At 39.9% G+C, this 144,179-nt stretch overlaps 4 protein-coding genes and 2 gene segments (V, D, J or C); 5 read left to right on the top strand and 1 right to left on the bottom strand.

Annotated features, from left to right (window-relative positions):
- The first annotated feature begins 43,309 nt into the window (after positions 1 to 43,309).
- On the top strand, positions 43,310 to 47,957 carry LOC142944970 (Ig mu chain C region membrane-bound form-like). The segment is given in 6 exon segments: positions 43,310 to 43,675; positions 44,780 to 45,082; positions 45,269 to 45,559; positions 45,687 to 46,031; positions 46,519 to 46,661; positions 47,524 to 47,957. Coding segments are annotated over 5 exon segments (1,053 nt in total).
- Positions 47,958 to 58,598: 10,641 nt separating this feature from the next.
- LOC142944968 (uncharacterized) lies at positions 58,599 to 94,410 on the top strand. Of its 6 annotated transcripts, none has more exons than XM_076086214.1 (11): positions 58,599 to 58,677; positions 84,590 to 84,889; positions 90,580 to 90,897; positions 91,035 to 91,328; positions 91,424 to 91,738; positions 91,856 to 92,140; positions 92,269 to 92,595; positions 92,821 to 93,126; positions 93,311 to 93,598; positions 93,755 to 93,903; positions 94,126 to 94,410. In XM_076086214.1, the coding sequence occupies exons 1-11, from the start codon at positions 58,614 to 58,616 to the stop codon at positions 94,132 to 94,134; spliced, it is 2,655 nt and encodes an 884-aa protein (XP_075942329.1). In that variant the 5' UTR covers positions 58,599 to 58,613; the 3' UTR covers positions 94,135 to 94,410. The 6 variants fall into 6 exon arrangements, with proteins under 6 accessions (XP_075942329.1, XP_075942332.1, XP_075942333.1 ...); XM_076086217.1 differs by lacking the exon at positions 58,599 to 58,677 and adding an exon at positions 58,975 to 59,043; XM_076086218.1 differs by lacking the exon at positions 58,599 to 58,677 and adding an exon at positions 82,400 to 82,537.
- Positions 69,586 to 72,283, top strand: LOC142944971 (immunoglobulin heavy constant gamma 2B-like). The segment is given in 4 exon segments: positions 69,586 to 69,885; positions 70,013 to 70,357; positions 70,845 to 70,987; positions 71,850 to 72,283. Coding segments are annotated over 4 exon segments (759 nt in total).
- A 4,954-nt stretch (positions 94,411 to 99,364) lies between the features above and the next one.
- Positions 99,365 to 112,628, top strand: nacc1a (nucleus accumbens associated 1, BEN and BTB (POZ) domain containing a). Of its 3 annotated transcripts, none has more exons than XM_076086213.1 (8): positions 99,365 to 99,500; positions 103,178 to 103,331; positions 104,307 to 104,576; positions 105,508 to 106,138; positions 106,346 to 106,513; positions 107,562 to 107,667; positions 107,843 to 107,940; positions 108,562 to 112,628. In XM_076086213.1, exons 2-8 carry the CDS (start codon positions 103,206 to 103,208, stop codon positions 108,870 to 108,872), a joined length of 1,710 nt encoding a protein of 569 aa, XP_075942328.1. In that variant the 5' UTR covers positions 99,365 to 99,500; positions 103,178 to 103,205; the 3' UTR covers positions 108,873 to 112,628. The 3 variants fall into 3 exon arrangements, with proteins under 3 accessions (XP_075942328.1, XP_075942326.1, XP_075942327.1); XM_076086211.1 differs by having other exon boundaries at positions 106,343 to 106,513; XM_076086212.1 differs by lacking the exon at positions 99,365 to 99,500 and adding an exon at positions 100,021 to 100,148 and having other exon boundaries at positions 106,343 to 106,513.
- Positions 112,629 to 116,456: 3,828 nt separating this feature from the next.
- ier2a (immediate early response 2a) lies at positions 116,457 to 117,598 on the top strand. The gene has a single exon (XM_076080953.1). The coding sequence runs from the start codon at positions 116,590 to 116,592 to the stop codon at positions 117,154 to 117,156; it is 567 nt and encodes a 188-aa protein (XP_075937068.1). The 5' UTR covers positions 116,457 to 116,589; the 3' UTR covers positions 117,157 to 117,598.
- Positions 117,599 to 122,800: 5,202 nt separating this feature from the next.
- Positions 122,801 to 144,179, bottom strand: part of cacna1aa (calcium channel, voltage-dependent, P/Q type, alpha 1A subunit, a) — a 66,367-nt gene continuing 44,988 nt past the window's right edge. The window contains exons 35-52 of the mRNA XM_076086210.1: positions 144,160 to 144,162; positions 142,508 to 142,624; positions 142,229 to 142,294; positions 141,858 to 141,955; positions 141,538 to 141,688; positions 140,932 to 141,059; positions 139,293 to 139,389; positions 134,817 to 134,931; positions 134,192 to 134,299; positions 133,090 to 133,193; positions 131,059 to 131,174; positions 130,840 to 130,960; positions 128,852 to 128,965; positions 127,373 to 127,411; positions 125,407 to 125,620; positions 125,118 to 125,316; positions 124,841 to 125,048; positions 122,801 to 123,619 (exon numbers count right to left, since the gene is read on the bottom strand). Coding sequence (XP_075942325.1) covers positions 122,801 to 123,619; positions 124,841 to 125,048; positions 125,118 to 125,316; positions 125,407 to 125,620; positions 127,373 to 127,411; positions 128,852 to 128,965; positions 130,840 to 130,960; positions 131,059 to 131,174; positions 133,090 to 133,193; positions 134,192 to 134,299; positions 134,817 to 134,931; positions 139,293 to 139,389; positions 140,932 to 141,059; positions 141,538 to 141,688; positions 141,858 to 141,955; positions 142,229 to 142,294; positions 142,508 to 142,624; positions 144,160 to 144,162 — 2,817 coding nt within the window. The remainder of the gene's footprint in view (positions 123,620 to 124,840; positions 125,049 to 125,117; positions 125,317 to 125,406; positions 125,621 to 127,372; positions 127,412 to 128,851; positions 128,966 to 130,839; positions 130,961 to 131,058; positions 131,175 to 133,089; positions 133,194 to 134,191; positions 134,300 to 134,816; positions 134,932 to 139,292; positions 139,390 to 140,931; positions 141,060 to 141,537; positions 141,689 to 141,857; positions 141,956 to 142,228; positions 142,295 to 142,507; positions 142,625 to 144,159; positions 144,163 to 144,179) is intronic.

Here is a 144,179-nt window from a genome sequence, read left to right as displayed (position 1 = left end):
TTGTGTCAACAGCTTATTTCACTTCTTTCTATTCTCTTGACAGGTGTTGATGGTCAGACTCTGACAGAATCTGAATCAGTGGTTAAAAGGCCTGGAGAATCTCACCAATTGACCTGTACAGCCTCTGGATTCACATTCAGCAGCTATTGGATGGCCTGGATCAGACAGGCTCCTGGAAAAGGACTGGAGTGGGTTGCCGCTAATCATGGTAGCACCAACCGCCACTCTCAGTCAGTCCAAGGCCGGTTTACCATCTCCAGAGACAACAGCAAACAGCAGGTGTATCTGCAGATGAACAGTCTGAAGACGGAAGATTCTGCTGTTTATTATTGTGCTCGAGACTCACAGTGACTGGAGCTGGTTGAGCAGCTGTACAAAATCCTACAATCCTACTCACTGTTATTAGGACGGCATATAGGAAAAGCATTACATATTCTTATAGTATTTATATTTTATACTTGGTTTCTCTATATATAATTTTTACATGTTGCTTTACATGATATAGTTTACTTTACATATACACATTCCTAAAAAATGTTCCTGAAAAATATTAATTAATATTAAAAAACAGAATACAGATAACTTGTTCGTAAAAGGGCCAAAGACAGCAAAGTCAAACATTTCACTATTTTCATCACATATTGTAATCAACCGTTTCATGAACACCATTTCTGACACCAGACAGCAGAGATCCATAAAGTGGAGGAGAAGTGGAAAGATGACATTTACTTTATTGTTTACAACTAAAGGAATTTCCTTGAATCCCACAAATATCATGTATGAAGATGAATACTTCATTTAGAAAGTTGTTTCATCTCTAGGAGGGTATAATATAAGATGAGAAGAGAATAATGACAGTTTTATGAAATAAAGTTATCTGAATACAAAGAAAAATGACTGAATCTTCCTATTGGCAGGAATAAATGTCTTTATTTCTGATGGTTCTAATCTTTTTCTTTGCCAACGTTTGTATTTTATTTGGCTATAATAGAAATAATATAATAATACTTATTTTAACCACATTCATGAAAGCTAAATATTTTCATCATTACATAAAAGCTTTGACAAACATAGTTTAATCGAAGCTAAAGGTTTTGTCTTTTTTATTATTTTGTCACACAGGTTTCAGTGTCTGAACAGCTGTTTTCCTCCGAAGGCTCCTTGTTTCTCTGTATGTGTGCGTCTTCAAACATCTGTAAACACCAAAACCACCAAAAGTATTTTATTCAAACTTGCAAACCAGCAGACTTAACTTTTAATACTATTTACATGATCCTGGCTGCTGTCACTGTATTTCTGTTTACAGTAAATACATTCAGTAAGTACAGAAAGTGAACAAATAAATGAAAAATGAAGTACAAAAAAACTGAAGTCATACGTTTTAAGTAAATCATGAATCTGATCATTGTTTGAAATTATACAAGACTTATATACGTAGAATACACATAATACACGTAGGCATTGATAGTTAAAAGCAAAGTTAACGGTTGTTTGATTCTGTAAATGCAGGGACATTTTCAAAATGTCCAATTTAGTGTGAAAAGAAATTAAAACATAAAATGTAAAGCAGAGTTGATTTTCAGGCATGAAAACTATAGTTTCACTCTGCAGATATATTAACACTGAACAGACTCTTCTATTGGCTGCAGTTAGACCAGTGTTGATGCTTCATATGTTTGATTATATGCAAACTCAGTGAGCTCCCTTGTTACTTGGCTATAAAAACATCACATCAGGCTGTTAGTGAAGTTCACATCTCGTCAGATCAACATAAACCATGTTCTCTGTAGCTCTGCTGCTGCTGTTAGCAGCTGGATGTGAGTCTCTCTGGATTTCTCAAAATCAATAATTCTGCTTCAATATTTTGTGACAAAACATTTCCTTTTTTAACAGGTGTGAAGTGTGAACAGTTGACACAGCCAGCCTCTGAGACTGTGCAGCCAGGTCAACGTCTGACCATCACCTGTCAGGTCTCTTATTCTCTTGGCTACTACACAGCTTGGATCAGACAGCCTGCAGGGAAAGGACTGGAGTGGATTGGAATGAAATATACGGGAGATTCATTCTTTAAAGATTCACTGAAGAACAAGTTCAGTATTGACTTAGACACTTCCAGCAAAACAGTGACTCTAACTGGACAGAACATGCAGCCTGAAGACACTGCTGTGTATTACTGTGCCAGAGACCCACAATAACACAAACCATCAGTAGACCTGAACAAAAACCTCTCAGTGCCTGAACACTTGTAACATGAAGCCACCAGAGGAGGAGCCCTCAGACCACTAACGGTCTCAGACCTGAAACCGCATATGAGCGCCAAAGGAGTGCAGTGCAGAGCGGTGGCCATGAGCCAGCCAGTGGGGCATGCTCACTTGCACTAACATGGACTAAAACGCACTAAAAAGCATTCACGGCCAGCCCGGCTATGTCAACAAAGCACAGAAACACTCAGATTACAACACACAGAGGGAGAGCAACTTCATTCTCTGCTCAAGGAGACATTACTCCACTATATCTTTATGGGCATATATTTGTTTGTTGCTGTATTAATGTTCTAAATATCGAATAGAGAACCTTTAGCAATGTTGCCATTATTGATTTTTAACAGCGGGTGTTGTCTCCCCAGAGATGTGAGAGGTTGAGTGTGTGTTTTTGCGGAGGAGGAGTCAATGCAAATCTCTGAGCTCTTCCATCTCTACATATGTGTTGCAGAGTGAAGGACAGACACTAAATCACTGCCATATACACTGTAGACTGGACAGAAACAACTTTCACAATGATCAGACCTCAGTATTTGGTTGTTTTTCTCACCCTGTCAATTAACTGGGCAGGTAAGAACAAAAACTGTTTTTCTGACAAACCTCAAGGCAATATGACTTGAAGTAACTAATGAGCTGTTTACATTTCTGTAGGTACTGAGGGTCAAACCCTGACTGAGTCTGAACCAGTAGTTAAAAGGCCTGGAGAACCCCACAGACTGACCTGCACATATTCAGGGTTCAGTAGCGATTACTGGAACGCTTGGATCAGACAGGCTGCTGGAAAAGGACTGGAGTGGGTTGCTACTATCAGTGACACCAGCAGCAGCATCTACTATTCTGAGTCAGTCAAAGGCCGGTTTACCATCTCCAGAGACAACAACAGAAAGCAGGTGTATCTGCAGATGAACAGTGTGAAGACGGAAGATTCTGCTGTTTATTATTGTGCTAGATACTCACAGTGACTGGAGCTGGTTGAGCAGCTGTACAAAATCCTACAGCGCTCATTCTTACCGGGCCGATAGACCACAACTACCTCATGGGATCGTTTGAGTATCTTTAAGTATCAGGAAGACTGTATGTGCTCATTTCAGAACAGAATTCAGAATCAAGATATAAACCTCAAACTTAAGATCTCTGTCAAAGATACAATAGAGCCACAACAACAGGAACAGCCACAGGAAGGAGCAACGCAAAAACTTGACATGTCAACAAAGTCTCAACTTTGCACATTCTAAACTTTAGTTCATCAACACTCAGCGAAACATAAATAAAAGGGCTTCATTCAGACAGGTTTTATTGCAGCTCTTCCATATGCATTTGAAGCAGATATTAAATATTCTGTTGATCTGAGTGTAAATGTAGATCTGTTAGTTTGACATGCCTGACTTGTGTAAGAAGTTTTGTGTAGAAATAAAATAATTCACTTTAAGTTATTGCTTTAAATAATAAAATACATTTTCTTTCATGTGTCAAAATGTTTATGACACTATTCCAAGCTTTTGACTATTTGAGACAGAACAGTTCATCCCTCTTTTATAGCCTGTCAGTGTCCTTCTCTATGCAAAGTAAACCTCCTCACTGTCTGCTTTAAAGGCTTGATGTCATTGTGTCAGTTGCAGCAGAAGAGGAGAAGCTCCCATCAGATCAACCTCAATACCAACCATGTTCTCTGTCGCTCTACTGCTGCTGCTGGCTGCTGGATCCTGTGAGTCTCACTGAGGCGGAGACAACAACATCACAGCACACAGACTGCTCACTGTTATTACATTAATACAATATTCAATGTTTTCCTCCACAGGTGTGAAGTGTGAACAGTTGACACAGCCAGCCTCTGTGACTGTGCAGCCAGGTCAACGTCTGACCATCACCTGTCAGGTCTCTTATGATCTTGACAGCTACTACACAGCTTGGATCAGACAGCCTGCAGGGAAAGGACTGGAGTGGATAAGTAGCGACACAGACGTCAAAGATTCACTGAAGAACAAGTTCAGTATCGACTTAGACTCTTCCAGCAAAACAGTGACTCTAACTGGACAGAATGTGCAGCCTGAAGACACTGCTGTGTATTACTGTGCCAGAGACCCACAATAACACAAACCATCAGTAGACCTGAACAAAAACCTCTCAGTGCCTGAACACTTGTAACATGAAGCCACCAGAGGAGGAGCCCTCACACCACTAGTGATTTCAACACCAGCTCATTGTAAATAAATACATCTCCAAACTTGATTTTAAAAGCTTGTGATCTATCTAGAAATTAACATTTAAGAAGTCAGTTTTTCTTCCATGATGTCATTATTTCCAAGAAATTCCACACAATTATTATATGAATCATAGCTGCATTAGTGGTTGAGTCAGTTGTCTTTAGTCAACTACATGATGATGTTTATTAGTCAAACTACTAAAAAGTTTCTTTTCATCAACAACTTAAAAGGGTGTTTGTCAGAGATTCAAGTTTCACCTGATGGTTTCATCTTCGTTTTGATTCATTTGAATGAATTTCATTCAGTTGATTTAATATCACCATTATGTAAATCAGCCTCCTTGTGTGTTGCCTCAAAAATAAGTGAAGTGTGTGTGTGTGTGTGTGTGTGTGTGTGTGTGTGTGTGTGTGTGTGTGTGTGTGTGTGTGTGTGTGTTTGTGTCAGTGAGAGGACAGAAGAGCTCACATCACTTGAGCTTCAACATCAACCATGTTCTCTGTAGCTCTGATTCTGCTGCTGGCAGCTGGATCCTGTGAGGAGCTTTCAGTGGATTCTCACTAATACACACATTAGAAACTCTGAATAGTCAGATGTCTGATGGAGATAATGTTGATTTGTGTTTCCACAGGTGTGAACAGTCTTGATCTCATCCAGTCAGACTCAATGGTTGTGCAGCCTGGACAGTCTTTGACCATCAGCTGTCAGGTCTCTGGTTATTCTTTGACTGATGACGACTATGCAACAGGTTGCATCAGACAGAGTGAAGGAAAACCAATGGACTGGATTTTACATCGGTGGGGAACAAGTGGCCTCCGTCAAAATAATGCTCTGAAGAACAAGTTCAGCTACAGCAGAGACACTTCTGCTCGAACAGTGACTCTAAAAGGACAGAATCTGCAGCCGGAGGACACAGCTGTGTATTACTGTGTACGTCGGCCCACAGTGATACAAACCACCAACAGACCTGCACAATAACCAGCAACCATGTGACTTACTCACACACATTGTAAAAGTGCATTTAAATAAATAAATGATCAAGCAGTGTATGTGTGGCTAGTTACTCCCCGATGGAGAAATTGTTTGGTAATTAAATGTATTTAAGAAACTAGAGACCATCTCGCATTGTGATCATTGCAGCTGTGCCTCCAAATTGGGCATTCCTACCCCCGTACTTCTGGCGCCCTTTCTTGGACCACACCCATCTTCGAACTCTGCCTTTATTTTGATCGTGATACACACGAGTTTTGTGACTGCATCTTACACGGTTGTGACACTATCACGGTGACAAAATCTATCCACAAACATATGAACACCTGGCAAAGGACTCAGAACCCCCTCTGTGGTAGTTCCTGCTCCAGGACCACATTTTGCCATGATGACACACACAGGCTCACAAGCTGAAAACAATACCAGTGTTTCTGTCGTGGCTGGTAGTTAGATTTGTCCTCAATAGAAGATTATGAGGTTTTGTGTCGAGGTTGTGTATGTAGTAATAGCGATCAAATACTATATTTGAAAAATGAAACTTGCTTTTTCAAGATTTCAAAACTAGAATCCAAGAAAATAAAAATATTGATTTCCTCTCAAATAACAGGATATTAAGATTGATTCTTGTCTGTCCCTGTAGCATCCATCCACTCTATTTTACGATGCAAATAGTTGCCAGGTATTCAGTATTTTTACAATTGCCCTGCTCTTGCTCTTGTGTACTTGTTTAAGTACATCTGCTTTCCATATTCTCTTTTGAAACCTGTCGAGGGAGGTCCATGCAAACTCTTCCTTCATTTAAATAACGCCATATACAGCTCTCATATCATTCATCACAGAGCTACTGGGACACTCAATACATCTTAAAACATTCAGATCAGAAAGCACTGGATGACAGTGTTTAGAACATGATGGAAAATATGATTTCCTGGAGTTTATTCTTTATAGTTACTATTCATGGTAAGAACAATTTCTGCTTTAACATACTGAAGACACTCGTTTGTAGTTATCTAACCTGTGATATTTAAGTGTGATGATCACAATGTCTTTACTTACAGGAGTTTGGAGTGAGATCAAACTGGACCAGTCTCCCTCTGAGGTGAAAAGACCTGGAGAGACAGTGAAGATGTCATGTGTCATATCTGGTTATAGCATGACAAGCTACAACATTCACTGGATACAACAGAGGCCAGGGAATGCTCTGGAGTGGATTGGGTGGATGAACACAGGCAGCAACTCTGCTAGCTATGGCAGCTCCTTTCAGAGCCGTTTCATCATGACTGAAGATGAGCCCAGCAGCACTCAGTACCTCGAGGTCACGAGTCTGAGAGCAGAAGACTCTGCTGTTTACTTCTGTGCTCGACAACACAGTGACTGAAGACAGTGGAGCAGCTGCACAAAAACATCCACTGACAACAAACAGCAAAGTGAACTTAATAAAAAATACATTTTCTCACCACCTGCTAAAGTACTTTGATATATATTCACATTAGAGATCTATACATATTTTACTGTAAACTCATAAGTACATATTTATTCTCCTCATGATGTTACAGCACTCACAGTTATAGAAAGAATGGAGTTCTCTCATTTGTTAAAGCGAAGTGGATCAAAACATAATTAGAAAAGTTAAATGTCCACAAACCAAAATTGTATATCACAGATGATAATGAAGCACTTTCCATAGATGCCAGTGGATGTTGGTGATCAGAATAAAACTGTAGATTATTAATATTATTGTAGAAGTTCTTATGTGCTGCTCATTATGCTCAAAGTAACGGGTTAGAAACCTTGATACCAAGATAAATTATAAATTATACATTTAAATTAACCTTGTATGTTAATGGTGCAGATCTCTGAAGTAAAATTTACATTTTCGTATGATTAGAATGATTATGGATGTAGTGTTACTGATGATAAACCATGTCAGACAGACATGAAAACAGCTGACTTGGAGGACTGACTCATTCATTAAATAATCCAGCTGTCTTCTCCCTGTGAGGAGGAGTCAATGCAAAACTCAGACGTCTTCCAGCTACTTATGTGACTGCAGAGAGGAGGACAGAGAACAGTGGACACACAGTTTAACATGATGGACTATAGGACAGGACTGCTGCTCTTAACTATCTGCTGGGCAGGTGAAGATAGTCACTGATCTTTGTCTCTGATGGCTTTTATTTGTTTCATCATCTTATTTCATATTTTCTATTCTCTTGACAGGTGTTGATGGTCAGACTCTGACAGAATCTGAACCGGCGATTAAAAGGCCTGGAGAATCACACAGGTTGACTTGTTCAACATCTGGATTCACATTCAGCAGCTACTATATGGGCTGGGTCAGACAGGCTCCTGGAAAAGGACTGGAGTGGATCGCTTTTATCGTCACTGGCAGTTCACCTGCTACCTCTTACTCCCAGTCAGTCCAGAGTAGATTCACCATCTCCAGAGATGACTCCAGCAGTAAACTCTATCTACAGATGAACAGTCTGAAGAGCGAGGACACAGCAGTGTATTACTGCGCCAGAGACACACAGTGAGAGACAATAATAGGAGAGTCGTTCAAAAACTACTTCCTCTATTCATCACCACCTCTGGGAGCATCCAGTTGTATCAGTGTCCTTTTTTGTGCAATAAATAAAACTGATTAAATTCTCTGTATAATTGTGGTGAGACTGTCTTAATGATTACATGCATGAAGTTCAAGCCAATTACATTTTGGTAATATACATTTTAATATAAATATAAAGCTTCCAAGTGGTTTGCATTTTTTACACCTTTTTTTCTGAATACATAACAAAATCCAGTCAAAATCCTGAAATTACAAACATAAAAAAGGAAAAAAATGCCTTTTGCAGAAGCATTTAGGTCTTTAGTCAGTTTAATGGCAACTTCAGCCCAAACTAAACAAGATGTGTTTTTGTAAGTTTATTATCAGAAATAAAATGGAGGAATAATGTTTTCCTCAAAGACACCAGACTCTGATGGGCTTCTAACCTTTAACCTAAATTAAATCAAGTACACCTGAAATGATCGCTCATTCTTTGTACTTTGGATCTCACTAGTTTCAATATTTTCAGAAAGGAGGCATATATCAAATAATTGATGTGGTTGCAGCATATGATAACTCCTTGTGCTTTCCTCTGCTGCTGCTTACAGGGAGTAATAATAACATTAATTACTGATAATAAATTGTAGTTTCACCACAAGATGCAAGATTCAAGACCAATATAGTTGTCTCCTCCCTGTGAGGAGGAGGCAATGCAAAACTAGGACGTCTTCCAGCTCTACTTATATGATTGATGAGAGGAGGACAGAGAACAGTGGACACACAGTTTAACATGATGGACTATAGGACAGGACTGCTGCTCTTAACTATCTGCTGGGCAGGTGAAGATAGTCACTGATCTTTGTCTCTGATGGCTTTTATGTGTTTCATCACCTTATTCCACATTTTCTATTCTCTTGACAGGTGTTGATGGTCAGACTCTGACAGAATCTGAACCAGTGATTAAAAGGCCTGGAGAATCTCACAGATTGACCTGTACAGCCTCTGGATTCACATTCAGTGATTACTATATGGCCTGGATCAGACAGGCTCCTGGAAAAGGACTGGAGTGGGTTGCGAGCAGATATAACAGTGACAATATCTACTACTCTCAGTCAGTCCAAGGCCGGTTTACCATCTCCAGAGACAACAACAGACAGCAGGTGTATCTGCAGATGAACAGTCTGAAGACGGAAGATTCTGCTGTTTATTATTGTGCTCGAGACTCACAGTGACTGGAGTTGGTTGAGCAGCTGTACAAAATCCTACAATACTCATCCTTACTGGGCTGGTAGAAGCCAAGCATGAATATAATTCATTGTGTTTTTCCATAACATTTATACCGTTTATTAATTAATATATAATACATTTTTTAAAAGTTGTGTTATGTCGACAATAAATTAATCGTTTCCCCTGAACATTCATGAAAACACCCAAAAACACAATAAAGACAACTTGTTCATGAAAGGGCCAAAGACAACACAACAATCTGATTGCTGAAATTTAACTTCTTCAAATACAAATGAAGACAAAATATGCAAATGTTATGGAATATTGAGAGAGTCACAATATGAGAATAAAACATGTTTCTTTTATGAAGTCACAAGAGGGCAGTCAGTGTCAAGTTTCTCTCTCCTCTGTTACTGAAAGGACACATTCAGATCTGCTGTTCTCATCGATCTTAACTGACAGACACTCGAAACCTTGACTCAACTAAAGCTTAATACTTTCTACATCAGCAATCAAAGGACCATTGTTGTGTTTTAACTGCAGAGAAATGTCTACATGAGATGTGGAGAGAACATTAAGTAGTGCAATGAAGTTCACTGTATCTGAATATAAAGAGAATGAGCTACATCTCTACATGGGCAGTAAAGATGGGTCTAGCTGTTACCATTTCTATAATTTGTGTCAGATTCTAATTCAATTTGACAATAACAGAAATACAACGACAACAAAATACCTTATAAATGCATTAACAACTGTATAGTTTTTATTTAAGTTAGAGGTTTTAGTTTCTCTGCATTTGCATGTGCAAACACCTACACATGTTTCAGTTCCTCAGCAGCTGTCTTCCTCAAGAAGCTCCAAGTTCCTCTGTATGTCTTCAAACATCTGAAAACACAGAAACCACTAAAAGTTTAGTATTCAAATCTGCAAACCAGCAGCATCAGACTTAATTTTCACTATTTATGTTCGTGGCGACGCATATACAGTTAATAAGTACAGTAAGTAGGCTAATGAATGCAGTTAACAAATGCCAATAGCAAAACAAAGCTAACAGTTGTTTCATTTCGGTGAATGCAGGGACGTTTTCAAAATGCTTAATTAATAATCTCAACAAATTGAGAAAAGTATGACTCATGAACACTTTGTGAGTAGAACAGTACAACATGATGAGCAACATTTGTTAATATTATATTTGTTAATTATTCAAATATAATTACAGTTCTCACTTTAGGGATATTGTAAAACTGATTGTCCAAGTCTTCATGTGATGCAGACTGTGCTAAATAATGAACGGCAACAAACTGTCATTTTGTGTTTGTCAACCTTTGTGTCAGGGCTCTGAAAACACATTTCCCATTGAATGATGTCCAATTAATAATGACACATCAATACAAATGTATAAAGTGTGTTAGGACAGTTTATCATGACTCACAATTAGAAGACAACCTTTTTGCAATTACAACATAAATTCAACTACGGTGTAAACATTGCTTTGTAAAGCTTTGTATCACAATATTCCGTTTTTTTACCCTGTAGTAACTTCACGAGTTTTAAGACTTATTTTTTAAGTAAATCAAATTATTGAATTAACCACCTAGATTGTTTTATAAAAGTCCATATAAGCTCTTTCATATAGATATGTTCTTTAAATACCGCCTCCGCCAACCAGTCAAGTTGAATTTTTGAGTCATGGCGAACAAATTCTAGTCAGTTCATCTTTGGGTCCAGGTGGATGTTTGTACCAAAATTGAGGAAATTCCTTCCAGGCGTTCCGAGATATCGTGTTCACAAGAAATATAAAAAGAATTCCACAACCTAGTCAGGTCACTCCAGAAGATACACCTTCAACTAATTCAAATGATTCAAAAGATGATTCAACAATATGCAAATTAAGGTAACTTTTAAAGAAGTGAAGTGTGTGTGTGTTTGTGTCAGTGAGAGGACAGAAGAGCTCACATCACTTCAGCTTCAACATCAACCATGTTCTCTGTAGCTCTGATTCTGCTGCTGGCAGCTGGATCCTGTGAGGAGCTTTCAGTGGATTCTCACTAATACACACATTAGAAACTCTGAATAGTCAGATGTCTGATGGAGATAATGTTGATTTGTGTTTCCACAGGTGTGAACAGTCTTGATCTCATCCAGTCAGACTCAATGGTTGTGCAGCCTGGACAGTCTTTGACCATCAGCTGTCAGGTCTCTGGTTATTCTTTGACTGATAACAGCTATGCAACAGGTTGGATCAGACAGAGTGAAGGAAAACCGATGGACTGGATTTTACATCGGTGGGGAGGAGGAACCCTTCGGCAAAATGATGCTCTGAAGAACAAGTTCCTTTACCACACACACACTTCTACTAGCTCGGTGACATTAACAGGACAGAATCTGCAGCCTGAGGACACAGCTGTGTATTACTGTGTACGTCTAAGCTCCACAGTGATACAAACCACCAACAGACCTGCACAAATACTCAACCACGTGTCTCAACCACACATTCTACATTACATTAATAACTTTGCAAGTTCAACTTAACAAGTACCACACAGACATTCATTCTTTCTATTTATTTTATGAGAAACCTCTACAAAAAAACAGAAAGTGCTCATATCTCTGGGTGTGATATTGTATTCCACATAGAAGGACAAGCAACAAAAAAAAAGGAATATAAATGATACAACTAAATGAAACTACAACAGAGTGCCGGTTCAGGAGCCACTCCTCCTCATGATGCCCTGATGCAAATCTTCAGTGGGTCCAGTGTACTTCTGTCCTGCTGACTGCTCTTATACTTTGTGCGGAGCATCAGAGGTCACATCTCCAGCCTGAGGATGACGAACACTCTCGCTCTTCTGCTGCTGGCTTTCTCTCTGCCCTGTGAGTTCTCCTGTTTTATCTTTTATCAGACAACACCCAATAATGGTGGAGCAGAAAGCTTCCCTGATGACCGTCTGACTTTCTTCTGTGGTTCCTCTCTCCTTTCATCTCATCAGGTTGTACAGGTCAGACGATGGAGTCCATCCCTTCCACTTCAGTAGTGAAACAGCCCGGGGAGACTCTCAGTCTCTCCTGCAGGGGATCTGGCTTCACATTTAGCTGCTGTACTATGAGCTGGATAAGACAACCTGCTGGAAAAGCTCTGGAATGGATAGGGGTTGGATGGTCCACTGCCAGTAGTAACACTTATGCCAGCAGTGTGCAAGGACGTGTAGAAATCAGCAGAGATGATAGCAACAGCATGGTGTCTCTGAGACTGTCCAATTTGAAGCCAGAGGACTCTGCTGTGTATTACTGTGCCAAAGATGCACACTGGTTAAAGGAAGCAGAGAGGCTTTACAAAAACCTCAACAATATGTTTTCACAAGTACCGACAGGTGGCAGTAGAAGATATGAAGTCAGATGGCACTCAGGAGAGTAGGACAGCCATGGAATGAAATCAGCTCACAACTCAGTAGTAAAAGCTTGTGACCTCACTACAGCAATCCTCAACAAAAAACAACCTGAATCATAACTGCATTAGTGGCTGTTGATTAGTCAAACTACAGAAATGTTTGTGTTCATTCAATTTAAAATGTTTGAGATTCAAATTCCACCTTCTCTTTTCGTGAGATGAAGATCACAAGAGGCGGAACACATTGGCCAAAATGCAAACTCGGAACCCGACGGCTATCGACTGACGATGATTTGACCTTTTATTGGTTTAAAATGAGTTTGTAATCTGGCACTTTTGAAACAATCTGGTCGTACAAGGCGTCACTCAACTCTAACTCAACTTGCTGATCGGACTGTAAACAATGAGCAGTGCACAGAAAAGGAAGTCTTGGACTCATATCTGCTACAACGGACCCCCAAAAATATGGCCCCTTGCCCCCAGAGGCTTATCCCTCATCAGACCGATAGCTGATGGGTTCCGAGATTGACATTAGTGGAATAAAGCCAGCACTCTGATGACTTAATAAAAATGAATGTTTAAGTCTCATCATCTTATGATATGACTTAATTATGTTAAGTTACCATGCAATGTAAGAAGTTTATTATTGGGAGTTATTAAATGGTGAGAAGAACAATCTGCTTCACTGCTTCTGTAAATGTCCAACCTGAGATATATAAGTGTGATGGATGATGATCACAATGTTCTTACTTACAGGAGTTTGGAGTGAGATCACGCTGGACCAGTTTCCAACAAACAGCAAAGTGATCTTAATGGAATCTGGGTTTTCTCACCACCTGCAAAAGTACTTTTATCTATCCACATTTCTATATATTTTAATGACGTTTCATCACTCACAGTTATTCAGAGTTATTTCAATTGTTGAGGCTTCATATAATACACAATTGCCAATTTCATATTCACAAGTATACAAACCATGAATTATATGAAATAAGTTTGAAACGAGATTTAGAGAAACAAGCTGAAACAATATTTTATGAGACAGCTAGCTTGAACACATCGGATGAGAAGATAATTGTCTCACAGCACTGTTCACTGTTAACACACTTTTTAAATATTCAATAGGTTTTCCTCCACAGGTGTGAAGTGTGAACAGTTGACACAGCCTTTTGTTGATCATTCAAATTTGACTGAAACATACTGTGACAAACTCAGAACAAATGTATATTTATATTACTTTTAAATGTTGCTCTTTAGTTACTTGATTGTGACTTTTAGAAACACATTCAAACGAATATTTATTCACAAATGGAAAAGCTCCAAGTCTGATCCAGCTGTCTCCTCCCTGTGAGGAGGAGTCAATGCAAAACTCAGACGTCTTCCAGCTACTTATGTGACTGCAGAGAGGAGGACAGAGAACAGTGGACACACAGTTTGACATGATGGACTATAGGACAGGACTGCTGCTCTTAACTATCTGCTGGGCAGGTGAAGATTTACGAAGCTTAATTTTGCATCGCTTATATTTGTGTCAACAGCTTATTTCACTTCTTTCTATTCTCTTGACAGGTGTTGATGGTCAGACTCTGACAGAATCTGAACCAGTGGTTAAAAGGCCTGGAGAATCTCACCAATTGACCTGTACAGCCTCTGGATTCACATTCAGCAGCTACTCTATGGCCTGGATCAGACAGGCTCCTGGAAAAGGACTGGAGTGGATGGCGAGCAGATATAACAGTGCCAATATCTACTACTCTCAGTCAGTCCAAGGCCGGTTTACCATCTCCAGAGACAACAGCAAACAGCAGGTGTATCTGCAGATGAACAGTCTGAAGACGGAAGATTCTGCTGTTTATTATTGTGCTAGAGACTCACAGTGACTGGAGCTGGTTGAGCAGCTGTACAAAATCCTACAATCCTACTCACTGTTATTAGGACGGTAGAGGAAAAGCATTACATATTCTTATAGTATTTATATTTTATACTTGGTTTCTCTATATATAATTTTTACATGTTGCTTTACATGATATAGTTTACTTTACATATACACATTCCTAAAAAATGTTCCAGAAAAATATTAATTAATATTAAAAAACAGAATACAGATAACTTGTTCGTAAAAGGGCCAAAGACAGCAAAGTAAAACATTTCACTATTTTCATCACATATTGTAATCAACCGTTTCATGAAAACCATTTCTGACACCAGACAGCAGAGATCCATAAAGTGGAGGAGAAGTGGAAAGATGACATTTACTTTATTGTTTACAACTAAAGGAATTTCCTTGAATCCCACAAATATCATGTATGAAGATGAATACTTAATTTAGAAAGTTGTTTCATCTCTAGGAGGGTATAATATAAGATGAGAAGAGAATAATGACAGTTTTATGAAATAAAGTTATCTGAATACAAAGAAAAATGACTGAATCTTCCTATTGGCAGGAATAAATGTCTTTATTTCTGATGGTTCTAATCTTTTTCTGTGCCAACGTTTGTATTTTATTTGGCTATAATAGAAATAATATAATAATACTTATTTTAACCACATTCATGAAAGCTAAATATTTTCATCATTACATAAAAGCTTTGACAAACATAGTTTAATCGAAGCTAAAGGTTTTGTCTTTTTTATTATTTTGTCACACAGGTTTCAGTGTCTGAACAGCTGTTTTCCTCCGAAGGCTCCTTGTTTCTCTGTATGTGTGCGTCTTCAAACATCTGTAAACACCCAAACCACCAAAAGTATTTTATTCAAACTTGCAAACCAGCAGACTTAACTTTTCATACTATTTACATGATCCTGGCTGCTGTCACTGTATTTCTGTTTACAGTAAATACGGTCAGTAAGTACAGAAAGTGAGCAAATAAATGAAAAATGAAGTACAAAAAAACTGAAGTCATACGTTTTAAGTAAATCATGAATCTGATTATTGTTTGAAATTATACAAGACTTATATACGTAGAATACACATAATACACGTAGGCATTGATAGTTAAAAGCAAAGTTAACGGTTGTTTGATTCTGTAAATGCAGGGACATTTTCAAAATGTCCAATTTAGTGTGAAAAGAAATTAAAACATAAAATGTAAAGCAGAGTTGATTTTCAGGCATGAAAACTATAGTTTCACTCTGCAGATATATTAACACTGAACAGACTCTTCTATTGGCTGCAGTTAGACCAGTGTTGATGCTTCATATGTTTGATTATATGCAAACTCAGTGAGCTCCCTTGTTACTTGGCTATAAAAACATCACATCAGGCTGTTAGTGAAGTTCACATCTCGTCAGATCAACATAAACCATGTTCTCTGTAGCTCTGCTGCTGCTGTTAGCAGCTGGATGTGAGTCTCTCTGGATTTCTCAAAATCAACAATTCTGCTTCAATATTTTGTGACAAAACATTTCCTTTTTTTTTTAACAGGTGTGAAGTGTGAACAGTTGACACAGCCAGCCTCTGTGACTGTGCAGCCAGGTCAACGTCTGACCATCAGCTGTCAGGTCTCTTATGCTCTTAGCAGCTACCGCACAGCTTGGATCAGACAGCCTGCAGGGAAAGGACTGGAGTGGATTGGAATGAAATATACGGGAGATTCATTCTTTAAAGATTCACTGAAGAACAAGTTCAGTATCGACTTAGACACTTCCAGCAAAACAGTGACTCTAACTGGACAGAACATGCAGCCTGAAGACACTGCTGTGTATTACTGTGCCAGAGACCCACAATAACACAAACCATCAGTAGACCTGAACAAAAACCTCTCAGTGCCTGAACACTTGTAACATGAAGCCACCAGAGGAGGAGCCCTCACACCACTAGTGATTTCAACACCAGCTCATTGTAAATAAATACATCTCCAAACTTGATTTTAAAAGCTTGTGTTCTATCTAGAAATTAACATTTAAGAAGTCAGTTTTTCTTCCATGATGTCATTATTTCCAAGAAATTCCACACAATTATTATATGAATCATAGCTGCATTAGTGGTTGAGTCAGTTGTCTTTAGTCAACTACATGATGATGTTTATTAGTCAAACTACTAAAAAGTTTCTTTTCATCAACAACTTAAAAGGGTGTTTGTCAGAGATTCAAGTTTCACCTGATGGTTTCATCTTCGTTTTGATTCATTTGAATGCATTTCATTCAGTTGATTTAATATCACCATTATGTAAATCAGCCTCCTTGTGTGTTGCCTCAAAAATAAGTGAAGTGTGTGTGTGTGTGTGTGTGTGTGTGTGTGTGTGTGTGTGTGTGTGTGTGTGTGTGTGTGTGTGTGTTTGTTTGTGTCAGTGAGAGGACAGAAGAGCTCACATCACTTCAGCTTCAACATCAACCATGTTCTCTGTAGCTCTGATTCTGCTGCTGGCAGCTGGATCCTGTGAGGAGCTTTCAGTGGATTCTCACTAATACACACATTAGAAACTCTGAATAGTCAGATGTCTGATGGAGATAATGTTGATTTGTGTTTCCACAGGTGTGAACAGTCTTGATCTCATCCAGTCAGACTCAATGGTTGTGCAGCCTGGACAGTCTTTGACCATCAGCTGTCAGGTCTCTGGTTATTCTTTGACTGATAACAGCTATGCAACAGGTTGGATCAGACAGTGTGAAGGAAAACCAATGGACTGGATTTTACATCGGTGGGGAACAAGTGGCCTCCGTCAAAATAATGCTCTGAAGAACAAGTTCAGCTACAGCAGAGACACTTCTGCTCGAACAGTGACTCTAAAAGGACAGAATCTGCAGCCTGAGGACACAGCTGTGTATTACTGTGTACGTTGGCCCACAGTGATACAAACCACCAACAGACCTGCACAATAGCAACCATGTGACTTACTCACACACATTGTAAAAGTGCATTTAAATAAATAAATGATCAAGCAGTGTATGTGTGGCTAGTTACTCCCCGATGGAGAAATTGTTTGGTAATTAAATGTATTTAAGAAACTAGAGACCATCTCGCATTGTGATCATTGCAGCTGTGCCTCCAAATTGGGCATTCCTACCCCCGTACTTCTGGCGCCCTTTCTTGGACCACACCCATCTTCGAACTCTGCCTTTATTTTGATCGTGATACACACGAGTTTTGTGACTGCATCTTACACGGTTGTGACACTATCACGGTGACAAAATCTATCCACAAACATATGAACACCTGGCAAAGGACTCAGAACCCCCTCTGTGGTAGTTCCTGCTCCAGGACCACATTTTGCCATGATGACACACACAGGCTCACAAGCTGAAAACAATACCAGTGTTTATGTCGTGGCTGGTAGTTAGATTTGTCCTCAATAGAAGATTATGAGGTTTTGTGTCCGTGTAGTTGCATTTCGATGCTTGGAGAAGACAATAAACAAGTATTTCCTGTTTCATGCAAAGATAACGGTAATTATAATTGCTGAAACAAAACTATGTAGTTATAGCGATCAAATACTATATTTGAAAAATGAAACTTGCTTTTTCAAGATTTCAAAACTAGAATCCAAGAAAATAAAAATATTGATTTCCTCTCAAATAACAGGATATTAAGATTGATTCTTGTCTGTCCCTGTAGCATCCATCCACTCTATTTTACGATGCAAATAGTTGCCAGGTATTCAGTATTTTTACAATTGCCCTGCTCTTGCTCTTGTGTACTTGTTTAAGTACATCTGCTTTCCATATTCTCTTTTGAAACCTGTCGAGGGAGGTCCATGCAAACTCTTCCTTCATTTAAATAACGCCATATACAGCTCTCATATCATTCATCACAGAGCTACTGGGACACTCAATACATCTTAAAACATTCAGATCAGAAAGCACTGGATGACAGTGTTTAGAACATGATGGAAAATATGATTTCCTGGAGTTTATTCTTTATAGTTACTATTCATGGTAAGAACAATTTCTGCTTTAACATACTGAAGACACTCATTTGTAGTTATCTAACCTGTGATATTTAAGTGTGATGATCACAATGTCTTTACTTACAGGAGTTTGGAGTGAGATCAAACTGGACCAGTCTCCCTCTGAGGTGAAAAGACCTGGAGAGACAGTGAAGATGTCATGTGTCATATCTGGTTATAGCATGACAAGCAACTATATTCACTGGATACAACAGAGGCCAGGGAATGCTCTGGAGTGGATTGGGAGGATGAACACAGGCAGCAACTCTGCTAGCTATGGCAGCTCCTTTCAGAGCCGTTTCATCATGACTGAAGATGAGCCCAGCAGCACTCAGTACCTCGAGGTCACGAGTCTGAGAGCAGAAGACTCTGCTGTTTACTTCTGTGCTCGAGAAGACACAGTGACTGAAGACAGTGGAGCAGCTGCACAAAAACATCCACTGACAACAAACAGCAAAGTGAACTTAATAAAAAATACATTTTCTCGCCACCTGCTAAAGTACTTTGATATATATTCACATTAGAGATCTATACATATTATACTGTAAACACATAAGTACATATTTATTCTCCTCATGATGTTACAGCACTCACAGTTATAGAAAGAATGAAGTTCTCTCATTTGTTAAAGCGAAGTGGATCAAAACATGATTAGAAAAGTTAAATGTTCACAAACCAAAATATGTTCACAACATTGGTAAATTGTAAATCACAGTGAGATGATAATGAAGCACTTTCCATAGATGCCAGTGGATGTTGGTGATCAGAATAAAACTGTAGATTATTAATATTATTGTAGAAGTTCTTATGTGCTGCTCATTATGCTCAAAGTGACGGGTTAGAAACCTTGATACCAAGATAAATTATAAATTAATACATTTAAATAAACCTTGTATGTTAATGGGGCACATCTCTGAAGTAAAATTTACATTTTCGTATGATTAGAATGATTATGGATGTAGTGTTACTGATGATGAACCATGTCAGACAGACATGAAAACAGCTGACTTGGAGGACTGACTCATTCATTAAATAATCCAGCTGTCTCCTCCCTGTGAGGAGGAGTCAATGCAAAACGCAGACGTCTTCCAGCTACTTATGTGACTGCAGAGAGGAGGACAGAGAACAGTGGACACACAGTTTAACATGATGGACTATAGGACAGGACTGCTGCTCTTAACTATCTGCTGGGCAGGTGAAGATAGTCACTGATCTTTGTCTCTGATGGCTTTTATTTGTTTCATCATCTTATTTCACATTTTCTATTCTCTTGACAGGTGTTGATGGTCAGACTCTGACAGAATCTGAACCAGCGATTAAAAGGCCTGGAGAATCACACAGATTGACCTGTACAGCCTCTGGAGTTAGCTTCAGCAGCTCTTGGATGGCCTGGGTCAGACAGGCTCCTGGTAAAGCGCTGGAGTGGATGGCGACCATCGAATATGACAGTGACAATATCTTCTACTCTCAGTCAGTCCAAGGCCGGTTTACCATCTCCAGAGACAACAACAGAGAGCAGGTGTATCTGCAGATGAACAGTCTGAAGACGGAAGATTCTGCTGTTTATTATTGTGCTCGACATCCACAGTGACTGGAGCTGGTTGAGCAGCTGTACAAAATCCTACAATCCTACTCACTGTTATTAGGACGGTAGAGGAAAAGCATTACATATTCTTATATTTATATCATATACTTAATTTATATATTTGTTTTACATGATATGGTTTACTTGCATTCTACACATTCCTAAAAACTGTTCCTGAAAAATATTATTAACATTAAATGCAAAAAACTGAATAAAGTTAACTTGTTCATAAAAGGGCCAAAGACAGCATCACAAAAGTAGGAATTTTTCACTATTTTCATCACATATTGTACTGAACTGTTTCATGAAAACCGTTTCTGACCCCAGACAGCAGAGATCCATAAAGTGGAGGAGAAGTGGAAAGATGACATTTACTTTATTGTTTGCAACTAAAGGAATCATGTATGGAGATGAATACTTAATTTAGAAAGTTTTTTCATCTTTAGGAGGGTATAATATAAGATGAGAAGAGAATAATGACAGTTTTACGAAATAAAGTTATCTGAATATAAATAAAAATGACCTAATCTGTCTATTGGCAGGAATAAACCTGTGTCTTTATTTCTGATCTTTTTCCTTTTCTTTCCCCCAACGTTTGTATTTTATTTGGCTATAATAGAAATAATGTAATAATACTTATTTTTCATATCTGACAACCACATTCATGAAAGAAAAATATTTAGATCATTACATAACAGCAAAGACAACCATAGTTTAATTGAAGCTAAAGGTTTTTTTTTTGTATTTTGTCACACAAGTTTCAAAGGTTTACATGATCCTGGCTGCTGTCACTGTATTTCTGTTTACAGTAAATACATTCAGTAAGTACAGAAAGTGAGCAAATAAATGAAAAATGAAGTACTTACAATGAAGCTGAAGTCATACGTTTTAAGCAAATCATGAATCTGATCATTGTCTGAAATTATACAAGACTTATATACGTAGAATACACATAATACACGTAGGCATTGATAGTTAAAAGCAAAGTTAACGGTTGTTTGATTCTGTAAATACAGGGACATTTTCAAAATGTCCAATTTAGTGTGTAAAGAAATTAAAACATCAAATGTAAAGCAGAGTTGATTTTCAGGCATGAAAACTATAGTTTCACTCTGCAGATATATTAACACTGAACAGACTCTTCTATTGGCTGCAGTTAGACCAGTGTTGATGCTTCATATGTTTGATTATATGCAAACTCAGTGAGCTCCCTTGTTACTTGGCTATAAAAACATCACATCAGGCTGTTAGTGAAGTTCACATCTCGTCAGATCAACATAAACCATGTTCTCTGTAGCTCTGCTGCTGCTGTTGGCAGCTGGATGTGAGTCTCTCTGGATTTCTCAAAATCAACAATTCTGCTTCAATATTTTGTAACAAAACATTTCCTTTTTTTTTTAACAGGTGTGAAGTGTGAACAGTTGACACAGCCAGCCTCTGTGACTGTGCAGCCAGGTCAACGTCTGACCATCACCTGTCAGGTCTCTTATGATCTTAGCAGCTACTACACAGCTTGGATCAGACAGCCTGCAGGGAAAGGACTGGAGTGGATTGGAATGAAATATACGGGAGATTCATACTTCAAAGATTCACTGAAGAACAAGTTCAGTATCGACTTAGACACTTCCAGCAAAACAGTGACTCTAACTGGACAGAACGTGCAGCCTGAAGACACTGCTGTGTATTACTGTGCCAGAGACCCACAATAACACAAACCATCAGTAGACCTGAACAAAAACCTCTCAGTGCCTGAACACTTGTAACATGAAGCCACCAGAGGAGGAGCCCTCACACCACTAGTGATTTCAACTTCAGCTCTCTGTTACATCAGTTTAAATACTTAAAGGTTACAAGCACTAATACAACATTGTGTATATTTCCTCAAGAAAAACTGAATTACATGTTTATTAATTGCTAAACACTGAACTTTACAAGCAATGAAATACATTCAGCTGAATTGTCTTCAGGTATTGAGGTAGAAGCTACAAGCCAAAACTCAGCACACAGCTAAAAGGTGTTGGATGTCAGAGTTTCCCTCAAAACAAATGCTTGAAATTTTGTTCCTTTTTAACTCAAAATCTCAACTTGGACAAATAACTTTAGGAGACATGGGATGTTGTTTGCCTCTCAAACCAAGCCTGCAAGGTCTGCACCTCCTGACTTGTAGGTAGTCCACCTTTCTGTGCCTCAGTTGAAGCTTCTCTAAACTCCCTGAATATGAATGATATCATCATCAATGTATTACCGTGGCTTTGATGGACACTTCCAGTAGTATTCAGAATAAACAAAAGATCCCATTATTTACATATAAGGCACTGCATGACCTTGCCTCCAGTTACATTTTTGATCTTCCTCTCGACCACTCTGATCCTTAAATCTCTGGCTTTTTCTATCCCCTGCTCCAACTGCAAAACAAAAGGTAATCGCACCTTTGACGTTTTTGCTTGACAATGTGTTTAAAAAAAAGCTAAATGAACAAAGTTACATACGGTGAAACAAATGTCCAAAATACTAATTATTAAACAAATGAAAACGGCAAGATACAGAGAGATGATTATTTAAAAAAAACACACAAAACATGGTTAGTAGGAGAAAGCCTTGAATTGAAAATCAGTTTAGAGGAGGGATTTAACAGAGGACACTGTTCCATCAAAAAGGAGGAGTCAATGCAAAACTCAGACGTCTTCCAGCTACTTATGTGACTGCAGAGAGGAGGACAGAGAACAGTGGACACACAGTTTACCATGATGGACTATAGGACAGGACTGCTGCTCTTAACTATCTGCTGGGCAGGTGAAGATAGTCACTGATCTTTGTCTCTGATGGCTTTTATGTGTTTCATCACCTTACTTCACATTTTCTATTCTCTTGACAGGTGTTGATGGTCAGACTCTGACAGAATCTGAACCAGCGATTAAAAGGCCTGGAGAATCACACAGATTGACTTGTTCAACATCTGGATTCACATTCAGCAGCTACTATATGAACTGGGTCAGACAGGCTCCTGGAAAAGGACTGGAGTGGATCTCTACAATCGGCACATCTAGTTCTCCTATCTATTACTCCCAGTCAGTCCAGAGTAGATTCACCATCTCCAGAGATGACTCCAGCAGTAAACTCTATCTACAGATGAACAGTCTGAAGAGCGAGGACACAGCAGTGTATTACTGCGCCAGAGACACACAGTGAGAGACAATAATAGGAGAGTCGTTCAAAAACTACTTCCTCTAGTTATCACCACCTCTGGGAGCATCCAGTTGTATCAGTATCACTTGTCATGAACTACTGATTTGAAATGATACGATATGAAATCAGTTCGAAAAAGTTGAAAAATACGTTCTAAACATTGGTGGATGTTAAAACATGACGACAAGAACTACGGTGGCCCTCTGGTAGGGTTAGGTATTTTGGATTTTATTACGAGCTACTCTTATTAATACTCTGTTCTTTTTAATGACAAAATAATTGCCTTTAAAAACACATACAATTTTAAAAACAAACAAATTCAGAACAGGATAAGAATGTATTCATTATTTAGATATAACCAATTATTGTTTCGAGAGCAGCAACAGTTATCTTTACAACAGCAAAGTCACTTTATAAAGTCTTTAACCTCTCACTGGAAGCAAATCTAAAATGTCAATAAAACACATTTCTGAGTGAAGTTTATAAATGATAATAATCAATAATGAAGAACACAGACATCAGATAGTATCAGTCATTGATCCTGTCCGCTGTCCTCCTGATTGCTTTAGCTCAGCCAGCAGAGAAGTTTGCAAACTAAGCAAAACAGTAAAACTACAGACAGACAGCTTTTGTTTTAGCTTGTTTGTAAAAAACTATTTTTGTTAAATGCATTGGGCCGATGCGGATGAGAAACTGCGAACAGAGCCGACTGAAACAGGTTTCACATTCGTTTACATGTTCATGCTTGTTGAACAGATGTATTGGCTTTTTACTTTCTTGCAGTAAGCATGAACATCAACAGTAACAAGCGAAGTAGTCGTCAACTCGAGGAATCTTCACTTCCCCTGGTTCACTTCAGTGTCTCCAGCGCAGCTCAGCCCCGACACAGAGAGCAGCGGAGATGCTTGCTGCAGTGTGATAAGAAATTACACCAAAACATTAAAAAGTACCAATAAAAAGGCACCAGTAACCTGTTTAATACTGAGTTTCGGTACCCATCCTTAATTTTATGTAAAAAAAAAAGGCTGCTGTAGAAACATGGCGATGCAACATAGTGCACTCCATGGAAGAGGACCCGCTCCCTACCTAGATAGAAATGGCTTTTTCTAAGTTAACAAAACATAACGATTCTTATTTTCAGGTCATTATTAACTAAAGAAAACATGGTTATGCATATTATACTCCATTTCTGTGCATTAATCCCCCTGAATGTTACAAATGGTTGCTTTAATGCAAATTTAATTAAAATATGTCAGGCAAACTTAAACTCAACTGACTTTGAGGAAACTGATTCTACACTTTCACCAAACAATAAACTGAGAGCCAAGTGCATTCTGGTTCTATGCTCCCTGTGAGGAGGAGTCAATGCAAAACTCAGACGTCTTCCAGCTACTTATGTGACTGCAGAGAGGAGGACAGAGAACAGTGGACACACAGTTTAACATGATGGACTATAGGACAGGACTGCTGCTCTTAACTATCTGCTGGGCAGGTGAAGATAGTCACTGATCTTTGTCTCTGATGGCTTTTATTTGTTTCATCACCTTATTTCACATTTTCTATTCTCTTGACAGGTGTTGATGGTCAGACTCTGACAGAATCTGAACCAGCAATTAAAAGGCCTGGAGAATCACACAGGTTGACCTGTACAGCCTCTGGAGTTGACTTTGATACCTCTTGGATGGCCTGGATCAGACAGGCTCCTGGAAAAGGACTGGAGTGGATGGCGAGCATCGAATATGACAGTGAAGATATCTACTACTCTCAGTCAGTCCAAGGCCGGTTTACCATCTCCAGAGACAACAACAGAGAGCAGCTGTATCTGCAGATGAACAGTCTGAAGACGGAAGATTCTGCTGTTTATTATTGTGCTCGAGACTCACAGTGACTGGAGCTGGTTGAGCAGCTGTACAAAATCCTACAGTCCTACTCACTGTTATTAGGACGGTAGAGGAAAAGCATTACATATTCTTATATTTATATCATATACTTAATTTATATATTTGTTTTACATGATATGGTTTACTTGCATTATACACATTCCTAAAAACTGTTGCTGAAAAATATTATTAATAAACATTAAATGCAAAAAACTGAATAAAGTTAACTTGTTCATAAAAGGGCCAAAGACAGCATCACAAAAGTAGGAATTTTTCACTATTTTCATCACATATTGTAATCAACCGTTTCATCAAAACCGTTTCTGACCCCAGACAGCAGAGATCCATAAAGTGGAGGAGAAGTGGAAAGATGACAGAATTTTACTTTATTGTTTGCAACTAAAGGAATCATGTATGAAGATGATTACTTAATTTAGAAAGTTTTCTCATCTTTAGGAGGGTATAATATAAGATGAGAAGAGAATAATGACAGTTTTACGAAATAAAGTTATCTGAATATCAATAAAAATGACCTAATCTGTCTATTGGCAGGAATAAACCTGTGTCTTTATTTCTGATCTTTTTCCTTTTCTTTCCCCCAACGTTTGTATTTTATTTGGCTATAATAGAAATAATGTAATAATACTTATTTTTCATATCTGACAACCACATTCATGAAAGAAAAATATTTAGATCATTACATAAAAGCATAGACAACCATAGTTTAATCGAAGCTAAAGGTTTTGTCTTTTTTATTATTTTGTCACAGGTTTCAGTGTCTGAACAGCTGTTTTCCTCCGAAGGCTCCTTGTTTCTCTGTATGTGTGCGTCTTCAAACATCTGTAAACACCAAAACCACCAAAAGTATTTTATTCAAACTTGCAAACCAGCAGACTTAACTTTTCATACTATTTACATGATCCTGGCTGCTGTCACTGTATTTCTGTTTACAGTAAATACATTCAGTAAGTACAGAAAGTGAGCAAATAAATGAAAAATGAAGTACTTACAATGAAGCTGAACTCAAACGTTTGAAGTAAATCATGAATCTGATCATTGTTTGAAATTATCCAAGACTTATATACGTAGAATACACATAATACACGTAGGCATTGATAGTTAAAAGCAAAGTTAACGGTTGTTTGATTCTGTAAATGCAGGGACATTTTCAAAATGTCCAATTTAGTGTGTAAAGAAATTAAAACATCAAATGTAAAGCAGAGATGATTTTCAGGCATAAAAACTATAGTTTCACTCTGCAGATATATTAACACTGAACAGACTCTTCTATTGGCTGCAGTTAGACCAGTGTTGATGCTTCATATGTTTGATTATATGCAAACTCAGTGAGCTCCCTTGTTACTTGGCTATAAAAACATCACATCAGGCTGTTAGTGAAGTTCACATCTCGTCAGATCAACATAAACCATGTTCTCTGTAGCTCTGCTGCTGCTGTTGGCAGCTGGATGTGAGTCTCTCTGGATTTCTCAAAATCAACAATTCTGCTTCAATATTTTGTTACAAAACATTTCCTTTTTTTTTTAACAGGTGTGAAGTGTGAACAGTTGACACAGCCAGACTATGTGACTGTGCAGCCAGGTCAACGTCTGACCATCAGCTGTCAGGTCTCTTATTCTCTTGGCAGCTTCACAGCTTGGATCAGACAGCCTGCAGGGAAAGGACTGGAGTGGATTGGAATGAAATACACTGGAGGTTCACGCTACAAAGATTCACTGAAGAACAAGTTCAGTATCGACTTAGACACTTCCAGCAAAACAGTGACTCTAACTGGACAGAATATGCAGCCTGAAGACACTGCTGTGTATTACTGTGCCAGAGACCCACAATAACACAAACCATCAGTAGACCTGAACAAAAACCTCTCAGTGCCTGAACACTTGTAACATGAAGCCACCAGAGGAGGAGCCCTCACACCACTAGTGATTTCAACACCAGCTCTCTGTTACATCAGTTTAAATACTTAAAGGTTACAAGCACTAATACAACATTGTGTATATTTCCTCAAGAAAAACTGAATTACATGTTTATTAATTGCTAAACACTGAACTTTACAAGCAATGAAATACGTTCAGCTGAATTGTCTTCAGGTATTGAGGTAGAAGCTACAAGCCAAACTCAGCACACAGCTAAAAGGTGTTGGATGTCAGAGTTTCCCTCAAAACAAATGCTTGACATTTTGTTCCTTTTTAACTCAAAATCTCAACTTGGACAAATAACTTTAGGAGACATGGGATGTTGTTTGCCTCTCAAACCAAGCCTGCAAGGTCTGCACCTCCTGACTTGTAGGTAGTCCACCTTTCTGTGCCTCAGTTGAAGCTTCTCTAAACTCCCTGAATATGAATGATATTATCATAAATGTATTACCGTGGCTTTGATGGATTCTTCCAGCAGTATTCAGAATAAACAAAAGATCCCGTTATTTACATATAAGGCACTGCATGACCTTGCCTCCAGTTACATTTTTGATCTTCCTCTCGACCACTCTGATCCTTAAATCTCTGGCTTTTTCTATCCCCTGCTCCAACTGCAAAACAAAAGGTAATCGCACCTTTGACGTTTTTGCTTGACAATGTGTTTAAAAAAAAAAGCTAAATGAACAAAGTTACATACGGTGAAACAAATGTCCAAAATACTAATTATTAAACAAATGAAAACGGCAAGATACAGAGAGATGATTATTAAAAAAAACACATAAAACATGGTTAGTAGGAGAAAGCCTTAAATTGAAAATCAGTTTAGAGGAGGGATTTAACAGAGGACACTGTTCCATCAAAAAGGAGGAGTCAATGCAAAACTCAGACGTCTTCCAGCTACTTATGTGACTGCAGAGAGGAGGACAGAGAACAGTGGACACATAGTTTAACATGATGGACTATAGGACAGGACTGCTGCTCTTAACTATCTGCTGGGCAGGTGAAGATAGTCACTGATCTTTGTCTCTGATGGCTTTTATGTGTTTCATCATCTTATTTCACATTTTCTATTCTCTTGACAGGTGTTGATGGTCAGACTCTGACAGAATCTGAACCAGCGATTAAAAGGCCTGGAGAATCACACAGGTTGACTTGTTCAACATCTGGATTCACATTCAGCAGCTACTATATGAACTGGGTCAGACAGGCTCCTGGAAAAGGACTGGAGTGGATCGCTTTTGTACACACAGGCAGTTCACCTGCTACCTATTACTCCCAGTCAGTCCAGGGTAGATTCACCATCTCCAGAGATGACTCCAGCAGTAAACTCTATCTACAGATGAACAGTCTGAAGAGCGAGGACACAGCAGTGTATTACTGCGCCAGAGACACACAGTGAGAGACAATAATAGGAGAGTCGTTCAAAAACTACTTCCTCTAGTTATCACCACCTCTGGGAGCATCCAGTTGTCTCAGTATCACTTGTCATGAACTACTGATTTGAAATGATACGATATGGAATCAGTTCGAAAAAGTTGAAAAATACGTTCTAAACATTGGTGGATGTTAAAACATGACGACAAGAACTACGGTGGCCCTCTGGTAGGGTTAGGTATTTAGGATTTTATTACGAGCTACTCTTATTAATACTCTGTTCTTTTTAATGACCAAATAATTGCCTTTAAAAAGACATACAATTTTAAAAACAAATTCAGAACAGGATAAGAGTGTATTCATTATTTAGATATAATTATTGTTTCGAGAGCAGCAACAGTTATCTTTACAACAGCAAAGTCACTTTATAAAGTCTTTAACCTCTCACTGGAAGCAAATCTAAAATGTCAATAAAACACACATTTCTGAGTGAAGTTTATAAATGATAATAATCAATAATGAAAAACACAGACATCAGATAGTATCAGTCATTGATCCTGTCCGCTGTCCTCCTGATTGCTTTAGCTCAGCCAGCAGAGAAGTTTGCAAACTAAGCAAAACAGTAAAACTACAGACAGACAGCTTTTGTTTTAGCTCGTTTGTAAAAAACTATTTTTGTTAAATGCATTGGGCCGATGCGGATGAGAAACTGCGAACAGAGCCGACTGAAACAGGTTTCACATTCGTTTACATGTTCATGCTTGTTGAACAGATGTATTGGCTTTTTACTTTCTTGCAGTAAGCATCAACATCAACAGTAACAAGCGAAGTAATCGTCAACTCGAGGAATCTTCACTTCCCCTGGTTCACTTCAGTGTCTCCAGCGCAGCTCAGCCCCGACACAGAGAGCAGCGGAGATGCTTGCTGCAGTGTGATAAGAAATTACACCAAAACATTAAAAAGTACCAATAAAAAGGCACCAGTAACCTGTTTAATACTGAGTTTCGGTACCCATCCTTAAAAAAAAAGGAAAAGGCTCTCACTAGAGCCAGTGTTCAGTTTGTCCGTTCTGGGCTGCTGTAGAAACATGGCGATGCAACATAGTGCACTCCATGGAAGAGGACCCGCTCCCTACCTAGATAGAAATGGCTTTTTCTAAGTTAACAAAACATAACGATTCTTATTTTCAGGTCATTATTAACTAAAGAAAACATGGTTATGCATATTATACTCCATTTCTGTGCATTAATCCCCCTGAATGTTACAAATGGTTGCTTTAATGCAAATTTAATTAAAATATGTCAGACAAACTTAAACTCAACTGACTTTGAGGAAACTGATTCTACACTTTCACCAAACAATAAACTGAGAGCCAAGTGCATTCTGGTTCTATGCTCCCTGTGAGGAGGAGTCAATGCAAAACTCAGACGTCTTCCAGCTACTTATGTGACTGCAGAGAGGAGGACAGAGAACAGTGGACACACAGTTTAACATGATGGACTATAGGACAGGACTGCTGCTCTTAACTATCTGCTGGGCAGGTGAAGATAGTCACTGATCTTTGTCTTTGATGGCTTTTATTTGTTTCATCACCTTATTTCACATTTTCTATTCTCTTGACAGGTGTTGATGGTCAGACTCTGACAGAATCTGAACCAGCAATTAAAAGGCCTGGAGAATCACACAGATTGACCTGTACAGCCTCTGGAGTTGACTTTGATAGCTATTGGATGGCCTGGATCAGACAGGCTCCTGGAAAAGCACTGGAGTGGATGGCGAGCATCGAATATGACAGTGACCGTATCTACTACTCTCAGTCAGTCCAAGGCCGGTTTACCATCTCCAGAGACAACAACAGAGAGCAGCTGTATCTGCAGATGAACAGTCTGAAGACGGAAGATTCTGCTGTTTATTATTGTGCTAGAGACTCACAGTGACTGGAGCTGGTTGAGCAGCTGTACAAAATCCTACAATCCTACTCACTGTTATTAGGACGGTAGAGGAAAAGCATTACATATTCTTATATTTATATCATATACTTAATTTATATATTTGTTTTACATGATATGGTTTACTTGCATTCTACACATTCCTAAAAACTGTTGCTGAAAAATATTATTAATAAACATTAAATGCAAAAAACTGAATAAAGTTAACTTGTTCATAAAAGGGCCAAAGACAGCATCACAAAAGTAGGAATTTTTCACTATTTTCATCACATATTGTAATCAACCGTTTCATCAAAACCGTTTCTGACCCCAGACAGCAGAGATCCATAAAGTGGAGGAGAAGTGGAAAGATGACAGCATTTTACTTTATTGTTTGCAACTAAAGGAATCATGTATGAAGATGAATACTTAATTTAGAAAGTTTTTTCATCTTTAGGAGGGTATAATATAAGATGAGAAGAGAATAATGACAGTTTTACGAAATAAAGTTATCTGAATATAAATAAAAATGACCTAATCTGTCTATTGGCAGGAATAAACCTGTGTCTTTATTTCTGATCTTTTTCCTTTTCTTTCCCCCAACGTTTGTATTTTATTTGGCTATAATAGAAATAATGTAATAATACTTATTTTTCATATCTGACAACCACATTCATGAAAGAAAAATATTTAGATCATTACATAAAAGCATAGACAACCATAGTTTTTTTTTTGTATTTTGTCACACAAGTTTCAAAGGTTTACATGATCCTGGCTGCTGTCACTGTATTTCTGTTTACAGTAAATACATTCAGTAAGTACAGAAAGTGAGCAAATAAATGAAAAATGAAGTACTTACAATGAAACTGAACTCATACGTTTGAAGTAAATCATGAATCTGATCATTGTTTGAAATTATACAAGACTTATATACGTAGAATACACATAATACACGTAGGCATTGATAGTTAAAAGCAAAGTTAACGGTTGTTTGATTCTGTAAATGCAGGGACATTTTCAAAATGTCCAATTTAGTGTGTAAAGAAATTAAAACATCAAATGTAAAGCAGAGTTGATTTTCAGGCATGAAAACTATAGTTTCACTCTGCAGATATATTAACACTGAACAGACTCTTCTATTGGCTGCAGTTAGACCAGTGTTGATGCTTCATATGTTTGATTATATGCAAACTCAGTGAGCTCCCTTGTTACTTGGCTATAAAAACATCACATCAGGCTGTTAGTGAAGTTCACATCTCGTCAGATCAACATAAACCATGTTCTCTGTAGCTCTGCTGCTGCTGTTGGCAGCTGGATGTGAGTCTCTCTGGATTTCTCAAAATCAACAATTCTGCTTCAATATTTTGTAACAAAACATTTCCTTTTTTAACAGGTGTGAAGTGTGAACAGTTGACACAGCCAGACTATGTGACTGTGCAGCCAGGTCAACGTCTGACCATCACCTGTCAGGTCTCTTATGCTCTTGGCTACTTCACAGCTTGGATCAGACAGCCTGCAGGGAAAGGACTGGAGTGGATTGGAATGAAATATACGGGAGATTCATACTTCAAAGATTCACTGAAGAACAAGTTCAGTATCGACTTAGACACTTCCAGCAAAACAGTGACTCTAACTGGACAGAATGTGCAGCCTGAAGACACTGCTGTGTATTACTGTGCCAGAGACCCACAATAACACAAACCATCAGTAGACCTGAACAAAAACCTCTCAGTGCCTGAACACTTGTAACATGAAGCCACCAGAGGAGGAGCCCTCACACCACTAGTGATTTCAACTTCAGCTCTCTGTTACATCAGTTTAAATACTTAAAGGTTACAAGCACTAATACAACATTGTGTACACATTTCCTCAAGAAAAACTGAATTACATGTTTATTAATTAAACACTGAACTTTACAAGCAATGAAATACGTTCAGCTGAATTGTCTTCAGGTATTGAGGTAGAAGCTACAAGCCAAAACTCAGCACACAGCTAAAAGGTGTTGGATGTCAGAGTTTCCCTCAAAACAAATGCTTGAAATTTTGTTCCTTTTTAACTCAAAATCTCAACTTGGACAAATAACTTTAGGAGACATGGGATGTTGTTTGCCTCTCAAACCAAGCCTGCAAGGTCTGCACGTCCTGACTTGTAGGTAGTCCACCTTTCTGTGCCTCAGTTGAAGCTTCTCTAAACTCTCTGAATATGAATGATATCATCATAAATGTATTACCGTGGCTTTGATGGACACTTCCAGCAGTATTCAGAATAAACAAAAGATCCCGTTATTTACATATAAGGCACTGCATGACCTTGCCTCCAGTTACATTTTTGATCTTCCTCTCGACCACTCTGATCCTTAAATCTCTGGCTTTTTCTATCCCCTGCTCCAACTGCAAAACAAAGGGTAATCGCACCTTTGACGTTTTTGCTTGACAATGTGTTTAAAAAAAAAAGCTAAATGAACAAAGTTACATACGGTGAAACAAATGTCCAAAATACTAATTATTAAACAAATGAAAACGGCAAGATACAGAGAGATGATTATTTTAAAAAAACACACAAAACATGGTTAGTAGGAGAAAGCCTTGAATTGAAAATCAGTTTAGAGGAGTGATTTAACAGAGGACACTGTTCCATCAAAAAGGAGGAGTCAATGCAAATATAAGCTTCCAGCTCTACTTATGTGACTGCAGAGAGGAGGACAGAGAACAGTGGACACATAGTTTAACATGATGGACTATAGGACAGGACTGCTGCTCTTAACTATCTGCTGGGCAGGTGAAGATAGTCACTGATCTTTGTCTCTGATGGCTTTTATTTGTTTCATCACCTTACTTCACATTTTCTATTCTCTTGACAGGTGTTGATGGTCAGACTCTGACAGAATCTGAATCAGTGGTTAAAAGGCCTGGAGAATCACACAGATTGACCTGTACAGCCTCTGGAGTTAGCTTTAGCAGCTCTTGGATGGCCTGGATCAGACAGGCTCCTGGAAAAGCACTGGAGTGGATGGCGAGCATCGAATATGACAGTGACCGTATCTACTACTCTCAGTCAGTCCAAGGCCGGTTTACCATCTCCAGAGACAACAACAGAGAGCAGCTGTATCTGCAGATGAACAGTCTGAAGACGGAAGATTCTGCTGTTTATTATTGTGCTCGAGACTCACAGTGACTGGAGCTGGTTGAGCAGCTGTACAAAATCCTACAATCCTACTCACTGTTATTAGGACGGTAGAAGAAAAGCATTACATATTCTTATATTTATATCATATACTTAATTTATATATTTGTTTTACGTGATATGGTTTACTTGCATTCTACACATTCCTAAAAACTGTTGCTGAAAAATATTAATAAACATTAAATGCAAAAAACTGAATAAAGTTAACTTGTTCATAAAAGGGCCAAAGACAGCATCACAAAAGTAGGAATTTTTCACTATTTTCATCACATATTGTAATCAACCGTTTCATCAAAACCGTTTCTGACACCAGACAGCAGAGATCCATAAAGTGGAGGAGAAGTGGAAAGATGACATTTACTTTATTGTTTGCAACTAAAGGAACCATGTATGGAGATGAATACTTAATTTAGAAAGTTTTTTTCATCTTTAGGAGGGTATAATATAAGATGAGAAGAGAATAATGACAGTTTTACGAAATAAAGTTATCTGAATATAAATAAAAATGACCTAATCTGTCTATTGGCAGGAATAAACCTGTGTCTTTATTTCTGATCTTTTTCCTTTTCTTTCCCCCAACGTTTGTATTTTATTTGGCTATAATAGAAATAATGTAATAATACTTATTTTTCATATCTGACAACCACATTCATGAAAGAAAAATATTTAGATCATTACATAAAAGCATAGACAACCATAGTTTAATTGAAGCTAAAGTTTTTTTTTTTGTATTTTGTCACACAAGTTTCAAAGGTTTACATGATCCTGGCTGCTGTCACTGTATTTCTGTTTACAGTAAATACATTCAGTAAGTACAGAAAGTGAGCAAATAAATGAAAAATGAAGTACTTACAATGAAGCTGAAGTCATACGTTTTAAGCAAATCATGAATCTGATCATTGTCTGAAATTATACAAGACTTATATACGTAGAATACACATAATACACGTAGGCATTGATAGTTAAAAGCAAAGTTAACGGTTGTTTGATTCTGTAAATACAGGGACATTTTCAAAATGTCCAATTTAGTGTGTAAAGAAATTAAAACATCAAATGTAAAGCAGAGTTGATTTTCAGGCATGAAAACTATAGTTTCATTCTGCAGATATATTAACACTGAACAGACTCTTCTATTGGCTGCAGTTAGACCAGTGTTGATGCTTCATATGTTTGATTATATGCAAACTCAGTGAGCTCCCTTGTTACTTGGCTATAAAAACATCACATCAGGCTGTTAGTGAAGTTCACATCTCGTCAGATCAACATAAACCATGTTCTCTGTAGCTCTGCTGCTGCTGTTGGCAGCTGGATGTGAGTCTCTCTGGATTTCTCAAAATCAACAATTCTGCTTCAATATTTTGTAACAAAACATTTCCTTTTTTTTTTAACAGGTGTGAAGTGTGAACAGTTGACACAGCCAGACTATGTGACTGTGCAGCCAGGTCAACGTCTGACCATCACCTGTCAGGTCTCTTATGCTCTTAGCAGCTACTACACAGCTTGGATCAGACAGCCTGCAGGGAAAGGACTGGAGTGGATTGGAATGAAATCTACTGGATATTCATTCTTCAAAGATTCACTGAAGAACAAGTTCAGTATCGACTTAGACACTTCCAGCAAAACAGTGACTCTAACTGGACAGAACATGCAGCCTGAAGACACTGCTGTGTATTACTGTGCCAGAGACCCACAATAACACAAACCATCAGCAGACCTGAACAAAAACCTCTCAGTGCCTGAACACTTGTAACATGAAGCCACCAGAGGAGGAGCCCTCACACCACTAGTGATTTCAACACCAGCTCTCTGTTACATCAGTTTAAATACTTAAAGGTTACAAGCATTAATACAACATTGTGTATATTTCCTCAAGAAAAACTGAATTACATGTTTATTAATTGCTAAACACTGAACTTTACAAGCAATGAAATACGTTCAGCTGAATTGTCTTCAGGTATTGAGGTAGAAGCTACAAGCCAAAACTCAGCACACAGCTAAAAGGTGTTGGATGTCAGAGTTTCCCTCAAAACAAATGCTTGAAATTTTGTTCCTTTTTAACTCAAAATCTCAACTTGGACAAATAACTTTAGGAGACATGGGATGTTGTTTGCCTCTCAAACCAAGCCTGCAAGGTCTGCACCTCCTGACTTGTAGGTAGTCCACCTTTCTGTGCCTCAGTTGAAGCTTCTCTAAACTCCCTGAATATGAATGATATCATCATAAATGTATTACCGTGGCTTTTATGGATTCTTCCAGCAGTATTCAGAATAAACAAAAGATCCCGTTATTTACATATAAGGCACTGCATGACCTTGCCTCCAGTTACATTTTTGATCTTCCTCTCGACCACTCTGATCCTTAAATCTCTGGCTTTTTCTATCCCCTGCTCCAACTGCAAAACAAAGGGTAATCGCACCTTTGACGTTTTTGCTTGACAATGTGTTTAAAAAAAAAAGCTAAATGAACAAAGTTACATACGGTGAAACAAATGTCCAAAATACTAATTATTAAACAAATGAAAACGGCAAGATACAGAGAGATGATTATTTTAAAAAAACACACAAAACATGGTTAGTAGGAGAAAGCCTTAAATTGAAAATCAGTTTAGAGGAGGGATTTAACAGAGGACACTGTTCCATCAAAAAGGAGGAGTCAATGCAAATATAAGCTTCCAGCTCTACTTATGTGACTGCAGAGAGGAGGACAGAGAACAGTGGACACACAGTTTAACATGATGGACTATAGGACAGGACTGCTGCTCTTAACTATCTGCTGGGCAGGTGAAGATAGTCACTGATCTTTGTCTCTGATGGCTTTTATGTGTTTCATCATCTTATTTCACATTTTCTATTCTCTTGACAGGTGTTGATGGTCAGACTCTGACAGAATCTGAACCAGCGATTAAAAGGCCTGGAGAATCACACAGGTTGACTTGTACAGCCTCTGGAGTTGACTTTGATACCTCTTGGATGGCCTGGATCAGACAGGCTCCTGGAAAAGCACTGGAGTGGATGGCGAGCATCGAAGATGACAGTGACAATATCTTCTACTCTCAGTCAGTCCAAGGCCGGTTTACCATCTCCAGAGACAACAACAGAGAGCAGCTGTATCTGCAGATGAACAGTCTGAAGACGGAAGATTCTGCTGTTTATTATTGTGCTCGAGACTCACAGTGACTGGAGCTGGTTGAGCAGCTGTACAAAATCCTACAATCCTACTCACTGTTATTAGGACGGTAGAGGAAAAGCATTACATATTCTTATATTTATATCATATACTTAATTTATATATTTGTTTTACATGATATGGTTTACTTGCATTCTACACATTCCTAAAAACTGTTGCTGAAAAATATTATTAATAAACATTAAATGCAAAAAACTGAATAAAGTTAACTTGTTCATAAAAGGGCCAAAGACAGCATCACAAAAGTAGGAATTTTTCACTATTTTCATCACATATTGTAATCAACCGTTTCATCAAAACCGTTTCTGACCCCAGACAGCAGAGATCCATAAAGTGGAGGAGAAGTGGAAAGATGACAGCATTTTACTTTATTGTTTGCAACTAAAGGAATCATGTATGGAGATGAATACTTAATTTAGAAAGTTTTTTCATCTTTAGGAGGGTATAATATAAGATGAGAAGAGAATAATGACAGTTTTACGAAATAAAGTTATCTGAATATAAATAAAAATGACCTAATCTGTCTATTGACAGGAATGAACCTGTGTCTTTATTTCTGATCTTTTTCCTTTTCTTTCCCCCAACGTTTGTATTTTATTTGGCTATAATAGAAATAATGTAATAATACTTATTTTTCATATCTGACAACCACATTCATGAAAGAAAAATATTTAGATCATTACATAAAAGCATAGACAACCATAGTTTAATTGAAGCTAAAGTTTTTTTTTTTGTATTTTGTCACACAAGTTTCAAAGGTTTACATGATCCTGGCTGCTGTCACTGTATTTCTGTTTACAGTAAATACATTCAGTAAGTACAGAAAGTGAGCAAATAAATGAAAAATGAAGTACTTACAATGAAACTGAAGTCATACGTTTTAAGCAAATCATGAATCTGATCATTGTCTGAAATTATACAAGACTTATATACGTAGAATACACATAATACACGTAGGCATTGATAGTTAAAAGCAAAGTTAACGGTTGTTTGATTCTGTAAATACAGGGACATTTTCAAAATGTCCAATTTAGTGTGTAAAGAAATTAAAACATCAAATGTAAAGCAGAGTTGATTTTCAGGTATAAAAACTATAGTTTCACTCTGCAGATATATTAACACTGAACAGACTCTTCTATTGGCTGCAGTTAGACCAGTGTTGATGCTTCATATGTTTGATTATATGCAAACTCAGTGAGCTCCCTTGTTACTTGGCTATAAAAACATCACATCAGGCTGTTAGTGAAGTTCACATCTCGTCAGATCAACATAACAGTGGACACATAGTTTAACATGATGGACTATAGGACAGGACTGCTGCTCTTAACTATCTGCTGGGCAGGTGAAGATAGTCACTGATCTTTGTCTCTGATGGCTTTTATTTGTTTCATCACCTTACTTCACATTTTCTATTCTCTTGACAGGTGTTGATGGTCAGACTCTGACAGAATCTGAACCAGCGATTAAAAGGCCTGGAGAATCACACAGGTTGACTTGTTCAACATCTGGATTCACATTCAGCAGCTACTATATGAACTGGGTCAGACAGGGTCACTGTATTTCTGTTTACAGTAAATACATTCAGTAAGTACAGAAAGTGAGCAAATAAATGAAAAATGAAGTACTTACAATGAAACTGAACTCATACGTTTGAAGTAAATCATGAATCTGATCATTGTTTGAAATTATACAAGACTTATATACGTAGAATACACATAATACACGTAGGCATTGATAGTTAAAAGCAAAGTTAATGGTTGTTTGATTCTGTAAATACAGGGACATTTTCAAAATGTCCAATTTAGTGTGTAAAGAAATTAAAACATCAAATGTAAAGCAGAGTTGATTTTCAGGCATGAAAACTATAGTTTCACTCTGCAGATATATTAACACTGAACAGACTCTTCTATTGGCTGCAGTTAGACCAGTGTTGATGCTTCATATGTTTGATTATATGCAAACTCAGTGAGCTCCCTTGTTACTTGGCTATAAAAACATCACATCAGGCTGTTAGTGAAGTTCACATCTCGTCAGATCAACATAAACCATGTTCTCTGTAGCTCTGCTGCTGCTGTTGGCAGCTGGATGTGAGTCTCTCTGGATTTCTCAAAATCAACAATTCTGCTTCAATATTTTGTAACAAAACATTTCCTTTTTTAACAGGTGTGAAGTGTGAACAGTTGACACAGCCAGACTATGTGACTGTGCAGCCAGGTCAACGTCTGACCATCACCTGTCAGGTCTCTTATTCTCTTGGCAGCTTCACAGCTTGGATCAGACAGCCTGCAGGGAAAGGACTGGAGTGGATTGGAATGAAATACACTGGAGGTTCACGCTACAAAGATTCACTGAAGAACAAGTTCAGTATCGACTTAGACACTTCCAGCAAAACAGTGACTCTAACTGGACAGAATGTGCAGCCTGAAGACACTGCTGTGTATTACTGTGCCAGAGACCCACAATAACACAAACCATCAGTAGACCTGAACAAAAACCTCTCAGTGCCTGAACACTTGTAACATGAAGCCACCAGAGGAGGAGCCCTCACACCACTAGTGATTTCAACTTCAGCTCTCTGTTACATCAGTTTAAATACTTAAAGGTTACAAGCACTAATACAACATTGTACACATTTCCTCAAGAAAAACTGAATTACATGTTTATTAATTGCTAAACACTGAACTTTACAAGCAATGAAATACATTCAGCTGAATTGTCTTCAGGTATTGAGGTAGAAGCTACAAGCCAAAACTCAGCACACAGCTAAAAGGTGTTGGATGTCAGAGTTTCCCTCAAAACAAATGCTTGAAATTTTGTTCCTTTTTAACTCAAAATCTCAACTTGGACAAATAACTTTAGGAGACATGGGATGTTGTTTGCCTCTCAAACCAAGCCTGCAAGGTCTGCACCTCCTGACTTGTAGGTAGTCCACCTTTCTGTGCCTCAGTTGAAGCTTCTCTAAACTCTCTGAATATGAATGATATTATCATCAATGTATTACCGTGGCTTTGATGGATTCTTCCAGCAGTATTCAGAATAAACAAAAGATCCCGTTATTTACATATAAGGCACTGCATGACCTTGCCTCCAGTTACATTTTTGATCTTCCTCTCGACCACTCTGATCCTTAAATCTCTGGCTTTTTCTATCCCCTGCTCCAACTGCAAAACAAAAGGTAATCGCACCTTTGCCGTTTTTGCTTGACAATGTGTTTAAAAAAAAGCTAAATGAACAAAGTTACATACGGTGAAACAAATGTCCAAAATACTCATTATTAAACAAATGAAAACGGCAAGAAACAGAGAGATGATTATTAAAAAAAACACACAAAACATGGTTAGTAGGAGAAAGCCTTGAATTGAAAATCAGTTTAGAGGAGGGATTGAACAGAGGACACTGTTCCATCAAAAAGGAGGAGTCAATGCAAAACTCAGATGTCTTCCAGCTACTTATGTGACTGCAGAGAGGAGGACAGAGAACAGTGGACACACAGTTTAACATGATGGACTATAGGACAGGACTGCTGCTCTTAACTATCTGCTGGGCAGGTGAAGATTTTCACTATTGTTCTATCAATTCTAATTTAGTTAGAAAAATATGTCAACTTTGTGTGTTTGGCTCTGTTCTGATTTAACTGCTTTTCTCTCCAGGTGTTTCCAGTCAGACTCTGACTGAGTCTGAATCGGTGGTAAAGCGCCCTGGAGAATCCCACAGCCTGACCTGTACATATGCAGGAATATCAGATGACACAGCTGCTATCAGCTGGATCAGACAAGCTGAAGGAAAAGGACTGGAGTGGGTTGCCCACATTTCTGCTCCGAGTGGAAGCACTAAACAGTATTCCTCGTCAGTCCAGAATCGCTTCACCATTTCCAGAGACAACAACGTGGACCAGGTGTCTCTGCAGATGAACAGTCTGACGACTGAAGACTCTGCTGTTTATTATTGTGCTCGAAAGCCACAGTGATACAGGAAGTCACAGAGCTGTACACAAACTACTGCAGATGCTACTGTATCAGTCACTGATAGAAAGCATTCTGAATCCCCACTGTACAAGTATTTTTAAAACACCCCATTAATTACAATTTATCTATGATGTTTGCCCATCTTATATTCCTTATCTTAATATAAAATTAATTTAAACCTAATGAACGTTGATGTATAACTCATTTCTAATTGATGAGAAAAATAGATGCAATATATTGAGTGATATTGTAAGCGTCGTGGGTGTATGAAAGGGAAAACCCAAAACGTATTGGACTGATTAATTCCCTTTCATACACCCACAACGCTTACACTTCTTCTCCTGTCACCTTATCCCCATCACATCAAACCTTGTAAACAGCACCAACTAGTGGTCATATTTGATTATCACAGGATTTCAGTCTTACAATATTGTCTATGAGAGATGATAATGATAAGTGACCACAAACAAAGTGATGAAAGTACACAACAACACATTCAAAATTGGGTTTTGAGGTGAAATGTACAACAGTAATTTTACAACTGTTCACATAATGCAACTGTATATCTGCTTTCTATAGAATTCAAGTTAATTCAATTTATTTGTATAGCAACAAATCACAAATCAGCCTCAGAGGGCTTTACATTCTGTAGAGCACACAACATCGTCTGTCCCAGGACCCTCGCATCGGAACAAGAAAAACATCCCAAAAAACGCTTAACATGGGAAAAAAAGGAAGAACAGGGGGGAAAATGGAAGGATGGACTAATTAAACTTAGATGAATTCAAAGTTAATTGTCGGCACATAATAGGCAGCTACCTGTCTCGCTGAAAATAACTTGAGGTCATAGAGACATCGTGACGGCCTCTGACCCTCCTTGTGTTTTTATTTCTCTGCAAGTAGAGACGGGCGGCGCCATCTAACTTGAAGGCCAAATCCCGACCTCCATCCTAAAGGCCTAAGCACTAAACCCTCATGTCACCTTTGTGCGCAGCTGTAGTGCTTGAGTAACAAATAACGTTGCCGAATATTCGTCTCCCGTTCGCTTCCATTCAATGCCAGCGAAGTGCCGAATAAAAACGTTCACTTCCGGAGGCAAAGCAATTCACAAATATAGTCAAGATTAAGCGTTACACAGTGAACTGCAGTTTAGGCAATAAAGGATGAGATGGATAGTCCATCTCGTCCTTTATTGCCTCGTCAACCGACAACACATCTTTCTTTTGGTCTCATCCGTTTAGTTTAAAAATGTTTGCAATAATCTGCTGTACATATGGAATGATAAAAAAATGGATTTGATTTTAAGCAGTAAGTAAATGCTACTGACTAACTTGTAAATTCATTTGATAATAATCACAATTTAATGTCAATCACATGTGTTATTACAACAAACAATAAACCTTTTAGTGAATTGTAAATGTCATGGATAAAAAATATGATTATTTAGTTTTTAGTTTTGTTTCATGTTTAATCATTTTGTTGACTGTATTTGCTTCAATCGATATACATTTGGACAATCACATCCCTTCGCCATGTGGACATTATTGTGTGCTCGTGTTAAACAGAAAAGCTTCTGAAGATATTGTTGTTAGAGGCCAACAAACATTTCTTCAGTTTCCTGGTAATTCTAAACATCTCATCTTTAGTCAGACGCTGCACCTCTGGGACCACACCGGAAACCTTCTAGAAACTGTCAGAACTACAAAAGAGACACATTTTACACATTTTATACTCAAATTAGAAAAATGTTTGCAATCTGCAAAAACATAGTCATCATCCTTCCATTCCAGCTTGATATTTTATAAAAAAATAAACATGTTTAAACTTTATAGTTTTGGTGATTTAAAAAAAAAAAAAACCTTCAAACATGAAATGATTTGTTTGCAACAAATATATTAATTGAAATGATCGATGTTTATTTCTTACTATTACTTACATGTTGAGTGAAGCACAATATATCTGTGTGAATATTAGAATGTGTTTAGTTCAAAGTCCAAGCTGTAAGTGTAACAGCTCCTATTATTTCTCAAATATCTTACAAAACATATTAAGTATTTTGAAAAGAAAATGATGTTGTTTTTTTAACCAAAATAGCATTTCCAAACTATTATAGCAAATGATCATGCTACAGGTTTCTCCAACAACATAATCTGAATATAGTATTTTTCACCCCCATTTAGTGGGTTGGTGTATCAATATACACTATAAAAAGTGTTTTTGTTGAACAAATGTCCTTTGAGTGTTTGTTCATTTAAATTTTTCAGATTGAAATACATACGTAAACCATGTCATGGTAAACTGACAAACAAAATTGGATTAAAAACAATAACAAACTGATTAAAACATTTGTAAAATGCAAAATGCTAATTAGGAATCTTACATCCTTCAATATAGTTTTGCTGATTAGAATATAAGTGTTGTTGTATTCTTACCCGCTGCTGACCATGCGTCTCCTCTCCAGTGCAGGAAACTGTGGTTTTTGTTTTTGTCGTAGGGTTTATCACAGTGATGGTTCGGGGTGGGGGGCACTGAGATATAGATCCATACAAAAACCTGAGAGCAAAAACTTCACACTCTCCCATTCTCATGATGATTAATGAACAGGGCAGACTAGTTCTCATTGGAATATCAAGTATTTATCACTTTAATAAGGAGATTAGTAATTAAAAGTTAGTTAATAAGTAGATTAAAGTCACAGTTTGTTCACAGACGTAAATGTCATCTTCCAGTAAAATAACTTTTACAACTGATTGAGAATCAGCGAAAAAATAAAAACTCTCAGGATTCTATCATGGCATTATTCTGAGCAGGATTTCTGTGTATTTCAGGCACTTAATGAGGATTTAATGCATTTTTCTGGTACGTCAGGTTTTTGTTCAAGCAGTGAGTTGAGATGTAACACTGTGATGCTTTTGACTACTGGGGAAAGGGGACTGAAGTCACAGTATCGTCAGGTAAGTCACATTTAAACATTATATTTTCATTGCGAAGATTATTTACATTTATTTTAATTGGTTATTGGTAGTAGAGGAGTTTAATTCATGGTCTTATTCAGGTTTAAATTGATGTTGGACAAACTAGAGAGCAGGCAGATGTTTCTAACGCAGCCGTTTCTTAGAAAGCATTTTTAAAAGTAATTCTCTGAATGCAAGTGAGGGTTTGAGCTGATCTTAGAATTTATTCAGATGGATTATAATTGCGGCTGATGAATGTTTGCCTCATTGTATTCACATTATAATCCAATTTATTTTCTATTACCATTTTGTACTATTAATTATACTGTTTTACAGTTTTGAAATAGGAATATGGTATTTATATATATATATATATATATATATATATATATATATATATACATATATATACACATAGCTATAAGATAAACCTGACTTTGTTCCTTCAAAATAGTTTGTGAAATGCTCAAATCCATCAACAATAAGCTGCATTTTGATTATTTACTGATAATCTTCTGATTTTGTAGTTACAGTCTTTACATGGTTATAACGATAACCAAAAGCATTTCCAACAATATACCCAAAGTGTTCAGTATTAAATAAATGAATAGGTCCTTATGAGAATAGGTTGCAATAATTGAATAATATAAAAATATGACAGAATATTTCATAGAGCTCCGTGGTTATTTTATATATTTAGTTATTTGTATGATTATAAATTTCATATCATCTTTTAACACCAAACACTTTGGGTCTCGCCGACTCTGTCCCCTTTGTCTGGTGTAACTCTGGGACTAAAGATAAATGGTTGGGTTGCGAACAGCTTCTACCCAAAGAGTATCGGACCAATGCAAGACATGGCAACAAATGTTTTAAATTGATTAAATGTATCACAAAACAGTGCAGTAATACATACAAGTACATATTGTACAAACTCAGATCCAGTATGTTTACATCTGTGTGCTGAACAGATATGCAAAAATACTCAATAGGACATTCTTTATCCAGAAGTATTATTCATTAAAATACCCAGATTCACTTTTAGACACGCAAATGATTATCCGTGGATATTTATTTGACTTATATGTTTTGACACTTTCACAGAAACACCAGCAGCACCAGCTGCACCAACTCTGTTCCCTTTGGTTATGTGTGAATCTGCGGGTGCACAGATAATCACTGTTGGTTGTCTTGCACACGACTTCTACCCAAAGAAGAGTCTTACTTTCGAGTGGACCGATGCCAGTGGGCCCATCCTGACTTCTGCGCAATATCCTCCAACTGAGAGACACAACAAATATACAGAAGTCAGTTTGCTCAAAGTATCAAATTCTGACTGGAATTCAAAGAAATTCAAATGTTCTGTGACTCACCAAGGACGCACCATAATCGTCGAATTGGAAAAAAGTATGGTTCCCTTACTGTATTTCTATGAGTACACATTATCTTGTCAATCTTATTTTATTCAGAAACTGTTCTGTAATAATATCCGTTTGTCATGTTTGATCTAATCTGTCTGGTATTTTACATTCACATTTGAAATGAATTATTACAGACTGATCTCTATTTCTGCTCCTTTCTCCACATGCTTAGAGGCCTCTCCTCCTCCTGTTAAAGCTGATATCACAATGACACTGAAACCTACGAGTAGTGCCAACGACATTTTCAACAACAACCAGGCAAAGTTTGAGTGTACAATTACTGGACAGGACCAGATCACTTGGCAAATTGATGGACAAACTGTGGTCGGCATCATCTCTCCAACAACAAACTCCGGAAACAAAACCAGCACGTTGACTCTTACTCGCACTGAGTGGCTGGGAGCCAAGAATGTGCGCTGTTCTGCCAATAGTGTTACTGAAGTTCTGACTATCCACAATGCAGGTATGTAACTAAGTGATGGAGACTGAGTAGTAGAGCAGTAATCTGTAAGTCTGGGAGACCACACACACAATGCTATCATTATCCAAGTATAGCAAAAGCAAAGCTTAAATATGAACCTCTCTTTCAGGTGGGATTGAGCCAAAAGTAACTGTCCACATCCTCACAGAGGAAGACATCAGCACAGGAGGCTCAGCTGAGGTCACGCTGGTGTGTCTGGTGTCTAGTTCTGTGCGGCAGGACTACTTCATCGGCTGGTTAGAACATAGCGGAGAAAACGTCAGCATCTATAAAGATGGCATCAACTTCCTCCCTCAGGAGACCAAAGGCGGCTTCTCAGTTACAAGTATTTACAACACCACGAAGGAAAAGTGGGACAATTCCGACATGTTCTCCTGCAACGTCTGGGCTGCTGGCAGCAAAAGGTTGATGAAATCCAGAAACGTGTCTAATGCCCACAATGGCTCGAAGGAATGTAAGAAATAATAGATTCAGCTTTAAATGTGGCATTTTGTGCTCATGTGCTGTCATGTCTGTGTGTACTCTCTGTCACGGAAACCTGTCTTTGTGATTGTAAAAATAACAGTCAATTTGACGATTTACTTGTGTTTGTCATCATATTGTGTTTTAATCTGTCTTTGTCGTATTGTCTAACAACGTGATAAGTGTGCTGACTGTTTCAAATAAATGTTGCATGAAGAAACTTTTGTTACATGTTCACGCATGACTTCAATATTTTAAAACAAACGTATGAGTTTTCAGTGATACCTAGTATGCACTGTTCCACTGTTCAGATGGATTAACGTCCACACAACATATGATAATAACGCTTGATTCCAGTTGATGAGCACTATTCAAGAGAGAAAAGGGCATCTACGCGTCATCTTAATAAGACGTTAACATACACACAGACACACACATCTAACCCGCCTATACCTTCCTCTTCTTACATTCTATTCCAGCTGTAAATCTGCGTCTTGCTATGAGCTGCACAGATGATGGCATTGAGGAGGATGAGTACAGCAGCCTGTGGTCCACAACCTCCTCCTTCATATTCCTCTTCATATCCTCTCTCCTTTATAGCATGATATTCAGCCTGGTCAAGGTAAACATGCAGGCTTTCAGCTGCACTAAGGACTTAAGACTGATTACGATGTAATACAGGATTCATACATTCACTGAAAATGAGTTTAACCAAGTATGTTACAAGTTATAAAATAAAGCCCGGGCATGGAAATAATAAAATAGGCTACACATAATGGCAAGAACATTTGGACCTACTGGTCTTTGAATAGTTTATCTGTGGGTGTGATAGCTTGTAGATTTTAATGTAAAAGTTATTAAAGTGCACATGATCCTGAAAAGGGAGACCATTGTAATGAAAATGATTGCATCCATTAGGCTTAATGAAATTAGACAAAAGAGACAAAACAATATAAATGTAATTGATCATCAGCAATATCTGATTTGTTAATGGACACCAAATCATTCTTTCTGACTGGTGAATTGCTCTATCTGGCAATAACAAACCTGTGACATTACAGGTTTGTTGTGTGGATTTTGATAGACACAATTACATAGTAAAGTGGTGTAAAAGTGCATCACTTTCAGTGAACAGAGTTTATTTGCGTGTCCAACCAGCACCAGTGCCTGATCAGCATCTAGCAGCAGCAGAGTGAAGAGCCTCACCAGCCACAGAAAATCTTTCTAAGCCGCATCATACCACACAGATGCCATCTTTAGGTGCAGATATTATAATTGTTACAGAGCAGACTTGCCCTGCAGAACATTTGATGGCTAAAGCTCTACAGTAGTGAAGACAAAGAGATCAGTTCAGTGTCCATTCTCCAGCTGGATGAATCTCTTGATTGAAGTAATCAATCACACTTTACCACTGATTAATAATCTGTATTTGAGCAGTCAATATAATATTATATATATTATTTTTTATTGTTTGTTTTTTCCAGATGAAGAAACCATAAAATGAGATGGATGCAAAGCATGGACGACAGGTCTTCATTTGTTTTCTGACTTTTATATCTAGTTTAAAAAACATTTACATGAGTGCTAAATTAAATGATTGTCGTATATATTGATTAACTAAGTCACTGACAATGGATTTCTCTGTAACCTATAGAAAAATGATGGTACAAATATAATTCCTAGTCATTTAGATGAATAGATTTTCATTTGCTACTGTAGTTGCATTATGAATAGAACAGCTATTGATTACTTTTCTTGAAGACTTTTAGTGTCAATAAAATGTGTTGGTAAAGCATTATTAACTTTCATCGACACATAAATATCAAATTGCACTGTTGAGATAAATATATTCTGTATTATGCATTTTTTTTTTGGTTTGAATATATATATATATATATATAAACTTTTCATGTTTGTTCATCGTGTTGATCATATTTGCTTTCATCTTTAATTCAATAGATATAATACGGACAGCCACATAATTAAATATATTAAAGAGAGCATGAATATGAGCGATAGTGTGCTCGTGATAAACATGAAAGGCTTTTGAGGATTTTGTCGAAACACTGAGCTAATGTAAGAGCATTTAAAAAAATAACACCACATCAAGTCAGCATACCAGACACGTCTGTTATCAGTTAAGCTCTGAAGGTCGATCCGTTTCCTGGCATTTCTAAACATATCATCTTTAGAGAGTTACTCCCCCCCCCCCTCTTTCTGCACCCCAGGGACCACACCTGTAGTAGTGAAACTTTGTGGAAACGGTCAGAGCTACAAATAAACTTCCTCGAAACAAGACACCCATCTTTCACTGCACATATTTGCATACCAGCATATATCCTGGCATGAAGTGGCTGACATTCATACTGCAGACACACCACAGACAAAGGCAACGCGGAGAATCTGTGAAATACCATGAAGTAGCAGCATCAATTGACAGAGATATCAAATACAGAATTTTATAAACAACATAAAAGTAAATGCAGGACCTGCAGGGTATTAATTAGCAGATACAGTATATTTCTGTATTACGTTGCTTGTTTGGCTGTGTAGTGCAGAGTTGTAAGTTCATGTTTGATATAGAGATGGATCATTTCATAGTGTTCTCTTTGGTATCTAGAACATCATGGCAGCACACAGCAAAAGGAGCTGGAAGCTTGAGATCGTGTGTGATGAGTGTGGCCTTGTAACTTGCTTTTAGTTCTGTATTGAGAGCGTCTCTCATTGCCACAGCTTGACTGACTGGGGTATTATGAGAAGATGCAGAGTCTACCAATAACTTACATGGCAGTTAAAATATGATTCCTGATGGTAAATCTCCTCAAAATCATCACCAGGAGCATTGACAGCATCCTCAGCAGATCAAGCTAACCAGAATATGGATGACGGTGCTGCTTGTGTGTGTTTCCCTCTAATTCATTCTCACATAGGTGACTGTGAATCATTATTCCTTTATGTTTCTTGCTGGTCCCTGATTTGTTGCACACGGGATTAAGCGCTCAAAATTGTGGGTGCACTTTACCGGAATGCAGATACAATACCATATACATATACCAATATTTTGCACAGCTTGAACTACAACTTCTTCTAATCTATGTATTAATTCTTCACAATTAGGTTATTTGTCAGTTAATAATTCAACATGTGTACTATCTGTTCCTCAGACTCACTACTTGAGTCATCGCTACCAGCTGAACACTTTCAATTGTCGTAAAACATTTCAAAGCGTCAGCTTGTTGATGTGCTGGAGGGACATCATCGGTGTACAGCCAGCTGGTTAACAGAAGTCAGAAAAGTGAGTGAAGACTGCCATCTTGTGGAGAGATTCTGTAAGGACATGGAAAGGTGGCGATTTGGAACACATAACCCTTCCACTCAATGTGCTTCTATTAAGTTACGATAAATATAAGTACTAAAGAGGGTGTATTTGTGCAAAAAAACAATACAAAGTATTGTCCTCTTCTATTTGTAAAACAATCTCTCTTTCTCTAAACCTATTCAGTGGGAAACTTTCTGTTTTCCTGAGAAAGTAAAAAAACAACATTCGGCCTCTTGCAGGTGTGGTAAGATTTTGGTAAGTGCTTGAGTCACTGTGGTGACTGCTAGCTGGAGTTATGGCACAGTGTGACACACCGTAACAAAAACCAGAGACTCGTCTGTCTTCTTAACCCCAGCCCTCCATTTACCAAACTGAGTCAGCGCATACAATGTCAGTTATATAGTCTAATTCAAGTCAACACAACTGCAATATGACGTTAAAGGTTTGTTGACCCTGAGACACTGCTGATTCAACTCTGTGGTAGTTTACGAAGCAATATTCGTGGTGCTGTACTTCATTACACTGAGAAGTGTTTCCAATATTCTGTCCCCCGCGTGTATTTATGCACGTAGGATTTTATATATTTATAATGAAATATTATTTTCCCCATCTCTTGAAATTGTTCGGTAGTTTAATGAAAACATTTTAAACAGTTTTTACACATTCACATTCTGGGACCAGATTAAATGTACATGTGTATGAATATTTTAACTAAAAGCCATGAAAATTAAGTTAAATATTTCCTTTGTAATTTTAGTTGTCATTGAAAAGTATCAGTACAGTAAAAAGGTGGGCTGCCATCAAACGTACAAAATATTACAAAACCCCATGAATACCGTACAATGTCTTTGCTGATACTCCAAAGAAGCGCACACGCGCACACACACACACACACACACACACACACACACACACACACACACACACACTAAAGTTACTGAAAGACTTTCATCATTGGCACATGTATAAAAAATCCATCTAATTAGTCCTGCCATTGAACAAAGTTATTGCATAATAACAGAAAACAAGTACAATGATCATAATCCCGCAAAAGCTGTTTTACTTGAATATTCAATTTTAAAAACAGCTGTTATATTGTGTATTTCAGAGAAGGCTACACAGCTACACTGTGGCACAGGTTTTTGCCTTGTGATGTTTCATTGTGTATCTGGGTACCCACAGTGATTCACACCGTTACAAAAACCTCTAAAGAGATGCAAAGGTCTGTGTACTGTAAATGAAAGCTGCATGTGAACACTCATAGGAAGCTGTGGCTTCTAACTGAAATTCTCAATGTGCAGAACTTTCAAGACTTAATAAATGACAGGGCAGTGTTTGCATATCACTCATACAGTACTCCCTTGTAGCACCCAACCTACAAAAAATATATTGGGTATGAAATATGCATCATCATGTCAGAGCCTATTTTCTTTGTTTTATGCTACAGCGCTTTTGTTTCTCATTCAAATCACATGGATGTCATTTGTCCATTTTTGCAGTTTTACCACACAATGTATAAATGTACTTGTTTTATTCCTGTAAAACTACCACTCCTAAAAATATATATATATATATATATTTTTTTTTTTTTAAATAAATTATCAGGAAACCTTTGCAGAGCTGATTCCTTCCACATGATTAGACAACATTACTAAATGATTTATTTTTAAAAACTCTCTTGGTTAAGGTAAACACATTTGTGTGCCATGCAGCCAGTGTGCAGGGTGGAGTTTTTGTATGGAGTTACATCACAGTGCAGTATAACAACCACAGTGATAAATCATGTGACAAAAACGTCCTTCCACTGAGAAGGAGATGTAGTGTTCATACGGAAAACAAGTAGGTGACACAATCGTCCAACAAAACTTTCTAATGAAAAGCAGAGATGTAGAAATATCGACAATAATGTGGTCTGACACAAATGGATGTATCAGGCAACAGGGGCTTAGAAGTAGTATGTTTCAATATAGAAAGCTAAAACTGCACTACATCAGGTTTTTGTATGAGCATGTGGCACTGTGTATGGGATGGGAACCACAGTGATATGTGGTAATACAAAAACCTGTCCTGTAGTGAAGCCCAAAGTCACTGAGCCTAAAAAAAAAAAGATAATTACCCAAAAATAAGTCAACCCTGAAGAAAAAGTATACTCAATGGACTAGTGGGAGGGTAAAAAAAATCAAATTTTTTTCGGTTTTATCCTGTAACAACAGAAAAAAAATCTGGAAACGGTTGACTTAATCCATGATCTTAAATGTTTTATTAGGCTTCGTCATTATCATCATTGAGTTGGACTTTTTGTACAACATTATCAAATAAATAAGTAAATAATTAAAAAACATCCTCTGGGAACTTTTGCACCGGAGATTCCTTTTAAATTAGTAAACATTAGTAATACTTGTTAAACTAATATGAAAAACACTATACTCAAAGTACAGTATAGCAGCATTAGCGTGTTAAGATAGCCGGCGTCCTGGTTGGAGTTTTTGTATGGCGTTATACCACAGTGCATTATAGCGGCTCTGGCAGCCACAGTGATACATCATGTGACAAAAACCTCCTTCTGCTAAGAAGGAGAAGCTTTGCATGGTGCTGATAAACAAGTCAGAAGATAAACTCTTGCTAGGAAAAACAAAAATGTTTATAGACTGACAATAATGCAAATTTACACAAAGGATTGTGTTAGGTTTCCTTAGCAGACAGGGGATCATGTATATTCACAAAGAAAAAACTAAATCAACAACTATTAGATGTCAATTGGTATAAATACCAATTGACATCTCATAGTTCTACTTTTCTACTGAAAGGTACTGAAATATACTGAAATATAGTGCATACTTATTCAAGGACATAATACTGACCACGTATGTTTCATGATTGCCCCTGCTGAGTACATACAGTACACAAACTAGCAAAGCACCATATCAGGCAATGGTTTTTGTATGAGTATGTGGCACTGTGTATCTGGGGGACACCACAGTGATATATGGTAATACAAAAACCTGGTCTGAACTGAACTGAGGCACAAAGTCACTGTGTCTCAGGAAAAAGAGGAGATCAGATCATTTCCACAATGACTAGACTCTGAAGAAAGGTATCAATGGACTGGTGGAAGGATAAATGGCCTTCATTTGAATTTTCTTTCAGTTTTAGCCTCATAATATATTTCACATACTGAAACACTGACTACTTACAGTTAATTTGATGATCTTTTTTTAACACATATTTTTAAATTGCGGTTCTATACTAAGACACACAGTGTTGAACTAAAGATGACAACTTATTGTGTTGGATCACCCAAACTTTGGATGATATGCCTGAAAACATATACTGGGAATAATGCATCATCCTGTCAGAGCCTACAGTCTTGTTTTATGCTTCAGGAGATATTTCTCATTCAAATTTCGGGAGACATTATATGTCCATTATTTTACTGCACAATGTAGATCAATAACAATATTTATATGCATTTGTTTTATTGTATCACTATTCTATTAACTTTTGCACTGCAGATTCCTTTCCCATGATTAAACCTTCATTTTACTTATTAACTGATATGAAAAACACTACGGTAAATTAGTTTGTCAAGACAGCCAGTGTGCAGGGTGGAGTTTTTGTGTGGCGTTATATCACTGTGCAATATAGCAACCACAGTGATACATCATGTGACAAAAACCTCCTTCCCCTGAGAAGGAAACGCTGTGAATGATACAGATAAGTGCCGCTATCCACCAATTGTGTCTGCAGCGACCACGTTTGAGTGAATGAATACAACCCTGGGCTGTAAAGCCTCATCAAACAGACTTTATTCAAAGTCCATTCAAGCAGCAATGTATGCAACCAACTGGCTCAAAGATGATGTACAATACACTTCACACAATCTTGCCAAAAACAAAATTAAACTCACTGAGCTGTCCGCAAAGTTGCAGCGCTGTACAACAGTGTGTGTACCGGTAGTTCTGTTAGCGGTTAGTCCACAAACCGTTCAAAACAAAACAGTAAAAGTGAGCCAACTGTTTTCCCCCCACCGTGTATCTGGCTGCAAAGAAGTGGCTGAAAGTTACGCTTTCTGTTAGCCGTTAGCTAAACACGCCCTCCATTCCACTAGCTGTTAGCCAAACACACTGTCCACAACACTAAAAATGAAAAACGTTTTGGGCCGGTTAAGAGCAGTGAGTGAGGCATCAGCGGGCAGTCAATGTCAGTATGAAACAGGCAAAACTGTGCATCACCTCAACGACGAGAGGTCTTTGACATTAAATATTATGCAGTTTGCTGCAGCGGCGAGATTAGCTGTGGACAGACACAGAGGTGCACAGTCACTCACAGACACACACACACACACACATGCGCGCGCAAGCGATCCCATGATTGTCCTGGCGGAGACTTGAATAACAATAATTAATATGAATATTAATGGTACTATTATTATTTCCTTTACTTTTTTTAAACATCATGAATAAACCTTAACATTTCTTGTTAAACTAATATGAAAAACACAGATAATGTAACAGCATTTGTGTGTCGCGATAGCCAGTGTGCAGGGTGGAGTTTTTGTATGGAGTTTAATCACAGTGCAGGATATAGCAGCGGCACAGTGATACATCATGTGACAAAAACCTCCGACCACTGAGAAGGAAACGCTGCGGATACAGAAAACAAGTCCGAAAGTGAGACTGATTTCTGCTGCCTGTACGTATCCGATAAGACTCTTCTTAGGAAAATGTTTAAAGACTGAAAATAATGTAATATCATGAGCTAAAAAGTTATATCTTTTCCACAGGGGATCAGGTTAATATTCAAAAAGTATAAAAAAATATCGGTGATAATTAGGTAATTAAAAATAAATTTGGTAAAATTACAAATATAATGGAGCAAAAGTGGGATGTTTTTTCATGATTTCATAGTTCTACTGTAGAAAGTAAGAAATATAGTGTACAACGAGTACAACATTCTGACCATGAACCATATCAGGCAAAGGTTTTTGTTAGAGTATCTAGCACTGTGTATATACGGGGGGTGGCACAGTGATATATGGTAATACAAAAACCTGTCCGGAACTGAGTCACTAACTCACTGTGCCAAAAGAAAAAAGGACAAATTCACAAGACCAGGCCATTTTCCAAACTTATTAGAAACTGAAGAAATATAATATCCAATGGAACGGTGGAAGGGTACATGTTTGTTTTTCAGTTTTATCCTTCTTTCTTATGCTCAAGCAAAGATAATTCCACATACGGAAAAAACAACAGAGTAATGTGTCTCATTCACATCAGGTGGATGTCATTTGTCCGTAGTTTTACTGCACTATGTATAGCAATAACACTATTGCTATGTGTTTGTTTCATTGTATATTATCTTATTTGTGAAGCTCTTTTTTTTTTGAGTGTCAGTGTCAGGTAGTTTCCCAAAATCACTACTCTGAAGAAAAGAAATGTTAAGTGGACTAGTGGAATATTAAATTAATGGGGAAATGCATGTTTTTCAGTTTTACCCTTCATTCTGACAAACAATCATAAAAACACAGATCTGTGACTACTTTGATGTCAGGCTTATTAAAGTATGTTTTAAATGTGAGATATTGGACACAAGTTAAGGATTTGCTACCCATCATTTTAAGATTACATCTATACAAACACACATGTTGTTAAATGAAATAGAGATGCTGTCAAAAGAGAAATGAAAATGTCTGCACATTTTTGACTTGTGGTCATCAACATCCTTACTGGTTAATATTTATGTAACACAGAGGAAACAATCTTCACCACAGCAGGTGCTTCCGCATCCAGTTAACAAACTGAAACTTTAGACTGAGAGCCTTAAGGCTCAGACACAAGCACTGATGATAGCCAACATGATAATACAACAAATTACACAAAATAAGGCCGAAAAAAAGGATTTGTATGTTTTCAAGATGAAAATAATTAATCAATTCTAACTGATACCATTTGTTCAGACCACTGCATAGTCTGAACCAATACCATTGAGTAATAGCAATTTAAAATGAGTATCAGAAGCACAAAAAATATGCTGGTTATCAATCAGGTAGTTGGAAGAGCTTGAATTGAGCTTTTGTTTTATGATGTGTGTTACAGGTAATGTTAAATAGCCAAAGGCTCTCGCTAGAGCCGTTTGGTTTGTCCGTGTTTGGTTTGTCCGTGTTTGGTTTGTCCGTTCTGGACTACTGTAGAAAACTGGTGGTGCAACACAGCCATCGACTGTAGTCACTGAGACTTCTCATTTTGGTTGGTGGACTACTGTTTTGAATCCTTGAGTTTGAAATTTTGGCAAATTTTGGCAGTCGCCATCTTGGTTTTGACAAATATATTTCGGCTGCATACACAAATATTTTCTTGTTTTAAATAAATGTAATAAATCCACAAATTTGTGCATTTAAAAGGATTTGAAATTTTCATCGAAAACATTTTTGGATGTTTTTACATTTACATACAAACTGTTGAACCTGCATTTATAAACTGCTTTTCATGTGTGAACTTCACTGCATTTGTGGGTGGGTTTTTTGAGACTCCCCTGATGTCGCTCAATTCAAATATGCATTTTTTTTCAACGGGGGAATTATCTGTAGCCAAGTCTCATTCAGCCTAGTCTCATTCATTTTCAATCAATCACATGAGCGTGCCCCCAAGACGGTGTATCTTATGTCATGTCTTACGATGTTTAGCATGTACAATTTCTATTTCCGATTGTGTTGACAAAAAAACAGCCGAGGCTAACAGGAATGCAGTCAGTTGGGTATTCAGACAAGAAAAATAGAAAAAATACAAACTGACCTGCTAGGGGGGGGGGGATCACCAAAGTTAGTAGGATTCATCCTGAGATAAACACGGAAATACGTATCAAATTTAATTGAAATCCATGTAAGTGACATTTCAATCAAAACCACAAATATCAACCGTATGGTGACGCTAAAGTTAAAGTCAGGGGATCATCAAAGTCTGTAGGATTCCTGTGGGAACTTGAATGTCTGTACACAATTCAATGACAATCTTTTCAATGGCTGACAAGATATTTCATGACCAATGTGGTGGACAAATGAAACAACAGATCAAACCATATTATCACAAACAAACTAATTATGTAGGTTTGTGATGTGCGTCTCATGTAACTAGAACTTGAAGACAGGCAGTGCTCTTAATGCTCCGTTTCATGTTTTGGTGGTGTGACAAATACCAAATCTGTATTTTTCTTCTTGTTGAAAGCACTAACTGGCTGAAAGAAATTGTTAGCCATTTTGTTGTTATTGTAAATTATAAAAACCATCTACCAGAGGATTTGCTAAAAAAAGGGTAATTTTGTCTATGACACAGTGCTTTACGCCTAAAGGTGGGTGTGGCTTTGGCAATGAAGTAAGAGAGTTTCTATAGTGCTTTAGGGTGAACACATTGCAAACACCTGAACTAAAATCTGGGGGCATCTAAATGTCTTGGTTATTCTCTGCTTGTATGTTTGTTTGAGATATGCAGCCACGAGAGTAATATCGTGCTTAAGGGAAAATAAGTCTTTTTATTGAAGAACTGGTTTTCAACCGGGTCTCACTCCCAACTTGTCAAATACCGACGCTTGGTCAGTGCCCCTCGGCGTCTGATACAGACACACCGCACTTTCAACTAACTCCAATGTAAACACACCCGCGTCATTATTAGACGCTCAGAGCAACTGACCTACTATAAAGAGCAAGGTGTCCCGTGCAAAACTAAAAGTCAACGTCGACATTTTGCCACGTCAGTCGTTATCACGTGAGCCGTTAGTGGCGCTAGTCACGTTTAGTGGTGTAACGGATCACGGATCGATCCGTGATCGGTTCGAATCACCCCTCACGGTTCGGATCACCCCTCACGGTTCGGCACACTTGTGAACCGCGGATTTATTGAGTTTCATTTTTTTTTTTACAGTTTAATCATCATAGTGTGTAATAACGTTTTACTGCTGCTGTTCCTTTTCAAGTAACAAGTCCCCGAATATCAATGCAAAGTTGCAGTGAACAGATATAAAGCAGTAGTGTGTTCACGTGAACGTTTGAAGTTTAGGGCAACTGACCAGGTGGCAGTGAGAATGTGTTGTTTGATTCAAATGTATTCTATTTACAATAGAATAGACAATTTATAATTGTCCATCGATGCAACTCATCATTACACCCCTAATTACTGTGATTGTGAGAAGTGTGTCAGTGATAAGTCTTTCTGTACAGCTTAATAACTTTATAAAAGTGATTTGATGGTCTCAAGCTGCGAACAGCTCAGAAATGAAATGACTGTTTGTCGTTAGGTCATTGCGTCGGATTGAACAGAAAATTGTGAAAACAGTAGTTGTCACAAACAGGTTGTTTACTTCCTCAGAAAATATTGGCCTTATCCTTTCAATTTGCTAAGATAAAATGTTCACCTTCCATGCAGCCAGGCATAAGTTAATGCCAGCACACTTCATGTTCAAATGTTGACTTTCATAGTTGTGTTCCGTACATTAAAACTTAGGAATCAATCCTAAAACATGTGAAATGTTCAGAACTAAAATATACACAAGGTTTGTAGGCTAGTTAATAGGTTAATATTATGCAGCAGGACCTGACAGGGGGTCTGATACAGAGGAAGTGTTCACTAACTGTTGGCAACTCACACTTCATTTTATGTAACCTACACCACAGGAAATGCATATCTCGGGGGATGTGGTTAATAAATAGAGCAGTGGGAACTGCTTTGCCAGTAAGTATGTTTTTCCTGGTTTAAATTACATTGTTAGTATTTGTATTAGAAGCACGTTGTAGCAGATCACTGTGACTACTACTTTGACTACTGGGGGAAAGGAACACAAGTCACAGTAACTTCTGGTAAGTAATAATCAAATGTATTTTGAGTGAAGATAATTCAATATATTGTCTGGTTTATTCTAAAATTGATGTTGATTTCAACTGCACTTAAACTAGGATGTAATAGACATATAACGAATAGTAACAGCAAATAGGATAGCGAAACGATCAAGGTAAACGGTAGGTAAATGCACTAGTTTACTGAATAAGTACAATCATTTATTAGATGATAGAAGCTGTTAAATATTTTTGCACTAAAGAGCTATTGAAACCCATCACTGTAACTACTACTTTGCTTATTGGTGAAAAGGAACAATGATGACCATCTCAAGTTAACAGGTAAAAGAAGCTTTGTCTTCATATGGACAGTGTAATTGCACTGTGTGATATACCATATTTAGTGCTTGTTTTTGTATGTTGGATGTGTTGACATGTTACACTGTGACGATGCTTTTGATTACTGGGGGAAAGGCACGATGGTAACAGTCACATCAGGTAAGCGACTCTTATTTTTCTTTCTCTAACGTAGACATTTCGATTTATAAACAGTAATGGTATTTTTTTTAAGAAATGAAGTTGTGACACCGTGCAGGTCATTCATTTCAGGGATACTGCATGTTAAATGTGTTGTGAATTGGTAGAATCAATTTCAAATTTGGTGGTGAAAAACATGTTTAGTTCCATCTTCTGAATCCTTTCAAGGTAATTCAAGGTAAATATGTAGACTGTCATGAGATAACCAACCATGCCATGTGTAGATATCTGGGAACGGGTTTTTGTATGCAGTGGTTAATAATTTGTTGAACTGTGACTACGGTTTTGACTACTGGGGAAAAGGCACCATGGTCACCGTCACCTCAGGTAAGGAAGCTTAATATTTATGATTAGAGAATCAAATTCCTGATCACATTACTTAAGTCTCATTTGACTTCCACTGCAGCCAACATCAGTATAGAAGAGACAAAGACAAGCTTGATTTTCACATATATAACAATTTTTTTTAATTAATTGTTTTTGTGTATTGCAGTGCCAAAAAAGACGGGGACAAAATGTTTCCTGTTTGCATGCAATGGAATAGAAAATAAAGTCTTATAATGTCACTATAACTTATATGTCTTCACAAATAGAATTTCGATTTGTAATTTGGCCAAAAAAAACTTGTTATTTGCCATTTTTTCCATCAGTGCATAAATTGGTGACTTTGATATCAAATTTACAGTTTACAGCTGTTGTAGAGATTCTCTATGGAGAGGGATCAGTGTCACATGTTCCCTTTTCAAACTGTAGTGGGAGGTCTATGCAAACTCTTCCTCTCTTATAAAAACATCAGCAACTTGTGGCAGAACACCGTGACAGTTTTATACATTTCTGAAACACTCAGACAAGAAATAATCTGAACTACAGTATTTATCCCAGAATAGAAAATACAATCATTTGGACTTTATTTTTTGTAGTTACTATTCAAGGTGAGAGAAACAAATCAGCTTCACTGCTTTTGTAAATGTCTGACCTGTGATATATACTGTACGTGTGATGGATGATGATCACAATGTCTTTACTTACAGGAGTTTGGAGTGAGATCAAACTGGACCAGTCTCCCTCTGAGGTGAAAAGACCTGGAGAGACAGTGAAGATGTCATGTGTCATATCTGGTTATAGAATGACAAGCAAAAATATTGTCTGGATACAACAGAGGCCAGGGAATGCTCTGGAGTGGATTGGGTGGATGAACACAGGCAGCAACTCTGCTAGCTATGGCAGCTCCTTTCAGAGCCGTTTCATCATGACTGAAGATGAGCCCAGCAGCACTCAGTACCTCGAGGTCACGAGTCTGAGAGCAGAAGACTCTGCTGTTTACTTCTGTGCTCGACAACACAGTGACTGAAGACAGTGGAGCAGCTGCACAAAAACATCCACTGACAACTAACAGCAAAGTGAACTTAATAAAATTTGTTTTTTTTCTCACCACCTGCTGAAGTACTTTGATTAGAGCTCTATATTATACCATAAACTCATGAGTAAATATTTATTCTCATGATGTTACAGCACTCACAGTTATAGAAAGAATGGAGTTCTCTCATTTGTTAAAGCGAAGTGGATCAAAACATAATTAGAAAGGTGAAATGTCCACAAACCAAAATTGTATATCACAGATGATAATGAAGCACTTTCCATAGATGCCAGTGGATGTTGGTGATCAGAATAAAACTGTAGATTATTAATATTATTGTAGAAGTTCTTATGTGCTGCTCATTATGCTCAAAGTGACGGGTGAGAAAACTTGATACCAAGATAAATTATAAATTAACACATTTAAATAAACCTTGTATGTTAATGGGGCAGATCTCTGAAGTAAAATTGAAATTTTCGTATGATTAGAATGATTATGGATGTAGTGTTACTGATGATAAACCATGTCAGACAGACATGAAAACAGCTGACTTGGAGGACTGACTCATTCATTAAATAATCCAGCTGTCTCCTCCCTGTGAGGAGGAGTCAATGCAAAACTCAGACGTCTTCCAGCTACTTATGTGACTGCAGAGAGGAGGACAGAGAACAGTGGACACACAGTTTAACATGATGGACTATAGGACAGGACTGCTGCTCTTAACTATCTGCTGGGCAGGTGAAGATAGTCACTGATCTTTGTCTTTGATGGCTTTTGTTTTTTTCATCACCTTATTTCACATTTTCTATTCTCTTGACAGGTGTTGATGGTCAGACTCTGACAGAATCTGAACCAGCGATTAAAAGGCCTGGAGAATCACACAGGTTGACTTGTACAGCCTCTGGAGTTAGCTTTAGCAGCTCTTGGATGGCCTGGATCAGACAGGCTCCTGGTAAAGCGCTGGAGTGGATGGCGACCATCGAAAATGACAGTGACCGTATCTTCTACTCTCAGTCAGTCCAAGGCCGGTTTACCATCTCCAGAGACAACAACAGAGAGCAGGTGTATCTGCAGATGAACAGTCTGAAGACGGAAGATTCTGCTGTTTATTATTGTGCTAGAGACTCACAGTGACTGGAGCTGGTTGAGCAGCTGTACAAAATCCTACAATCCTACTCACTGTTATTAGGACAGTAGAAGAAAAGCATTACATATTCTTATATTTATATCATATACTTAATTTATATATTTGTTTTACATGATATGGTTTACTTGCATTATACACATTCCTAAAAACTGTTCCTGAAAAATATTAACATTAAATGCAAAAAACTGAATAAAGTTAACTTGTTCATAAAAGGGCAAAAGACAGCATCACAAAAGTAGGAATTTTTCACTATTTTCATCACATATTGTAATCAACCGTTTCATCAAAACCGTTTCTGACCCCAGACAGCAGAGATCCATAAAGTGGAGGAGAAGTGGAAAGATGACAGCATTTTACTTTATTGTTTGCAACTAAAGGAATCATGTATGGAGATGAATACTTAATTTAGATAAAACTTAATTTTATAAAATAAAGTTATCTGAATATAAATAAAAATGACCTAATCTGTCTATTGGCAGGAATGAACCTGTGTCTTTATTTCTGATCTTTTTCCTTTTTTTCCCCAACGTTTGTATTTTATTTGGCTATAATAGAAATAATATAATAATACTTATTTTTCATATCTGACACAACCACATACATGAATGAAACATATTTTCATCATTACATAAAAGCTTTGGCAAACATAGTTTAATCGAAGCTAAAGGTTTTGTTTTTTTGTATTTTGTCACACAAGTTTCAGTGTCTGAACAGCTGTTTTCCTTCTAAGTCTCCTTGTTTCTCTGTATGTGTGCATCTTCAAACATCTGTAAACACCAAAACCACCAAAAGTATTTTATTCAAACTTGCAAACCAGCAGACTTAACTTTTCATACTATTTACATGATCCTGGCTGCTGTCACTGTATTTCTGTTTACAGTAAATATGGTCAGTAAGTACAGAAAGTGAGCAAATAAATGAAAAATGAAGTACTTACAATGAAGCTGAACTCAAACGTTTGAAGTAAATCATGAATCTGATCATTGTTTGAAATTATACAAGACTTATATACGTAGAATACACATAATACACGTAGGCATTGATAGTTAAAAGCAAAGTTAACGGTTGTTTGATTCTGTAAATACAGGGACATTTTCAAAATGTCCAATTTAGTGTGTAAAGAAATTAAAACATCAAATGTAAAGCAGAGTTGATTTTCAGGCATGAAAACTATAGTTTCACTCTGCAGATATATTAACACTGAACAGACTCTTCTATTGGCTGCAGTTAGACCAGTGTTGATGCTTCATATGTTTGATTATATGCAAACTCAGTGAGCTCCCTTGTTACTTGGCTATAAAAACATCACATCAGGCTGTTAGTGAAGTTCACATCTCGTCAGATCAACATAAACCATGTTCTCTGTAGCTCTGCTGCTGCTGTTGGCAGCTGGATGTGAGTCTCTCTGGATTTCTCAAAATCAACAATTCTGCTTCAATATTTTGTAACAAAACATTTCCTTTTTTTTTAAACAGGTGTGAAGTGTGAACAGTTGACACAGCCAGCCTCTGAGACTGTGCAGCCAGGTCAACGTCTGACCATCACCTGTCAGGTCTCTTATGCTCTTAGCAGCTACCGCACAGCTTGGATCAGACAGCCTGCAGGGAAAGGACTGGAGTGGATTGGAATGAAATATACGGGAGATTCATACTTCAAAGATTCACTGAAGAACAAGTTCAGTATCGACTTAGACACTTCCAGCAAAACAGTGACTCTAACTGGACAGAACATGCAGCCTGAAGACACTGCTGTGTATTACTGTGCCAGAGACCCACAATAACACAAACCATCAGTAGACCTGAACAAAAACCTCTCAGTGCCTGAACACTTGTAACATGAAGCCACCAGAGGAGGAGCCCTCACACCACTAGTGATTTCAACTTCAGCTCTCTGTTACATCAGTTTAAATACTTAAAGGTTACAAGCATTAATACAACATTGTGTATATTTCCTCAAGAAAAACTGAATTACATGTTTATTAATTAAACACTGAACTTTACAAGCAATGAAATACGTTCAGCTGAATTGTCTTCAGGTATTGAGGTAGAAGCTACAAGCCAAAACTCAGCACACAGCTAAAAGGTGTTGGATGTCTGAGTTTCCCTCAAAACAAATGCTTGAAATTTTGTTCCTTTTTAACTCAAAATCTCAACTTGGACAAATAACTTTAGGAGACATGGGATGTTGTTTGCCTCTCAAACCAAGCCTGCAAGGTCTGCACCTCCTGACTTGTAGGTAGTCCACCTTTCTGTGCCTCAGTTGAAGCTTCTCTAAACTCTCTGAATATGAATGATATCATCATCAATGTATTACCGTGGCTTTGATGGATTCTTCCAGCAGTATTCAGAATAAACAAAAGATCCCGTTATTTACATATAAGGCACTGCATGACCTTGCCTCCAGTTACATTTTTGATCTTCCTCTCGACCACTCTGATCCTTAAATCTCTGGCTTTTTCTATCCCCTGCTCCAACTGCAAAACAAAAGGTAATCGCACCTTTGCCGTTTTTGCTTGACAATGTGTTTAAAAAAAAAGCTAAATGAACAAAGTTACATACGGTGAAACAAATGTCCAAAATACTCATTATTAAACAAATGAAAACGGCAAGAAACAGAGAGATGATTATTAAAAAAAACACACAAAACATGGTTAGTGGGAGAAAGCCTTAAATTGAAAATCAGTTTAGAGGAGGGATTGAACAGAGGACACTGTTCCATCAAAAAGGAGGAGTCAATGCAAAAATAAGCTTCCAGCTCTACTTATGGACCCGCTCCCTACCTAGATAGAAATGGCTTTTTCTAAGTTAACAAAACATAACGATTCTTATTTTCAGGTCATTATTAACTAAAGAAAACATGGTTATGCATATTATACTCCATTTCTGTGCATTAATCCCCCTGAATGTTACAAATGGTTCCTTTAATGCAAATTGAATTCAAATATGTCAGACAAACATAAAATCAACTGACTTTGAGGAAACTGAGTCTACACTTTCACCAAACAATAAACTGAGAGCCGAGTGCATTCTAGCTGTCTCCTCCCTGTGAGGAGGAGTCAATGCAAAACTCAGACGTCTTCCAGCTACTTATGTGACTGCAGAGAGGAGGACAGAGAACAGTGGACACATAGTTTGACATGATGGACTATAGGACAGGACTGCTGCTCTTAACTATCTGCTGGGCAGGTGAAGATTTTCACTATTGTTCTATCAATTCTAATTTAGTTAGAAAAATATGTCAACTTTGTGTGTTTGGCTCTGTTCTGATTTAACTGCTTTTCTCTCCAGGTGTTTCCAGTCAGACTCTGACTGAGTCTGAATCGGTGGTAAAGCGCCCTGGAGAATCCCACAGACTGACCTGTACATATGCAGGAATATCAGATGACACAGCTGATATCAGCTGGATCAGACAAGCTGAAGGAAAAGGACTGGAGTGGGTTGCCGACATTTCTGCTCCGAGTGGAAGCACTAAAGCGTATTCCTCGTCAGTCCAGAATCGCTTCACCATTTCCAGAGACAACAACGTGGACCAGGTGTCTCTGCAGATGAACAGTCTGACGACTGAAGACTCTGCTGTTTATTATTGCGCTCGAAAGCCACAGTGATACAGGAAGTCACAGAGCTGTACACAAACTACTGCAGATGCTACTGTATCAGTCACTGATAGAAAGCATTCTGAATCCCCACTGTACAAAACTATTTTTAAAACACCCCATTAATTACAATTTATCTATGATGTTTGCCCATCTTATATTCCTTATCTTAATATAAAATTAATTTAAACCTAATGAACGTTGATGTATAACTCATTTCTAATTGATGAGAAAAATAGATACAATATATTGAGTGATATTGTAAGCGTCGTGGGTGTATGAAAGGGAAAACCCAAAACGTGTTGGACTGATTAATTCCCTTTCATACACCCACGACGCTTACACTTCTTCTCCTGTCACCTTATCCCCATCACATCAAACCTTGTAAACAGCGCCAACTAGTGGTCATATTTGATTATCACAGGATTTCAGTCTTACAATATTGTCTATGAGAGATGATAATGATAAGTGACCACAAACAAAGTGATGAAAGTACACAACAACACATTCAAAATTGGGTTTTGAGGTGAAATGTACAACAGTAATTTTACAACTGTTCACATAATGCAACTGTATATCTGCTTTCTATAGAATTCAAGTTAATTCAATTTATTTGTATAGCAACAAATCAGCCTCAGAGGGCTTTACATTCTGTAGAGCACACAACATCGTCTGTCCCAGGACCCTCGCATCGGAACAAGAAAAACATCCCAAAAAACGCTTAACATGGGAAAAAAAGGAAGAACAGGGGGGAAAATGGAAGGATGGACTAATTAAACTTAGATGAATTCAAAGTTAATTGTCGGCACATAATAGGCAGCTACCTGTCTCGCTGAAAATAACTTGAGGTCATAGAGACATCGTGACGGCCTCTGACCCTCCTTGTGTTTTTATTTCTCTGCAAGTAGAGACGGGCGGCGCCATCTAACTTGAAGGCCGAATCCCGACCTCCATCCTAAAGGCCTAAGCACTAAACCCTCATGTCACCTTTGTGCGCAGCTGTAGTGCTTGAGTAACAAATAACGTTGCCGAATATTCGTCTCCCGTTCGCTTCCATTCAATGCCAGCGAAGTGCCGAATAAAAACGTTCACTTCCGGAGGCAAAGCAATTCACAAATATAGTCAAGATTAAGCGTTACACAGTGAACTGCAGTTTAGGCAATAAAGGATGAGATGGATAGTCCATCTCGTCCTTTATTGCCTCGTCAACCGACAACACATCTTTCTTTTGGTCTCATCCGTTTAGTTTAAAAATGTTTGCAATAATCTGCTGTACATATGGAATGATAAAAAAATGGATTTGATTTTAAGCAGTAAGTAAATGCTACTGACTAACTTGTAAATTCATTTGATAATAATCACAATTTAATGTCAATCACATGTGTTATTACAACAAACAATAAACCTTTTAGTGAATTGTAAATGTCATGGATAAAAAATATGATTATTTAGTTTTTAGTTTTGTTTCATGTTTAATCATTTTGTTGACTGTATTTGCTTCAATCGATATACATTTGGACAATCACATCCCTTCGCCATGTGGACATTATTGTGTGCTCGTGTTAAACAGAAAAGCTTCTGAAGATATTGTTGTTAGAGGCCAACAAACATTTCTTCAGTTTCCTGGTAATTCTAAACATCTCATCTTTAGCCAGACGCTGCACCTCTGGGACCACACCGGAAACCTTCTAGAAACTGTCAGAACTACAAAAGAGACACATTTTACACATTTTATACTCAAATTTAAAAAATGTTTGCAATCTGCAAAAACATAGTCATCATCCTTCCATTCCAGCTTGATATTTTATAAAAAAATAAACATGTTTAAACTTTATAGTTTTGGTGATTTAAAAAAAAAAAAATACCTTCAAACATGAAATGATTTGTTTGTAACAAATATATGAATTGAAATGATCGATGTTTATTTCTTACTATTACTTACATGTTGAGTGAAGCACAATATATCTGTGTGAATATTAGAATGTGTTTAGTTCAAAGCCCAAGCTGTAAGTGTAACAGCTCCTATTATTTCTCAAATATCTTACAAAACATATTAAGTATTTTGAAAAGAAAATTATGTTGTTTTTTTTAACCAAAATAGCATTTCCAAACTATTATAGCAAATGATCATGCTACAGGTTTCTCCAACAACATAATCTGAATATAGGATTTTTCACCCCCATTTAGTGGGTTGGTGTATCAATATACACTATAAAAAGTGTTTTTGTTGAACAAATGTCCTTTGAGTGTTTGTTCATTTAAATTTTTCAGATTGAAATACATACGTAAACCATGTCATGGTAAACTGACAAACAAAATTGGATTAAAAACAATAACAAACTGATTAAAACATTTGTAAAATGCAAAATGCTAATTAGGAATCTTACATCCTTCAATATAGTTTTGCTGATTAGAATATAAGTGTTGTTGTATTCTTACCCGCTGCTGACCATGCGTCTCCTCTCCAGTGCAGGAAACTGTGGTTTTTGTTTTTGTCGTAGGGTTTATCACAGTGATGGGCTGGGGTGGGGGGCACTGAGATATAGATCCATACAAAAACCTGAGAGCAAAAACTTCACACTCTCCCATTCTCATGATGATTAATGAACAGGGCAGACTAGTTCTCATTGGAATATCAAGTATTTATCACTTTAATAAGGAGATTAGTAATTAAAAGTTAGTTAATAAGTAGATTAAAGTCACAGTTTGTTCACAGACGTAAATGTCATCTTCCAGTAAAATAACTTTTACAACTGATTGAGAATCAGCGAAAAAATAAAAACTCTCAGGATTCTATCATGGCATTATTCTGAGCAGGATTTCTGTGTATTTCAGGCACTTAATGAGGATTTAATGCATTTTTCTGGTACGTCAGGTTTTTGTTCAAGCAGTGAGTTGAGATGTAACACTGTGATGCTTTTGACTACTGGGGAAAGGGGACTGAAGTCACAGTATCGTCAGGTAAGTCACATTTAAACATTATATTTTCATTGCGAAGATTATTTACATTTATTTTAATTGGTTATTGGTAGTAGAGGAGTTTAATTCATGGTCTTATTCAGGTTTAAATTGATGTTGGACAAACTAGAGAGCAGGCAGATGTTTCTAACGCAGCCGTTTCTTAGAAAGCATTTTTAAAAGTAATTCTCTGAATGCAAGTGAGGGTTTGAGCTGATCTTAGAATTTATTCAGATGGATTATAATTGCGGCTGATGAATGTTTGCCTCATTGTATTCACATTATCCAATTTATTTTCTATTACCATTTTGTACTATTAATTATACTGTTTTACAGTTTTGAAATAGGAATATGGTATTTATATATATATATATATATATATATATATATATATATATATATATATATATACACATAGCTATAAGATAAACCTGACTTTGTTCCTTCAAAATAGTTTGTGAAATGCTCAAATCCATCAACAATAAGCTGCATTTTGATTATTTACTGATAATCTTCTGATTTTGTAGTTACAGTCTTTACATGGTTATAACGATAACCAAAAGCATTTCCAACAATATACCCAAAGTGTTCAGTATTAAATAAATGAATAGGTCCTTATGAGAATAGGTTGCAATAATTGAATAATATAAAAATATGACATAATATTTCATAGAGCTCCGTGGTTATTTTATATATTTAGTTATTTGTATGATTATAAATTTCATATCATCTTTTAACACCAAACACTTTGGGTCTCGCCGACTCTGTCCCCTTTGTCTGGTGTAACTCTGGGACTAAAGATAAATGGTTGGGTTGCGAACAGCTTCTACCCAAAGAGTATCGGACCAATGCAAGACATGGCAACAAATGTTTTAAATTGATTAAATGTATCACAAAACAGTGCAGTAATACATACAAGTACATATTGTACAAACTCAGATCCAGTATGTTTACATCTGTGTGCTGAACAGATATGCAAAAATACTCAATAGGACATTCTTTATCCAGAAGTATTATTCATTAAAATACCCAGATTCACTTTTAGACACGCAAATGATTATCCGTGTATATTTATTTGACTTATATGTTTTGACACTTTCACAGAAACACCAGCAGCACCAGCTGCACCAACTCTGTTCCCTTTGGTTATGTGTGAATCTGCGGGTGCACAGATAATCACTGTTGGTTGTCTTGCACACGACTTCTACCCAAAGAAGAGTCTTACTTTCGAGTGGACCGATGCCAGTGGGCCCATCCTGACTTCTGCGCAATATCCTCCAACTGAGATAGGCAACAAATATACAGAAGTCAGTTTGCTCAAAGTATCAAATTCTGACTGGAATTCAAAGAAATTCAAATGTTCTGTGACTCACCAAGGACGCACCAAAATCGTCAAATTGGAAAAAAGTATGGTTCCCTTACTGTATTTCTATGAGTACACATTATCTTGTCAATCTTATTTTATTCAGAAACTGTTCTGTAATAATATCCGTTTGTCATGTTTGATCTAATCTGTCTGGTATTTTACATTCACATTTGAAATGAATTATTACAGACTGATCTCTATTTCTGCTCCTTCCTCCACATGCTTAGAGGCCTCTCCTCCTCCTCCTCCTCCTCCTCCTCCTCCTCCTCCTCCTCCTCCTCCTCCTCCTCCTCCTCCTCCTCCTCCTCCTCCTCCTCCTCCTCCTCCTCCTCCTCCTCCTCCTCCTCCTCCTCCTCCTCCTCCTCCTCCTCCTCCTCCTCCTCCTCCTCCTCCTCCTCCTCCTCCTCCTCCTCCTCCTCCTCCTCCTCCTCCTCCTCCTCCTCCTCCTCCTCCTCCTCCTCCTCCTCCTCCTCCTGTTAAAGCTGATATCACAATGACACTGAAACCTACGAGTAGTGCCAACGACATTTTCAACAACAACCAGGCAAAGTTTGAGTGTACAATTACTGGACAGGACCAGATCACTTGGCAAATTGATGGACAAACTGTGGCCGGCATCAGCTCTCCAACAACAAACTCCGGAAACAAAACCAGCACGTTGACTCTTACTCGCACTGAGTGGCAGGGAGCCAAGAATGTGCGCTGTTCTGCCAATAGTGTTACTGAAGATCTGACTATCCACAATGCAGGTATGTAACTAAGTGATGGAGACTGAGTAGTAGAGCAGTAATCTGTAAGTCTGGGAGACCACACACACAATGCTATCATTATCTAAGTATAGCAAAAGCAAAGCTTAAATATGAACCTCTCTTTCAGGTGGGATTGAGCCAAAAGTAACTGTCCACATCCTCACAGAGGAAGACATCAGCACAGGAGGCTCAGCTGAGGTCACGCTGGTGTGTCTGGTGTCTAGTTCTGTGCGGCAGGACTACTTCATCGGCTGGTTAGAACATAGCGGAGAAAACGTCAGCATCTATAAAGATGGCATCAACTTCCTCCCTCAGGAGACCAAAGGCGGCTTCTCAGTTACAAGTATTTACAACACCACGAAGGAAAAGTGGGACAATTCCGACATGTTCTCCTGCAACGTCTGGGCTGCTGGCAGCAAAAGGTTGATGAAATCCAGAAACGTGTCTAATGCCCACAATGGCTCGAAGGAATGTAAGAAATAATAGATTCAGCTTTAAATGTGGCATTTTGTGCTCATGTGCTGTCATGTCTGTGTGTACTCTCTGTCACGGAAACCTGTCTTTGTGATTGTAAAAATAACAGTCAATTTGACGATTTACTTGTGTTTGTCATCATATTGTGTTTTAATCTGTCTTTGTCGTATTGTCTAACAACGTGATAAGTGTGCTGACTGTTTCAAATAAATGTTGCATGAAGAAACTTTTGTTACATGTTCACGCATGACTTCAATATTTTAAAACAAACGTATGAGTTTTCAGTGATACCTAGTATGCACTGTTCCACTGTTCAGATGGATTAACGTCCACACAACATATGATAATAACGCTTGATTCCAGTTGATGAGCACTATTCAAGAGAGAAAAGGGCATCTACGCGTTATCTTAATAAGACGTTAACATACACACAGACACACACATCTAACCCGCCTATACCTTCCTCTTCTTACATTCTATTCCAGCTGTAAATCTGCCTCTTGCTATGAGCTGCACAGATGATGGCATTGAGGAGGATGAGTACAGCAGCCTGTGGTCCACAACCTCCTCCTTCATATTCCTCTTCATATCCTCTCTCCTTTATAGCATGATATTCAGCCTGGTCAAGGTAAACATGCAGGCTTTCAGCTGCACGAAGGACTTAAGACTGATTACGATGTAATACAGGATTCATACATTCACTGAAAATGAGTTTAACCAAGTATGTTACAAGTTATAAAATAAAGCCCGGGCATGGAAATAATAAAATAGGCTACACATAATGGCAAGAACATTTGGACCTACTGGTCTTTGAATAGTTTATCTGTGGGTGTGATAGCTTGTAGATTTTAATGTAAAAGTTATTAAAGTGCACATGATCCTGAAAAGGGAGACCATTGTAATGAAAATGATTGCATCCATTAGGCTTAATGAAATTAGACAAAAGAGACAAAACAATATAAATGTAATTGATCATCAGCAATATCTGATTTGTTAATGGACACCAAATCATTCTTTCTGACTGGTGAATTGCTCTATCTGGCAATAACAAACCTGTGACATTACAGGTTTGTTGTGTGGATTTTGATAGACACAATTACATAGTAAAGTGGTGTAAAAGTGCATCACTTTCAGTGAACAGAGTTTATTTGCGTGTCCAACCAGCACCAGTGCCTGATCAGCATCTAGCAGCAGCAGAGTGAAGAGCCTCACCAGCCACAGAAAATCTTTCTAAGCCGCATCATACCACACAGATGCCATCTTTAGGTGCAGATATTATAATTGTTACAGAGCAGACTTGCCCTGCAGAACATTTGATGGCTAAAGCTCTACAGTAGTGAAGACAAAGAGATCAGTTCAGTGTCCATTCTCCAGCTGGATGAATCTCTTGATTGAAGTAATCAATCACACTTTACCACTGATTAATAATCTGTATTTGAGCAGTCAATATAATATTATATATATTATTTTTTATTGTTTGTTTTTTCCAGATGAAGAAACCATAAAATGAGATGGATGCAAAGCATGGACGACAGGTCTTCATTTGTTTTCTGACTTTTATATCTAGTTTAAAAAACATTTACATGAGTGCTAAATTAAATGATTGTCGTATATATTGATTAACTAAGTCACTGACAATGGATTTCTCTGTAACCTATAGAAAAATGATGGTACAAATATAATTCCTAGTCATTTAGATGAATAGATTTTCATTTGCTACTGTAGTTGCATTATGAATAGAACAGCTATTGATTACTTTTCTTGAAGACTTTTAGTGTCAATAAAATGTGTTGGTAAAGCATTATTAACTTTCATCGACACATAAATATCAAATTGCACTGTTGAGATAAATATATTCTGTATTATGCATTTTTTTTTTTGTTTGAATATATATATATATATATATAAACTTTTCATGTTTGTTCATCGTGTTGATCATATTTGCTTTCATCTTTAATTCAATAGATATAATACGGACAGCCACATAATTAAATATATTAAAGAGAGCATGAATATGAGCGATAGTGTGCTCGTGATAAACATGAAAGGCTTTTGAGGATTTTGTCGAAACACTGAGCTAATGTAAGAGCATTTAAAAAAATAACACCACATCAAGTCAGCATACCAGACACGTCTGTTATCAGTTAAGCTCTGAAGGTCGATCCGTTTCCTGGCATTTCTAAACATATCATCTTTAGAGAGTTACTCCTCCCCCCCCCCCCTCTTTCTGCACCTCAGGGACCACACCTGTAGTAGTGAAACTTTGTGGAAACGGTCAGAGCTACAAATAAACTTCCTCGAAACAAGACACCCATCTTTCACTGCACATATTTGCATACCAGCATATATCCTGGCATGAAGTGGCTGACATTCATACTGCAGACACACCACAGACAAAGGCAACGCGGAGAATCTGTGAAATACCATGAAGTAGCAGCATAAATTGACAGAGATATCAAATACAGAATTTTATAAACAACATAAAAGTAAATGCAGGACCTGCAGGGTATTAATTAGCAGATACAGTATATTTCTGTATTACGTTGCTTGTTTGGCTGTGTAGTGCAGAGTTGTAAGTTCATGTTTGATATAGAGATGGATCATTTCATAGTGTTCTCTTTGGTATCTAGAACATCATGGCAGCACACAGCAAAAGGAGCTGGAAGCTTGAGATCGTGTGTGATGAGTGTGGCCTTGTAACTTGCTTTTAGTTCTGTATTGAGAGCGTCTCTCATTGCCACAGCTTGACTGACTGGGGTATTATGAGAAGATGCAGAGTCTACCAATAACTTACATGGCAGTTAAAATATGATTCCTGATGGTAAATCTCCTCAAAATCATCACCAGGAGCATTGACAGCATCCTCAGCAGATCAAGCTAACCAGAATATGGATGACGGTGCTGCTTGTGTGTGTTTCCCTCTAATTCATTCTCACATAGGTGACTGTGAATCATTATTCCTTTATGTTTCTTGCTGGTCCCTGATTTGTTGCACACGGGATTAAGCGCTCAAAATTGTGGGTGCACTTTACCGGAATGCAGATACAATACCATATACATATACCAATATTTTGCACAGCTTGAACTACAACTTCTTCTAATCTATGTATTAATTCTTCACAATTAGGTTATTTGTCAGTTAATAATTCAACATGTGTACTATCTGTTCCTCAGACTCACTACTTGAGTCATCGCTACCAGCTGAACACTTTCAATTGTCGTAAAACATTTCAAAGCGTCAGCTTGTTGATGTGCTGGAGGGACATCATCGGTGTACAGCCAGCTGGTTAACAGAAGTCAGAAAAGTGAGTGAAGACTGCCATCTTGTGGAGAGATTCTGTAAGGACATGGAAAGGTGGCGATTTGGAACACATAACCCTTCCACTCAATGTGCTTCTATTAAGTTACGATAAATATAAGTACTAAAGAGGGTGTATTTGTGCAAAAAAACAATACAAAGTATTGTCCTCTTCTATTTGTAAAACAATCTCTCTTTCTCTAAACCTATTCAGTGGGAAACTTTCTGTTTTCCTGAGAAAGTAAAAAAACAACATTCGGCCTCTTGCAGGTGTGGTAAGATTTTGGTAAGTGCTTGAGTCACTGTGGTGACTGCTAGCTGGAGTTATGGCACAGTGTGACACACCGTAACAAAAACCAGAGACTCGTCTGTCTTCTTAACCCCAGCCCTCCATTTACCAAACTGAGTCAGCGCATACAATGTCAGTTATATAGTCTAATTCAAGTCAACACAACTGCAATATGACGTTAAAGGTTTGTTGACCCTGAGACACTGCTGATTCAACTCTGTGGTAGTTTACGAAGCAATATTCGTGGTGCTGTACTTCATTACACTGAGAAGTGTTTCCAATATTCTGTCCCCCGCGTGTATTTATGCACGTAGGATTTTATATATTTATAATGAAATATTATTTTCCCCATCTCTTGAAATTGTTCGGTAGTTTAATGAAAACATTTTAAACAGTTTTTACACATTCACATTCTGGGACCAGATTAAATGTACATGTGTATGAATATTTTAACTAAAAGCCATGAAAATTAAGTTAAATATTTCCTTTGTAATTTTAGTTGTCATTGAAAAGTATCAGTACAGTAAAAAGGTGGGCTGCCATCAAACGTACAAAATATTACAAAACCCCATGAATACCGTACAATGTCTTTGCTGATACTCCAAAGAAGCGCACACGCGCACACACACACACACACACACACACACACACACACACACACACACACACACACACTAAAGTTACTGAAAGACTTTCATCATTGGCACATGTATAAAAAATCCATCTAATTAGTCCTGCCATTGAACAAAGTTATTGCATAATAACAGAAAACAAGTACAATGATCATAATCCCGCAAAAGCTGTTTTACTTGAATATTCAATTTTAAAAACAGCTGTTATATTGTGTATTTCAGAGAAGGCTACACAGCTACACTGTGGCACAGGTTTTTGCCTTGTGATGTTTCATTGTGTATCTGGGTACCCACAGTGATTCACACCGTTACAAAAACCTCTAAAGAGATGCAAAGGTCTGTGTACTGTAAATGAAAGCTGCATGTGAACACTCATAGGAAGCTGTGGCTTCTAACTGAAATTCTCAATGTGCAGAACTTTCAAGACTTAATAAATGACAGGGCAGTGTTTGCATATCACTCATACAGTACTCCCTTGTAGCACCCAACCTACAAAAAATATATTGGGTATGAAATATGCATCATCATGTCAGAGCCTATTTTCTTTGTTTTATGCTACAGCGCTTTTGTTTCTCATTCAAATCACATGGATGTCATTTGTCCATTTTTGCAGTTTTACCACACAATGTATAAATGTACTTGTTTTATTCCTGTAAAACTACCACTCCTAAAAATATATATATATATATATATTTTTTTTTTTTTAAATAAATTATCAGGAAACCTTTGCAGAGCTGATTCCTTCCACATGATTAGACAACATTACTAAATGATTTATTTTTAAAAACTCTCTTGGTTAAGGTAAACACATTTGTGTGCCATGCAGCCAGTGTGCAGGGTGGAGTTTTTGTATGGAGTTACATCACAGTGCAGTATAACAACCACAGTGATAAATCATGTGACAAAAACGTCCTTCCACTGAGAAGGAGATGTAGTGTTCATACGGAAAACAAGTAGGTGACACAATCGTCCAACAAAACTTTCTAATGAAAAGCAGAGATGTAGAAATATCGACAATAATGTGGTCTGACACAAATGGATGTATCAGGCAACAGGGGCTTAGAAGTAGTATGTTTCAATATAGAAAGCTAAAACTGCACTACATCAGGTTTTTGTATGAGCATGTGGCACTGTGTATGGGATGGGAACCACAGTGATATGTGGTAATACAAAAACCTGTCCTGTAGTGAAGCCCAAAGTCACTGAGCCTAAAAAAAAAAAGATAATTACCCAAAAATAAGTCAACCCTGAAGAAAAAGTATACTCAATGGACTAGTGGGAGGGTAAAAAAAATCAAATTTTTTTCGGTTTTATCCTGTAACAACAGAAAAAAAATCTGGAAACGGTTGACTTAATCCATGATCTTAAATGTTTTATTAGGCTTCGTCATTATCATCATTGAGTTGGACTTTTTGTACAACATTATCAAATAAATAAGTAAATAATTAAAAAACATCCTCTGGGAACTTTTGCACCGGAGATTCCTTTTAAATTAGTAAACATTAGTAATACTTGTTAAACTAATATGAAAAACACTATACTCAAAGTACAGTATAGCAGCATTAGCGTGTTAAGATAGCCGGCGTCCTGGTTGGAGTTTTTGTATGGCGTTATACCACAGTGCATTATAGCGGCTCTGGCAGCCACAGTGATACATCATGTGACAAAAACCTCCTTCTGCTAAGAAGGAGAAGCTTTGCATGGTGCTGATAAACAAGTCAGAAGATAAACTCTTGCTAGGAAAAACAAAAATGTTTATAGACTGACAATAATGCAAATTTACACAAAGGATTGTGTTAGGTTTCCTTAGCAGACAGGGGATCATGTATATTCACAAAGAAAAAACTAAATCAACAACTATTAGATGTCAATTGGTATAAATACCAATTGACATCTAATAGTTCTACTTTTCTACTGAAAGGTACTGAAATATACTGAAATATAGTGCATACTTATTCAAGGACATAATACTGACCACGTATGTTTCATGATTGCCCCTGCTGAGTACATACAGTACACAAACTAGCAAAGCACCATATCAGGCAATGGTTTTTGTATGAGTATGTGGCACTGTGTATCTGGGGGACACCACAGTGATATATGGTAATACAAAAACCTGGTCTGAACTGAACTGAGGCACAAAGTCACTGTGTCTCAGGAAAAAGAGGAGATCAGATCATTTCCACAATGACTAGACTCTGAAGAAAGGTATCAATGGACTGGTGGAAGGATAAATGGCCTTCATTTGAATTTTCTTTCAGTTTTAGCCTCATAATATATTTCACATACTGAAACACTGACTACTTACAGTTAATTTGATGATCTTTTTTTAACACATATTTTTAAATTGCGGTTCTATACTAAGACACACAGTGTTGAACTAAAGATGACAACTTATTGTGTTGGATCACCCAAACTTTGGATGATATGCCTGAAAACATATACTGGGAATAATGCATCATCCTGTCAGAGCCTACAGTCTTGTTTTATGCTTCAGGAGATATTTCTCATTCAAATTTCGGGAGACATTATATGTCCATTATTTTACTGCACAATGTAGATCAATAACAATATTTATATGCATTTGTTTTATTGTATCACTATTCTATTAACTTTTGCACTGCAGATTCCTTTCCCATGATTAAACCTTCATTTTACTTATTAACTGATATGAAAAACACTACGGTAAATTAGTTTGTCAAGACAGCCAGTGTGCAGGGTGGAGTTTTTGTGTGGCGTTATATCACTGTGCAATATAGCAACCACAGTGATACATCATGTGACAAAAACCTCCTTCCCCTGAGAAGGAAACGCTGTGAATGATACAGATAAGTGCCGCTATCCACCAATTGTGTCTGCAGCGACCACGTTTGAGTGAATGAATACAACCCTGGGCTGTAAAGCCTCATCAAACAGACTTCATTCAAAGTCCATTCAAGCAGCAATGTATGCAACCAACTGGCTCAAAGATGATGTACAATACACTTCACACAATCTTGCCAAAAACAAAATTAAACTCACTGAGCTGTCCGCAAAGTTGCAGCGCTGTACAACAGTGTGTGTACCGGTAGTTCTGTTAGCGGTTAGTCCACAAACCGTTCAAAACAAAACAGTAAAAGTGAGCCAACTGTTTTCCCCCCACCATGTATCTGGCTGCAAAGAAGTGGCTGAAAGTTACGCTTTCTGTTAGCCGTTAGCTAAACACGCCCTCCATTCCACTAGCTGTTAGCCAAACACACTGTCCACAACACTAAAAATGAAAAACGTTTTGGGCCGGTTAAGAGCAGTGAGTGAGGCATCAGCGGGCAGTCAATGTCAGTATGAAACAGGCAAAACTGTGCATCACCTCAACGACGAGAGGTCTTTGACATTAAATATTATGCAGTTTGCTGCAGCGGCGAGATTAGCTGTGGACAGACACAGAGGTGCACAGTCACTCACAGACACACACACACGCGCGCGCAAGCGATCCCATGATTGTCCTGGCCGAGACTTGAATAACAATAATTAATATGAATATTAATGGTACTATTATTATTTCCTTTATTTTTTTTAAACATCATGAGTAAACCTTAACATTTCTTGTTAAACTAATATGAAAAACACAGATAATGTAACAGCATTTGTGTGTCGCGATAGCCAGTGTGCAGGGTGGAGTTTTTGTATGGAGTTTAATCACAGTGCCGGATATAGCAGCGGCACAGTGATACATCATGTGACAAAAACCTCCGACCACTGAGAAGGAAACGCTGCGGATACAGAAAACAAGTCCGAAAGTGAGACTGATTTCTGCTGCCTGTACGTATCCGATAAGACTCTTCTTAGGAAAATGTTTAAAGACTGAAAATAATGTAATATCATGAGCTAAAAAGTTATATCTTTTCCACAGGGGATCGATCAGGTTAATATTCAAAAAGTATAAAAAATATCGGTGATAATTAGGTAATTAAAAATAAATTTGGTAAAATTACAAATATAATGGAGCAAAAGTGGGATGTTTTTTCATGATTTCATAGTTCTACTGTAGAAAGTAAGAAATATAGTGTACAACGAGTACAACATTCTGACCATGAACCATATCAGGCAAAGGTTTTTGTTAGAGTATCTAGCACTGTGTATATATGGGGGGGTGGCACAGTGATATATGGTAATACAAAAACCTGTCCGGAACTGAGTCACTAACTCACTGTGCCAAAAGAAAAAAGGACAAATTGACAAGACCAGGCCGTTTTCCAAACTTATTAGAAACTGAAGAAATATAATATCCAATGGAACGGTGGAAGGGTACATGTTTGTTTTTCAGTTTTATCCTTCTTTCTTATGCTCAAGCAAAGATAATTCCACATACGGAAAAAACAACAGAGTAATGTGTCTCATTCACATCAGGTGGATGTCATTTGTCCGTAGTTTTACTGCACTATGTATAGCAATAACACTATTGCTATGTGTTTGTTTCATTGTATATTATCTTATTTGTGAAGCTCTTTTTTTTTTGAGTGTCAGTGTCAGGTAGTTTCCCAAAATCACTACTCTGAAGAAAAGAAATGTTAAGTGGACTAGTGGAATATTAAATTAATGGGGAAATGCATGTTTTTCAGTTTTACCCTTCATTCTGACAAACAATCATAAAAACACAGATCTGTGACTACTTTGATGTCAGGCTTATTAAAGTATGTTTTAAATGTGAGATATTGGACACAAGTTAAGGATTTGCTACCCATCATTTTAAGATTACATCTATACAAACACACATGTTGTTAAATGAAATAGAGATGCTGTCAAAAGAGAAATGAAAATGTCTGCACATTTTTGACTTGTGGTCATCAACATCCTTACTGGTTAATATTTATGTAACACAGAGGAAACAATCTTCACCACAGCAGGTGCTTCCGCATCCAGTTAACAAACTGAAACTTTAGACTGAGAGCCTTAAGGCTCAGACACAAGCACTGATGATAGCCGACATGATAATACAACAAATTACACAAAATAAGGCCGAAAAAAAGGATTTGTATGTTTTCAAGATGAAAATAATTAATAAATTCTAACTGATACCATTTGTTCAGACCACTGCATAGTCTGAACCAATACCATTGAGTAATAGCAATTTAAAATGAGTATCAGAAGCACAAAAAATATGCTGGTTATCAATCAGGTAGTTGGAAGAGCTTGAATTGAGCTTTTGTTTTATGATGTGTGTTACAGGTAATGTGAAATAGCCAAAGGCTCTCGCTAGAGCCGTTTGGTTTGTCCGTGTTTGGTTTGTCCGTTCTGGACTACTGTAGAAAACTGGTGGTGCAACACAGCCATCGACTGTAGTCACTGAGACTTCTCATTTTGGTTGGTGGACTACTGTTTTGAATCCTTGAGTTTGAAATTTTGGCAAATTTTGGCAGTCGCCATCTTGGTTTTGACAAATATATTTCGGCTGCATACACAAATATTTTCTTGTTTTAAATAAATGTAATAAATCCACAAATTTGTGCATTTAAAAGGATTTGAAATTTTCATCAAAAACATTTTTGGATGTTTTTACATTTACATACAAACTGTTGAACCTGCATTTATAAACTGCTTTTCATGTGTGAACTTCACTGCATTTGTGGGTGGGTTTTTTGAGACTCCCCTGATGTCGCTCAATTCAAATATGCATTTTTTTTCAACGGGGAATTATCTGTAGCCAATCAGATGTCTCATTCATTTTCAATCAATCACATGAGCGTGCCCCCAAGACGGTGTATCTTATGTCATGTCTTACGATGTTTAGCATGTACAATTTCTATTTCCGATTGTGTTGACAAAAAAACAGCCGAGGCTAACAGGAATGCAGTCAGTTGGGTATTCAGACAAGAAAAATATAAAAAATACAAACTTTGACCTGCTAGGGGGGGGGGATCACCAAAGTTAGTAGGATTCATCCTGAGATAAACACGGAAATATGTATCAAATTTAATTGAAATCCATGTAAGTGACACATTTCAATCAAAACCACAAATATCAACCGTATGGTGACGCTAAAGTTAAAGTCAGGGGATCATCAAAGTCTGTAGGATTCCTGTGGGAACTTGAATGTCTGTACACAATTCAATGACAATCTTTTCAATGGCTGACAAGATATTTCATGACCAATGTGGTGGACAAATGAAACAACAGATCAAACCATATTGTCACAAACAAACTAATTATGTAGGTTTGTGATGTGAACTTGAAGACAGGCAGTGCTCTTAATGCTCCGTTTCATGTTTTGGTGGTGTGACAAATACCAAATCTGTATTTTTCTTCTTGTTGAAAGCACTAACTGGCTGAAAGAAATTGTTAGCCATTTTGTTGTTATTGTAAATTATAAAAACCATCTACCAGAGGATTTGCTAAAAAAAGGGTAATTTTGTCTATGACACAGTGCTTTACGCCTAAAGGTGGGTGTGGCTTTGGCAATGAAGTAAGAGAGTTTCTATAGTGCTTTAGGGTGAACACATTGCAAACACCTGAACTAAAATCTGGGGGCATCTAAATGTCTTGGTTATTCTCTGCTTGTATGTTTGTTTGAGATATGCAGCCACGAGAGTAATATCGTGCTTAAGGGAAAATAAGTCTTTTTATTGAAGAACTGGTTTTCAACCGGGTCTCACTCCCAACTTGTCAAATACCGACGCTTGGTCAGTGCCCCTCGGCGTCTGATACAGACACACCGCACTTTCAACTAACTCCAATGTAAACACACCCGCGTCATTATTAGACGCTCAGAGCAACTGACCTACTATAAAGAGCAAGGTGTCCCGTGCAAAACTAAAAGTCAACGTCGACATTTTGCCACGTCAGTCGTTATCACGTGAGCCGTTAGTGGCGCTAGTCACGTTTAGTGGTGTAACGGATCACGGATCGATCCGTGATCGGTTCGAATCACCCCTCACGGTTCGGATCACCCCTCACGGTTCGGCACACTTGTGAACCGCGGATTTATTGAGTTTCATTTTTTTTTTTACAGTTTAATCATCATAGTGTGTAATAACGTTTTACTGCTGCTGTTCCTTTTCAAGTAACAAGTCCCCGAATATCAATGCAAAGTTGCAGTGAACAGATATAAAGCAGTAGTGTGTTCACGTGAACGTTTGAAGTTTAGGGCAACTGACCAGGTGGCAGTGAGAATGTGTTGTTTGATTCAAATGTATTCTATTTACAATAGAATAGACAATTTATAATTGTCTATTCTATTTACAATAGAATAGACAATTTATAATTGTCTATCGATGCAACTCATCATTACACCCCTAATTACTGTGATTGTGAGAAGTGTGTCAGTGATAAGTCTTTCTGTACAGCTTAATAACTTTATAAAAGTGATTTGATGGTCTCAAGCTGCGAACAGCTCAGAAATGAAATGACTGTTTGTCGTTAGGTCATTGCGTCGGATTGAACAGAAAATTGTGAAAACAGTAGTTGTCACAAACAGGTTGTTTGTGACAACTACTACAAAATATTGGCCTTATCCTTTCAATTTGCTTAGATAAAATGTTCACCTTCCATGCAGCCAGGCATAAGTTAATGCCAGCACACTTCATGTTCAAATGTTGACTTTCATAGTTGTGTTCCGTACATTAAAACTTAGGAATCAATCCTAAAACATGTGAAATGTTCAGAACTAAAATATACACAAGGTTTGTAGGCTAGTTAATAGGTTAATATTATGCAGCAGGACCTGACAGGGGGTCTGATACAGAGGAAGTGTTCACTAACTGTTGGCAACTCACACTTCATTTTATGTAACCTACACCACAGGAAATGCATATCTCGGGGGATGTGGTTAATAAATAGAGCAGTGGGAACTGCTTTGCCAGTAAGTATGTTTTTCCTGGTTTAAATTACATTGTTAGTATTTGTATTAGAAGCACGTTGTAGCAGATCACTGTGACTACTACTTTGACTACTGGGGAAAAGGAACACAAGTCACAGTAACTTCTGGTAAGTAATAATCAAATGTATTTTGAGTGAAGATAATTCAATATATTTTCTGGTTTATTATAAAATTGATGTTGATTTCAACTGCACTTAAACTAGGATGTAATAGACATATAACGAATAGTAACAGCAAATAGGATAGCGAAACGATCAAGGTAAACGGTAGGTAAATGCACTAGTTTACTGAATAAGTACAATCATTTATTAGATGATAGAAGCTGTTAAATATTTTTGCACTAAAGAGCTATTGAAACCCATCACTGTAACTACTACTTTGCTTATTGGTGAAAAGGAACAATGATGACCATCTCAAGTTAACAGGTAAAAGAAGCTTTGTCTTCATATGGACAGTGTAATTGCACTGTGTGATATACCATATTTAGTGCTTGTTTTTGTATGTTGGATGTGTTGACATGTTACACTGTGACGATGCTTTTGATTACTGGGGGAAAGGCACGATGGTAACAGTCACATCAAGTAAGCGACTCTTATTTTTCTTTCTCTAACGTAGACATTTCGATTTATAAACAGTAATGGTATTTTTTTTAAGAAATGAAGTTGTGACACCGTGCAGGTCATTCATTTCAGGGATACTGCATGTTAAATGTGTTGTGAATTGGTAGAATCAATTTCAAATTTGGTGGTGAAAAACATGTTTAGTTCCATCTTCTGAATCCTTTCAAGGTAATTCAAGGTAAATATGTTGACTGTCATGAGATAACCAACCATGCCATGTGTAGATATCTGGGAACGGGTTTTTGTATGCAGTGGTTAATAATTTGTTGAACTGTGACTACCGTTTTGACTACTGGGGAAAAGGCACCATGGTCACCGTCACCTCAGGTAAGGAATCTTAATATTTCTGATTAGAGAATCAAATTCCTGATCACATTACTTAAATATTTATTATAATTTTCATGTAGTCACAACTGATGGCCAGCGATAAGACGGCGAACAATATTTTGTTGCCCGACAATGAATTTGTGTAGCAAGACTTGTGTTGTAGGGCTTAAAACTGTTTAGTTCAGTTGGAACGCAAGTCTATCAACAACGGCTTATTATAGTTCGATTTGAACTGTTGCCAAAACCAGACTTTATGACATAAAGTAATGGGATATTAAAGGGATGAGTTTTTGTGAGAAGTGTGAGTTGACTCTCTTAACTGTGACTACTGGGCTTTCGACTACTGGGGAAAAGGCACTATGGTAACAGTGTCATCAGGTAAGATTTGTTCCATTTAAAAACAACATCAGGGTATGTTTGAGTGTCACATTTAAGTTAACCTCTCGACATGTCAAATCTCACTTCAAACGTAAAGTGTTTTAATACAGTATATCTTCTGTAAGAAAGTCGGACAGCGATATTTTCAGTACAGGACAGAATGGTGGATATTTGCGGCTAACATATTTGGCTTTGTTTATTTTTCTATATGGTGTTTTTAGTTTAGAAGTGGATTTTATAAAATAGTGGGATTAATCAAATACGAAGGCAGACTATTAGATGTAGCCTTTTCATACTGAGAGCCAAGTAGATTCAGCACTGTGCTACTACGGTGCTTTTGATTACTGGGGAAAGGGTACAACAGTAACGGTTTCATCAGGTAAGAATACTCTTTAATTTCATGCATAACTGCTGAATTTGATACAAAGTAATATGTTCATGTAACAATATGACTGTCATCAATATTGTCATGATAATGGATGGTAACTGGTAACTGCCTTAACACTTCCATTCCTTCAATTTAAAATAATTTACTAATGATTATTGTCAAAGTTGTGCATTTAAAGTAATTTACCTATTTATATATAGAAGAATATAAATAAATACCACAAATAATATCCTTGAGGGAGGTTAAACTTGGTGCAACAAAAACATCTAAATACATGACATAAGGAAACAGGGGTCCGTGTATTGAGAGCGTTTAAAATTTTGACATTCAACATGTTAAATGGCTCGATTGTCTTCTCTCTGTTATATCTAATACTTGGTGAAAATGTCTGTCATCTTGAATTTTATTTTTTAATTATAATTGCACGTTTGTTTTTCCTTTTTTAGTCACTTCAGCCGCACCAACTGTGTTTCCTCTGATGCAATGTGGTTCTGGGACTGGAAACACAATCACTCTTGGCTGCTTCGCCACCGGCTTCGCACCCTCCGCACTGACCTTCGCATGGAACAAAGTAAATGGCGATGCCTTGACTGGGTTCATTCAGTACCCTCCAGTACAAAAGGGAGACCTTTACACGGGGGTCAGTCAAATCCGAGTGAGCCGACAGGACTGGGACGCAAAGAATAATTTCCGATGTGCCGTGAAACATGCAACAGGAGATGCAGAGGTCATCTTTAAAAAGCCAAGTAAGACTTACGCTACGTCATACTGTATATATATATATGCCATTTTTGTAGATCATTTGAAATCTAGTGGAGATATTAACATATTCTATAAATTAATAATTTCAATTTTTTTTTAATTACATTCATAAATTACAAAAAACTGTTTGTTTGGTAATTACTGATACATTATATACTTAATCAAATTAATTGGGTGACTATTGCCAGTTATTTGAGGCAGAGTACTGATAAAGCAGTATATCCTCAGTCAAAGACAGTTTTACATTTCACAGTGCAGTGAACAAAGTACTACAAAGCTACTTCTAGTCACCTCTGCTTATGACAAGGATAAGAATATAATCTCCAAATGCTGCTCATTGTTATACAGGAATATTTGATGACCTTATTGCAAACAGTAATTAACTAATTCTTTAACTAATTCTAGTTACAAAAACCGTTGTTCGTTGTTATAATCATTTAACAATAATCATACTTAAATAATACTATTCATGCAGTGAATGCAGCACAAAGTGCTTTTTGTAACAAGACACAAGAGAGACAAAAAGGAAACTGAAATAAATTAGTAAAAACAAAAATAAAAAATATTTTACTAACAATAATTATTGATCACAGTTGTAAATAGCTAAAGTGTTATAAGTTCAATAAGTCTACTAAGTCTCTAAGTTTGTCTCTATGTCTCTATTATTTGGTTTTGTGCATTTTCCTGAGAAATGTTATTAGAGGAACCGTTATGTTTACACGAGTGAAATAAACATAAAAGAGGAATAATTGGTTTAAATATTTAAGAAAGAAATGCACTCCAATCTGTCATTTGAAAGGAACATCAACACAGAAAAGAGCATTAAAATAAAATGTTACAGAATTAAATATTTTTAATTTCATAATAAGACTAACAAACCAAACTGTGAGGTGGAACAAGAAGGCTGAAGCTCTGCTGCTGCTGATTGAATTCTTTGCTTGTATACGTCCTCTGCACCCGTCTCTGAACAGATTATTGCGATGTGTTCTGCTTCTTTCCATCTATCTGCATGATCCTAGTTCTTCTTGGTGTCAGTCTGCCCCCACTTCCACTGTCTGTTGATTATTAACATTAAATCTGTGTTCGCTTGCCCGAGCAGTCAGTGTATATGCAGAAGCGAGCATTAAAGCTCCGCTGTTCTATTATTTAATTTTGTTTACTATGAAAATCTTATTTTAATTTTTTCTGCACAATTTAGTAGCGAGCTACAGTAAGTGGTAATCTGAGCAGCGTAATCACAATGTGCCTGCGTGCAGGTAGCACACAGTAGTACAGAAAAAGCATAGTTCATAGTAATTCTAGCTTACATGAGCATTTTAGCTAATTTTTTTGACATTGCTTCTGCATATATATATAAATGATTCCCTGCTTCTGCATACATATATATTTGTGTATATGTTTGTTTTTCAGTTGTGGCTTATAGCATGCCAACTCTGAAAGTGTTGGCCTCCTCTTATGAGGCAACCGAGGTTTCCTTCTCCTGCTTTGCCAAAGATTTTTCACCAAAGGATTATGAGTTTAAATGGCTGAAAGACGACGAGGAAATCCCCGACTCAAAGTATGAGGTCAGAACACCTGCTCCTGTGGCAACAAAGGATGAGAACGGAACTACCCTGTACAGCACAGCAAGTTTTCTCACGGTGCCATCCAGTGAGTGGAGTCACCCTCACTTAACATGTCAGTTTAAGGGGAAAGGTGAACATGGTCCAACATACGTAAATGCATCGTTGACTTACAAAGATACACCAATACCCGGTCGTGAGTAAATTCCTACTTTTTCTTCAAAAAATTAAATGCAATTGCATTTTCTGTTTTGCGGCTATTTCTATTCAATAATTCTTCCTTACTTTGCAGCTGAGGAATGTCTTCATGCAGATGCAGACGTAACGATTGAAGGCCCTTCAATGGAGGACATATTTTCAAACGGATCAGGAACTGTAAAATGTAATGTCAAAGTACACAAGTCATTCATCACTAAGGTTTCCTGGGAGGACCAGAATGGAGCTGCAATACCTCTAGCCGTTGTACACCCCACTAAAGAAAGCAAAGCAATAAGCGTTCCACTTAAAATTACGTATGAGGAATGGAGCAAGGGGACACCTTTCATCTGCATTGTTGAACATGACAATTGGATTGAACCCCGTAAGGAAACCTATAAAAGGATTATTGGTAAGAAAACAAACCAGCAACTGTGCACTAAAAGCCTGTTTAATTCCTCTTGTCATGCCATCAAACATGTTATCCGAGTGTCTTTTCTAAGTGTATTTTAAGAGATGTTTTGCAGTACTGTAGGTACTTTTATCTGTGGCAGGAGCTCTAAATGTTCTCTCATACTTGCAGGAGGAGAGACTCGGCGACCTTCAGTGTTTATGCTACCTCCACTCGAACATACTAGCCAAGAAATGGTGACCCTGACTTGCTATGTGAAAGACTTCTTCCCTAAGGAGGTGTTTGTGTCTTGGCTTGTTGATGACGAGATAGCAGACTCAAAACAATACAAGTTCCATACCACAAACCCCATAGGAAACCATGAATCCTATTCCACTTATGGCCAGTTATCTCTCACCTTTGAGCAGTGGAAAGACAATGACATGGTGTTTAGCTGTGTGGTTCACCACGAGTCTGTGGCTAACACAACTAAAGCTATTGTCAGGTCCATTGGGCATAGAACATTTGAAAGAACCAACCTGGTCAACCTCAACATAAACATCCCTGAACCGTGCAAGGCCTAGTAGATGTCATTTTGTGTCGCTGTGTCTTCTGCTGTTTGTTGTTTGACGTTTGTTGCTTGTGATATGACATTGTGATTGTCTTTTTAATGCTTATCAAAACAAAAATAATAAAAAAAAAAGCTCTTTGCAACTCTATTGATGTATGTCGCATGCTGTTCATGTCTTTATTTAAGAAATATTTTGAGCTACGCGTTTATTGTTAGTGTAGTGACACTTAGTTATCCTAATGCAACACAAATTAGGTGTAGCCATCACCATGTTTGATAAAAATACATCAAACTTACCGCATCATACTGTATTAACTAGAATAACACCACAACAACCCACTAACTTTAGGCAACAATTTCACTAAATGTGTCCTATTTGTTCATTGTTATTTGTAGACGGTGCATTGTTTGTGTGACTTGTCTTTGTGTATGCGTTTCCTCCACTGGGTCTTGCACCCCCTTTACAAGAAAGATGATTGTTTAAGGTCTAACTCCAGCTCTGTGGTCTTTCCATCAAAAGATTAATATCTTAATTCACAAGCCAAGTCATGCCTGCCACAACATTAATGGGGACTTTCAAAAGCAATTCAGGATCATTGTAGGACGACTTAAATCAACATAATCAAAAAAATTTGGCTTTATGGTTAACTAATAGCAATGTAATAAGTAACAAGACATATGCCAATACTATTCTTTTAATTTGTAATATTCTTTCAACCTTGGATTGATTGACTAAACTGATTGATTCAGTGATTAGATCCACTCTGACCGGCTAGATTATAAAATAAAAGACCCTACTACAGGAAGATTTATAGAATTTGGTCATTGATAGAATTTGGTCATTGTCTCATGAGCTGCTGGTCAAAGCTGCAAGTGTTAACTGAATCATTACTGTACACTACAGTATATCAACAGGTCTGCCAATGCAACAGTGCAATGGAGGAAGAAGATAACATGGGAAACACAGCCCTCACCTTCATCCTTCTCTTCCTCTTCACTCTGCTGTTCACCATCGGAACCACTGCTTTCAAGGTAATGATGAGTTTTTATGTCAGAGTTGTGCACAGATTTGGATTTAACCAGAAAAAGACAACTGAGTAAATGGGTTTGTGAAAACTCCTCTAACATGAAGAGTGACAAAAGGTTCATACAGGGTATAGCCGTGATGATATTAATCATCTACGTCTGTATATAACATTTGACCACATATTGCTGCTGTAACTCCTTTATTTAACGTGGCAATCTCAAAGATTTTCATTTAAATAAAGGTCTGTTAAGTCACTATCTAATCGCCGAAGGGGGAAACAATAGTGATTGAGCCTACGGCCCACTGAGAAATGTATTGAAATATTTATTTATTTCTATATTTTTCTATATTACGAACTGGGTGTCGGTGGTGCCATTCCTGGACAGAAATGCTACGTCAACATTTTTCTCCATTGTATGTACACAGAAAATGGAGTACACAATTCTGAAAACTTGAAGCTCATGTCACAAAAGCATGGGACTGAAATCTTATGGATTTAACACTCTGACCAATGACAAAATGACTATCTTTTTACATAATGCGTTTTTATAATAAATTCTAAAAAAGTGTCTGAAACAAAAGCTCAGCTATCACTGAATGATACATGCACATTCAAAAAACAACAGTGCTTGTGCAATTTATTGCTTTGCAATATTATAAACTAAAAAAATAAGAGTCACCTTTGTAAAGCATGAAGTGTTTCACAGACTATACGAGAGATGGGTCGAATGCTTTGGTAACCTGTAGTATACCGAGTTGACAACAAGTTAAAATGTTGAGCCAAAAATTAATTATTTAAAATTTCAGCGCTATTATAGTGAACTGAATGATATTTTACAATTGCTGTAATTGTGGGTCATCGGTAAAATAAGCTAAATGAATTTACCAAATAAGAACAACAAATTGCAACAGAAGGCAGTTGTAACATTTTGTTTATTACATATGTCGATACGTTTATTTTACAATATTACTAATCCATATACTTGTTTCTGTCTTTTCAGGTTAAATGAAACAAGGTGAAACCTTTGTTTGAAAAAAAAGAAAATTCATACATTTCTTCTTATAAACTCAATAGTATCATGTAAGTAATCACAAGTGTCCATTTTCATTTTAATTACAAGAGCTTCATGTCTTTTTTGAAAATAAATCTTTAAATGAAGATAACCATTGATGTCGCTCCTCCTGTTTTTCCATTATTTTGAAATTGTACATACTGCCTGTAGTTTCACCGATAAACTATCATTTATAATACTCACAGTACTATTTCTTTTTTTCAAGCATTTTTATCTTTGAAAGAAATACTTTATTATGCACTATGTTCTTATGTTCATCACCTCCCTAGCACCTGGAATCATCAGTCCATGTTCAAATTAATGTGAACATTTGGAGATTTTGCAGTCGGTGAGTTCTCGGGTCTAATATTAACAGAGTCGAGAACTGAAACCGTGCAATGTCATGAGAAGCCATGTGAAATCTTTCTGTAAAGTGATGTGAGACATTTAAATGTGCACTCTGTTTCTCTAACTGACACAGCCACACCTCACACCTGCTGTCCGTGATGCACCATTGCTCTTTGCGTTGTTTCACTTCTGTTTTTTGGTACTTTTTTGGGACCTGGGTGTTACTCAATGCTTCCGCTTGCTGCTAGCTCTGATCGCTCTGCCCTGCCATGCTGCGACATCTGTGCAACAGCCCCCAGCCCTGTCTCCACCTGACTATAAGACACCAGACACTGTAACAGTACAACTCCGCCATCTAGCCTAAATACAAAGATATCATATTTAGAATTGAGAAAACAGAGGTTACTTGACCAAGATCTGAAGGTATGTATAACTGAAGGGATGAAATCCGCGCATATTTTAACAATGTGTACATCTAACGTTTACAATGAGGCAAGTAAAGACTTAACTATTTCCTCTTTATCGCAGTAAAGCGGGATGCCTCGCCAAACATCACACTACACCCAGTTTGGGAGGGTGAATTCGGGACCTCACCAAGCAGACTCATCTGCACCATTAGTGGTTTCTTTCCAGACAAAGTGAGTGTGGAGTGGGAGCAGGACAACCAAACTCTAAATAATGTGCCACTCACAAGGAAGCTGCAGAGTGTGGAGGGAATGGAGAAAACCTTCAGTCTGAGCAGTGAGATCGAGCCAAATATGACTGAGTGGGCACAAGCCTCAAGTTTTACGTGCAAGTCCGTTCACAACAATCAGACATTTATGGAAACAATAAGTATTTGTCAATGTAAGTATGTATGTCTACTGTCTCACGGCACAATATGGAAATTGCCGACATATCGTAAATGTTTTAAGACAAAAATGCATGCATTATTTGAAATGTTTGAATTAACAATTAGGACCAAACATGTTTTATTCCTGCAGATCATACAAAGAACTCTCCTTCCATCCATGTGGAGATTCCCAGCTTCAAGACAGTAATGACAGAATCCTCCGTAAAAGCAACATGTTTTGTCCGCACTCTTCTTGATGCTAAGGTGACCTGGCTGATGGATGAGACAGTCGCACCGGGTAGCACAGTGACAGAAAACAGAAACACAACTCGTTTAGTCAGTGAACTGACGGTTTCTTCAAGTAAATGGAAACAACTCAAGTCGATAACATGTAAAGCTGACCATAAGTGCTTCTCATCCATTAAGAGCACTGAGAATGTCACAGGTAAGACAACTATACACCATGAAAATCAGATGTCTTGTGACAGCAAAGTGCATAAAAGAATAAATTCTGCTCGGTTTCCTTTCTGTATCATCCAGGACCTGCAGCTACAGCTCCATTGGTTGAGATCAGGAGATCTCTCAAAGATTTGCTGAAAGGAGACAGTGCTGTGCTGGAGTGTGATGTCACAAACCTCTCATCACGTGACCTGTACATCACCTTTCAAGCCGACAGTGTTGACATCTCTGACAAACAACAGTATGTTGAACTTGCTAAAGCCCCAGGCCTCCATTCAATCAGTAGACATTTGTCTGTTCCTTCAAGTAATTTGAAGAAAAACGCAAGTTTCACCTGCAAAGTGACCCAAGGATTCTCCAGCAGCATTAAGTCAAACTCCGCAGGCAATTTTGTTGGTGAGAGGAGTAACTGTTCTTTCCCTTAGTGGCAGTTGATTTCATGTTTCACGCTTAATTTATCTGTAATAGACACAATCATTGATTCATTAATGCACTGATTCATCTCTTATTTAGTGGACCCATCAATGGAACTTCTTCTGGCCCCCAGTGAAGAGTCAGGAAAACAGAGACTCCTGTGCTTTGGTTGGGGCTTCAACCCTCAAATTAAATGGTCTTCTGAGTCCAAGCACAGACCTTCATCAACCAATGACATCAGCATGAGTGGAGATGGACGTGTGGCAGTAACCAGCCAACTTCATGTCCCTCACACAGAGTGGAAAACAGGGACCGTCTTCACGTGTGAAGTATCTGACAAGTCTCTGAACAAAAATGTGACAAAGGACATCAGCGTCTGCTCAGGTAAAATGAAAATTGGTAGAGAAGAAATTCATTCATCATCCATTAAGCATGAGACCTTTTTTTCCTCATAACCATTACTTGATGGGGGTTGCATTTTCTGCCACTTCAATGTCACATTCTTTTTTCAGTAACTCCTGCATCATCTCAGATAGTTGGCGTGTATGTTCAGGGACCGCCACTCCACAAGCTTCAGAACAAGGGACAAGTGACTATCAGCTGTCTTCTGGTCGGCCCTTCTCTTAACGACTTCTCCGTCACCTGGAAAGTAGGCGGGAACAGTTATTCCCTGAATGTCCACAAGGAGCCTCCAGTGAGTCACGGCAATGGGACAGAAACTTTGCGGAGCTCCCTCGATGTGTCAGCGGAGGATTGGCATGCATTTAAACAAGTGTCTTGTGAGGCCAAGCACCGATGTTCCAACCAGGGCTATGAGGACCATACAACCAAAAGCAGAGGTAGTGTTTTGCAGAAACATTTTGGATTTGTTTCCTTACCTTTGCTTAGAGCCGTTTCTGAATTTGTAGAGAGTTCAACATAGTTTAAGAAGGCAAGATTGCATCAGAAACTTTACATTAAAAAAATATATATTGTCCATGATGTTTGTGGAGGTTGTGAGTGACTAAATGATTTGATTGAAATGGTAAAAATATAAAGCTTCATTTACTTTTGTCTTTCTCAAGAGGTGTATCCACCAGCAGTGAAGATAATACAACCAACTGCCTATGACCTTTCTACCTCAGACGGCCTCGCACTTATTTGCCAAGTGTCTGGATTTTTCCCGTCAAATATCATAGTGTACTGGGAGGAGAATGGCCAGAGACTCCCTTCAACTCACTTCACCAACAGTCCAACATGGAAATACACAGGGAGCAGCACATATTCAATGAGCAGCAGACTAAACACATCACAAACGGAGGACAAGGAGTCTACGTATTCTTGTGTTGTCAGACACGAGTCATCTGAAAGCGCTATAAAGGATGTGTATGGTGAGCTGTCAACTAGCATAAATTAGCTAAAGAAGAAAAGAAGTAGAACGTCTTTAAAACTCTCACTTGATTAAATTGATTTAAATTCTTTATGAAAGCATTTACAAATGTTCATTTTTGCTTCATGAGCTTCCCCAAAACACATTCATTGACAAAAAACTTTTCATGACTATCTTCCCCCCAGCCACAGTGACCCACAGCAAACCTTCAGCGACCTTGCTCCAGGGCTCTGGTGAACTTGTGTGCCTGGTCTTCGGCTTCAGCCCTGCATCCATTAACGTCACTTGGTTTCTGGATGACACCAGGGAACTGTTGGACTACAACACTAGTGAACCCCTCAGAGGCCCAAACGGAAAGTTCAACATTCAAAGCCACCTGCGTCTGTCCCAAGTCATCTGGTTACCTGGGGCGAACATCACCTGCAGGGTGACGCATGCAAACATCACCCTATCCCTGGATATATCTAAACCAGGTGCCAGTTTGATCCAAACCTTTCTTACACTTTACAGATTGCACATAGTATGTTAACCACCGTGGATTATTTTATTAATATCTCTTCCCAGCTCCCCTTCCAGTGTAACAAAGTCTAGTTAACTAACAAATCCTCCACGTTTTAATTCCTTCACAGACTCCTTGAAGGACTGTAATTTCATAGATGACATCATGCATGCTGGACTGAACCAGGACACAGCTGTGGATAGCTGGTATATGGCTTTCATTTTCCTCATTTTCTTCCTCATCTCCCTTATCTATGGTGTCTTGGCTACGTTGATAAAGGTAAGATACAACAGTATGGTATTTCAAAGTAATCTTCCAGTAACTCAATTGTAGTCTTTGTTATGTTCCATATTATTATCATGGAATTCAAATATTTTGGGTGGTTTGAATTTAGCTTACACATATTAAATAAATAATATATAAATTCAAATTACCCAAACTATTCTAAATTCTAAAAAGGTCACCATATCCTGACACATTCCCTGTGTTTTCTCCTTTTAGATTAAATGATGATGATCCCCGGAGGACAGATCCCGTTTTATGATCCAAATGTGGACTTTTGGAGATTTTTATGGCATTTGGCTTTTTCTAGTTTTAAAGTGTAATGGATTCATTTATGTATAAACATATATTGTTATATGTGAGGGAACTGGTTTATACTTTAGGCCTGTTTGTTTATTTTTAAGTTTCAGCTCTACATTTGGCGTGGCGTGTATGTATTGCATTTGTGTAAGAGGAGAAATGATGACAGCAATAAAAAATGAAATAAAAAATTTAAAGTTTAAATTCTGACTGAGATTCAATGTAATAAACATACACACGTTACATCATTGGATTTATTATTGCATTCATTAAAACTAAAATATGTAAATATGATTACAATTAAAAACGATGACACAAACAGTATTTATCGTCAGAAAAAGGCATTACACTATACAGTACAGTATACTATGTCACAATATCAGCACCACTGTATTACTAATACTGGCCACTAGAGGGAGACAAGGCCCCACATACAGCAGTGGTGCTTTGCCACCTCTATGTGGAGTCGTAATTTGAAGATACTGACAGGTCTTACTAAATGGTATAATACAGAGGTGCATTCAGTTGAAAGCCCAAACAGGGACTGTTTATATATCTTCTCCTTTCCACACACACACACACACACACACACACACACACACACACACACAGTCTTTGGGTTAGAGCTGCATGTTTGTGTCTGCATTTGTGTACCTTGTGGGTTTAAAGGAATTCACATCTGGGAGGGACGACACTAAGCACTTCCAGGCTTACAATTGGCTACCTCTGGAGTGATCTGGCACTGTGTGTGCCCTGATTGGCTGGGGACCCTTTGGCAGCCAGCCCAAATCTGTGACACTGTTGCTGGGATGGAGTCACAGCATGCTGCTGCCAGTCGAAGTGCCAAGGCACCAGCAACAGAGGAGCAGGGCATCGTGCCCAGCAGGCTGCCTGAGAGCGTCTCCCTGTCTGACACCCCCATACCCTCCCATCCTCCCTCCCCCTGGGTCCTTGCTTGACCCCTTCGATGTGTCCATATAAACCAGGGACACGTAACAACCAAACATCTTCACACATATAGGAGAACTATTCGCTCCTTACAACTACTGAAGCGCCACTGGGGGAGGTACACAACCACAAACTGCCCAGCGGCCAACAGAAGACGACTGTGGTTGTACTGAGCAGCTCCCAGCGTGTTGAGCTGAATGTGAAACAGTGCAGTGCTGAGAAGAGAACACATGCTCAGCCAGCTTTACCTGGGATATAACTATTTATCTTAAAGTAAATTTCATTACATCTTATCCTATCCCGAGTTATCAAGAGAGAACCAGTCTGTTGAGCATTCAGACCTTTCTGGAGTTTCTTAAACCATATTAGTTTAAAGATTTAAAAACAAAACAAAAATAAGGGACCAGTGTTATCACTATTATCATGTCATGATCAGCATCATCTTAATGCCACCTTCAAAGCTCACACACACATGCACACACACACACACACACACACACACACACACACAATGTAGGCCTAGTTGCAGATAGTGTCCACAATGGGCGTATATGGATCAGACTGAGGTTACTCTACTTTTCCATCTCTATTTTTCACATACACAGGCAATTTATTCAGGAGGAGGGGTATTAATTAAAACAAATGATCTGTAAAATGTACACCATATCTTGAGGAATATGTATAGATACGTTCTAAAATGCATTTTTAAAATGAAATTATCAATTTAAAGGGAAGGGGGGGAAAGCATACCAACATATAAACACCATCACTCCAACTCAAGCTACAGCATCTTGATCTCAGTACTTTCTCTGTCCATTCTCACTGTTACAAGTGCTTCAAAAGAACAGACAGGATGGACTACAGAACAAAGTACGTCAAGCCTTAACACCATACCCACCACAGTATGCTACTATGTGAATTGTGACAATAATAGTAACATAAGCTGCTATCAAATGAATGCTAACATGTCTAGAGACCCTGCTGCCAACCAAATATGCAAATGTGAAAAAAAGACAGTGACATGGGCATTGCCTTTGCACCTGACTGCAAAGACATAACAAAGAAGACCTCTGGAGCAAAGTTTCATAACTGTAAAGAGTTGTCTGACCAACATGATATGAAACTTCACAGACGTGTTTTAGTTCATCCATTCAATGTGCAGGGCAATACTATATGTTGTGTGCCATTCCACCACAAACAAAATGCAGGCAGGCAGTTTCAATCAGCAAACCACAACACAAACAACAGTACCTAGTTTGAATTTGTACGATGCTACGGTGTCATCATTGTCCAGCAGGCAGAGAGTGGTTCATAGGAGGCCCTGTTCAGATATCAGGTGTAGGTGCTCCTCGATAAATATTGAGATCACAGTCGTAACAAAACAAAAGCAACATTTCAAATGCTATTGCAAGTCATGTGCATTTTCGTTATAAAACACTTCCAGCAGGTGGCAATGTTCTACTAACCACATTGACCTATATTGTGACGTCACCAATAGGCCTTATTCACATGTGACATGTTTACGTTTTCACAGAAAGCACAGGTGTAAATAATCAAATGAATGATGGCTGATTAGCATTTTATTCTGCATGCTGGCTCGTCTGGGGGCCACTTAAATGAAACAGAGTCATCATGAATCTGATTAGTAACACCAATCATGTTACTAGCGTCATGAACTAAGCCGGTAAAGAGTCAAGCAACTGCAAACTAGCGTAATGTTGCAGCTCTAACCAAAAATGGGCACGTAAGCAAACCATCACATGAACAGAGACAAACAAAACAACCGTTACGAGAAGTAAGAGTGACGACTGGGACATGACTGCAGCATCAATTTAAAATTGAAACTCACCATTTCTGTCTTGGTGTGAGTAGAACACGGGGGACTGAAGAGGCGAACACAGTCCAAATCTTCAAAGATCCCCTTTAGCTTCTTTCTAAAATCACTGTAAACCACCTTGTGGCCTCTTGTTTAACCTCATCTATTCACTATGAATAATGTACATCACAACCGGTTAACTCCTGGGCAAGCCGTTACCTGTTGGACGTCATTCACCTGTGTGGACTGAGAGGACAGAAAGGGGCGGGGTCGAGAATGATTTCCTGTTCCATTGGTGGAATGTAACTAACATAAGTACATTTACACAAATATGAATTGGAGGTATGTATACTATACTTGATTATTTTCTCTTCATGCCAATCTCTACTTCTACTCCACTATATTTCACAGGGAAATGTACTTTTTCCTCACTATTTATCCGACAGCTTCTTTATACTTTTCAAAGTCAGACTCTTAAATGTAAAACAAGTTTTAAATAAGCCCATGAAGAATATACAATATTATGTTTTGTTACGAATTAAACTACCCAACAGTATACACAAGTCCAGCTAAAGTGAAGGTCAATTAATCGATAGGTTGATTGAGAAACTTAATTGGAAACTATTTTGATAAACGAGTAGCATGTTCTCTTTCTCTACCGTGCACTCTTTTCATGTCAGGGCAGAATGGTGCATAGGGTTTGTTAGCAGTGACTGAGGAAATTGGGGAATGTATTCTCGGCTGCATTCAAAACATTTAAAAGAGAAAATATTTGCATGCAGCGTGATAGTAGTGAGCAATTATAACTATGTTTTGACCACAAATAAGCCCTCGGGTGCAGCTGAGAAAAATAGCATACAAACTGCAGCAACAGCATATTTGCAAATATTTATTATAAGAGTATTTCTAGTATTTCTGGGTGGGTGTATCAAGCAAAAGGGAAATTGGACTTGAGAGTAAAAGGCAAAGAGAGTTGTGGTATCAGTTTGTATTTTACAGACATCAGCTTTTCTTGAAAACATAATACAGAAAATCCCAACCAGGAGATGGCACTGGTTTGTATGTTTTGCAGTTTCGCTTTGTGCAATTCCCTTGTTCCAAATACAGTACAGCATCATGTACAACATATTTTAAGGGCTGTATCCCATAAACTATTAAAAAATGAAATACTGTGCCAACGTTCTTATTATTCATAAGCTGAGAAAAGCATCATTGTCTATGGCAGATAATACGCTATGCTGGTATATGTCCATTCCATCCTTAATAATGAAAGATGGAAAAGGAAATGGCACTGTATTCAAAATGTATATTATGTAATACCGCACAAACTGTGTCTTAACATTAACACATATGACCAAACTGAACATGTGTGAGTGAGTTGACGCTTCAATTACTCCCTTGTTGGTCATACTTTCACATTAAAATTAGCATCATTTGAAAGGAGGACAAACCACTGTAGAGTATATTGTCTCCAGATTAAGAGTTTTGTGAGTTGAATCACCAGTATTCTGACCTCTTATCAGCCTTTGCTTGAATGCATACACAGTATAACAGACATACGGACAGGACAAAACAAACAAGTGACTTTATATTTACTCCAATCTGAGATGTTGGGTTCTCCGACATAAGCGCAGAAAATTACATTTGACATGCATGACAAACAGTTACAGTTTCCAGTGGCAAATGTATTTTAACATGACACTGTTTAATGTAACCAAGGTTTGGTTTCTGGTTCATTCTGTTCAAAGAAAGTCACAACTTTCAGACATTGCTGCTATTTTGAAGACATGTATTCATGAATCCATTCCTACAAATGGGAAATTTCTATGTGTACTGTTGACACATGAAACATTATGGTATATACAGTATGTTGTGCCAGCAGCTTCACAATAAATGCATGGGCCTATACACAGAACGGATAAGGCAAGCTACTTATTCTCGAATAGCGTGGAGCAGAGGTTAGATATACATAGTTACAGATATAACTACAGGCTATATAACACAGGTACGTGCAGGTATGATTGCCGGGTGTCACCCTGTGGTTTGCATATAAGGTTTCTCATTTACAGGCAACAAGGGCGCGGCTTTAATCCTACTCTTTAAATGCGCGCGCCTAGTTCACTCAAGTTAAATAAGTACGGGCACACGCACGGCCTACTTTTCCCCAATTCTATCGCTCATATGCGGAGAGAGAGAGAGACGCGGGAGATGGTTTCCCCTTCCTGGCTGCTGCTTTTGCTGTGCCAATGCGCAAACAGTCCACGCCGTGGGGTAGGTCTCCCTAAATTGAGGCAGCGCTCGACGCGATCATGCGATTGAATGACGAGCGCGTCATGCTCGTCTTCTGTTCCGCGCGATCGGTGGCTCGGTGTTCCGCAATCCCCTGGGATACTGTACCGCCCTCGATGGCTCGGCAATCGGTGCTTCGCTCGCACTGAATGGCTGCCCGGAGCAAGGAACAGCGGGGAGAGAGTGCGCTGCGTCTCCTCCGTTGAACCAACGCGTCTGCATCCAACATCCCGGCGTGGGGGTGAGTGTCTTGTGCCGTTGTGTGAGGCGACCTGCCGGGGTCGTCTGAGGATTCACCGGCGGCGGCAGAAGAGGGGGCGGAGGGGGGAGAGGGGTCTATGCCGGTGTCCTTAGATAGCGCCGTGGATATGGGGGTGAACGGTCCAGTAGATACGGGACAATACAAGTTTGGGATAAATATGCTGTGCCGCTTAGGGGACGGGTCCAGGTCGGCACAGTCCTAAACTTTCTTTAGCCTTTTCAAACAGTGAAATGCACCTTAGTATCAACTTAGATGTTTGTAGTTATATTTACTGTAAACTAACTCTTCTCTCAAATATGCAAAATTGCGATGGCAGTCAGTTTTTTGTTGTTGTTGTTGGCACGGCAACACTTTGCGAGCGCCGTTTGTGAAGAATTGTGCCTTGTTGTGCTCCCCCCCCCCCCCCCCCCCCCGTCACCCCCCGTCACCCCCTCCTCCCCGCGCCGTGCCGCACTGGTTCCGTCTGGCTCGCCCTCAGCTGCTGCGTGTCCTGGGATGACCTGTTGATGTCGGTAGAATGGAGAATGGCAGGGGGAGCGATTTCCCCCATCACCAAAATATTTAAATAAGCAACATTTGGGCTTGACAACCGGCGTCGCAGCACAGCTACCTCGTCCCGCGCAGGCAGTAAGTGTCTTGTTTATGTATTTGAGTGTGGACTATGGCGGAAATGCTTGACATTGTGCAGCTGGGCTGAGCGTGCATGAGGTGGATGGTGCGCCGGGGCGAACCCAAAAATATTTAACAGTAGTGTTAGCTTAGCCATTAGCCACCTCTATAGGCCTGCTGCGGATGGGAGATGGCATCAAACATGTGAACGCTGTCAGCCACAGTGGAGAAGGGGGACTCAGGGAGACCGCTAAGTCTGCTCGGGATGATTTAGATTAATATACTTGAGTGTCATTTGACGGCACGTAAACGGGAACACACCGTCGCCCTCACCCGGGTATCACCGAGGCTCGCTGCCATCATGTGTCTCCTCCTCCTCCTCCTCCCGTCGCCTCCCGGCTCCGGTGCCAGCAGACAGTGGAGCACTCCCGGCGTGTAGACTGGCACACGGCGCGGTGTGTTAACGAGCTCCTTATCTGGTCCCCGTTACCCGGCATCCTTTCCCGTGTCCACGTTTCTGCACAGAGCCAGCATTTAGTCGGGAACACTCGTAAGGTATCCACAGGCACAGCATCTGAAGTTGAGAAGTTTAGACGCTTTCGATGTCAGTGCTGCTTTTATACTCAGGACCCCCCCCCCCCCCCCCCCCTGTTATACAAGAATAACCACGAATCGGGCCTGTGCATATGTCTTGATTTGCAGGCATGGGCACATGAGAACCAGGAAATACCTATAGAGGGAATGCATTGTGTGCCAGCTGCACCAATGACTCCACAGTAATCGTCCACACAGCAGTGTCAGAGCCCATGCTCGTTTCAAAGGTAAAACTGGAAAGTAGTCAGACGGTATGAGTTCCGAAATATGTTGACAGCCGTCCTATCATAACATAACCTAAGCCCTCTGAATGTGGGCAAAACATTCTTAAGGCTTACCATAAAAAAAGTCTAAGATCTTAAGTATGTTGTGACTATGAATGACCTACTTTCCCCACCGGGCTGGTCGGTAGAAGCCACAGGGTTTCATTCGTTCACATGGCTGCGATCTATATATTTAATGGAATAAGGACCTGAGTTGATCCCTCTCATCTCTGCAGGCCTCACTGCCCCTCCTTGGTGCATAAATACACACATGCACACACACACACACACACACAGTCACATTCTCTCTCACTGTCAGGGCAAACTGTGCAAACACACCCTGCTCTCAGCCCCGTGTTTGTGTGTCTTTATGTGCACGCATGTGTGCTTACTGCGGCTCGCCAAACTGTAAACAAGCAGTATTGTCTAATGCCTGTGTGTGACTCAGTGTGCCTTTTGTGGGTTTGTTTGAGTTTGTGTGTGCGCATCTGTGTTTTAGTATGAGGGAGATGGAGCTTGAGTGAGACGGAGACAAAGGGAGCATTTCTCTTTACCCTGGAGCTTGGCGAGGTCCCAAATGAAAGGCTTTGGATATGATGGGGCGGCTCACTCCAGCCCTCATCAGTCAGTCACACCAAAGTCGGTTGTATGCCTCTCGCAGGGTGGGCTTCAATCAGTTTGCTCTCACAGTATCAGAGATTGCCTTTGTTTGGTATGTATCTTCACGCGTGTGCGCATGCAGCTAGTACCCATGCGACATTTGTAAGTGGAAAAAGCAGCTTTATCTCGGCCCGTACACTCCTCTGTGTCTGTGAGAACCCTCGTGGCTGGTATTCTGCTTTAAGTAAAGGTTTATGGCCAATAAAATGCCACCACGTGGGCCTATCAATGGGTCTGTTGTCCTAGCTGTGATTGTGGAGGTAATGTGGTGGTTGTGGGTACAGAGGGCATATAATGCTTATACATGTGAATCCCTTAACCGCAAAGTAGAATCCTCCCCACGCTATTGTGTAGAATGAGGTCATGTATACAAATTCTGAAGCATAAAAGAAGATATCTGGTGTCTTTACATATCCTGACACTGAATACAAAGCTCGGTCTCACAGAATCGAGCCGTAAAAAACACAGTCTGTGCACAGCGTTCATATCCTCAGCAGAGCAATCTTTGCTTCACTTTAATTTAATATTGACACTCATAATATAGGAATCTACGGGAGGGCGAGGGGTGTATGTTTGCTTTTTGACTGTTGAGAGAAGTGGATGGAAACATGCTATGTGCTGTTTGTTTAGGCAACACACTTTTTGCACATAGAATAACAGAGCATGGCCCGGTTATCTGAGGACGCGGGGTTTTATAGCTCATTGAAAACGGGAAATAAAAAAGGCTTTTACTGAGCCCGCTCCTGGCCAAAACAACTACTGCGAGGCTAAAGTGACGTACAGGATTAACGCAATGTAGAATATCCCGAGAAGCTTCAGCACAACTTTCAAATATCAACGTCCTGTTAGCCTGCTAAAATCCCTCAGTGGGACCGTGTGAAGAAATATTTGTGGTCCGTGTCAATTGGATATGACGAGGGATAGAATGCTTATTCGGGACTTTCTTTCCCCTCTAGAATAGAGGTGTTTCACTGTGAATAATATGGCCTAGTAGTAATAAAAAGTCGACTTCTATTAGATTTAGTGTATGTTTGGCTTTACTTTGTCCTAGTGAAATACTGTCAGACGTTTTATTGTGTCCGTTAATGTAAGAGACATTCCTCACCTGTTTTGTGTTTTAGGCCCGTTCTCCCTGAGCGCTCTCTCTCTCTTTAACACAGCCATGTTACATTACACCTCCTCCTTGCATTGCCTCCTGCCTCTTACACAAAAGACACAGCACGGGATAAAGCCGCGTTTGTCATTGTAGTGAATGGGCATTCCCAGCTCATCCCACCTGGAAACACGACCCCGCTCGTGACCATAAAACAGTGGGAACACTCAAATGAAAATCCTGTTGAGCAGTAACGTGTATGGCACTGCATGTGCTGACTCCACGTATAAACAGCAACTGCCTGATACTTCAATGCTTAATAACCAGGGTTTATAACATGTGTATTACAGTGTCGCTTACTGTAATTGTGTCGATTCTCTCTTTCCTTCTCACACTTTTCAATTCTCTCTGTTTTTCTTTCTTTCCCCCCAAACAAGACCCTTTGGTGGTGTGCGTCGGCGCACCATGGCCCAGACCCTCCAGATGGCGATCCCAAACTTTGGCAACAATGTCTTGGAGTGTCTGAATGAGCAGCGGCTGCAGGGCCTCTACTGCGATGTCTCCGTGGTGGTTAAGGGCCATGTCTTCAAGGTACTGATGGGACAAGCGAGTAATTACCGTTTTTTATTTTTATTTTTTATGGAAATTACGCTTGTATTGAAAGTCCAGGCTAAATTTAGAGAAGCTAAAGCTTAGGTGGTGTAAACGATTAGTCCGGTGGCTCCATGGCAGCCTGGTTGTGTGGAGGATGGAATGCCAGTATACTTCAAAAGAAGTGTTGTTTGGATAGTCTGGAAACAGGGGGGGCGGTCATCATGGTAACTTTTATAACGTGTGACTTGTTTTTCGGTAACTTTTTAACTGGATAGTCCAACCTGGAATCATGATGCACTTTCACAGAGAGCCGCTTTTCATCTCAGTTTGGATTTGAGAGAGATTTGACTAAACTCTTCCCGTCTAGCTGAAGGTTTGGCGATAAGTTAAATCACCCGCTGCAGTCTTCACTTGGAATGACAACTGGAGCGCTTTAATAACACGCCATTTCCTACTTCGTCTGTAGAGACAATGGGTTAGATTGCCCCCAATTGAATGGCCCCGAGTCTCTGCTGGATGTCATTCCTCACTCTTATCTCGGCAGACCCTAAAACTAAAAGAGCTGCCACTTTGATTTTGAAAGAACTTCAAATCGGTATTTTAGGATTCATATTATGTTAAAAACCTATAAACGCAGAAAGAAGAACAACCGTACTTAAATACTGATTACATTTACCAATACTTGGCACCAAACGCTTGCTTAGTGGTTAATATCTTAAGTCTTTTTAGTTTATACTCTAGTGTATTTAAACTGTATTTTATTTAGGCAAAGTCTAGTTTTGTTGTGGTACCAAAACTCAGTTAGGGTATTGTCATATTGGAATGATATCCAGTAAATTAGTTTGTAAGAGTCTCTTGTGATCGTGTCCTCATAACAAGGAACTCTCTCTGATCTAAAATCTGCCATTTAATGCTGTCATCTAACTTCTAATGGGACGATTTATATCTGTTATACATCTGTTTTTGTCCCAGGCCCATCGAGCTGTGCTGGCTGCTAGCAGTTCTTATTTCCGGGACCTTTTCAGCAACAGCAATAGCGGAGGCGGTAGCGGCAATGAGACGAGCCCAACCGTGGTGGAGCTCCCGTCGGCGGTGCAGCCACAGAGCTTCCAGCAGATTTTGTCCTTCTGCTACACAGGCCGTCTCAGCATGACGGTAGGGGACCAGTTTCTGCTCATGTATACCGCCGGCTTCCTGCAGATCCAACAGATCATGGAGAAGGGCACCGAGTTCTTCCTCAAGGTAAGGCTGAAATAGATTTCTGTTGGAACTTTTCAAAGCAAATAAACACAGTATCTGAGACAAAAAAGGGACAAGAAGCGTTTGAGTGTTCAACTTTTTAAGTTTTCAATGCTTTGAGCACAAATAAACCAAATGCCATTTACATTTAGGTGGCAGCAACATTCTCAGTGTTTTGTTTTTTTAATGTGAATTGGTTGATTAAAATGAAGTGTGTATTCCAGTTGGTACGGTTCTGATAAATATGTTAGCTGAGGAGTTTGTAAAGACAAAGATGAGCGAGGTTCGTCTGCAGTGGGGGATTTATTAGCTAAAGGAATTTAAGAGCACTCTGCCATGTAGTTGTTGAAATACCTTTTCAGCGGTGAAAAGTAGAGATGCACAACTGACATTAGTTCACGGTCTGATACGGACTGAAATAGCTGGAGTGGGTGTTGGTGACGATGGCCTAATCTGGTATTGGATACCGTTATTTCAATAAATAACAGTTCTGTACATTTATCTATTGATTTTAATTTTTTTTACAAAAGCAAGGAAAAGCAATGTTTAAGTCCAGCTTATTGTTTGCTTCCACATAAAAGAATGATGCCAGTGGAAGAGCCACACAGTGAAATACAGCTTAATAATGAAACACTGGTACCAGATCAGTACTCGGGATCGGTCGATACCCAAAGCCCCGGTCCAGGTACCAGGACTAAAAAAAGATGGATTGGTGCATCCCAAGTGAAGTGCTGGTGGAAGTAAAGTTATAGTGTGACGATGGTTCTAGATGAAAACCAGGAATAATCATACAGAATATGAAGGGAATCTAGCCAATGGTTGTTGATCCTTTGGAGCCACCAGCAGGGCAAAACCCTACACGCAAACGCATATCTGTTGCTACATCAATGTGTTCGTGTATGCTGACACAACGTTGATATACATTCATTTCTAGGTCTCCTCTCCCAGCTGCGACTCGCAGGGCCTTCACGCTGAGGAGGCCCCGCCTTCGGAGCCCCAGAGCCCCGTGACGCAGACCAGTAACGGCGCAGGCCGGCCTGCCTCGTGCCTGACGCCGCTCCCTCTGGTATCACGGGTGAAGACGGAGCAGCCCTCTAGCCAGCCGGAAGCAGCCACTCCGTACTCGGTGGTCTGCACTCCTGTGGCCAAGCGGCTGTGGGAGGGTGGCAGCAGCCGAGATGGAAGCGGGACGGGCTCAGGGGGAGGAGGCGGAGCCCGGAAGGCAGCCCGTTATTCCCAGGAGGCGGTGCGGGGCAGTGCCATTCAGAGCCCCGGAGCCCTCGGACTGGCCATGGGTATGGGTGCCAACGTAACCAGCCTGGTGGGCATGGTGGCCGGCGGCGGGCTTAGCGGCAGCGCCGGCACCAACGGGAGCTCTGCCGCGGGCCACGGCATGTCGGAGGGCGCCAGCCCCGGCACCCTGAGCACCTACGCCAGTGACTCGCCGATCAGCTACCATGATGATGAAGAAGAGGAAGAGGGGACGGATGAATGTGCCGAAGAGCAGTACAGGCAAATCTGCAACATGTATACCATGTACAGCATGCTCAATATGGGAGCCGCAGGTAATGGACAATGAGACAGAGTAGTGTTTATAGTTGCACCTGAAAGACGGAGAACATGTGGTCTGACTTATATCTTCCATGATAGATACTCTTTGCTTTCACTGCTGAGTTTCCCTGTTTTTATCTTCATTGCTTTAATCTATTTTCTCTGCGTGTTGAAGCGATATGGTTTTATTCTGATTCTGCAGCTCTGTTTTTCTCCAGCAGCTGGTGAACGTGTTGAGGCTCTACCAGACCACACAGAGACACGGGGTCGCATGCGAGGCAGAGACCTCACGTGTCTCCCCGTAGAACTCATCGCTCAGATAGGCAACCGCTCTCATCCCAAACTGTACGAGGAAGGAGACCCTGCTGAGAAGCTAGAGTTAGTCTCAGGTATGCTTTGTGTCTTCTTTACCAAAACAGACTTTGACAGAAGCGAGTTTTAGAGGAGCTGGTGAAATGCACATACTTTGTTTTTTCAAAAAAAAAATGGAAGAGATATGTACCGTATTTTCCGCACTATAAAGCGCACCGGATTATAAGGCGCACCTTCAATGAATGGCCTGTTTTAGAACTGTTTTTATATATAGGGCGCACCGGATTATAAGGCGCATAGAATAGAATAGCGTCGTAAGCGTGTCTCTTGAAAGGTGCCATTTTGGGGTCTTTATACACACAAGTGGTGTTGGACTAGGAGTAAGTACAGTACCGGTGTTTACCGCGGTGCGGCTTTGTAGTTTACCAGTCGTACTGAAACATTTTGACAGAGCGCCGTGTACAACCAGTATGGATCAACCAATTAACCAATTGATCCATATATAAGGCGCTCCGGATTACAAGGCGCACTGTCGTTTTTTGAGAAAATTAAAGGCTTTTAAGTGCGCCTTATAGTGCGGAAAATACGGTATATCTGTGTTAGAGAAAAATACATGTCAAGGACTTCCCATGGCAATGTCTGTGTTACCTTACAGGCACATTCCTCTCAATATATTGCGTGACTGAGGGAGAGGATGAGAGAGTCATGAATAAAGAAAGAAAGGGAGGGAGGTAACATACACCAAGCCAGTATTGATGGGTAGTTTAAGGCAAAGAAAAGAAATGTATTGTTAAGAACATAATCATATTAAGATTATACCCATTATGAAACCTGTGGTGCAGATGTATATATGTATAGAGAGAGAGCAATTAACAGAACAAAGAGAAAAAGAAAAACTCCCAAGAACAGCCTCCTCACTCCCTGATATGAATCCTACTCGCCACTAGATAAACATGATCAATTCCAGTAAATCACAGTGAAGATCTTTATCATTACTAACCATAAAATCTGAAAATGAACAGATCACCCTGTTGTAAAAGCGAGACAATAAGTAGGTCATAAATACTGATGATGTTCGGTGGTTCATTTGTCTGCTGGTTTTCATTGCGTGTGCATTCTTTGCAGGTACTTCTGTGTATATATCGCGAGCCCAGCTAATGAACTGTCATGTGAGCGCAGGGACCAGACACAAGGTGCTGCTCAGGAGGCTGCTGGCCGCCTTCTTTGACAGGTTTGTTCCCTCTGTGTCTATGTCTATGCAAGTGTTTCATGTAACGTAAGCAAGAGCTTCGTTTTAATATAGAGATCAATGTGTTTTTTTTTATCTGCTGTTATTAGAGGGATATAACAACACGTTTATCTGTCCTGTGTTCCGTGCAAATCATTCTTATTTTTTGATGTATCAGGAATACTCTGGCCAACAGCTGTGGAACAGGCATCCGCTCGTCCACCAATGACCCGAGCCGCAAGCCCCTGGACAACAGAGTTCTGCATGCGGTCAAATGTGAGCGTACATGTACAAGCATGCAAACAACTTCCACATTTCCACCATGCATTGATATTTCACATGAACATATACATGCATATTGTAAAGCATGTTGTTGCTGAATTTAATGTTTGGCTGTTTTTAGGCTACTTTTGGATAAAAGTGCAAATGGCAGATGATTTACTCCCTGTGATTAGCATTAGGTAATAACCCACAGTGACCACTAGGTAGCAACATCCACCTGTGTTCACATGTGTGTGAGTGTATGTCATAATGTGCTCAGACATTTATGGAAAGGGATAACTTATGTAACTCCTTTGATAGCTTAGTGAAGTCTGGGTTCACTTTGTGAAGATGAATAAAATGTCCCTCCAGCTCGTTAGTGAGATGAGAGGCAGCAGCACATGTTTAAGACATCTGCTGCTCTATTTAACAGTGTGAGGGCCTGTAGGAGGATCTCTCTTTAACTTAGAGAGATGTGTACAGTACTTGCCAACATCAACTAAAGTGGGTATGAATGTTGTTTAGCTTCCTGTCTGCTTCATGACATTAGTTCTTAGTTGTCTTTGTTGTAGTTCCCAGCATAAGGTGCAATCAGCCTAACCTTTTTTTTGTTTTTTTGTTCCTTTTCCATGGCAGTTTATTGCCAGAACTTTGCCACCACCTTCAAAGAGAGCGAGATGAACGCCATCGCAGCCGACATGTGCACCAACGCCAGACGCGTAGTCCGTAAGAGCTGGATCCCCAAGCTGAAGCTACTGATGGCGGAGAGCGACGCCTACACCGCTTTCCTTCCCGACCACGTCAAGATTGAGGACGACACCCTGGGGGCGGATCCAGCCTTCGATCCCGCCTCTCTGGAGGCCGCCGGCGGTGCTGGCATGGAGTCAGGTGGCTCTTCAGGTGAATCGCTACCAGGTGTGGGCGGGGACGGAGGACCGTTATTTTGAACATTGTGTCCGGGGAAGTTTGAAGTTTGGTGACACACACACACACACACACACACACACACACACACACACACACCAGTATTCCCCAGTTCTGCTTGCCTCTACACTCTTTGGTCCACGCTGATCTCTCACATCTGACTATCTAAACTACACTGCTCGGGTCAACAGTTGTTGTGACCCTGATGTAACCAGGACATGAAAACTTAAATTTTCGCTTCATGACTGTACAATGGAGTTAGTCGAGTAAAGGGAGCGAGTGAGAGGGTTTTCTCCTAACTGCCCTCTGCCTCCCCTTGTCTTTTTAATGTGTGTAAGTGCATCCACTGTTATTACATATTAAATACATTCCCTTGAATGCAGGTGATGGGGTGAGTTGCCAGTGTAGCCTGAGGAGGAAGGTTTTTGACTTGATCGAGTTGAGGTGGCGAGTATACTGAATTTTAGGTGTCAGTGGCATTTTTTTCTCTATGCAGCCCTGACAGCTTGTAATCCAGCCTAGGAACAATAACTCAATTTAGAATAGATACAACAGTAAACATTAACACTACCTGTTCTTCCTCCCCTCGCATCCTCCACTCACCACCCTGCAAGTATTCGTCACCACATCGTCTCTCTCTAGACCAGAGATTTGCACCTGAGTGTTTCACTGTGCAGTGTCTTACAGAAATGTGTCTCATCTTTCTCTGTTTTCTACATTTTTAGCATGTTTCTCCGTCTATGAACTGAAAAAAAAGTGATCCAGAGTGAAAGGGGAAAGCTTTTTACTGAGTTGATTGTAAAGAACGTTTAAAGGGCAACAGGTAATCAAAGATGGATCATATTTTTAGAAAATAAACTATATTTATACAAGCGCCCATGCCTAGAACGGTGTGAGCCGAGAGAGTGAAAGGGATTGTTTTAAAATCTCGATCTTCATGTTCTATTGAAAGAGGTCTTGTCAAATATGGAAAAGTGCTATTTTTGCATAAAAAGGAGTTTAATAAAGCAGTCTTATCACAAGACCCATAGCCATTTATTTTTATCTTAATTTGAAAGTGCAGAGTGATGGATTGAGCAGTTGAACTGCTAAATCTGAAGCATTTCATCTTCTGCTCACGGGCATGGAAGGAATAATAAGACTGATTCAGCTGGCTTGACTGTTTGTCTGTGATATCCATCTCTTGTTTAGCTGTGAACCTGCAATGTTTGCCTCCTTCAATAAAACATTGGCCCACGAGTTCAAGGATTACCGGTTAAAAGGTTGTATTGATATGACAACTCCGATACTTTCTTCTTTGTACTGAAGTTATTGAAAATGAAAATAAACTGCAAAATCCCCAGGAAATAATTCTGGACTATTGGAGTGTGCCTTTTGATTGAATAAGCGGACGCCTGGTGGGTACAGCGGTGTCACGAGGAGGCAATATTGCTCGAAGCAAATAGAATTGAATGGTACGATCCATGTGTGTGCGAAGCAGTTCTTTGGGGAAAAAGGAGAGCCTTCTTTAGTATGTCGTTTATTCATGTGTCGAATAAGGAAATACAAAATGGCTGACGGTTTTATTTGAGGAGTTTGACATGATTTTGCACCTTCCGTGGGAGTGGAGGTTTCTGCACCTTAATGAACCTGCACCTTTTGAGAAATGTTGTGTAGCAATTGAAACCCTTTAGGTGGAATTTCTCTGCTTTCTTTTTGTTTTTCCATGTCTGCTGCGTGTGTTTCTTGTTTTTCGAAGTGGCACAAATCCCTACTGTAAATAATCAAGATGACTGTTGAGTTAAATCCCAAGTGTTCTTCCTTTCTGTTGCTGGATGCATCTGATTATGAAATGTCGAAAACTGACCTTTTTTTTTTTTTTTTTTATGTGAAAGTTTGCTAGAAGCTTCTTGAATGACCTACGAGTTTTAGCACATGGGGATTCATCACTCCTGGTGCAGATGGATAGAAGTGGACGTGGTCTGGGTGTGACTTAGGAATGTGAAGGGCTCTCACAGACGACTGATTACTTTCTCCTTCTGGAGGAGCGTTTCTAACAAGGTTCGATTTTCTGAAAGCCGGGAAGAAATTGACGTGTCTTATTTAAGGCAGTTGAGTCAATCTTTATTGAAGAAATAACATGATGGATGAAGCTCAGCCTATTTTCATTATTGATTCAAAATTATGATGCGTTTACTGAAATGATATATATGGACAGAGACAGAAATGCAGTACCTTGTAAGTATTCTCTAAAGGGTAATGACAACAAAACCTCAGCAAGCTCTACATTTGACTGTTGCTGCCTCATGAGCACCCCTCCCCCACATACCTCTCCAGTGTCTTTGAAGACTGTTGTGCTTCCTGTCCTTCATGCAGCTGGTGTCATGTTTCACTTCCACAAGTTTATTTGTGCGTTTCAAGAGAGAGAGAGGCAAAGCAGTGGTTTTAGGTGGTTAAATCGAGATTATAATGTGTACATTTGATTGGCTTAGTGGCTTTTAACTTGGCCAAGTTTACAGTTCAGCTCAGATTACATCTTCACGTTCTTCCCCATTGTTTTTAAAAATGATGACACGACTTTAGTTAGTGCATTTAAAGTAGCATAAATTGCTGGGGTATCACATGGTGTTATACAATATATTAACCTGTCATTTCAGACTTTAAATATGTCAAAATAAAGGTTTTCTGAATAAATCCACTATAATAGATTCACATTCAATCTAGAAATGAAATTTAATTCTATCTTCTTCATATCTTATTTAGCATGATGGCTACTAAATCTGTCAATGTTCCTGCCTAAAATTACCAGGTATGACAAATAAAAAGTCTGGATTTAGTTCCATTATCACAGGACTGTTATTGATCGTGTCCTTTAAAGAGGTGTTGGGGAAATCAGAGCGCAATTGCCATCGATTCCCTTAGAAAAGCATTGAGTCACATAGAAAACAACAAATCCAAAACGTAAAGAAGCCTTTAAAGCAAGGAACAACTTAACTCAGCTTCTTACAGTAACCATATTACACAGTGAACTTCTGGATGACTTGTACTCCTTAGCATTGACCCAGTCATAACATGGCGCCTAATGAGCCTCGAGTAGAAGAACTATGGTTATTGTACCCGTCAATGTTAAGCTCTCTGATGTTCAAACGTAACCTCACTCACAACCTTCTTGCACACCGCTTCATCTGCAGTAGGTGTGTGAGTGTGGTAGCGTTGTACTTTGTGTGCATTTGAGAATAGAATGATGTCATGCTTCTTTTCTTTTTTTCAGTACGTTCTTAGCACATTGCAATTTCTGTATCTTCAACATATGCGTTTACAAAACATGTAGACCTACACACTTGAATAGATGAGGTGTGGCACGGCATGGGGAACCTTTTGTCACTAAACAGTACATATATAAATATGATTATACACATGTATAGATAAATACTGTATATTATATATAGACGCACACATAGAGGTCAGATTGTTTGTTGTGCACTCGCAGCATGAGGTATATATTTACCCAGAAACGGCGCTTCATCACAACCTGTGCAGTAATTGGTCTGCCCATGTCTTTGCCCCTGCTCCTTGCCCTCTGTAACCCTGTAGCGCCAGTGGACATCCTGTACTGCTCATCCTATTTCTATCTGTGTTCCAAGTGCCAATAACTTTGTGAAAGCCCTGTAACTGTGACCCGACATTATCAAAGGTAATTGCACATTAACAACTGTAAAATAAATAAATACAAATCATAGAGAAAATGTCAAAAATGGATTAAATAATGGATATCTTAATAAAAGATTTGTAACAATTTCTCTTTGGCTCCTTTTTGTATCTACTGGCTGTTACTGTTCAGCTGCTTGTTGGGTGTCTGGTTGTTTTTAATACACTTTTCATTTTAGAAAAGTGTTACGTAGAGATTTTTTTTATTTATCTAGAATTTAATCATGAAATTGACTATTGCCTTGAAAAACATGAGCATTCCCTTTTTAACCTACAAAATGCATTTAAAATATTGTTGAATTAATCATGTATATGCTGAAAAATACATTCACAGCGAAAATCTAAATTAAGTCAGTTTTTCATGTATATTTCTGTGGATAAATCTCTTTCTGAAATGGCTAAATGCAGTTTACTGCACTTTTCATAAACCTACAGATAAAAGTTTAAACATGCATGCTTGTTTTATGTTCCTCCTCGTGCACACTTCAGTCCTCACACCTGGACGCTGCCACGCGTGACCACTTTCTGTCACGCTTTGTGAACATATCGCCTCACACAGTTCCTGCCTTCATTTGGCTACAGTTTTGCTTTCACACTTGATAGACAGCACTTTACCTGGAAAGACAGCTGTCCCCCGAGGCCAGTATTCACTGGCATCTTTCATATTCTGCTCTGTAACAGAGCAAACACTTGTGAGAAATAATTCTGTGTAAAGATTGTGAAATAAAGCTTTATAATGGCTCAAAATGCGCTTCCTGTTATGTATCTAAACAGTGATTCTACCTTCCCTAAAGTAAAGACATGTTATTGAATAACTAAGTTTCACATAAATAACTAATTGTTAATAACTTTAGCACCACTTAAAAACAGCGTGGCTATTGTAACGACTTGAACCATTAACAGTGATTTGATCATGGTGATCATGGTCAGTCTATATGAGATGAGTTCTGATGTAAATGTGATTAGATCAACACATTCCGAATGACGCACTGCATGAGATAAACTATTGGCACTCTCCTCCTTTTCTTTGCATGTATGACCTCATCAAACCAACACTGGAAGGCCCAGAACAGAATCAAGTTGTCTTTCTGATTTCCATTCGTAGTGCCCCACCCAGTGTTGAAAGGCCGACAAGACAAGTGACTGCAGGAACTCTATAGTAGTGGATAAGACTGCACGAACAACTTCAGATCTTCCAGCTCGGCAGATCAAACTTAAACGTGTCATGGTGTCGCTTGATGGGCACTGAAGGGGACACGATGAAATGTGACCACACGTGTATCCATCGTGCTCAAGGCTGTGCCGTGCACTGTGAGTTTCTCCAGCAGAGGAGACAGATGTCCTGCACACCTCCCTGAAATATTTACTATTCAGCTCTGTTTTATACGTTGCCGTGTAATGAACTGTACTGTAACCAATGCACATTTAATGTATGGTTCAATCTGAGCTGTTTTCAGTTATGCTTACCTTGCAGCATCAGCATGTACACATAAAAAAACAAACTTTTAGAAACCCAATATACTGTACATCCAAAAAATAGAGTTTGTGCAGACCACAACAAAGCTGATATGAAATATGAAATGAGATGTAGTTGCTGTGTATCTGTCCTCCTGTTGTGGTGTTTTCCGGCTCACTGGGGGAAATACATTGATTAATATATTTTTAAGGCGTACTGGAATTCATTACAGTTCAATGCAGTTGTTACATAATTGTCCTGTATGCATCCTGATGTTGATGTTATCTGAGGAATATTTTTTAAGAATTTAGCTGGGGTCCCCCTGACAGACGGGCAATGACATCGGTGAAATGCTCCCAGGCTGTAGTATCTAATGTGAAGTACAGGATACACAGAGATTGGACTCATAAAACCGTTATAATTTATTTAATTTTACAGTCTCCGCAATTTTGCTTCAATTCCATTGCAGGACCACAAGAGGGCGCTATTCAATCTATGATTGCACTGCAATGTCCAAAAAGAAGCGTTCCTCCACCTCTAGCAATGATTTGAAACATGACCATGAGCTGGGCTGAGTTTCAGTCAGAGGTAAGGAGGAGCTGTTGGTCTTTGGTGAGGCGATTGTCACTATAACACGATCAAATAGTTTGTTTAAGAGAGGCAACTGAAAATAAAGTAAGGATTGGTTATAAATGATTTGTTATTTCTATCTGTGTTTTTTCTTCTCCTTCCTCTCACGTGCCGCTTCTATTTTTGATGAATTCTTACAACAGAGAAAAGTACATTTCTTCTGACAGTCAGGCCTTCAGCAAATACAATTTAAAAAAAACAAAGGTCAGGCTGTTATCCTCTGCAGCTGTTTTGTTGACCTGCAGCCCCACCAGAAACAATCACCTGCATACCACAAATTCCTCTGGAAGTACAGGGCAGATCCCCCTCTCTCTGTTTCTCTTGAAGTCTGCTTTACACATTCAATCTGATGCTCAGCGGTAAAATGTATAGTTATATGCTGTCATTCAGTGGATCCAGTTCGAACTGTAAATGAAGTTTAAGAGCACATCGCAGTGTCTGATCAAAACCTGGAGGAATGGATTCCATTGCCCAAATATGGGCTCAGGGAAGTAGCAAGCCCTGACGCAATCACCACTACTGTTACTTTAAATGGCTTCAGGAAACAAGGGCTCCCACGCACGTCATGGGTTTTCCTCTGCGTGTGCCACAGGAGCAGGATGTGCTAATATGGGCATCTCTTCTCTTAAAAAGGAAGTAACACACACGCCCACACACACACTGGGGGATGGGTGAGAGTGGAAGAGAGCACAGAGACCGTTCTAGGCTTTCTTCACTGTTACAGACGAGCCGAGCAGTGGAATGGTATTCATCCCTGGTGTGAGAAAGACTAAAAATAGATGTTTTTCACAGGTTAGACTTTTACTGCTCCAGGTTTTGCAAATCAAACAAATACATTGTGGTCCATTTATAATGTGTTAATTATTTTTGAAACATTACACATTTAGAACTGCCTGACATGTATTTTTAGTCTCTGGATTAATTACACAGCAGCCTAAAACCAAATTATTTTGGGATTTTTGGTTCAGTTTTGGTGTGGTTTCAGCGACGTAACACCGTTTCTGTGAGCCAATAAGTGCAGTTACAACGCCTATTTGAGCTTTGGATATTAAAGCAACAGCCCAAAACATTTGCCATCAAAACTAGTCAGGACTGATTGGATCTGCAGCCTATATGCAGTGCAAAGACAGGTGCATGTTTGGCCAGGGTTTGGAAAACTATTGTAAGCTGTGTGTGTGTGTGGGGGGGGGGGGGGGGGGGTGCTATAGTCCAAAAGTCAAAGCTGGTTGCATGTGGTAACCTGTTTATGTAACGTGTAAACTATAGAGATGAGTACGATAGAGATTAGTTTAACAGGCAGGTTGAAGTTTCATGAAGAAATTAGCTGATAAAATAAAGCCCAAAATAGAAAAAAACATAAATTGCCATAATGCACAGCTCTTAGGTGTAGCCTGTGCTCAAAACAATATGATTCATTTTACAAGTCTCCAGCAGCTGTTGCCAGGAAATAAACTACCACAATCTACTCTATTTCTCCGTGCGTGTGTGTAATGATCGTCTGAATAAGACAGCTTTGAAGTTGTGAGGTTTATTTTAAGTTGTCCCTCCTGTTTCTAGTCTTTGTGGTATGCATTTGAGCAGTGTTGCAATTATTTAAGGGGTTTGTTGTTACATCACTTGGATGGGTTCATTTGTACATGTGCGGTTTTTCTCATCACATCTAAGTTTCCTCGTGCTTTATGTTTGTACTTGAACAGCTACATGTGCATATCTTGATAGATTAAAATAGCCACAGCTGCCTCGCCAGTTGTTGCATTCAGGGCTGTTAGAAATAGCAGACCGGTATGAGGCCGGAGGGCGGGGCTCTTTCTTGTGACGCTGAGGGAGTGACGTCGACGAGGTGATAAGTAGTTGTCCTCCACACAGTCTGTATTGTGTCTGTGTGTGAAGTCAGCGGGTGGAGATTGAACTCACAAACATTAACCTGTGATTGTTTGTCCTGGACTAATTTCAAAACAAGCTGTGACATGGAGGTCAGCGTGGAGGCCAAGAGGATCATGGTCGTGGCTTTGGGGAAACTGTACAGCTCGCGCACACAGAGAGGGGGTATCCGTCTCCACCGGAGCCTCCTCCTGACTATGGTAATGAAATCCGCCCGGGACATGTACCATGCGGCTCAGGCGACGGCGGAAAGTGTGGCAGCAGGATACGAACAACAACAGTCCACGGCCGAGGGGACCACGGAGCCCGCTGGCGCTCACAGTGAGCTCCCGGTTACCGCTTCGCCTGCCACCGGAAAGCCTCGGACTTCAACCCGAGAGGAGGTCGTAACCCCCCCCACCGAGCTCCGCCGTGACGCAGAAAACAAGGAGAATCTGTGCCCGACTGGCGCGGCACAGCACTCGAGGAAAAGACGGGGCAAAGCGGCCATGGAGCCGGACTTCCTGCCGTGCAAGAAAGCAAAACTCGAGCAGGCAGTGTGCCCTCAACAGCTCAGCGTGAGCTCAGTTTTGCTGGACTATGTGAACTGGAGCAGTAACCTGGGAGCAGCCCCATCCCCCATCCCTCTACAGAGAGCCATTGCAGCGTGTTGAAACCCGGCGCAGATTAAAGGCATTGAACTTTAACGACGCGGCCTCGGCGCGTGAACGCGCCCACAGAGGGGCCTCTTCAAGGGTTGTCTGAATGAACACCCGGGGCAGTGTGTTCAGAGAGTCCCGAGCATGGCTGTGAACAAGCCGGGGCATGTTCCAGGAAACACCGAAGCAGCCCAGTGGTGTGTCATGGCCCCGGTGACTTTTGGCCTAATTACTGGCCACACAGCTCACTACAGCCGGCTTCAGCGGGGAGGGAACACTGTTCATCTGGATGAGGCCTTGAGCCGCTTTAATGAACATTTACAGCTCAACAAATGTTATTGTGAGTGTGTGGACCAGTGCTGAATGAAGACTGGAAATGTGTTGAAGAATTCAAATGTAAAACATTCAATGACAGCTACCTCAGTATTTATTAAACATCTTTGTACTCAAATCTGAATTTGGAGTGATGTGTGGTATGTAACAGAACCCGACAAGAGAGATAGGAGGGCAGTAATGAGGGAGAAATGTATAGTGTCAGTCATGGTGTTAAAAAAATGCTGCTGTTAGATTAGTTGGGTATTTGTGTGTGACAGGAAACTGGCCTGGGTGTAAAGAAGTTTGCTTCCTTTTCCCACAACTTCACATCCCCCCACACTGATTTGCAGAACAAAAGCAGGGACAATTCAGGAGATTGCGGTCCAAAGAGTGGGAGGGAGCTCGTAAAACCATTGTCCAGGCGTATACTTGAGAACAATTGGGGTTCCATGGCTCTTCAAGAAGTGTTTGGGCCCAAATACTGTAATAATAGTCGTTGGTTCGAACGGTTAGGTAAAATATTCAATTATTTGGGGAGTTGATAAAAGTCAGTGTGGGTAATGATCAGTAATCCATTACAACAAGCTGAAAAAGTCAGATAAAGGAGTCCTAAAGTCTACCGAGAGCTGTTTAATCTAAAACGGGACTCGTTGAGTGACGAGGATTACATCATTCAAATCAATTGATTAGTGATTATGGTATATACATATTTTCGATACGTCCGCATCTATCAAAATAAAGCTTTTAAATATTTCCATATGAAAACAGGCTGTGACTTTTGGGATGCAACGCCCCTACAGACTTAAGAGTGGGCACAACAGGGATTCACTGTTTGTGGGGGGGGGGGGGGGGGGGTTAGTCCAGGAAAACAGAAGCAGGAATGTGGGGGGAAGTGCCTGTGTGAGTCCCACGAGGCCCCATCTGAGCTGCTTATTCTTCCGGCTGAAACCAGAGCACCCTGTCTATGTACACAGGGCCGGAACCGTCTGGACACGTCTGTGAAAACACACTCGCTTGTGTGTCTTCTCACATTTAGACCGCTCTGAACACTCACACTCTTTCTCTTACTCCCTTTCCCTTCCCCTCCTGCTTTTTCTCACATGCAAGCTCACTGTGAAGGAATATGCTGCCACATTTATGCCTTCTGCGTCACTAAGCCTATGGTGCTTATTATGGTGGTCATTTTTCTAGAGGATATTTTCCAAACTTGCTAATATTCAAGCCTCACAGAAACATATGTGCTGAATTCACACAGAGCAACTGTTCCCGAGCCAGCCCATTAGGTTTGATCGCTTAACGCTGAGCTAATGAATGCTTTTATACTAACAATGGATGCACGGCAAATTATAACCCAGCTCTGCAGTTCCTCTCACGTCATCTTACAATTCATTCTTCTGGTTTTAAAGCCCTCTAAACTACTGTCTTACTCTCATCAAGCCTGTTTCCAACAGGCAGGTGTTTCCAGCTAAAAAGCATTCCGTAAAATACGCTGCCTGCCCAGCACCGAACAGCAGATAGACAAAATGATCAACTAGCTGGTGAACATAGTGGAGCACATAGCAGCCAAAAAAAAAGGCATCATATTTCCATCTGGAGCTAGTGAAAGGCCAAACAGAGCTTTTTGCTTACAACAGGACACCTTTAAACCACACATTTGAGTGACACACACACACCCACAACACACATCGTCACAGTTAAAAAAGACGTAAGCAATAATTGTGGACAAGAAATGAGGCAAAACGTTTTGCATTCTCTCTGGATTTTATTCTTTAGGAAGAGTTCTGTTTGGAATTACAAAATGCACTGGTAGAAATAGCGGTGAGACAGCTTGAGAGTGCGACAGATAAGATTGTGAGAGAGACAGAGTTAGAGAGAGAGAAAAAAGAGAGAGGGAGTGAGTGAGAGATCAAAGGTTCCACAGCCAGTTATTATGAGTGCGTCATCAGAACTGGCTACGCTCCTGAAACCCCCTGACCCTCACCAAAAGTATAAGGAAGAATACACCATCTGAACTGTACTTACTTTTCTTTGTATATATATATACTTTTTTTTAAACAGTTCTTTTTGTGGTGTCCCGAACATGGTCGTGTTTGTGCCTCAACCTGCATGTAACAGAAGAAAACAAACTCTCACCAAAGTCTCTTCTGTGTTTTTATTCTTTAGACATTTTTTTTGGTCATTTTTAACCTTTTTTGTTCTCAAAAATAGAAGAAAAAAAAAGGAAACGTTGCTTTTTAAAAACATCTATCTACCTATATATCTTTTTTTTTTTTTTTAATTCCTCTGAATTCATTAATCTGCTTTTTCTTTTATGTCCTGAAGATGACTGTTAACCCACGGTGTGGCATGCACATAGCACATGCATTTCTGGAACTAGATATTTTTTCCTTGTTTTTTTAAATCTTTTGTACTTAAAAAAAAACTTTTTTTTTTTTGTTCTCTTCTCAGTAGCGGCTTTACATTGCTTTTTGAAGACTTTGTGTGGTTAATCAGCGTGTTAGTGGTTTTCACTGCAGCATAGACACAAAGATGGATGGTGAATGTTTGGGGCTTTGCATGTTTCATTCAGGGGGTTACTGACTTCACACACACACTCACACGCACACACAGAATCAAAGATTGTTACAAGGATTTGACTAAAACATTTTTAAGATTTCAAAAAGGATTTCTGGAGACAAAAAATAGAAAGCAAACAATAAAACACCCAAAATGTATCTGAAACACACTTACCCATGTACACACACAGACGCACGCATACGCAAAACCCCCACTAACACACACACACACACCACAACCAGGAGCTACATACTTTAGTGTGCTTTCTGATTTGAAAAAATACTTGTCTGTGACATTCCACTGAGGTTGGAAAGACACTAATAGGCAGTTTTTTTTCTTTTCTTATTTTTTCGGTGCATTCTCTGGTCAACATGTGATAGGCCTCCAGGTTAAAACGCAGGCCAAATAAATAAAAAATAATAACAACAATACCGTTGGGGCTGACAGTGGTGTGCGTTAGTGACAAGTGTTAGATTGAGGCACACAGAGAAACACACAGAAATAAATACAAGATATACAGGAGTGATGCACACACAACAAAGGTGTTTTCCAGGACCATGACGAGGCCCAGACATCGTTTCTCCAACCCATCTGAAACTGTGCCATTCAGTCGCCATGTGTGTTTACACGAGGTGAGCACAGACGAGGTGGTCTACAAGTGAGAGAATGAGCTACGCTGTATTCTCGGTGCGCTGCTAGAACAACGTGGAATCACGAGTGAAGTAAAAGGAGAGAGGTACAAAAACTAGAGGGGGCACTGTATGTCATACAGCGCCTCTGGAAGGTCACAGGCGGTGGTGGAACTCTGCAGAAGATGCATCCATTTAAATGCAGAAACCCGTCGGAAACTGCCGCTTTTCACACATTTTCAAAGGGGGACTCGATAGAATTCCACCACAGTCGAACTTATATATCGGAGTGAGAAGAAAGACAGGCCCATCGACTGCTATGGATAATCTCTTGACTCGTGCTTGACCTCCCGCCGACTCATTCTCCCACAATGCAACTGTGGGCTTGAGCTCCACCTCCGGGTTGGAAAAATGATTAGCTGAGCTCCAAAGGAAACAAACATATGGAACAGAATGCCAAACCAAATATGGAGAATCGGTCCCATTATCAAGATCATCATGATCATTTAGAAGTTATTATATCATCGGTTTATCCATCATTACGGTCAATAACAAAGAAAACAACGATGAAGAGTTTCTCTCCTTTCTCCGCCTTTCTATTGGTCTCTTTCTCTCAGATGTGTCTGTTTTAACCCCAAACCCTGGAAGACTTTGAGAGGTTAATGGATTTGTCGGACCTGTTCGCCACATCTTGTATCCACTTTACCCTGCTTATACCGTTGTTCCACTTTAACTACAAAAAGTTGACTCCACAAAAAATATGTGCAATTCCAGCTGTATCAGTGGCAGGCATCTCGCGCAGAAAATACAGACAAGCAAGCAAAAAGTAATCATTTTGTTCCATAGAGATAGACACATAGTATTTAACCAATCTCCCTATAGCCTTCTGTCACTTGATTTTAGTGTTGAATGAAGGTACAATGAGAGGAATGTCATAGAGAGAGAGAGAAACAGAAAGGCTTTTTTACCTCAAAAAGAGAGAAACCCTGCAGACCACAACAGAAAGGACCAATAAAATATCCCCCCACATACAGTAGATTCTCATTGATGCTATTATTATTATTATGTTTTGTATCATTCATGCAGGATTCCACAGGGTGTACAACTCCGCAATTCTAAAAAACGAAGCCGTGTGGGGTGCAACAGAAGATTCAAGCTTCAATGTTTTGAAGAAGTAATAGAGAAGGAGGAGGAAGAGGCAGGAATAGAAGAAGAAATACTGCAGAAAACAGTTATTGGTTTGTTTTTTTGTTTCTGAAAGCCATCTCCACGTTTGAGTTTTTCTTCTCTCACAGATCATGGGTTGAGGTTGGTTGCATTGTTTGTTCCGGGGAGCAGGGTGTTCTCCGTGAACAACGTTAAACATCCCAAACGCACCCATCCCGTCCTCCAGATGTTGACCAAGGGACTCGTCACGCCCGTGCAACACTCCCCAACTCTCTCGCCCACGAAGCCTCCTCACCTCATACAGGTGGAGGGCTCATCGTCGTTTTGTTCTTATTTAAAAACACAGATGATAAAACTCATCAATATTCAACTGGTGGCTGGGAGGGTTGGATTTGATTCTTTTTGCAGCTAACTCAACTGAAGTTAGCTTTGAGATGCAAAGAAAAGAAAGAAAACAGTGGTCTTTCTTTTCTCTCTGCTTGTAAAGTGTCTTTTGTCGAGTCGCAACTCTTGACATCTTGTAAGTGGCTGTAGCTCGTTGCCAGAGGCGTAAATTAAGACACACAACGACTAGTGTCCTGCTTGCATCCTGAGACACTGCAGTTTGAGTTGGTCTTATTTGGCATCAAGATATGAATGCAACAACAATGCAAGCAGAACATGGAGGCGGTTTCCCCTTACACCAATTGTTTCTCCAGATCCTGCCTCAGCATTCTTGTTCCACCCCCTTCATCCTGACACCTATCCCTTCATCTAGCCCGCCATCACTAGGACATGCCAAGCAGTGGGGGGGGGGGGGGGGGGGGGGGGGGGGAGGGGGGGGGGGGGGGGGGAGGGGGGGGGGGGGGGGAGGAAAACACTGAACAGGCAAGAAAGAAAAATTCATGGTTTTCCTTGGCAGTCAGAGCTCTGGCTCAGAGCCTCCTATCTTCATCTCGTGGTCCGTCTATCTCTTCCTTTTCCTCCTTACACCCCTCCCCCGTCCCCAGAGGCTAGCACCAGTCGTCGTCCTCCGTCTCGCTGTAGGGTTCATGCAGGCCCTTGCGGGGACCTCTAGGATGCCCAGCTGGAGGGGGGATCTTGTGAGGCCCTGTGTTTGGGGGTCCATGGGGATGTGTGGATGGCGATGAGGAGCGGTAGCCGTTGGGCAAGCGGCGCTGGGCGGCAGGCTGCATCTGGCCCTGTACAGGCCCAGTCAGGGCGGTGGTGGGAGGGGGCGCTTGGCCGGCAGTCCTAGGTGAGGTGCGACTGGGCTGCGGGTGGGGCGGCGGATGAGGGTGGGGGTTGTTTACAGGGTGTGGGTTGTTTACAGGGTGTGGCTGGGGTGGAGGGAGGGGATGGGGGTTGTGTGGCTGTGCTTGTGTGGGAGGCGGCAGTGGGTGGTTGGCCAGAGAATGGGGGTGGGGGTTGCCACCTTGCATGGGGCTCTGCTCATAGGCAGGTGGTTCATGATGGTCCTGATTGTAGAAGCAACCGTCCCCTTCCACGGAGCCGCCTCCTCCACCTGTGTCTCCCCAGCGAGGTGGGGGATGATGACCTTGGCGGGAGGTGCCATGGTGAGCCGTTGGGGGGCCAGCGGGAGGAGGACCCTGGCCTTGGGGAGGCTCAGGAGAAAAGTGGCGGGGGGCTGGGGCTGGGGGTCGGCCCTGTGGCCCCGCAGGTGGTGTGGGCATGGCCTTGCGGACCACGGGGGAGTAGGTAACATGCGGCCGGGGTGTTGCCGGGGTCTGAGGCAACTGTCGACGGCCTCGTCGCGGTGTACTGGTCCCCGAGGTGGAGGGGACGGGACTTCCGCTGACCGAACTACTGCCCTACACAAAAAGTGAAATAAAGCAAATAAAAAGAACGAACCACAAATTCAACGACAGAACATGTAGAATAAAGAGCATGGGAAAGATAGAGTGTGAAACAAACACAGAGGAAAATATAAAGAATGCAAGATAGAGAGGCAGAGAGAAAGCAATAAAGCAAAGACAAGAACAAGACCCACAGGAAGAACAAGAAAAAAAGCACCAGTCATAATGTGTGTGGAGTGGAGGAGAAAAAAGAAAGAAATGACCAGAGGATGAGGACAAAAAAGATGAGATTCCAAACAGCACCATACACAGAGAAGCAACATGTCACGCAGAGGAAAGGAAATAAAAGACAACAGGAGAAAAGAAGGGTAAAGGGTTGATTTCCGGAGCAACAGATGAGGTACAGGGTAAATATGATGACTAAACATACTCAAAATAGGTTTGGCTTTGACTTATTGTTAGTGAGCTGTAGGACATGAATGCATCAAGTTCTAGAAAGCCATTTTTTTACAACACTAAGGCAAAAGTTAATTGGGGGGGAAACAATTCTTTCCCAATTCGCTTTTGTAAAACAAGTTATAACTCAAAAGAATCAATAAATAAGGCTGAACGGTCACAGAAGTTTCTCAGCAAAGGCAGATCATCTTTTGGTTTCCTATTTTAATAGGAAATGTTTTAGATGATGTGTTTGGAGAGGATGCCATAAAAGGAAAGGTAGTGGAGGGAATATGAGAGAACATTGGCAGTTAAAAAACACTAAGGGAGGGCAGATAAGGACAGCAGACAGGCACTCAAATATACATTTGTATATTTGTTTGGTTGTTGGAAGAGTGATTCGATAGCAGTGACTTCATTTAACAAACATATATGTATATATAAATGTACATAAAGGGCCCATACTATCTTTACCAGCCTGAACTCAACTTTGTGTTGTTAAGGACAACAACACGTCTTGGCCTCTAATTTGAGGGCAGCAGTCCCATAATAACTATATATTACAATATCAAATACTTTCTGGTTAACAGTGAGTTTATAGTCCTTGTTAGTACTTCTTTACCTTATCCAGAGAGCCCCCAGATAACTTTCATAATAAAACCACATCGGAACGTCACACTAAAGTACAGTGTTCCTTTACTGCCAGAGTAGAGGCCCTTGCCCTGAAAATGTGGTCATATCACTGCTTTTTTCATTGCTTCAAACTAGACACCGCATGCACACAAGTACCCAGAAGCCCACCTGTCTGTGCGTCATGCACTCGCGACCCTCGCTGGGCGATCGTGACCAGCGCCGGTCCCTTTCTCTCTCCCTCTCCCTGTCGTGCTCTCTGTCGTGGTCCCTGTCGTGGTCCCTGTCGTGCTCTCTGTCGTGGTCTCTGTCGTGGTCCCTGTCGTGGTCCCTGTCGTGCTCTCTGTCGTGCTCCCTGTCGTGCTCCCTGTCGTGCTCCCTGTCGTGGTCCCTGTCGTGGTCCCTGTCGTGGTCCCTGTCGTGCTCCCTGTCGTGCTCTCTGTCGTGCTCTCTGTCACGGGAGTTCCTGTGTCCGAACTCGCCCCCTCGCTCTGCTACATAGCGCTCCTTGTCCACGGAGCCGTGGTGGTGGTGATGGTGGTGGTGGTGCTTTCGGTCTTTGGACCGGCCGCGATCTCTGTCACGGTCCTTGTCTTTGAACGTGAGGTCGCCCGACTGGGTGGTGGTGCTCAGGTCTGTGCCCAGGCCTGATGGTGGAGTTTAATGAAGTTATTATTGGTGTGTGGGGAAAACACTAAAGATTGCTATGACATTAGATACCATGTGATCTTTCCCACCTGTGTCACCCTCCGTGTAGCGACAGAGGGACCTCTCAGATGCACGATGACTCCGGTCTTTTCGCCGGTGTCCATGTCTGGAAGTTCTCCCCTCCTCAGGTACAGACTCCATGTTGTAGTCGTCTGCACCTCCTTTGTCCCTGTGGCCCCGCCCAGACCTGCTGTGGCCCAGCGATGAGGCTGAGCGCTTCATGGGACTGCTGTCATTGATGGGCTGAGAGAGAGAAAGCGAGAACCCACCGAGGAAGGGAGGGAGAGAGAGGGAGAGAGAGGGAGAGATGAAGGGAGAGATGTTTCCTTTGATTGTCGAGTTGGTGTAGTCTGCGAGGGTTAAGAGACATTGTGTGTATGTGTGTATGTGTATGTGTGTGTGAATGGCATCCGTTTCTTGAACCCTAATGAACCTCCCCAATCATACACTCCCACATTAGTAATATTTTTCCAGTCATGCTACTTCAAAAATGTATACAGATTATAGGGCAGGGGTCGGCAAAAAGCAGCCCATGGGCCAGATTTGGTACTCCATCAGAATTATTTGTCTCCTACAAAAAATATCAGCATAAGATCTTAATTATCCATCGAATATTTAAAACTATCCGTCACTCTGCACCAGGCTACTGAACAGGATGTAATGTGAAGAGCTCCTGTCTAATGAAATTCACAGAGTAATAACTAATAAAAAACAATTTTTAATATGAAACTATTTATGACGGTGTTATAGATGTTGTATGTTTCAAGATGAATAAAATAATATATATTTTAAGCATTCACATCACAGGCACATGTCTCCATTGCACATGTGGCAGCCAACAAAGTGTGAAGAAAAACTGTCTCAGGGCTGAAACTGTAGTAATTGCCGACCCCCCGATACAGATGATCAAAAAAAGAATAACAAGAAATAAAGTAAAAGAGATGATGGCAAACGGCCATGCCTTCCATGCTTCGGTAACTTGCTTTGTAAAATAATAAAGGAGATAGAAATGTCAGTACCACTTGCAACAGCACTCCATCCTCACCACCCATAAACCCCAGAACATGACACATTTCCTCTACTTTCCTCCAGCCATGCAGGTACATAGGGGCTGTCCTGAGTCCTCTACCCACACGAGAGCATCCTCTGCAGTGCAGAGGCTTCATACTCTGAGGTGGGACAGCAGGACAAAAGCCTACGGCACCACAAGCTGCTGACCTGGGCATGTAAACCATATCAGGCTTCTTCAGTGCTGGATCCTTTTCGTTTTCCAGTTATTGTGTGTTAGACAAATCACCAGACAGGTGACCGGTTGGCCGATGTATATTTAACACCAGTTTATCTGGCCTCATAGGACTAGCACTGAGAATCCCAACAACACAACATCAATTTACACGCACATATAAATCAAATCATTCCTCACTCCTCTCATCTCACACACACTTACACATAAATACGCTCCCACTTCAACACATTTCAACAAATTTCTTGCATGCAGTTGTGAATGGAGACTCGGACACAGGCGGGGGAAACATTGACAACATTATTACAGACGAGCACACGGGCACGAGGACAGAGAGCAACAGAGCACTAGCAGCAGCTGAGAGAGAGAGAGAGAGAGAGAGAGAGAGAGAGAGAGAGAGAGAGAGAGAGAGAGAGAGAGATACAGAGGCCACGAGACAGTGTGGCATGACTGTTGATGATGACAGAGGACGTGCAGAGTTCAGCCCAATTCCAAACCCACTGCACCCACACGCACTAAGGTGCATGAGAGAAGAAGCTAAGAACGCTGGGTTCAGTTTGGAAGCTGGGCTGGCATCCGATTTGGTCATGCCAAAAAAAGGTTGTCCGAATCAATTGGAAAGAAAACCCCTGCCATAATAAAGAGACAACATGGAGAAATGACAAATGAGGAAAAAAGAAGTTCAGAGAGAGTGAAAGGTAGAGAAAAGAAGGAGGAAGAGAGAGACAAGACAGGGAAGACAGGGTACATACACTGAGGTTACTGCCACGTTGTCTCCCTTTCCTCCGCTGCTGTATGAGCACAGAGAAGACACACACATACACACAAAGAGCCACAAATACACCAAAGGTGTGGTCACACATGGAGCATACACACAAAACCAAGAAGGGAGGAAGAGAAGTAAGGGAGACGGGGGTGGATTGATCCACAATGGAAGAGAAATGGGGTAAAGTGGAGTCCAATTAAATACCAAAGTGTTAGGTGGAGGTTCAACCCAAAAAGAGATGGGGTGCCACAGTGGAGAGAGGAAAGTGAAAGACAGAGAGAGAAGGAGGGACAGAGAAAGAGAGTCTGATTAGACACCAAGCAGCAGTGAAGGTGGAAGAGAAACACTTACCACAGAGACTGGGGGTGTTTGGAGCCAAAACTGGGTTATATAGACAAGGTCACCATGAAAATGCTCAAACAACAGCACTACGGTCACAACAGCAATGACGACAATCAGCAAAGTACACGTAAAAATGGATATCCATACACACAAACACACACACACACAATTACACTTAACTCAAACGACAGACAACAGAGTGAGTTTCAGGGTACAGAAAGAACTGCGGAACACACCCATATACACAACACACATATATGTAACACACACACACACACACACACACACACACTTATGTAACACGCAATATCATGCTGGTTCCAGTCCTTGTTGAAAACAAAAAAACAACAAAACCCCCCAAAATTCAAAGAGCTCAGCAGAGGCAAAACCTTTGACAGGAAGGAAAAGACAGTTTAGTACCAAAAACATCAAGAAAATATAAGTAATCAGGGTCTTGACAAAAGAAGAGGAAACAATGTTGGGCAGAGAAGTGTGTGTGTATGTATGTATTGTGTGTGTATGTATGTATAGTGTGTGTGTGTGCGTGCACATTTGTATTTATAAATATGTTGTGTGCATATGACAACCAGAGCACTCACCGAAGTATGAAACAAGATAAAATGGATGAGTGTGTTAGATGGAAACGGGACACCCACGGATAAAAAGTCTCCATGCAGGAGGCAGGATGAGAGGAGGAGATGACGAGAACAGCAGAAGAAGAAGAGATAAGAGCAGAAGGTCTCACTTTGCCTTGCTGTGGTCCTTTTGAATTCAAGACTGGAGGTCAACATTTCAGCAAAACATTTCCATGTTTTAGCCAGAAATATTGTAACAACAGCATATCTTGTTTAAAGTTAGTCACGTGATTGGTGGTTCTTTGGCTTAAAAAAAAGATAACCTTTGCTCAGAACCACACCAGGAGTAATAGGAATTTGTCGATAACCCTTTTTGACCTGGTGCCAAACTTTCTCCAACATGGATTGGAGTAACCACAGCAATACATCTTTGAGCAACAAGTCAGACCTTTGAGAATATGATCTTTTGAAACAAAAGGAGATGAGGAACAGAGACAATGGGCGGGGGGGAAATAGAAAGAGAGTGGAAAGGTGAGAATGCTGCTCACTTGGTTGTCGCCTGGGAGGCGGGGCATGGAAGCGGCCCTGCCATGGCCTTCCATTGGTGGAAAGTGCTCAGTATCCGAGTAACCATCCTGCCCCAACTCTCTCATCTCTACCGTCTGAAAACAGAGCAGGAGAGCAGGAGATGGTGTGACGGCTGCCATGAACACTGACAGGGAGTAGGGGGGTAGGTGGGGAAAGTTTGTTATCCAAAGAAAGCAGAGAATTGAGGGTCTCAGAGAGGTAAAAGTAGTCAGTGGGAGAATTTGGTGAGTGTGAGGAGGGACTTTTGTTTTTGTTTTAAATTGTGCAATGAATGAAAAAAGGAATCGTTTGTTTGGGTCTTAAGTTCATGAGTATACTCCAAATAAAATCTAATTTCCTCGTTTGCGAAGGCTGCTGTCAAAAATGGAGCGTAAAGCAAATGCAAAGATTCTTTGTTGAATGGCATCGATGCCAGACGGAGGAGCTTGTGAGTCAGAGCAGGAATGGATTTGAAGGGAAACGCATTTGCAGCCCAAAGGACATGTGAAAAACAAAAGTGATCACATGACAGTGTTGGCCAGGTGCAAGCGCTGATGCAATGTAGGCGGTACACGGGTTGCGTAAAAACAACTTTGTTTGGTTGGTTTACACAAACTGCAGGTATCAAGTCTAAATGCGGCCTTTTTTTTTTCCAGGTGATACCAAGCAAATTCCCCGGCGCAAATAAGCCAAATTCTACTTTGTTTGGAGTATACCTTGACGAGTGGAGCTGAATCTGGCAGCTGGTGCTGTTTACAACAGAGGTGTGGCACTTTTTTTGTTGTTGTTTAAGTTGAGCATTTATCATTAGTAGAGATGGAGTGCCAGCTATTTCATTAATTAAAAAAAAAAGACTATATAAAACATTACATATAATAAAATAAAAAACTGCAGCATGTGCTGGCTGCTCATTGACTCCGTCTGTCATCTCATTACATTTTAGTGTTTGGGTGGTGTTTTTCCTGTAAAGGCATTTGTTGTCTAATATCTCATGTTGTTGTTTGTGCTTTATAATTTAATTTGCCTGATCTAACTGTAGGTTATCATTCAAACTAGTTTGAATGAAGCCGACAGCCACTCTCTTCTATCCAACTCCTGAGTGTAAACTTCTCCAGACCTCTATGGATTGTAATGGAGAAGTGGCTATGTTATAAAGGGCTGACTGATACAGAGACCGGTCAGGCCCTCCAGGAGGTCTACAAGCAGAGAGGTTTATGATGACAGAGACATGAACCACTCTGAAGACAGAGGCCAGATAGACTCTGAATGAAATGTGGAAATGTACGGTGAAGGAAAATTCGGTAAGATAAAACATTGTGTGAAGAGGACAGGTTTGAGAGATGGAACTAGTCAAAGAAAGATTTAATGCCATGTCAATGCTAACTGAAAGACCAAGATAGGAGAGATCATAGGACATGGAAATGACCTACTGAGTAGAAACAATAAAGGCAACAAGGCAGCAAAGATGGGACAATATGAGCAGTGCTGCAGTAGAATGTTGTTTATTTTCTCAACTGCTGGCAAGCGTGCTCTGGACCTTTAGCATAGGGTCATATTGCTGAGACTGATTTGACTAGAATGGAGAGTAAAAACATGAAACAGGAAGCTGTATTTCTACTTTAACCTCAGTTATAATGAAAGGAAATACAAACCCGACGTCCTTATGTCTTCATCTAATTCATGTAACACACAGAGGTTATGAATAAAGGGGACACATCTTTCAATGGAGATGGATTTGCAATCTGTAACTACATGAAAATCGTAGTTCATTTTACCATTCACGTGTCCTCAATGTTTCTTTGGGAGTTCATTTGGTAGCAATGATATGAAAGTAAAACACAAATGTTGAATAGGTCGACTGAGTACTTGTCCACACCAACTTGGTGTACGACAAAGATGTATTTTATTGGTATCGTGTGTGAGTGCTGCTGGATGCGGTCCTGGCTGTGTGCATGTGTGCGCTTTCTACCTGAGAGTTGCTCATGCGTCCCAGGCCATCCTCAGGGCTCCAGCTGCCGACCTTCTGGGACATCTCCTGAGCACGAGCCGTGACCCATGATTTGCTCTCCGGGACCCCCCCCTCCACCGGCCTATGACACACACCATCCCAGACACACCTTCCTTAATTGGTCTGCTTTCCACAAACCACTTCCTGTCAAGTGAAACAAGACAACCAGATCCAACTCACAGGCTGTCGACAGTCTCCGTTGTCTCAGGTGGAGGGAGGGCGCTGTTAAGTCCCGGACCCCCATCCTGGGTGGGGGAAGGAGGCTCCACGCGCTGAAACAGTAATGGCGTTCGATTCTGTGTGAGATATACAACATGGCCGTCGCCAGCTATCAGGCAGACTGACAGGGAAATGGAGGGAGAGGGGGCAGAGCAGGGAACAGAGGGCAGGTAGAGAGGGGGCTTGTCGGCTGAAGCGAGGTCAGGCAAAAGAAGTAATGAGGTAAAAGTGGAATAAATGCGAGGGGAGGGAGTCTTGAGCAACTGATGCCCAGCAGCTAGCAGGAGAGAGGGATGGATGACCTAAAAAGGGCATCCTGGGACCTGCCAACCCTTTGAGGCCTCCAGGTCCAGGACTCTAACCATTAGAAAGCTTTGTAAGGTCCAATAAGGATGTGGAATTCACCCACTCCCTCTGGAGCTTAAAGAGAATGATCAGTAATCATTCTGGGTTTCATCTGATGATGGCTCTAAATACTCTAACGTTGATAGAGAAACAGAAGACCGATATACAAGGGGAGAAATAAAAGAGTGGGCCTCGTTCAAAGACGTCATGGCAGATAAATACTGCAACAATCCTGTGGAGGGGAACATATAGCAGGTGAAATGCATGTGGGGACAACGCTACGTTCATTGTCATTCATTTACGAGTCATCTACTGAAAAGGTCTCAACAGTACCACCTAATAACCACCACTTACACATGTATGTTAGATGAAAACAATTAAACTCCAGTGCATGTCAAATGTTATGTTGTAAAATTAGACTTTCTTTAGTTCTCTCTACCTTTACTCAAATCCAAACTGTGGCAAACCTTCCGTCAATGAGTGCAAACACGAAATATAATATAATGTACAACATGTAAAACACATGTGTTTTGTTGTGTGATGATGCACTAATGACATTTTTTGGATCATGAAACACTGCAGAGGTCTCTCACTGGGTGTTGCTATACAACATATGGTAGGCCGGTACTGCTGCCGCGTTCAAGAGAGGCAGCAGCCTACAATGCAGCAGGTGTACTGGGGAGAGGAGATGATGAACAGTGTGTTTGGACAGGAGGAGGGGGGGGGGGGATAAGTAAAAGGTTGAGTGTGGAGCACTGTGTGTGGCCAGAGGACTGTGAACGAAGGAGGAGGAGAAAAAAAGTGCATGAGAAAGCAAAAAGAGGGTTCCGGAAGTGTGCCGATGTTTGAGAGACATTGGAGGCATCTTTACACGTGCAATGAAATATCAGGTTGGGGAGTGTCCTCAGAAGCATGCAGCTCTTGAAGTAGTCCATGCTGGCTGCATAAACCTGTTAAGGACCATTCCATTTTAGTTCTGATATAATCTCATCGTCTGAATAAGATGAAAGACAGCAAAATGAATGTGGAGGGTGGTCACCTCTGTCACTGACCTGACGGGTATAGGGTGCAGCAATGTCAAAATGCAAATCTTTAGGTCAGGTTACGAGCATGTGTGATGGGGAGTGAGGAGGTACAGTATCTTTAAAATCAGTCCACACACGGAAGAATCGAGCTCAGCAAAAGAAGCCCTCATGTGGGCTCCTATGTTGTTGAGGCATGGGCACCTTAAGGGCTCTGACAACACTTCAGCCTGCTTGAATCTAAAGTGCTAAATAACTGCTACACTTTGATATAAACCATCGAGTAAATTAGCATTTTAAATCTTAAATCATGAATTGTTTGCATTTCTTTTCTGCCAACACTAACAATGACTGTCAAAGCAAAGAGTAATAAACTTTGCCCAGCAGATGGCAGCACTGTTTTGGCTGTTAGAGAATGAGCGTTTGCTTCCTCTAAGTCCCTTTCAGGTGACTGTCCACATCCTTATGTCAGTCCTTTTTTTCAGAGGTTGTCACAGCCCGGGCTTATATGAATGGGAGTACAGCCCTGCAGCCTTGATTTCAGTGCAGTCAGTCTGCCTTTGACTTTAAAGGGTCGGATGCAGGTAGAGTGGAGCGCTATTCATTCCCCTTGAGACAGCAGTACCTGCTCATCACGAAGAGCCTGCGAGCGCTTGATCTTGCTCTGCCGGTAGTACTCCATGATCATCATAGCGGCGTAGATTTTCCCAACTGTCAAGTCTGTGGCTGCTGAGAGAATGACAAGTTACCCTGCAAGATTAGACCTTTTGGTATGGACCCTGAGCGCGAGAAATGGTAGAAAGGGGTGAGGCATGCACACAAACAGAGAAACATCTCACACACAACATTGAGCAAATAGTCTTTTCACAGACAGATTTTTTTTTTTTTTCCTTTACTGTATCTTACTTTAATTTGATTTTATATAGCATTTATATTTGTCACAGGTAAAACCTTGTAATCAAAGCATCTCATTGTGATATAGATCATGCAAAACTCAGTCGAGGAATCCAGGAATCTGCAATCATGTGATCGCAAGAATCAACGTAAATTTAACCAAGTCGTCAACAAAAATAAAAATAAATAGAAAATAAAATCTGTGATATCTTGACTTCTTTGGACTTGTTTGCAAATGTGATGCTAAATGCACAATACATTCTGATAGCAAAATCTCATGCATTTCGCAAACTAAAGCAACTATGACATCATGCAACTAGTGCATTAGCACCTGTGCATTTGCTCTCAGTGTAATAAGACTAGAAATATACACTATATTCTATCACGCACAGCCAGCCTAGGGCACACAGCTGACTGCCCCTGAAGTGAAAAGACGTCTATAGAGGGTTGATCTATAGTGAGGCACCCTCTGATCTGAGGCACAGAGAGGTTGAGACGGCTGGTGGGTGTATTCTGTGGCTAAATGAAAAGACAGGAGTTAGGCTATTGTGTGTATTGTTCTGTGTCTATACCGTGCAGCCCGTGCTTTCTCAGTGCTTCTGTTTGTCTTCATAGATCTGAGGTGTATATATATGGTGTGTATATATATATATATGTGGATGTGCGAGCTAATGTGCCAGCTGTATCAGAGGGTGCAGCAGTAAGAGAGAGACTGGCTGAGAGAAGCGGTCCTCAGGTGGCGTGAAGAGAAACAACGTTGGAGCACTGGGCGGCACACAGGGTGGCTGCATCCAAGCCACATTGCTGCGCCTGCACAACACTCTGCAACTTACACTTGTGTGGCGTAACCAGCAAATCCAGAGTCTTCTGGGAGAGGTTGGGCCAGATCGCCATCATCTCTTTCCTCAGCTCGGCGTCCATCTGGTGCTTGTCAATACCACCTAAGCAGATTCATCCATCACGCGCATGCACATATATAGATACATGGACATTCATGCCCAACATGGACACACATTCAGGCACACGCAGGAATGTACATAAAAAGCAGTTTAGTCATAGATATAAACCATTCATACCCATTCAGATTGATACAAAAAGGTATAAGAGAGGACATACAAACATGAAAACAAAGACAGACAAACAAACACAAGATTTTCATTAGTAAGCTTAATTGCTATTATCAAATCATAACTGCACTGAAAAATGTACACAAGCGATTCAGTTGTGGACTTGAAAGAACCCCGATTCCAAAGGATCTCAGCCTCACACACATCGTGTTACACACAGGATCTACTGCCATAGAAACCACGCTGTACTGAGAAGCATCAGGAAGAGCTGAAGGTTTCTGGGTTCAGCACAGAAATAGCAGACAGCAATTGCACTACGGGGGGAAATAAGGGAAAGAGGAGAAGACAGCATGTGAAAATTGGAGTAAAGGAGGAAAGAGGGATTCCAAACCTTCCGCACCCTTGGCGATCTTGATGTCCAGTGCTGTGCGGATCAAGGCCATGAGGGTGGAGTTGAAGTGGACCGTGTTGTCATCGGCCACAGGCAGATCCATACGGAGCAGTCTCTGTGGGAGAGCCAATCAGGGTGAGTGGTGAGAAAATGGGGAAGCAAGTGGAGTGGTATGTATGTGGAACCTCCAGGTGACAGAGGGGAGTGGGGAGGAGGGAGGGGTTTGGGTAAAGGAGGTTAAAGGAGCTTTGCATAGAATCTGTAGCAGGCTCTCACTCTGTCTGTCTACCTTTAACAAATGGCTCAGACTCAGCTCCTGTCAGATTAGGCACATTTTATATAAACAATTTTCAGGGATTCCCAGATTTTTTGTCATGAGAGAACCTGTGAGTGCTAAGGTATTAAATTAAGACATTTTTTTTCAGATTCTTCCCTCAACTTATAAATTAATATATCTTCTAGCCATAATGTTGTCTATGCATGTTTGTTGAAATCCAAAAGACCTCACAGGTTGGTTAAACGTGCGATCTTGAGCCTTCAACAAAGAAACAGGCCGAGTGGCCGCTACTATGATCCAGAGCTCCCCCTGGGGGTTTGGAGGTTCACAGTGAAAACAACAGAGACCAGACGATAAACCAATAATCAAAAAACAACCAAGGGGCCGATATAAGGAAGGGGAACACTGTGTTTTTTGTTTATTGGTTTGATCCTTTATAGGTCTTGTTGGTTTATAATTGAAACAGACAGTACAAAGACACACACCAACTCACAGATGACAGAGTGACATTCGTGTGTGTTTGGTGACAGAAGACGGCGACAACCCAAACATGCAGCATATCATGCCTCCCCCCCATATCCCAATTAAATGCCTCTCCTTTAATCCATGAAATCTCTATTCCCCCAAACCCTTCTTGCACCTCCCACCCTCATGCAGCATGCGATGCACACGCAATATGCCTCTCAGGACAAGCAGCTGCACAGCCGTACACAGAAAGCATCCTCTGTTGGCGACATTAAAATGAGTTTGTGAGTTGTTTTAAACGTGGCTGTTATCGAAGAGAATACGAAAATTTGTAGAAGATGGGGCTTGGCGGAAATAATAGAGCATCTAGCTCAATCGCTAATTATCTGATGTCTAATTAGTGAAAATGGGCACAGACTTGGAGGGTTAATAGGTGAGAGAGAGCAGCATTCTGTGGAAAAAGAAAGAAGAGGAAACAAAAAATGGCCACCATGGAAGTGCTGTTTTGGTGCTACGATGTAAAAATGATTGTTCAGGCGAAAATAATCCTGGTGTGTGTGGAAAATATGAGGTGAAAAGAAATATCTGTTCTGCCAGAAAAAAAGATATAATAAGAGCTGATAGGGAAAGCCTAAGGGACAGAGATGATAGAGAAATAAAAATCAATAGGTTAATAGGTTATGAGCTGGAGCGTGTAAAGAGAAAATGTGACCAAAAATAGACAAACAAAAGAAAAAGTTAAGAAAAAAAAGAAAGGAACATCACCAGACTTAGTTCTCGGTGTCTGTAAGAAAGCGGTCCTGCCTGAAGGCTCTGCTGTCTCTCTTCAGGACAGAGAAGATGGAAGGTTAAAAGCAGTGGAGCTAGATGGGTCATTGTTCTGTGGACTGGTTGGAAGGTCAAAGGTAACGTTTGGATTTCTCTCATTGGCAAGGGGCTGAGGGAAAGTGGTACGGGAGGGTAAGGCATAAACACAGAGATGGCAGCCTTCTGGAAAAGTCTTCCAGTGGCAATTATAAAAGGGTCAGATTGAGATGGAAGCCAAAACCATGCATGTAGCGCATGTTAGGTTGTTGGGCAGGGGGATAGAGTGTCTAGCTTTTAATTCAGGGAGGAAGCTTTTAGGAAAGATGTTTGAGGGTAAAACCAAAGGATGAGGAGAAAAGGAAAGCATCAAATGTAAGGCTGGGAGAAAAAAAAGACCTGGGTCAAATAATACATTCTAGTCCACACAGGAAACAACTATTTTTTCTATCAGTGTAATTAAGTGGACATCATGAATGGAAACTTTTTTTTTGAAGAAAATAACCTTAGACGGTGGTATACCTTACTTGAATTGCACTTGTATTTAAGCCTGATCCATATGGAACCGTAAATAGTATGAAATGTCGGCACTATTTGCCCCAGGTCTGCTGGAGGAGAAGAGGGGAGTTGGGTAAAGCAATGGTTAGCGATGGGAGTGATCTCCTGTGCCTACAGGCTGTTTGGCCGGCTGCCCCCTGAGGCTCACAGTGATCTGCCAATGATGTTTCATGAGACCGTCACGTCGTTCGCAAGAGGAGTTACAGGAACATGTGGCAACATAGAGGTTAAGTTGTTATCATTCTGTATGTTTCTATTCGGATAACAATATGTCTGAGATTATTGTGTCTGTGCAGACTATTTGACAGACAGGGCTCTGTGCATGGGGGTGGTGGTGGTGGTGGTTATCGGCCATGCAGAAGGCAGGTGAGGGAGTGTATATGTGTGGGGAGGGGAGCAATATGCAGAGATGAGGGGGGGGGGGGGGGGCTGGAAACAGAATAGAACTGCATTGACGACAGAACCAAAGGACAAAGAGAAGATTGGACTTGCAGATAGAAAAAGACTGCTTGGGGGCTTGGAGCTGCTACATGAAGGGTGACAGAAAAAGAACTGCTTCTGTATGGCAACCAAAGGCTCTCTGAGGAAAACACATCACTGAGACAAGCCCCTCTGCTCTCTCTACCATTAGAAATAACAGATAATATCTATGTGTAGGTAGACTTAATTCTCTGTGTGTGTGTGTGTGTGTGTGTGTGCGTGTGTGTGTGTGTGTGTGTCTGCCCCATCCACAGGACGGAACGAGTCAGAGGACGTAAGTCTAGCGGACCTTCCAAGCCCTGCTGCACACGCATGTTTCTGTGTCGGAGTACGTGTGTCTACATGAGTGAAATGTGTGCCTAATTAATTCATATATTTAATGCTTGTTGTAGCTATAGATGTTTGAATAACTGCGTTGGTGTATACTCTTACAAATGACACTGTGGATTTGAATGTGCGTGGCTTTCGTCATGTTTGTGTAAGTGAGCTTGTGTGTCTGTCGTACACGGCGCAAACGAGCTGAGAAGGTCCCTCTTTTCGTCCCCTCCTGTGGATACGCACCCCCGCCTAACCCTTCACCCTAATTGTCTTGCTACCCCCACCCCACCAGTCCCACACCACCACACAACGCCACAACACCGACCAGCCCACCCCCACTTTCCACGAAAAGAAACAGAAACAGAACTAAAGAAACAACGACACTAAATTTTACACCACGTTGAGCGCTTAAATCCCTGGCCCCTCCCTCCTGGACCCCCAAAGCCCCCCCCCCTCCCCCGACACCCATAGGAGACTCGGGTGAAGATGAGGTCCTTTCTGACCTTGTAGGCCACCCGTGCTGGACACCTCTTCCCGAGGCCTAGTGGAGGACTCATGTGCCTCAGCATGTCATACATTTCCCTGCAACTGATCCTGCCACTGCATCATCAGCCAGTGCCATCACCCAGTTAACAACAGCACAAAAAAAAGGGAGAGATGGAGATATTGAGAGAGGGAGAGAGACAAGAGGGGAGGAGTTGGGAGAAAAAAAAGAGAGATTGAGGAGACGATTGATTAGAGGGTAGAAGTGAAAAGAGAGAAGAGGATCACAGTGTCAGAGACTGAGAGAGAAAAAGAGAGAAAAAGACCAAAACAAAGTAGAAGAACAAAACAACAGAAAGACAAGGTTATTGGGCTGATTTGGCCGCGTGGCTTCTCTATGAGCTACAGTACTCAAGTCAAGTCAAAAAAGAGAGGGAGTAAATGACAGAGGGAGGGGAGACAACAAGAGGATTGGAATTTGAGAATTAAATGTTCTCTTATAGTAGCAGAAGACAATAAAGGCACAAGCCCTGTGTGTGTGTGTGTGTGTGTGCGTGTGTGTGCGTGTGTGTGTTTGCACAGAAGAGCAAGGCAGAGCTTGACAGCAAGCACCAAGCTGCTGCTGCTCGGCCCGAGGAGAGGGGAGGAGGAGGAGGAGGAGGAGGAGGAAGGGGTGTCAATGCAGTTTCTGTCTTTCCCCCAACCCCCAAAAAACCAAGAACAATGCAACACTACAGTGAGCGACCGTAGCTTGCTTCATTATAGCCATAGCTCCAAGCAAAAGAAAAGAATATTCAAGAGAGAAAAAAAAATTCCATATCTCAAAAACAAAATTTACAAAAGTGGTAAAACTTCTTAATGTGGATCCACCCCCCCCCCCCAGTTCACTTAGTGCATTTCACATGCTTCCCCTGGGTGTCTGCATTGTCCCGCACATTCTCACAGCAGTTTAGAATGCAAGTCGATAATGGTGGAAAAGAAGTTGTAAAATTGAAATGAAAAATAAATAAAATAAAGCGACATTCACTCCATTCCTGGATGCTGTGGCTAGCAAGTGTGGTTGAGAGATTTTGTTTGAATGGAAGTCAAACCTTGCAGGCCACCCTATGGGGGCATTTCTTGCCTAAGCCGAGAGGCGGGTCGATAACTCGTAATAAACTGTACATGTCCTTATAATGAATGCGCCCGCTGCAAGAAGAATACAGGGGAGTTAAGAAACACACACACATACACACAGGAAAAAAAAACACACATCCAGAGAGAAGAGAGAACATTGGGAGGAAGAGCACAAGATTGACAAGAACACAGTATCTGAAAATACTTTCCAACATGTTTACTGTAAAGAGCACTCTGTAGACACATCTGCACCTGAATGAACCTGCAAACTCTACTCTACACACACTCTACGCACTACACTGCATGCCACATATTAGTACATGTGGTCCTTAGCACTGCCAATATTTATCCAAAATCTTCCTATTTTTTCTGTTGTTTTTTCCTTCTCTTACTCTTCGTCCTTAGGCCTTTCCTTCCACTCTCCAGTCCAACCCCTAACTGGATGTGTGCACAATGTGATTAAGGAATTGCAAACTGAGGAGAAAAGCATGCGCTTGGTAAACAGCTAAATGCTTTAATAGCCGCTTGTGATCTGCAGATCCCCTCCCTCTTAAATATGTGTTCAATGCCAGCCAAGTGTCTTTGCTCCCTGTCTTCTGGTTCCTGTGCAGCGGTGTCCATGTCATAGTGCGGTCGGGTTGAAAATAGCATGTTAGTTTTCAAGGAAGGGAACATTCTCACATTGTTGTGGAAACACAGATACCATTTTATACATTTTTAAATAATGTCTATTGATTGCTAAGACTTATAAACCATGTAGTTTAGACAACCTGCAATCAACTATTTAAACCTCTCCTTCATTTTCTTTCGGATAACTGTTTTCTCATTTTAATCTTCTTCCTTTAACACTTTCCCTGTTTAGAACAGTCTATGTGCAGTCTACAGGACAGCATGAGGGCAACACACAGGCACTGGAATACAGATACCATGAAACATAGCATGTCTACACTCGACATTTAGACTACAGAGTTGAACAAGGGAGCTTTGTTTGGAGTGTAGACGTTGCCACTTTAAGTTGTTTTAACAGTATGCAGATTCCAGAGGAGTGAAAAGGTTTGGGAAGGAGTGAGGGGTATTTCAGGACACTTTACAGAGAAGAGGAGGAGGGGGGGGGGGAGGGGGTGTACGGTGTAAGAGAGATAACCAGATGCCTGATGAGGTTATGCTCCGATCCGTTACAGCACCCTTGCAGCTCTTTCACTAGAAAATTCTGTTCTTTTAACCAGTTGACGCCGGTGCTTTGTTGGTCTTTTGTCTATTTCCGGACCATCTTAAACAACTTGTGCTGATGTTGTGCACAGTTAAAAACTCACACACATTTACAGCATTGTTGAGAAGTTACAGTTTCCATTGCTTGGGCCTTGCTCTGTAGTAACAAGCATATTAAAACAAGCACAAGCAATAGACAGGTCTTAAGTAATGTTGTGTGGTTGTATGTGGACTACTGGTGCAAACACAACCAGAAATGTGATACCTTTATGGATATAACTTTAGCTGTCACTGGGTTATTAAGTAATCATAAAGGGTGCATCATGTCAGTGTTAAGGCCTGTTAAATTACTGCTGGGTGTACGTATGTGTGTGTATGTGCATGTGCATGCACATGACCACTCACCAGGCAGCAGGATCATACTCGGCCCATATCCTGACATACTCATCCAGGTGGTGAGGTCCCAGTATGGACGAATCTCTGGTCAGGTACTCAAAGTTATCCATGATGACGGCTACGAACAGATTCAGCATCTACACACGAAAACACACAAAAAGTAGAAAAGGTCAACATCTGATCTGGCAAACGGAGCCACTCAAAACTGATTTCACAAAATCATCAGTGTAATAATTAATAGTAAATCATGTTTTTTATGGAATAGCACCAGAAACATGCGGAGTTGCCAGTCAATTGGTGAATTACTGACTTCCTTTCGGAGGCGTAACTAAGAGCTGTAGAACTTGAGACACTGAGGAACGACATATCTGGTTATTTCTTTGTTTCGATTAAAGACTGAATGAGAGTGTTTCTTTCCCATCTGGACTCTAATACATTGCCAGATGAAGTTGCACTGACATAACAAGGTGTTCTCATAAAACACATTTTTTACTGTATACATCTTTCTATGGAAACTGATCCATGGGCATCTTAATCCATAGTTGAAGCTACTGGATCATAAAATAGGGTTAGGGTGCAGCCGAGGGCGTTGCATTACGTAATAAACATACTCACCAAGAATGAACAGAAGAAGATGAAGGAGACAAAGTAGAGGTATGCAAACTGGCTGCCACACTCTGGCTCCGGATTCCCTGACAGAGGGTCACACCCCTTGCTCCCCAGACACGAGAGCATTATCTCGTGCCACGCCTCTCCTGTTGCACTCCTACGACACACAAAAACGGACTTGATTTACGACACATTTGGAGTATTAAGTCTGTCAGGTTTCGGATGTTTATTCAAGAATCCCATAATTTGTTTAGACGATAACAATGAGTTGCAAACAAAGCAAATAAACAATGTATATATACACACACACACACACACACAAGCACCTGAAGAGCAGCATGAGAGCCATTACGAAGGTCCTGAAGTTGTTGTGCTGGTTGATGGCACTCTCTCCGTCTTCTTCAATAGCGATATTCCCAAACAGCTGTTGAATGCAATCACACCGTTAACACTGAAAAACCAGACAATACCTGTTTATTTGAGAAGCAGGGCCTAAAACTTGAACACTGCATCCTTTACTGCACACGTGCCACTTCCATAATCCCCCACCCATTATGCACCAAATCCTTATGACCATTATCACCCAATATTATTCTCCTTCTGTACATCTTCCTGAGCGTCATTATCCCAAAAATATATATTTAATGTATCCTTATTAAAGCACTCGAGCAATTTTTAGGTTGAGACTTTCACCCACCTGCATGCCAATGATGGCGTAAATGAAGAACAGCATGGCAATGAGGAGGCAGACATACGGCAGCGCCTGAGGAGAGACAGATTAATCGTTTGGTATTAAGTTTGATACATACGAGTGCACTGTGCACGGTATACAAGACTGCACCTGGGCATTGTCTATGAATATAGACACAATATTGGATATGGGTATTTCATTAAAATCTACAAATGTGAATGCACATGATGTGTGTGTGTGTGTGTGTGTGTGTGTGTGTGTTATACTGTATAATTGGGTGGAAACCTTGAAGGACTGAACGAAGGTCCAGAGCAAGATACGGATGGTTTCTCCCTGCCTTAGCAGCTTGATGAGACGAGCTGCCCTGAACAGCCTCAGGAAACTTAGGTTGATGAAATTATTCTACATTACCGCCACGACATAACCACAGAGAGAGAGAGAGAGAGCGACAGAGAGAGGAGGGGCGTACAGAGGATTGAGATTGAAAGTTGAAGATAGGAAAGTAATGAAAATGGGAAAGAATACAATAGAGAAAGGCGAAAGAGGACAGAGGGATTTGGGGTTGGAATACAGGGAAAGAGTAGTTAGTTGTAATGCACAGTGTGCAAACAATTTGACCTAGACGACCAAAACATAACAAATGTAAAAAAGGACAGTCAAACCCAAACTGAGGGAGATTCAAACTCAATACAAAAAAAAAAGGATCAGGAGCCAAACAAGTCAAAGCAAACCAAACTCAAATCAGCAAGGCTCCAACAAGCTTTTCATATCCATTAAGTTAGACAAAACCAAACCAAACAACACAGGGGAAGGGAAATCATCCAAATCTAACTAGTTTCATCCAATTGGGTTACATAATAATAATAGTGGTAGGAATGGTGATTAGTTAAGAGTGCAGGGACGTCAGGGCATTTCCTTGGAAAGACAACCAAATGCACTAATTCTCTCAAGGCAAAATGTGCAATATTAAAAAATGAAGCAAGCCCACAGCATGCAGACATGCACTAACACAAGGCGACCTGGTAAAGCTAATGGCAGCCGACGCACCGTCCAATAGGATTGGCTGCCAGAGTCCTGTGAAAATTCTGATGTGATGCCACAGACGAATAAGAGCACCAGGGTGGTGGAGGCACCAACTAAGGTCATTATATCTTACGTGGTTTCCTTTAACTTATGTGTCTCACAAACCGTGTTTCTATGTGGCAATTGAACTTGATATTTTTATCCATTTTATAAAAAAAAATCAATCACACATTATAATCAATTCATGTGAAACTTGTAATACAGAGTTCTCCAACCACGTATCACAGTAAAGAACAAAAGATGTGCAATTTATGCGCGTTTAAGTGAGACATGAAGTGCTCAAAAGGGACTGGCAGCAGGCACATGCAGGTTCCATCTACAACACAGCGTGTATTACATTGCTCCGAGTGTGTATGTGTGTTGTGAAAATAAAAGGTTCCTTCCAGAGACACGTAAAGGGCAGCATGCATCACTTGTTCTCTCCGCCACGGGCAAAGCTTTGGATCCACTCTGTCGCTACAGGAAACACTCTCCCAGTCACTGTCATACGTGTGGGTGTGTATGTGTCTATGTATGCACACACAATGAATGGATAATCTCAACGGATATATGTTGCAATCAATTCCAGTTTATACAATCCAATCCTTTACAAACTGAACGCGAGTTCTCAGTAAAGGATGTAGAGTGTGGGTATAGGATTTACGGCTGTATAAGATATATGCATTGATACAGTGACTGGTAGAGGGGGTTACAAATGAAAATTGTACAAATTTAGAGCTCACTCGAGGTTGAGGGGTTCTGTGTGCTGGGGGGGGGGGGGTCAAGCAAAACAGGCACATTTCACAGCTATAACATTTGCTGGGATGCAATTAAAACAGATGCCGTAAAATAAGATCTCCAAAAAAATTACAAACCATCTACATGTGGATGTTGC

This window comes from Anarhichas minor, unplaced genomic scaffold (genome assembly GCF_050575085.1).
Source record: "Anarhichas minor isolate MPS153535 unplaced genomic scaffold, ASM5057508v1 ptg000007l, whole genome shotgun sequence".
Classification (NCBI taxonomy): domain Eukaryota; kingdom Metazoa; phylum Chordata; class Actinopteri; order Perciformes; family Anarhichadidae; genus Anarhichas; species Anarhichas minor.
This window is presented reverse-complemented; position numbering and strand designations above follow the sequence as displayed.

Coding starts and splice junctions, on each gene's coding strand:
- LOC142944968 (XM_076086214.1), top strand. CDS start 58,614: ATGTTACACTGTGACGATGCTTTTGATTACTGGGGGAAAGGCACGATG. Junction 58,678..84,589: donor GATGGTAACAGTCACATCAG/GTAAGCGACTCT, acceptor TTCCTTTTTTAG/TCACTTCAGCCGCACCAACT. Junction 84,890..90,579: donor GGTCATCTTTAAAAAGCCAA/GTAAGACTTACG, acceptor TCTTTATCGCAG/TAAAGCGGGATGCCTCGCCA.
- nacc1a (XM_076086211.1), top strand. CDS start 103,206: ATGGCCCAGACCCTCCAGATGGCGATCCCAAACTTTGGCAACAATGTC. Junction 103,332..104,306: donor TTAAGGGCCATGTCTTCAAG/GTACTGATGGGA, acceptor TTTTTGTCCCAG/GCCCATCGAGCTGTGCTGGC. Junction 107,668..107,842: donor CTGGCCGCCTTCTTTGACAG/GTTTGTTCCCTC, acceptor TTGATGTATCAG/GAATACTCTGGCCAACAGCT.
- ier2a (XM_076080953.1), top strand. CDS start 116,590: ATGGAGGTCAGCGTGGAGGCCAAGAGGATCATGGTCGTGGCTTTGGGG.